The sequence below is a fragment of the Miscanthus floridulus genome, chromosome 19, assembly GCF_019320115.1.
Source record: "Miscanthus floridulus cultivar M001 chromosome 19, ASM1932011v1, whole genome shotgun sequence".
NCBI classification, from domain to species: Eukaryota; Viridiplantae; Streptophyta; class Magnoliopsida; order Poales; family Poaceae; genus Miscanthus; species Miscanthus floridulus.
Window position 1 is genome coordinate 114,399,754 of NC_089598.1, and position 144,179 is coordinate 114,543,932.

The following is a 144,179-nucleotide window of genomic DNA, read 5'->3' on the forward strand; positions in this document are numbered from 1 at the left end:
CGCAACGCCCGCTCCCGCACGCGTGTCTAGACAGGGCCCCGGCTTCCATGCCACTTGATGCGCGCCACATGTCCCTACCTATGCACGGACACCGAGGATCATCGGCACCCCCTGGAAGCCCTAACCCTCGCGCTACAAAAGCCACAACAGCCGGCGCCTCTCCCAGACTCCCTATAGCCGCCGCCACCCTGACTGCCTCTGCCTCTGTCGCCCACGAGCGCTGCTCCAAGCCTCGCCACCGGGAGCGCCTCTAGCCCGGCAGCGATAGCGCCACCGTGCAGCCCTCCTCGCTGAACTCCGCAGTCATGGCCTTAGCCAGCCACCACGGCCGCACCATTGGTGCCTTGCCGCGCTGCACCGCAGCCAGCACGACAACCACGAGCTGCTCCACCACGACGTCGATGACCTCGCGCTGTGCCACGACGTCATCCACGTCCTCGTCGTAGGCCGCCACGAGCTCCTGCTCCACCTCACGCCATCCAGCTCTGCTGACCATGGACACTACTTCCTCACCATGAACGTCGCGCCGTCCTCGCCATGACATGTCCACGAGGACCACCGATGGAGCCATGACCGCGTCAAGCTTCGCCCCATCCCCAAGCACCGCATCCATGACGAACCACCAAAGCCACATCCACGCCCAATGTCATCCTCGTCGATTCGAGCGGCAACCACGACGTCTCGCCTTAGCGTCCATGCCTCATCGCCCTCTGCGCCTCGTCCTCGGTCGAAGCCACGCCCAGCCCGACGGTGAGCACTGGACTCCCAAGCTCCCACCCTTGTTCATGCTTTTGATGCCTGCCTATCCCGGCCTTCAATGCCGGCTTGACCCCGAAGCCTTCCTGGAGCCCACGACGCCTCGCCACACCGGTAGCCATGACCCCCTCGCCCCAAGCCTATAGGACTATCGCGGCCATGCCAAGCCGCTCCATCATCTTCTGCTCCAGGCTGGTCTGCACCCACGAGCCCTCTGCACACGCGTACATGCACTGCACACGCACGGCCCAAGAAGACGCCTTGCTGAGCCCTGGTGGCTCGAGAATGTCGGTGCCACCATGAGTGCACCGAGCGCGCACGCCATGGCCAGAGCACAGCCATGGCAGAGCTGTTCCGCCCACACCTAGAGGGTAGGATTAGGGGAAGGCCCACCATGAGACTCGCCTCACCCTAGAACATGCCTTGCCTTAGCCATAACCGAAGATGAACCCTGACCGCCATAGCCACTTGACCTCGCCGGCATGAACACGCTCTGGAGCGCTGCCATGCCGTGGACCTTCCCACCATCTCCGGCCACCTCGCTCGTTGGGATTGCGCTGTCGAGCATCACCGCGAGCCCTCAAACACCACCAACTAGTTGGACAACCCCTAGTGCCTTAGCCCGACACCGTTCGCAACCACCTCGCTGGCCCATTATGTCTCCCCTTGCCGCAGCCATGGCAAGACTATATCCGACGACCCCGGCCACCGTATGGCTCAGGAAGAGACTGAGGGAGCTTGTCGTCACCCCTTGAGCCTAGCCGCATAGTTGGATGATGTCCTAGGCTACCTAGACCACCATGAGCGGAGCCTTCGGTCCATGGACCAGCGCCTGTCAGTTCACCATGAGCCGCTCCCATGTGCACAGTCTAGACCTGGCCCATCAAGAGCCCAACAGCACCACGTGGATAGCCTACCTGCCCGACACATGTCCGGGTCGGCCTGGCCCAAATCTAGCCCTGTCTAGGCCCGCCAAAGCCCAGTCAGAACCCAAACCGGATGACCGTTGACCGGTCAGCATTGACTGTTGACTGGACCCACATGATAGTGACCCAAGAGCCCCGGTCCCACCTGTCAGCCGCAGTTTAGCTCTAATAACGCCATGCTGACGTCATGCCAAAAATGAGACCACCTCAGTGACCACTCTGACCACTCCGACCACCTCAGTGACAACTCCGACCACTCCGACCACCTCGGCGACCACTCCGACTAGTTCGACCACCTCGGCGACCACTCCGACCACTCCGACCACCTCCACAACCACTCCAACCACCTCCGCGACCACCTCAGCGACCACTCCGATCACCTCGGCGACCACTCCGACCACCTCGGCGACCACTCCGACCTGCCTCTCTTTTAGACCTACGGAAAGGCCCCACCGTCTTGCCGAACGTTTTCTTCACTAACCCTTGCTGTGTTTGACAGCAGTAGGCACATCTTAGCCAGTCGCTGCCATGCCCAGGCTAGCCATAGCCAGCCTTTGGCCAACCATAGCCACGTGTAGCCAGCCGTAGCCAAGCCACAATGAGCCGTAGCAAGCCACAGCTAGCCACAGCAGGCCGTAGCTAGCCTCAGCTAGCCAGAAGAAGCCACCACCCTCTAGGACAAGTTACAACCACCCCTGGCCATCCACATCTTTGCCGCGAAGTCGAATTCTAGTCGAATGCCATTCCCCACCGACGAAAGCCCCTTCCTGTGCAATATTATACTCGTTCGTACACTTACAATACATGATCTTGATCTATCTATATCTGTCTGCACCGTGCCCTTGTGCAGGTCTACCCATCCCCCTTGCTATGGAATGTGCTACTCCGCAGCTGTGTCGAGTTGTTGCGTTTTTCAGTCGTGTTTGGTTTTTATCGCTGTGTTGTTGCCTGTGTGCCGAGCCTTCGAGCCGGCTGAGGGATCGTACCTCATTCGGACGCTACGATCATGGGATCCGTCTCGCCATGATCGTGATGCCGAGTGTAACTCGACCCCTCGCTCTTAGTCAACTTCATAAAACTATGAGTGTTAACTCCTACCTTCGGCCCTAGGACATGGTCGCGATGGATTCGATATCGATATCGATATCTATGCGGATATCACCCGCTCACATCGAGCCCTTCATGACCTAGCCTATGGGAGATGACCTAGGAGATAACAAACGTGGAACGATGGATGCCAACACATGTTGGTATAGCTTGTGGCTGTGAGTCCGCCTCACCATGATCATGGAGCTATGCCTCTCTCTTTCCTTTGCTTCTTCATGCTCAAGCCCTTGTGTGTTTGTACCCCGTTCGACCATCGTGTTTCTTCGATTCTCGCGGTGACCACCGCACCGTTATGAATTAGAGAGATGACTTAGTGCCAGTGCACCCAGGTCAGGTACCCTATGAGTGGTTTGCGCACTTGTATTCTTTAGTGAGTCGCTCCTTCCGATGCCCTATCTTCTGTCGTGGCGTGTGTGTTGGAAGGAGCAGACCTCCGTTCATTGCTGTTATTGCCCTATTAGCCCGCTCTGTTCGATTCCGCCTCATCCATGGTGATTGGATCAAAGACCGGACTATCTCTTTTTAGTTAGCGAAGCTATAGTCTATGTCGTACCTCGGACCCGTGCGTGTCGACCCGATCGACCGTCTAAAACCATCTTTCCCAAAGATGTGTCTGAGAACATGACATGGATGTGCCTAGCTAACCCCCGCATCTTTAGCCGTGTTGAGCGACCCTCTTCTCGGCTCCCGATGTTATTATGTCATGTGGATCGAGGGGAACCATTGATGTCCAATCTCGTTGCGCTACCGCTTTCTACCATAGCGGGCGAGCCGAAGTACGTTGGAGCTAAGTCACAATAGTGTTAATTGTTCTTGTTTGCTACTTGTGTCCAATTGTGACTTGCGGGATAAGGCTATAAGAGCCGAACCCCGTCGTTCTTCTTTCTTGGGGCCTGACTTCCAATCCTCGTCAATTCAATGACACCGGATCGAAAGATCGTGAGCCGTGGTGTTTGCTCTGGATAAGCTCTGGCTTAAAACCGTTTATCGTAAAGCCATACTAGCTTGGCCCTGACTTAAGCTTGTGCTTAGCAAACCACCACTTGTGATTCTTTGGCCCGAGGAAATCGGACAACCGTCGAGAGGGCTAAGCCGTGCATCTCTTATTGTCTCACTAGGTTATTGGATTTTCCTGCGTCTCGTTGTCTTTTCGAGTGTTGAGTGCTCTCTTGCCTTGCATGCTGCTTCGCGAAGTAGCTGACGATCGGACCAAGAGAACGTGGACAACAACAAGGACTGTGGAATGGAGTCAACGCAGGAGGAGGTGACCCTGCTAACGGAACACCAACAAATGGAGAATTGTACCACTACTACCTCTACATCGCAGGTGTCATGGTAGCACCCTCTTTTAGAGAATCCTATTAGACATTGCATAATATCTAGAACTGCTAGCGCTTTATAATTATTCCTTTGATAGTACTTTGATGCATGCTACTACCTGAGCCATTATTACCCTGATGCAACCCACTCTACCACGTCACCCTGCTTTGTGCATTCGCTCGCATATATATGCTTACTTGCCTGCTTGCTTACATATTACACCACTATACTTATTATTAACTCCACTTCGTATTATATCGGGGATGTGATGCTGGTGGTGAACCCCCTGGGAAGGGTTTGGCTATGGGTGCTGGACTTGGTGGTGTGTGAGCGTGCTACGTGTGTCTTGGGTGCGTGGAGAGTGAGGGTTGTGTCGACCGAGCTAGAATAACGACAATCCTGGGGTGAGTCTTGCCATGTGGTGCTACCTGGGCACTTGGATATGGAATACCTGTGGCGGGTAAATGGTAATTGGAGGTGGCCTTGGGTGTGAACCTTGGAGAGGTGGAGCCCAGGGTAGAGGTGTTGTGGTGGCATGTAAAATGGAAACCCTGATGAAGACGTTCTGGCTTGGTCAATCCCTAAGGACTTACTAGTACTCAGACTCACCGAGAATCCTTTACATCCCACTCGCCCTATATGGTGTGGGATGGTTGGACTACTTGGTAGAACAATGCCACTACTGCTAGGCGAACGTGTGCAAGGAGGTACGGGGCGTGCGGTTTCCCCCACACCCTTCTGAGACTTCAGGAGGCCTTGTGGACCTGGTTCTTGACATCCGGAGAGCCCCGGCTCTGTCTACGACTCACAGTATCAGCCATCCCAGACTAGACTTGGGATGTTCTAGGGCTGAGAGGTAGGGTGGCATCGTTCTAGGCTAGCAAGCGACCAGAATTCTGCCTAGGAGATACATGGCTCCGAGGATGGCTAATCTTGTGGGTATGTAAAACCTCTACAGAGTGTTTGGTTGATCGATCGATACATATGCCGACTTGTTGACTATGGACCTTTCCTGGGTTTCGCTTAAACTAGATAGGAGATGAGTCCTTCTTTCCTCCCTCCAGGGTTGGGGTATTTTCCGATCGTGAGCCTTAGGGGCTGCGGGCCATTGAGACAAGGCTGAGAGGGAGTTGGCCTATCGACCTGAGTGTGTGAGATGAGATATGGTGTGGTGGTGTGGAGATGGTTGGTGGATGGATAGGGATGGTGTGGTGGTGAATGTGTTAAAAATTGGATATTATTATTATATTACTATTGTTATTTACTTCTCATGCGCTAAGAATGTAAACCACAGCCAAATATTAGGATCGCCAGATCCCTTGTTTACCTTTTCCACTAAAGCTCATCGGTGCTGACCATGGCCTGCACACATCTGGCGGTGTGCAGATTTCCTACTTCTCAGAGATGCTAACTTTAGAAGGATTAGGAGGTCTCGTGCCTACGCTCAAGTTTGATTCGGAGATGGAATCTACGCTGCACTACGCCAACTCTGATGATGCCCGTGAAGGAGGAGCCTTCACTCGATAGTCTTCCGCTAGATTAACTCTGTAATAGGTGTGTTCCTCAGTGATGTAATATCTTGTATTCTTGTAATCTTACGATGTATGACTGTGACATCGACTGAAATATGATAATATGATGGAATCAGTTCTTGGTTTTATCATATTAAAATTCATTCTGTGGATTTTCCCTTCAAGGAAAATTGAGGATGTTTCAAAATTTTAGGTTCTACTAAATGTGTACTTACATTTCATTATATTTTATATTTTAGGCCTGTGTTGGTTCCCCTGCTAAAGTTTAGCTAATAAACTTTAGTTGCTTTAGCTACTAAAAAGATACTAAAGTAGTTTAGTCACATTAGTCACCCAAAAATAGTTAAAAGTGGGCTAAAGTGCCCAGTGGACAAGGGTTGCCCCTCATTATTGTTGATCCCCTACCCTGATTTGGACATTCATTAAGGGTAGTTTGGTCTTTGTTGAACTGCTTTAATGGCCTTTAGTCTGTTTTAGCCACTAAAACCAAACAGAGATAACTAAAGTTTAATCATTGGTTTTAGTAGCAAAATTTTAGTCACGGGAAATCAAACAGGCCCTTTATTGAATGTGTTATAATCAAAGTCCTAAGTGCAACGAATGCGCCTTGAAAAAACTAAACATATGAGCTACTTTCAGTCCATATATATCAAAAAAAATTGACCGGATCCCTATTTCTGGCTCCGCCACTGTAAAAAACAAGGTTAATTCTTCCCACGCTGAGTTAATTCTTTGATTTTCCCTCGCATGCAAGACGATCGCTCTACTTCCCTTCGTCCCATTGGTCCATCGTACATGAAGATTTAAATTCACTCTCTCCCACCGAAGAGCTTAAGACACAAACGCTACTTTTTTTCTGACGTTTTGCAAAACAAAACAAGAAAACAAAAACACGCTAGCGAGCAGCTCACGACGTGCGCCATCCCGCACGCCACCCACGCCGTGCGCACGACCGCAGCACGTGGCATCGGCAAAGCGCGGAGTGCCGGAGCATGGCGAGCAAGTGGCATCGGCAAAGCGCGGAGTGCTGGAGCATTGCCGAGCAGGTGGCATCGGCAAAAGCGCGGACGACGATTTTAACGGCCGAGTGCAGGAGCAGGCCGTTCAGTGGTGTGCTTTTTTTATATATAATAAAGCAGAGGTAATGTGCTGGTTTTGAACAACCGACGATTTTAACAGCGTTTGATGTTTGGAGGCATATAAGATGGTAAAACTAAGGGAAGCTATAGCGGATGGTAAAAGCTAAAACTAAAGTAAAGCTATAGTTTTCAGTGGCACATCAGGAATAAGAAGGTTTTTATGGCATCGAAGGAATTGTCATATTTTCTGGACTACATTATTTATAAAAAAAACGTTTCGGGAGAATATTTCAAAATACTTGATATGCGATTTGGCAACTCATGATAAAAAAGATCGAAGACCAAGTGAAATTTGAAGGCAGCAGACAGGTAAGGACAAGCGAATCACCAGCAATTTAGAAACAGCAAAATAGGTAAACAAGCACACACACACACAGCAACTAGTAACAAAACTCATAATCATGTATGACTCACACCCGATGTTCAATAAAAATAACAGAAATTTGTCTTAATAGCACCCTGGTTAACGAAAATAACAGTACTAAATCGACCAGACAAACATTGCCAGCAAAGTTTTAGTTGCTCACGCACTAACAGCAATGAAATATTAAGCTTCCACTAGGTATCACTTGAGCAAACAAAGAACCAGCCAGACACCTTATTTCTTCTTGGCAGCAGCCTTGGTCACCTTGGCTCCAGTTGGGTCCTTCTTCTCCACGCTCTTGATGACTCCGACAGCCACCGTTTGCCTCATGTCCCGGACAGCAAAGCGACCAAGAGGAGGATACTCAGAGAAGGTCTCCACCACCATGGGCTTAGTGGGAACCATCTTCACCATACCAGCATCACCGTTCTTGAGGAATTTAGGCTCCTTCTCAAGCTCCTTGCCAGACCGCCTATCAATCTTGGTAACGAGCTCAGCAAACTTGACAGCAATGTGTGAGGTGTGGCAGTCCAGCACTGGGGCATAGCCGTTGCCGATCTGCCCAGGGTGGTTCATGATGATGACCTGGGAGGTGAAGCTAGCAGCCTCCTTGGCAGGGTCATCCTTGGAGTTGGAGGCCACATACCCACGCTTCAGATCCTTCACAGCAACATTCTTAACGTTGAAGCCAACATTGTCACCAGGAAGGGCCTCCTGGAGAGCCTCATGGTGCATCTCAACAGACTTAACCTCAGTAGTAAGGCCACTAGGACCAAAGGTAACAACCATACCAGGCTTGATGACACCAGTCTCAACACGCCCAACAGGAACAGTTCCAATACCACCAATCTTGTATACATCCTGAAGGGGGAGACGCAGGGGCTTGTCTGAAGGCCTCTTCGGCTCATTGATCAAGTCCAGAGCCTCAAGTAGGGTTGGGCCCTTGTACCAGTCAAGGTTGGTGGACCTCTCAATCATGTTGTCACCTTCGAAACCAGAGATGGGAACGAAGTGGATCTTGTCAGGGTTGTACCCAACCTTCTTCAGGTAGGAAGAGACTTCCTTCACAATCTCATCATAACGGGCCTTCGAGTACTTGGGTGTGGTGGCATCCATCTGTAAAACAGCAAAACCCGAACAATACCATTAGTTGAATGAGATAAGTGACCTAAACAGCAAGCAAACAGTAAAAAATGCAAGAACATACTTATCAAAACTAACAGGACCACTACACTTGGTTGAGGCAAAAAAAACCTATGGGTGTCAAACAAAAATAACTAAAAAGGGCAGACCCAGTGCCGGAGGCTCCCACGAGTGGGGTCTGGGAAAGGGAAAAACCGAGGCAAGCCTTCCTCCCGCAAAATCTGCAGAGGCTGCTTCGAACCCACGACCTGGTGACTCAGTGAGACAGCTCTCACCACTGCACCAGGCCTGCCCTTCAAAAAGGGGCAGACCCAGTGCCGGAGGCTCCCACATGAGTGTCAACAAAAATAACTGCCAGCGGATAAACATTTCACAAATTTATTCATGCTAACATGTGTGGGCTGTAGAATATAAAGTATACAAAAAATACAGACCTTAACAGCTGCATGACAGCAAATCCTACTAATTGACAAAGTAAACTAAGTAACAATTGCAATCATATAAAGACAGTTAAATTATGCAAACCTTTATGCTTTGATTACATATGCATTGCAAATATTCCAACTTCAAAAAATTTCTAAAAAGAAGTGGAATCATAAATTTACATCGCCTATTAGAAAAATGTTCCTGGAAATATCATATTAGATTATGCAAACTAATGAAGATGAATTGCTATCATATTAGATTATGCAAACTAATGAAGATGAATTGCTATCATACATAAACATGTTGGAAGCAGATGGCATATTCAACGTAAGCAATTGGTGCTTCATTTTGTCAAACTATACAACTTAAAATTAGATATTCAATCAGAACGCAAATGCAGTATTAAACTTGAAGGCCAGGCATCTCAAATTATGAACCAGAATAGAGAGAAATTCCTGGAATCATACCTTGTTGCAGCAGCAAATCATCTGCTTCACTCCAAGTGTGAAAGCAAGGAGAGCATGCTCACGGGTCTGGCCATCCTTGGAGATACCAGCCTCAAAACCACCAGTGGTGGAGTCAATGATAAGAACAGCACAGTCAGCTTGGGAAGTGCCAGTGATCATATTCTTGATGAAGTCACGGTGTCCAGGGGCATCAATGACAGTGCAGTAGTACTTGGTGGTCTCGAACTTCCACAGGGCGATATCAATTGTGATACCTCTCTCACGCTCAGCCTTGAGCTTGTCAAGCACCCACGCATACTTGAATGAACGCTTGTTCATCTCTGCAGCCTCTTTCTCGAACCTCTCAATCACACGCTTGTCAATACCACCAAGCTTGTAGATCAGATGGCCAGTGGTGGTCGACTTGCCAGAGTCGACATGGCCAATGACCACAATGTTGATGTGAGTCTTCTCCTTACCCATGGCTGAAGGGAAATGTTACACTGCTGCTTACATCAAAATTAGCAGATAAAAACAGTCAGAAATAAATATATGGGAATAAACCACTAATCAAACAATCCAAATAATCCAAGGACAGGAAAATCCAAAGCCGAAGTGCCCCACCCACGTAATATCAGAGATCGGAAACTGGGTCTAATGAACAAGGCAACGGTAATGATACAGGGCCGAGAATCAGTTGCAAACTGCAATCAAGTTTAGGGCCGAGAATCAGTTGCAAACTGCAATCAAGTTTATATACGGAGCACATACTAAAGGTAGATGAGGCGGCGAAAGGAAAATTTGGATTAGTATTCCAGCACGTGAATCGGCTCAGTCCATACACACAAAACAGAGTTGAAGTGCCTCAGCCACGTATTATCATAGATCGGAAACTGGATCTAGTCTAGAACAACGAAACGGTTATAATTTATGGCTCGACAAATCAGTTGTAAACTGCAACCAAGTTCATACATAGACACTAAATAAAGGTAGCGGAGGTGGAAACAACACTTGATTAGAAATCCAGTGCATGAATCGGCTCAGCTCATCACACATAGACGACAAACCTTGTAGATCTGGTCATGGTCATCAAACGAACAGGCTCAAAGCACAGCTAAAAAGAGAAGGAAGGCAAGCGCGCGTGCGGCAGAGTACCTCGTCGGGCGTCAGCAGAGTGGCGTGGTTACGGCTCGCCGCCGATCTGAGGATACGGAGACGGCGCGTCGGCTACTCCCGGTCTGCGGCGGCCGACTGCGTCTGGGGATTTGAGAAAAGAATGGAGCTAGGTTTTTATAAGGAAGGCGCCCTAGGGTTAGGGCATGGATAAATGGGCTATTGGGCCCAAAAATCACTTCATGGGCCACAAATGAACAAACAAAGCCTCGTGTGGAAACCAGGTACTAGTACAAAACCTCTAATACAAAAAAAAAAAAAAAAAACAAGTGTGGACACCGTTTTGGTGCAACAATTGTCTTGTTCGTCCGTCTGCCACCCTATGCGATCGATTCCATCTCCCACGCTGTCCAACAGGCGAGCGAGAAAAAGAAAGGCGCGATAGAAAAAGAAATTGTCATCCCCGCCTGCTTTGAAGGAAACAAATCGATCACCTGATGCCACATGCATAGAAGGAAACAATAATCATGCATGGAAGAAAACAATAATCATACATGAAACAATAATCATGCATGGAAGAAAACAATAATCATGCGTGAAAGGAAACATCAGTGGTGCCAAATAAAAGATGTGCAGGTTATACATGGTGAGACTGGTGAACCTTCTGTAATTTCCTAAACGAATATTCCCACCATTAGTATATAGGTTCATTCCCCTGCGTTTCTTCGCTTCCATTAGCATATAATATGAAAGTATTGTTGTGTTTATCATCACTTCCAGTTGACTACTCACATTAGCATATACTTCCTCTACCCCGAAATATAAGTCATTATGGGATGCGTGCAGGTCAAACTTTCTCAACTTTGACTAGGTTTGTAAAAAATACGTGTAACATTTATATCTCTAAATAAGTTTATTATGAAAATATATTCAATATTCTATGTAATGATACTAATTATGTAATATAAATATTAATATTCTTTTATATATAATTGGTCGAAGTTAAAAAAAATTAACTTCACGAGAAGCGAGAATGAATTATATTTTGGGACAGATGGAGTATATAAAAGCAGTGTTGAAAATATTTTAACAATCAAGTTCGTCTTTGTCTGATTGTAAGCTTATACATCATAATGGCATTAAATTTTTTAACTCTCATGGACACCCTCATGGATCAGTGCAAAGCATCTCAATCCTACAGCATACACAAATGGCAATCTTAAAGTTATAATATTTTCAAATGGTGGACAATAAAGACCATCTTAGACGTTCTGGCATTAAAGTATATACGTGCAGACACATAGGCATGGTGGTGCAAGTGAGCAGCCAGCAGGAGTCAAGAGTCAAGGGTGTTTGGGTCCTAAACTAAACTTTAGTCCCTGTCACATTGAATTTTTAGATATCAATTAGGAGGACTAAACATGAGCTAATTATAAAACTAATTACATAAGTTGTGGCTAATTCGCTTGCCAGCGCCGTATACAGGATGGTATGGAGATGTGGTGTAACTTATTCGTGGATTTGTTGGCGCATGAAAGAAATGGATATCAAAAATCTCTTCATGTCGGTATAAAAAATGATCTTAGCCGCATCACGAAAAGATCTACACAGTAGAGTTTGTGAGCGGCGATGCCACGCTCTTTGTGACTGTGTAAATTTCATGAACTTAGCTTTTTAGATTAAATGTCACTTTAACGTCGGTCATATACTTTTACAGTATTGTTATCTTATCGTGCGATCCGTGTGTTTTTAGTATAAAAGTTTAGCTGTCCCGTAGCAACGCACGGGCACGAACCTATTTGCATATATACTCAAACTTGTGTGTACATGATTATATAGAGATGCAGCGAAACTTATTCATGGATTTATTGGCACATGAAAGAAATAGATATCGTAGAATTCTTTTTGCTGATATAAAATATTATCTTAGTCATATCACGAAAAAGTCTATACAGTAGAGTTTGTGAGCCTACGACGTCGCGCTATCCGTGACTATGTTAATTTCATGAACTTTACTTTTTGAATTAAATGTCACTTTTACGTCGGTATTTAATTTAACAATATTGTTATCTTATCGTGCGATCCATGTGTTTTTAGTATAAAAGATTTAGTTTTTCCGTAGCAGCGCACGGTGAAGGGTCGAGATGGCGACTAGAGGGGGGTGAATAGTCTTTTCTAAAACTTAATCGCGTCGGCTAACCGATACAAATGCGGAATTAAAACTATCGGTCTAGCCAAGACTATACCCCACTAAATATGTTCACTAGCACCTTGCAAAGATAACAAATATGCAACAAAGGTGTCGGGCTAGTTCGAGCTCTCCTAAACAATTCTAGGAGCAAGGTTACACAAACCTATGCCACTAGTATTTTAAGCAACAAGAGAGCTCCTACACATGCTAGTAAGCAAAAGCACAAAGCTAACAAAGCTCACTAGCAATGCTCAATAACAAGGCAACCAATGTCTAATTAGAGAACGCAAATACTTAGCTACACAAACTAAGCAATGTGACTAACAAGGTTACTAAAACCAAATTAGCCACGCAAGGGAGCTACTAATATGCTACACAAGCAAGAAGGTAATTAGCAAGCTACACAAGCTATCTAATTACAAGAGCAACTACATAAGCTTAATATGTATAAAAGTAATTGCAAGCTTGTGTAATGGGGATGCAAACCAACGGGAAGAACAAGGTTGACACGATGATTTTTCTCCCGAGGTTCACGTGTTTGCCAACACGCTAGTCCCCGTTGTATCGACCGCTCACTTGGTGGTTCGGCGGCTAATTAGCATCACCCGCTAAGCCCGCACGTCGGGCGCCGCAAGAACCCACCCCTTGAGTGAGGGTAGCTCAATGACACGCTTTACTAGAGTTGCTCTTCGTGGCTCCCGCGGGGCGAGCACAATGCCCCTCACAAGCACTTCTCCGGAGCGCCGCACAAGCTTCTTGCGCGCTTCGACGGAGACCACCACCAAGCCGTCTAGGAGGTGGCAACCTCCAAGAGTAACAAGCACCACCGGCTTGTAACTCGATCACCTAGTGCCACTCGATGCAACCTCACGATGCAATCGCACTAGAATCGCTCACTCACACAATCGAATGATCACTATCAAGTATATGTGTGATGGAGGGCTCCCAAGCACTCACAAGCATGGACACTAAGTCCCTTGAGGTGCTCCACACCGGCCATGGCCGATGGCCACTTCTATTTATAGCGCCAAGGGCTAAACTAGCCGTTACTCCTTCACTGGGCAACGGTCGGGCCGACCAGACGCTCCGGTCGTGTTGACCGGACGCTGGACCTCAGCGTCCGGTCGCCCACAGACGACCACGTGTCCCGATTCCAACGGTCACTTGACCTGACCGGACGTAGCAGCACTCAACTGACCGGACGTTGGACCCTCAGCGTCCGGTCGTTTCCAGTAAGCTCCCGAGCATGACCGGACGCGTCCGGTCGAACGCGATCGGACGCATCCAACGTCCGGTCACACTTCAGCTTCTGCGTCACCGTACGTCAGCCTGACCGGACACAGCCTTCCAGCGTCCGGTGCATTCAGATCCAGCGTCCGGTCAGTTGACCGACGCCGGCATCTTCGCGACCAACTCGTTTTCACTTCTAACTTCTTCACCCTTGCACCAATGTGCTAACCACCAAGAATTTACATCCGGCGCAATAGAAAATAGACATTCCATTTTCCCGAAAGCGCCGAATCCAAACCCATCTCACCCCTGCAAACACCACCTCCTTTGTAAATGTGCCAACACCACCAAGTGTACACCACCATGTGTAAGTGTGTTAGCATTTTCACAATCATTTCCCAAAGGATGTTAGCCACTCAACTTGCCACGCCACTCGATCCTAGCGACAATGCAAAGTTAGATCACTCGAGTGGCACTAGATGATCGATATGCAAACAAGTTTGCCCCTCTTGATAGTACGGCCATCTATCCTAAATCCGATCATAAACTTCTCTACACACCTATGACCGGTGAAATGAAATGCCCTAGGTTATACCTTTGCCTTGCGCATTCCATTCCATCTCCTCCAATGTCGATGCAACACATGCACCAACACGATCAACAATGATATGATCCACTTCATATCATCACATGATCATATTGATTCATCAATCTTGACTCTACTTGCTCTTCACCGTTGCCATCGTCCATCGGCGCCAAGTCTTGCTCAAGCTTCACCGCCACGCGGTCCATCACTTCAAAGCCTTCGACTTGCCCTTCACGCTTGCAACCGGTCCATCAAGCCAAGTCTTGTCTTGATCTTCTCCACCTTGATCACATGACTCAATGTCATGTCTCATGTGCATTTAAGCTCCTTCATCATCACATGTGTGAGCTTTGCAACATCTCCAAGCCATTTTCACCTTTATGGCATATGTTGCTCACACACATGTACCTGTGGACTAATCACCTGTGTATCTCACATAAACACAATTAGTCCACCTAAGTTGTCACTCAATTACCAAAACCAAACAAGGACCTTTCACACGGGCACGCTGCCTAGTGGAAATTAAAGATAAAGACTTTGTTCCAACCGATCGTGTTTTAATCGTTTGGCACGGCTACTGCCACCGACGCGCGTCCCAGTAGCTAGACAAAGAGCCACCGCGCCCAGATTTTTTATTTTTTAGCTTTTTTTGAAAAAAAAAATTCACAAATATGTCTCTGGAGGAAAGATTTTGAAATCTGGACCTTTAGCTCGGCACCAGTGTGCTGGCGCCGAGCTATTGGGCTCGACACTAACGTGGCGGTGACATGGCAAGCAGCTCGGCGCTAGGATCTATGACATCGAGCTACCTATCATGTCATCGTCACGTTAGCGTCTAGCCCAATAGCTCGGCGCCAGCAATGATGGTGCCGAGCAGATTTAAAAATCTTTCCTCTAGGGACATATTTATGAAAACTTTTCAAAAAAAGGACTAAAAAATAAAAAATTCGGGCCACCACGCGCTGTTCTAGTTCCCCTCGTCTCCCCATCTTCATTTCTCAGTTCCCTCTCTCGGGTTTCTCTCTCTTTCTCCAAAGCACGTTCTATCCAAGCGATTTTACTCGGAGGGGAGTGCAAATCGTACTCACCAAGGCAGAGGCCACCGCTTCCGCATCGGCGTCGTCGCAGCTCCCTGATCTTGACCTTGTTTGGGATCGCTTATCTGACAATCAATTTTAATCTGATCAGGATTTTTTGATAAACTGCGATCTAAAGAATCTGCCGTATAAACAATTGAGAGTGTTTGGCAATCCTGATTATTGCCCATAGATTGTCTGTCCTAATTGTAAAATGACATGTATGCCCCTGAAGTTGATGACACCTCATTTGTTCACTGAATATGAGCTAAAGACAATTATGGTACTAATTTTTTGTGTTCGCATAATTAAAAGTTTGTTCCAATAACTAATGTTACACAACATGAAATTAACACATGTCTAGACAAATTGAGATGGATACAACAGTTAATCAACCAACCATAGCTGTGGCTATAGCATCACGCAAAGCACTCATATCCATGTCATCTCCAGAAGCACTTTCTTCATCTGAGCTGGATTTGGGTCCATTTGTACCATCTTCTTGGATATGCAATTGAAAGTCAGCATTATTTATGCTATTGTCTCTAATGAAATTGTGAAGGGCCATACAAGCAACTATAATTTTTGATTGCTTGTTCACCGAATATTTGGGCAGCTTCAAGAGAATGCGCCATTTCATCTTTAGGACTCCAAATGACCTCTCAATCGCGTTTCTCAGACTTGAATGCGAATGATTGAACACCTCCTTCAATCCCACCGGTGTACGACCATGTTGCCATTCAGAAACATGGTACCTTTGTTCCTTATATGGTGCAAGATACCTTTTTTATTAGGATATCCTAAATCGGCCAGATAATACTTTCCTACATTTTTTAATATACAAGTTAGTTAAAACACACCTCAGATCATTGTACATTGCAAAAACGCATTGGAATGTAAATGATTTATACCTTCGGGAGGGTGTGGGAATTGTTCCTTGTATGTGACTAGAGTATCCAATAAGACACGACTATCATGCACAGATCCGGGCCAACCAGTGACAACAAATATGAACTGCATATCAAAGTCACATACTGTCATTACATTTTACGAAGGATAACCATGGCGGCCAATGTATTTAGATTGCTCATGCAATGAAACAGTTACTGGTATATGTGTACCATCGATTGCACCAATGCAATCTTTGAAATGAGGCCAAAATCTAGCTTCTTGTATCTTAGGATGTATAGAACCAAAATGTGGATCTCTAGGCCTCACAATGTCAAAAGCCAACTGCACGACACATTCAAGTGTCTCTGTAAATTTTCTGCTAATAGTTTCTAATGAGTGGGCAAACTTGTTCTTCACTTGCCTAAATGATTGAGGTGCACCACATGCCCACAAAAATATTGCTAAGGCTTCCTTGGTACACATTCCTCTATTTGCTTTCAAGCCATAATCTTCTATCAAGGTGTCATGAAGGTGAAGGAAAACTGACCTTCTCATTCTAAACATGTTATAGCATTCAGTTGGATTTTGGAGTGTGATCTCAATCCATTGAATTCTAGTCATAGTTGGAATTGGCATAGGAATTTCAACCCATAGGATTTTTGGAGTGTGATCTCCATGGACTAATAAATATGTAAAACACAAGCATTCACCATTACATTTGAAGAAAAATCCCTAATCAATTCCTAAAACACAAGCATTCAGCGTTAGCACAGACTATGCCCCTAACCATGCTATGCATATATAATTCGTCCATTTGCAATATAAATCAAACCTACAATCCATACATCGGCAAAGACAAGTACCTGAATAAATCTTGAACAAGGGATGGTTGAACCAGCACCAGTTTGAGACCTTCAGTCGGAGCAGAGGAAAGGGCGACGGGGAGCACGAACGGAGTCGGCCTCCACCGAACAGAGAGATGCGGTCGCCTCCGAGGAAGATGACGGGGAGAGGGCTAGCTACCAACTGAGCAGCGGGAGCGGCGCCACGAACGTCACCGACGAGCAGACAGGGAGGGGCGGCGCGACCCAAGATGGTGGCGGCGCAAACCCTAGCGCTGGAGTCGCGAGCGCGGACTAAGGAGCGGAGGGGCAGCGGTGAGAATAAGTCCGCGGTGGGAAAAACACACCCCTTCACTCTCGATGCGAGAAACACTAGACCCAATACATTTGGGATTATTTGTATCTCCCGCTATCTGAGAATTAAAATAATCCAAGGGGTGCGTCCCTCTCACATCCGCCGGCCCCGTACCACCTCCCGATGGCGTGACCCCTGCCCCACGACGGCGCGACCCAGTCCTTCCCGCCCGACCGCGCCGCATCTGCCTTCTCCGCGACCGCGACGGCGCGACCGCCTCCGCGCTCCGGCCTCCACCGCCTGCGCCTGGGGGCTGGGGCTCCTTCCTGCGCGGCTGCGCCTGGGGCCGAGCCCAGCCGACCGACGGCCACAGCCAGGGACCTGCCGGTCGCCGCCCCCCGCCTGGCCAGCTGCGGAGGCGCGGAGCTTTCCCAGGCCGCCTGTGCTGCTGCGCCAGGGACGAGGCCAACCGGCCGGCAGGCCCTTCGGCCCTCCACTGCCCCTTTCCCTACCGGCTGCCAGCTGCCTCTTGGCTCCTACGGTCCTGCCTGCTCGGGCTCGGCTGCTCTCACACCGAATCCTATTCCTTCCCCATCCTCCCAGCGGCTGGTGGGTGGGACCAACAGAAGTCGCCGTCGTTGCCGTGGTTGGAACATGCTGGGGTATCTGGGCTGCGGTAGCGAGTTCTTCCTCTCAATGCCACTACCGCTCCTGCTTCTGCTGCCGGCGGTATACTGGTTGCGTCCATCCCTTTCCTCGACATGGGCTCTGGTGAGTTGCACAGACCTAGATGCAATTTGTATATTAGTGCTCTGTCAGCCTCGATGCAATTTGATGATTTCAATTGGAGCACACAGATGTCAACATAGATGTTGTGGATGGCTATTGAACTTCTCAATTATTTCCGATTGGTTGCTTTGCTGAAATATACCGCTACTGTTGTCATTAGTTATGAAATTGGGCTCACAGTAGTACTAGCTTGTACTCGACATACTAGTCAATTAGAAAAGTATACATATGCAAATATTGTGACTGGATTCATATAGGGAGTTCAAATAATACAATTGGGATGCAACTGAAATTAATGAATCTTGCAAATTCAAATGCAACTGGACTATTTTCAGTAGTAATTTCAGCTCATTCAGGAATGGAAGTTCAATTAAAAAGGCTCAATTTTTTTCTCCAATTTTATGGAGTATTGCTTTTGTCTCAAAATTTATGTTTATGTACTACTATGTACAGAGTATCAAGCATGTTAGCCTATAAACTATTGCTGGACTTGTTTGTGGGGTATTGCAATCCTTTGGACTTATTGTAAACCAGTCAAGCGCCATTCAAAGTTTGGCCATGAGCTGCAGCTAGCAGGTAGCAACTTCTTATTTTATTGTCGCCATTTCAAGTGCCTACTGCATCAAACCATATCTAAATAGGAGGATGATGATCTTTGTGCATATGTCAAGTATCTTAACCTGTTAATTTAAATAACACGCAACCTGATATCTGTAGTAATGAGTTTTTTAGATCAGAGTTTGGGACTGTATTGATGTGTGTTAATTTGTCTCATCATGAGCAGCCATGTGACTCCTGTCTTTTTTTTCCTAGTTTCCTGTTAGTGGAGTTCTTTTATTTGTTATCTAACTTTTGTAGGATGTGTTCAATTTTAACGTCCAAATTGATCCTTGTCATATGTTATCAAAGGTGCCATGAATTCAGGATGACCTTTCACCGACATGATTACACATGGTTTGAGTCCTGCTAGTGTATTTGGAAATATGGAGCCTCCTAATCAAATACTTAGGGTTTTCCGTACATAGACAATATTGTGGGCTTGTGGTTATTTATTTAGAAAGATGGATCATGTGACAAACATATATGCTGTACTGGGCAAAGCAGATATGCACTTGGGTGCCTCTGCTATGTATATGTCAGGCTTATCGGAACTGCTTGCTGCAGCAGCACAGCAAGCCTGCCTACATTTACCATTCTTTGTAGTAGAAAATAAGCAGCAACAACTACTGTAGCTGCTTCAAAAGCACAGCTGAGTAGGTCCTATGAGTTGAACAAATCGACCTGATCCAATCTTGATGCATTGTAAAATCTTCTTTTTTGGTACTCATCATTTTCTACTTGAACACATATTTTGTTTTATTATTCTCTTAACCTGCACCAACTTTCTTAGGACTAAAAGGCTTTGTTGTTGTTTGGTCTCTCTAGGTGTATGCTTGGGGGAGAGGAGAGCACGGGAGGCTTGGATTTTGCAGATGATAAGAGTAGTTGCATGGTGCCCCTAAAGGTTGAGCTTCTAGCTGGATTTTGGAGACCTTGGGTTCCGTTGCATTAACCTTTCCTCTGCGCTCATCATGAGTGAGTCATCTATATTATTGTACTTTTTTGTTACACGCCATCAATGAGTCATCTGGGGCTGTGGGTTGCAAATGAACACAGACACTATACTTGCTTTTTCAGAAAAAATAAATTGCCTATTTAAGAAGATATTGTTGCCTAATGAATGACACTTAAATTGCCTAAGAAAATGCAATCCACTACAGCATTACCATATTTGCTACATGTGAGTTTCTGATTTCTAAGTATACATGGAAATACTGGATGTTGTACATTGTTGAGCTAGTTGCCCCTGTTGTATTGTCCTATTGTAGGCATTTAACCGTAATGTTTTTGCTTCCTGCTATATACAAATGTAATGATAACAACTCTTTTTTTGTGCATGCAACAACAACAACAACAACAACAACAACAAAGCCTAGAGGGCAGAGGTTTCAAGGAGTGTGTGCACCGGTGTCCAATGGTGGCAACAAGGTATGATCACACACACGCAAAAGAAAAACACAACCATTTTCTTAGGTAATTTAAGTGTCATTTGTTAGGCAATTTAAGTGTCATTTTTAGGCAACAATGTGCTCCTCAATAGGCAATTTAGTCTTTTCGTTGCAAATCTAGAGCCAATGATTTTGACCACCATCCTTGCCTTGCAGTTTGTATATAGCATTTTCTCCCTCTTTCTTTTCTTACATTGGTCAAACTTCTTCCTGTTCTCCCCTTGCTCATCCTCTTCCTCTTGTGTGCTATCCTCCTCGGCTTCATCATTGTCAGAGTAGCAAGTGACAGCATCAACAAGCTGAGCAACTCTTCTTTTCCTGCCAAAGCCTTCCTTATTGCACACAAACTGCACCTTCTGCATTTCTCTTGTGATTGCAGACTGGCGTGACGTGTTTGTTCTAATCGAAAAGCTGGTTCTCTTTGCATATGAGTTTTAGTACTCCTTTGCTTCTTCCAAGGATGCAAAAGACATCCCATTGTGTGGCATTTGAGGAGCAGACCACACCTCTTCTTCCTCTTCTGCTACTTCATTTCTAGCAACTACAGGATTAGCCGTAGAAAAACTTCATTCCTCTCCTCTAACCTTGCTTGTTCAAATGACAGTCTAATCTCAGAGACAGTAGGAACCTCTTCTGAAATCTACTGGTTCACATGCTCTTCATCAGGCTGAGGAATTTCAGCAAATGTAGACACTTGAGTGCAGAAGGTAGGATTGCCGGTCACATAATCCACATCAAATGCATCTAAGAAATCTTCATCGAAATCTGGCGGTAGCTTGTTAAGATTCATATTGCACCTGCATGCAAAACATTATGTATAAGTGTGTGTTACTATATTATGACAACAGGCAACTTAGTCAAACCAGTTAGGCAATAATACTATACTAAATTAGGCAAAAAAGGCCACCAACTTATGTAGTTTTGTTCAGTACATGCTATCAGTTTTGTCCAGTGCATGAAATTTCATAATACCATCAGTTTTGTTCAGTACATGCTATCAGTTTTGTTCAGTACATGAAATTTCATAATACCTCTAGCTATCAGTTTTCCACATTTACACAGTGGACACATGAGACCGAAGACTGACTTGCACTTTTATGACCCCCTAACACTGTACCTAAATGTTACAGCCTGTAAAATGGACACATGAGAGTTTTGGAAACTTGAGACTGTCCATGGTACAAAATGTATTTTATTCCATGGTCGATTTTTCAACTTAATGAATCTACTGTTCTTGTGTTTCCCACTTTTTGGAGAAAGTTGAAATTTGAGGCTTGGTCATCCTCAACTACTCAGTTGATTTAAACATTTTCCTCAGTTCTCACGATCATCTATGTGCTTATCCTGTACTTCTATTTAATTGCAGGTGTGAGGCCATCAAGCATCAAAATGAACATGTTATTATATCTATAGGAGTAACCATGTGCAGCAGCTAACACAAGAAGGTTTAATGCAGCAAAATGTATATCTATAGGAGTGGTGCATACAACATATATCCTAGTTAACTAGTAAGAACAACATCTGGTAGTAAGATGTGCAGTAACAACATTAGTCATTAACATGTTCAAGTTAGGATCAGATCTGCTTATGCAGTAGGAACTGTAGTACTATTTGTGATGCAAGAGAACTGAATTGTTTGTGTAAAACAACTGAATTGCTTATGCAAAAGAACTGAATTGCTTATCACTTGGATCAGATCTGCTTATGTTCGTGCACGTGCATGGCTGCTGCTTGCCCCACGCTCAGAACAGAAAGTGTATTTTATTGGTTTCCATAATTGGAGTGTGCGTGCGGCCTGCTTAAAGGATGCACAGCCGTGCATCAGCCGTCTCCGAAATTAAATTCAAAAAAGTATTCTGGTCATTCAAAAAAACTAAACTTTTGGTATACTAGAGCAAGGGTACAGCGGGCGAGTGGGATAGAGGACGATGGAGAAAATACGTCGAAGGAAGAGGCGGAGAAAATACGTCGAAGGAAGAGGCGTCGTGAGCGAATTCAACTGTAGAAAGAGTTGGGAGGTATGGGGATCCTAGATCTTTTTTTTTTCGAAAATTGCTGGCAGGATTATGCCAGACAAATATATTGATAGAGAAGAGGAAACAATCAAAGTACAAGTGAAAAGTCTAAAATAACAAACCAATAGGCCCAAATGGTACAAGTGAAAAGTCCAAAATAACAAACAAATAGGCCCAAATGAGGGATCTAGGCCCTCAAGACAAAAGAGGTAAATGGCTTAATCCATAGGCAAAATTTATCGTAATCGTTTGGCCCCCGCACTACACCATAGTCAAGCCTCTTCCTTGATATTTGCAATTAACATTATCAGCAATTTATATTGATGCTCGAAAAATCCTTGCATTTCGCTCTCTCCAAAGCTCCCATGTGACAAGAAGCGTCATCGATCTTACTGCTTTACATGGAGAAGCTGTTGATGTCCCAACCGGACGCCACCACTGGACCACACAGTCCATGTTGTTCCATCCTTCACAGCTAGGAAATTTTCCTTTGTGTCCAAGATCATACTGCTTCCCATATTTGCTTTGAATATCTGCGATGGGCGAAAAGATGGATGGCCGATTCATTTGTGGGCATGCATAGAGGACAATATTGTTGGTTGGGGCAAGCACGAGCAGCCAACCAATCAGCTGTCCAAAGTCGGTTTTGTATCGCTAGCCATGCAAAAAAAAACTTGCAAGTTGGAGGTGCCCAAGTTTTCCAAATTAACTTGTCAAAATCTGTGTTTACTACACCTATGAATTGTGCCAGGTATGCTGAGCGAGCTGTGTATTCCCCAAATGCAGTGAGCTTCCATGTAATTTGATCCTGAATTTCCGGATTTAGTTCCACTTCCTGTAGTCCTTGCAAAAGGCGAGTAAATTGGATGAAGTGTTGTACGGTATCAAACCACAAGAGATTAATGTCCCTCACCCAATTGTTTTCATTTAAAGCTTGTTGCACAGTTCTGTTCTTTCTGTTACTGATTTGAAAAATCAAGGGGGCACGTCCTTTGGACATTCTCCATTCCACCAGGCTATACTTTTGCTCCATTGCCTATTGTGATCTTTGTGGCAGCATTGAAGAGGCGGCAATCTGACTTTGTACAGGGTACCTCCATCCCAGACCATGGCTTGTTGTCAGAAATCCAAGCTAGCCACAACCATCTGATTCTGAGTGCTCTAGAGAAACCTTGAAGGTCAAGAATTCCCAGCCCACCAAGCTTGGTGGGGCGAAGAGCTCGCTTCCATGCAACTTTGCATTTACCTCCTGTGATGTGTGTGCCTCCCGTCCATAGGAAACGCCGTCTATGAGAATCCAGCTCAGTGATGATGCCCTTCGGTGGCTTGAGCGAAGTGAGAAAATAAATTGGCTGCGAAGAAAGAACCGACTTGATGAGAGTATTTCGACCAGCCTGGGTGAGTAACTTCCCTTGCCAATGCGCAAGGCTAGAGGCTGCCTTATCAATCAGTGGCTAGCAGTCAATTTTCCTTAGTCGAAACAAGGTGAGAGGCAAGCCAAGGTATTTGAAGGGGAAGGTTGCTCGGGTTGCTGGGAAGTCTGCTACTACCTATTGTAGGTTAATGCCCACGCATCTGATGGTTGTAGCCACGCTCTTTTTCAGATTTGTGACCAATCCAGTGACCAAGCCAAATCGATGAAGAATTTCTCTAAGAGTCGAGACATCCTCCTGTGTCGGAGTGAGGAACACTGCAGCGTCATCCGCATATAGAGATACTCTCAGTCATGCTTGTCGCTTTTGAAGTGGTGCAAGCCATCCATTTTGGGTCGCCAGGTCCAGTAACTTGACTAGGGGGTCAATCACAGTGATGAACAGGAGAGGGGAGAGAGGGTCACCCTGCCTTAGTCATTTGCCATGTTGGATAGTTGTCCAGGAACGTCATTAATCAACACCTGGGATATTGTAGGGTCGAGATGGTGACTAGAGAGAGGGTGAATAGTTATTTCTAAAACTTAATCGCGCCGGCTAACCGAAACAAGTGCTGAATTAAAACAAGACTACACCCCTCTATCTATGTTCTATAGCACCTTGCAAAGATCCTAATTAAGAAACAAAGATGCCGGGCTAGCTATAGCTCACCTAACCAATTTTAGAAGCGAGGTCACACAAACCTACGCCCCTAGTACTTCAAGCAATGAGGGAGCTCCTACACATGCTAGTAAGCAAAAGCACAAAGCCACCTAAGCTCACTAGCAATGCTCAATAACAAGGCAACCAATGCCAAATTAGAGAGCGCCAATACTTAGCTACACAAACTAAGCAATATGACTACCAAGGTTACACAAACCTAATTAGCCACGCAAGAGAGCTACTTCGGTGGCTAATTGGCATCACCCGCCAAGCCCGCACGTCGGGCACCTCAAGAATCTACCCCAAAAGTTAGGGTAGCTCAATGACACACTCAACTAAAGTTGCTCTTCGCCACTCTCACGGGGCGAGCACAATGCCCCTCACAAAGCTCTTCTCGGGAGCACTGCACAAAGCTTCTTGCGGGCTTCGACGGAGACCACCATCAAGCCATTTAGGAGGTGCCAACCTCTAAGAGTAACAAGCACCACCGGCTTGCAAGACGACCACCTAGTGCCACTCGATGCAACCTAACAATGCAATCGCACTAGAATCGCTCACCCACTCAATCGGATGAACACTTATCAAGCTAGAGTGAGTTAGAGGGCTCCCAAGCACCACCACATAAGCCACCAAGGCTCTAGTGTGCTAAGCTCTACCAAGCTACCGGCCAAAGGCCGATCAACACTTATATTTATAGCCCCCACAAAAATAGAGCCGTTGTACCCCTTCACTGGGCACAGCTCGGGGTGACCGGACGCTCCGATCAGATCAACCGGACGCACCAGGTCCAGCGTCCGATCAATGGATGCACGCCATGTGTCTCCTCCGTTCAACCTCAGTCGTTTGATCTTAACGGTCAAGTGATGACCGGACGCAGCACAGTGCCAAGACCAGATGCACATCTGCTGAGTTCGGTCGTTTCCAAAGAGGTTCCATTCACGACCGGACGCGTCAGTTTGAGCACGACTAGACGCAGGACCCCAGCGTCTGGTCACTTCTAGTAAGGTTCCAGAGATGCTCAACTACGACCGGACACGTCCGGTCCTTCTCTTCTCTGTGCCGCCACGTCAGCGGGACCGGACGCACCCACCCAGCATCCGGTCACGAAGTGACCCAGCGTCCGATCGAAGACCGATGCCTGCACCTTCACTGCTGCCACTGACCGACATAGGATCCCAGTGTCCAGTCACTGTGTGACCAGCGTCCGGTGCACTCTGTGAAACCCTGTCTTTTCTGTACAGGGCGCCGGTGACACCGTCGGACTGTCCGCACTTTACAGGCGGACACTCCACCGGTGAAGTTTCGAACCCTTGCTCCAAAGTGCTAAACACAATGTGTATCACCTTTGTGCATGTGTGTTAGCATATTTTCACAAACATTTTTAAGGGATTAGCCACTCAACTTGCCATGCCACTCGATCCTAGCGACGATGCAAAGTTAGATCACTCGAGTGGCACTAGATGACCGATATGTAAACAAGTTTGTTCCTCTTAAGAGTACGACCATCTATCCTAAACCCGGTCATCAACTTCTCTACACACCTATGACCAGTGAAATGAAATACCCTAGGTTATACCTTTACCTTGCGCATTCTATTCCATCTCCTCCAATGTCGATGCAACACATGCACCAACATGATCAAGAATGATATGATCCACTTCATATCATCACGTGACTATATTGGTTCATCGATCTTGACTACACTTGCTTTTCACCATTGCCTTCGTCCATCGGCGCCAAGTCTTGCTCAAGCTTCACCGCCACGCGGTCCATCGCTCTAAAGCCTCCGACTTGCCCTTCACGCTTGCAACCAGTCCATCAAGCCAAGTCTTGTCTTGATCTTCTCCACCTTGACCACATGACTCAATGTCATGTATCATGTGCAATGAGCTCCTTCATCATCACATGTATGAGCTTTGCAACATCTCCGAGCCATTTTAACCTTCATAGCATATGTTGCTCATACACATGTATCTGTGGACTAATCACCTGTGTATCTCACATAAACATAATTAGTCCACCTAGGTTGTCACTCAATTACCAAAACCACACAAGGACCTTTCAGATATGGACATGGCCCATAATGAGGTTAACCAATTTCTCCAGCGTGATGGGAAACCACGACGTTGGAGAAGATCAAGGAGGTAATCCCATCGCACGGAGTCGAAAGCCTTGGCAATATCAAGCTTAAACAGTAAAGATGGCGTGTGCACATAGAGGAAATTGTCATGTATAGTTTGAATTTATGCTTATTATGCTCTTAGATATTTAGATACCAGTTACACTCCAATGCCATATGGACTAGAATTATAAAGACTTAAAATATAGAGCTAATAGACCAAACATTTTTTGTGTCCTAACGTGGGTGCCCCTTCCTTTTGGAAAGGGTCCTTTACTCTGAACCTTCAATTGAACCGTTCAAGCAACCCATATAGGCAATTTTCCTTGGGTTGGAAATGAGGAAAAGGTTAGATTTTAGGGAGATAGCTGGTTTGGGGATTCAAGTTTGGATATTCGACTTTGGCCTTTGTATGTAATTAATAACCAGCAAGGGAACATGTGGTACAGTATGAGAAAGTGTTGATGAAAGCTTGAGTTTATCTACTAAAGAGGACCACGATATTTGGAACTTCAGTTCCAATGGAACTTATTTGGTGCAAGCCCTTCATGCAGCAATAGCCATAGCCTCATACGGGTGTAAAACCTGATTTTGTACACACTGTTGGGAAAATTCATGTCCAGCTTGGGTGTAGGTTTTTTTTCTGCCTCCTAACAAATAATAAAAGGCTAACTAGGGATAACTCAACTAAAAGAAGATCAGTGAAAGATGCAACCTGTTTGTTCTGCTCTGAGTTGGAATCTATTTTCCATTTATTTTCCAAGTGTTGTGTGGCGATGAGGGAATTTGATCTCTGAACTGATGTTTATCAACCTAGGCAGTGGCGTAGCTAGGATTTGTAGATAGGGTGGTCCAATGATTGTTTAAAGAAATTTAACCAACATATTGATACACAAGTATATGAATTATGAAACGCAATATGTTTAAGTAAAAGTGAACATACAAACATCATAAAATAAACGAGCTAGTCCAGCTTCCTTAATGTAGAATTGTAGATTACATACCTAAGATAGTTGAAGAACGGTACATCACTACTTTCTTTTAGGCTAGCTTGCGCCTTCTAAGCCATGAAAGTATTGATTATTCCACCGTCATTCAATTGTAAGAAAATATCTTGCTTAACAAATTTGTAAGAGAATCATAAAATATTTCAATTTATTATGCCAATAATCCAGTGCTGCATAAAAACTCCTACAATAATGTCCTATAAGTAGTCCAGTTTCAATTTAAATATGCCAATAATCTAGTGCGTAAAATATTTCAATTTATTATGCCAATAATCCAGGGCTTCAACCCCCTCCTGTTTGCCTAAAAAAATGTCCTATAAGTCAAGAACCTAAATCAATATCGCATATCATGTGGTTGTGGCTCGTGCATTTTTTTTTGTCATGCTTTCATGTCGATCGCTAATCAGCTGCTTATTTGCTTAGTTTCTAGGAGAGAGCTTGAGAGCAAAAAAAGGAAAAGGCGAGCAGGCTAATTGGCTGGAGAGTTGTAGACATACGGGAGGACTGAATGTGTGTGCGATGTACAGCTGTAGTGCTTCTCGCCGTCGAAACTCTGTGGCAGGGACGAATACGAAGGGAAAGGGACAGACGTGGAACGGATGGCTACAATTCACAAGACGAATACCAAGGGCCTTTTGCCTTCCAACGGGCGCACGCGCGGCTGCTGGGCGCTGGGAGGGCAACTCACCTTCTGAAGCCCAAAAGCTGAAGATTACAGTTCTTAGTTCTTACTAATTCCTATAAACCTTGACTGGACTGCAGGGTGGTCCACGGACCACAGGGACCACCCTGTAGCTCCCCCCCTGAACTAGGGCCTGACTTTGAATTAGTGGCTCATCTTTGGATTGTAAATAAGAAACATATCCTATCCTATATCCTTATAAAGTAAAACTCCACTAGCTTATTTCTCTAGCATATCCTTAAGCCACGTCATCCACTTCCTTCGAGCCACGCATGTTCTCCTCCAGTGATAACGCCACTAATTTTTCCATCCACTCAACCCTGCATGCGCGATGTCCAATCGTCTCCAGTCCTACCTCTTCACGTGCCCAACAAATCCATTGATTGATATCATTAAGGTCTAAGAAACTGTCATCACCTGTCTCTTCCTCTCCCATCCGCAGTGAGTGAAATGCTTCAGAACCATTGGAGTGTGTATTGTTCTAACCAAGAATACAAGAAGTTGCATCTCTTCATTTTCCTCGTGGTTCATATATATACCACTTGTATGGTTGTGCGGCATCTCATCCCCACGCCACACCTCCAGAAAGTAGCACTCGCAGCTGAGCCCTCCATATGATGCTGCCTCGGCCCGTCAGCGGCAAGGAAGCATCCATCGATCTCAAGGCCATGGCGCGGTACCGCATGCTCTGCGGCCATAGTGAGTGGGGCGTCTTCCCCTGCCGCCTGTAGCTGCTCGCCGCTCACCAAGTCACCAGTGGCGACGGAGTCCAGAAGGAGTTGCACGAGCAGAAGAAACATGCTCGAAGGTCGAAGAAATGGAGATCAGCAAAAGAGAATAGAGAGAGAGGTGAGACGGGGGAGTAGACTGACTCTGACTTGCTTCCCTTTTGATTAGCACCGCAGGCTAGCTAGCAGATCGTCAGAATTGGGTGCAGCATGCAGCGAATTGTTCCGTATTATTTATTCTACTAAGCACAAGCTTACTAATATTCTGATGTTTGTCGTCCGTGCTGCTTACTGCCTTACTCTAATTACCTCAAACTATTCATATAGGTGACAATCTTTTCCTTGCATATTCTTATCGCGTATCTTTCTATTAAACTGTGCAATTTATACTATTTCACTAGAGGCTACCAATCGATTCCCACTAAGTGCAAACTCATTTTAAGTATAATTACTATTTTCAATATATATCAATATATACATGGCATATGGATATCATAATATTTGTTTGACCGTTACGTTTTCCTATAATTTGATATAATATTCTAATACCTTTTTATTATATTCTTCCATAATGCAGCAATTTTATTTCTAAGAAAATAATGTTGCAATGCGCAAGGTGTCACGTACATAAAAGTATCCCGCATTCCTACAACAACGTGCGGGGTATACTTCTAGTTGTTACTAACATTGTGACATATGTCGTGCTTTGGTGTACTGCCATGAACGGAAGGCCCCCACGTCGCTCCCACGCGAGCGACACGGGCGGTGACCCAGACCCCATCCGCTCTCCCCTTCTCTACACCTCTTCCGTCGCGCCGCTGCCGGAGCAAGCCGCCGGCATGGTTGCGTGGGTTGCCATGAGGGCAGCAGCGGGGCGCTCCTTCGTGATGCAGGCGGTGAAGGCGGTGCCCTGCTCGCTTGCGGCCACGTGGGGCACGGCAGGGTCGTCGGCGACGGCGGCGGCAGCAGTAGCCCGAGGTCAGGATCCGGCGGCCCCAGTGCCGGATTTGCGAAGCCCATAGCGGCAGCGGCAGGGAGTTCGGTCACCGGAGTTGCAGAGGGCTGTGGCGTCGTGTTCAGGCCACGACGACGGTCCGGGCGGCGTTAGGATGGGTGGCCCCTTCCACGGCGGCCGGATTCGGCAGTTCTGGGGCTAGATCTGCGGGGTGGATGGCGAGCGCTGGGGGCGGCCCCGGGCAGCAGTTCCAGCGCGCGAGCGGCACGATGGTGCAGCGGCGGCGGCGGCGGCTGTGGTGGTGGATGGCGGCTGCAGCGGCGCGGTGGAAGACGGGTCGCCCACATCTACAGCACTACGAGCTGTTAGGTGCAGTGTGTGCAGAGGCGGCAGTGATGTGGCAGTTCGTCGGCGACGTCATGGTGGCGTGGCTGGGTGTGCTCCAGCGGCGCCATGGTGCCTGCTGCCTGGCGGCGGCCTAGTGATGGCACGCCCGCGGTGCCATGGTGACACAGCTAGCGGTGCCAGGCCGGGGTGGAGGCCGCAGATCCGCCACCTCCGATGCTGGATCTGGCGGTCCCCGGGCCGGATCGGCTCTAGTGGAGCTCGTCAGCGGCGCGGAGTGGCTGGGGCTATATTCGCAAGCGTGAAGGCTCGCATACGGCGAGTGATGCATGGAGGCAGCGAGAACGGCGAGGAGGCGGAAGCAGCGCAGGGATGCGAGCGGGTGGTGGCCAAGGCATGGATTCAAGGTGCATGAGTCAACTACGATGGAAGGCGGCTGAGGGCATTCGCATGGTGATTCGGGGCTTGACTTCTATGCAGCTGTTGTTGGGCAACGGTTTCGACCGTGTGCCATGAGTGCCCGCGAAGTTGGCGAGGAGGCCGGCGCGGGAATTTGGGCCAGTAGAAGTGCAATGTCTGATGATTTATGTGGTGTCTGATGGCAGCTTGAGACCCTACTTGACTTTTCTACTATCTTAACGAAGTGGCTTGGTTGCTAAAGGTGGCGGGCGGCTTGGCGACGACAAGAGGTAGTTGTTCATGCTTTCAGCTTGGCAGCTTGCAGTGACTACAATGGCTAGCATTGCACGACAAGGGTTAGTCTGGTGCGGGACAACGTCGACAAGCGGCGCAAGCGGAGGCAATGGCAAGACGATTACATGGCTTGCAGCGGATCATGGCAGTTAGCCCTGCATGGTAGTGGTTGATTCGGTGTGGTACACCGTTGGTAAACGACGACGCAGGCGGTGACGATGGTGTATCATCATGTCGCTTTGTCGCCCTTTTGTTGATGTTGCTTCGTGGCGGCCAGTTGTGGTTTTTAGTGGTGTTGCTCGGACGTGTTGAGGTCTCGATCCAACCGGCCATTGTCGATAGTTGAGCTAGTTGTTTACTGTTGTTTTTTAGGTTTCGTTGCTTCCTGTCGTTGTTGTTGTAGCTCTGTTGTTTTGCCTGGTCTGGGTACTCCTTCTTTTTAATATAGTCGTCAGCTCTTCTGTCTGATTTGTTTTTTTTTAAAAAAAAATTACGAAATGATCTTGGATTTCAGGTAGTTGCACGGATGGGAGAGAAAAAGCTGATACTGAAGATAGCTGGAACTCAAGGAAACAATTAGTGCTGCTCAAGCTGGAAACGCAAATTGAGGTCGAGGGTCTGGTGACGAGTTTGGAGAGAAAAGTAAATCAAGCTCCAAGATTATGCTGGGAAATGGCCAGGAAAGCGATACAAATATCAGGTGGGATACAATTGGCGCTCAACCTTGGGAGTTGAGAGGAGGATTACAAAACTTCAAATTCACATCAGAATGAAGAGTTGTTGCCTTAGCCGAGTGTGGTGTCAGATACTTGTAATAATCTGTTAGTTGGCAATCTCTCTGTGGAGTCTAGAAACAAGAGCTAAAATGGCGGGCGTGCCTAGAATACGCTGGAACGTAATCCAAATGTTGACGTGCTTTATGCAAATAAAGCAGGGGAAACCTATTTTCTAAAAAAAAAATATATGTTGATGATGAGGAGGAGCATCTCCTGTTGACTCGAGCTGAATGGAGAACCGAGGAAGCAAAGGCTAATGGACGCACTAGAAAGTTCTACAAGAAGAAGGTGAAGTGTTTTAAATGCAAGAACTTTTTTTACAACAAAATGCAAGAACTTTGGTCATCACTCTTATGATTGTCCCTCGGAGAAGAAAGAAGGGAAGGCATATATTGCAGAGAAGCAAGAAGAAGATGATGATGATGAGCCGGCTTTACTTATGGCCGAGGTTTGCTTGCTTTGACATCAGTTTCATGCAAACTCAACTTCAGGGCATTGAGAAGATGTGTACACTGTCCTAAGTTCAGTTTGTTTAAATTTGGGTGTTGATTAGTGGAGTTCTCCATCCAAGGAACTCCATGATGTCAATTAGTTGAGTTCTCCATCCTAAGAGTGAATATGTCTAGGATATCGATAAGCTGAGTTTTCCATCCTAAGATTGGAGGTTCAAAACGTCTTTTAGTTGTGTTCTCTGTCTCGAGAAATTCAGGGTTTTCAATTAGTTGTGTTCTCCATCCTGACAAAGTGAGCTCTTGTCGGCGTCGGCTGTAGTAGTAAAGTCATCTTGGCGTCGACTGTAGTAGTAAAGTCAGCAGGACAGTAGTGAACAGACCAATTTTGCTTTTACTTTAAATTGTAATACAGTATATGCACTAGCAGCCTGTTCGGCTGGCCTTATACGATCGTGGATTATAAGCTGGAACAATATTTTTCTCTCACATCAAACCAGCCAGCAGTAAATAATCCACGATCGTTTACGACGAAAGGAACATGCTGTAGAATATGGGATAGTGTTATCCCTCTGTGGTTTGCGAGTCCTATAAAAGGATCTGAACTGTCCTGAAATGTAACCTTTTTGAGTTTGAATAAGAGAACGTATCTCTGTTAGACTATTAGTTCCTCTCCTTTGATCATTTTCCATTCCATACCATTTAGGTGCTGTTTGGTTTGGAACCTTTTGCCCGTAATCAGTTCACTATCTGATTCCGGTAATCAGTTCCCACGTATTTTTGGCCGTAGATTTCCTTGGTCGGCGTTTGGTTGGATAGAGCCGCAATCCATCACACCGTGAACCGATACGGGCCCATGCAATTTGGTTACCGCTCTCCACCGGGCGCGATCTGTTGCCGCCACTCCCCGCATGCCCACATGCAAATATGCAATAAATAGTCATCCAAACAAATCGCTCTTTCAGTTGCATGCTAACAGATCACACCGTTTACTCGTTGCATTACCGTTGCCGTTCCCACCGCCGAAGCAAACAGCACCTTAGTTTGGGCTATAAAGAGTGACAGGACGGCGAAGCACATGAGCATAACTGATCTCCGTCTCAAGCCTCTTTAATAATGATTCAATAAACCAATAATTTAACTTATAATAAAGCTGCTACGCAACGACGCTGTTAAGATTCAGCTTCCAAGATCCAGAAATGCTTTTCCAGAGTCTCACAGAAAATCCGGCAACGCGCAGCCACCCGCTTCAACTGCTTGGACATGGCAGTGTAAGCCTGGCGGAGAGACATGAGCCACTCACTTCCAGAGCTTCCGCAGAGACATGTTCTTCTCTGTATCCTTCTTCATCACCTTCGCCACTGCCATCTCGAAATCCTCCTGGGTGACGTGCACCCTTCTCTCCCGAAGGGCAAACATTCCTGCTTCTGTGCAAACAGCCTGCAAAACCACAAGGTAGAATCAACGTGAGTAGTGTACCATAACCGTTATGGTATCTGCACCTTTGACACTTTCAGTGCACAAAGGGTGAGCAAGTGATGGCTGATAAATCTGACTGAAGTTCTGCCTAAATGGCTAATTGCAGAGGCTAAAATGATGAGGGTGAATCCAGACAACTGCTACATTTAACCTTGCTACCCAGGCCAAATCTTGCGTGGATGGAATTTTAACTACATGGACTAACATGATAACAACCTGAGGCTTCTGAATTTCTGCAGATGCTTAAAGAAGTTGTTTAATGTTTTTACTGTCTATTGTTTCATTCTGAATGCAGATTTTCTCTTGGTAAGGCATGCTTTGTAAACTAGGATCGTCATACAAACCTTCAGCTCTGCTCCAGAGGCTCCATTCATCTTCACAGCGATCTTCTTCAGATCAATGCCGCGCATCAAGTTCATTCTTCTTGAATGAATCTTCAAAATATCAAAGCGGGACTGAAAGACCGGAAGATTATAGGTTAGTCAAAATCAGCAGCCATGTGGGCATTGAAAACTTGATTGCTGAAAAACTGTTAGCATTCCAAGTACTGCATCACTTACAGTTTCACTTGGATTTGGAAATTCAATTTTCCTGTCAATGCGTCCAGGCCTCAGGAGGGCTTGATCCAAAATGTCTATCCTGTTTGTTGCCATGAGAACCTTAATCTTGTTCGTTGCTTCAAAACCATCAAGTTGGTTCAGAAGCTCAAGCATGGTGCGCTGAACCTCACTATCACCACTGCCACTTGACTCCATCCTAGCTGATCCAATGGAGTCTATTTCATCCATAAATATAATGGATGGTGCACGTTCCCTGTCAAGACAAAATGAGATAATTAAGCATCTTGGAATATAACTATGCAGCATTTATCGCAACAATTTATCTTAGAATCCCATTGAAGTAACACTGATGGTGATGAGTGATGATTTGACTGCAACATAAACTGAGAATGTGTACCTAGCCATCACAAAAAGTTCACGAACCATCTGGGAACCCTCTCCAATGTACTTCTGAACCAGCTCAGAACCAGACACCCTAATGAAGGTACAGTCTGTGTGATGAGCAACTGCACGAGCAAGTAATGTTTTTCCAGTACCTGGAGGGCCATAGAGAATGACACCCTGAAAGATGAATAGGATAAATATCAATATAGTATATAGTATTATCCACAGAATAAATTACTTGATTGATACAAAAAAAACATATATAAAGGTTCTGGTAAACAAACCCGAACCTTTGGTTGCGCAATCCCAAGACTCTCAAACAACTCAGGATGCTTTATTGGAAGCTCGATTACCTGAAGATTGAGTTATTAAGCCAGAGTGCTAACAGAAGGGCAAAACAACAAAATGTACTGTACGATGAAATTCTTTACACACCTCTTTGATCTCTTTAATTTGATGATCAAGACCACCAATCATATCATATGTAGAATCAGGAACTTTCTCAACCTTCATAAGGTTAACTAATGGATCGACTTTGCTGGGCAGAATAACATGAAGCATATAGCTCCCGCTTCGAAGAGCAACTCGTGTGGAAGGTGTGAGCTTTGCAATATCTATACTTTTATCAACATCAACAATATATTTGCCTTCTGGATGCACCTGAGAGATTGCCATAACCAGTTAGATACAGTAGGATACGTGGAAACTCAGTCCCATTCAAAACATACATGCTAATACAAATACATCTGCTATCATAATGATCATACTGTGGACTATGTAAAAACAAAGAAACCAGAGAGAAGAGGCACAGTAAATTGGTATCAGCTTGAATTATTGCTATTTTTCACGGAAATTATAAGTAGAATGTCATGACAAATAATGAGTGTCCGATCCTGAAATCTATGATAAGCACCATTCCAGTTTCTATTATATTCCCTAATATTTGCATAGACCAAGTACTAGATATTTGCATAACATCTATCCTTGTTCGCGTGTATTATTTTTTTACAGCATACTTTGGATTAGAAAGGATGTATTTGTTCCTTTTCACATATAGCCAGGAATGAAATATTGAGCTTCTTCCATTATGCCAAAGCAAGACTGGGATGTTCATAAGCCACATTTAAAAACCAAAGAAAGAGAAGAGATGTACCTTTACTAGAACCTTTGACTTGCTCATCACCTTCACAACCTCACCAACATGTGAACCCGGTTCCTGAAGCAGATGCAACTCTTCCCGGCACAGTTTAACTGCAACACAAAAGCTGAGTTATCAACGATTGTAAGCAATAACATAGTTCATTCCAAAATCTTCATTAGAATTCTGTCGACACAATACTCCCTTCATTCCAAATTATACGACGTTTTGGCTTTTCTAGATTTGTAGCTTTTGTTATGCACTTAGGTATACACTATGTCTAGGTACATAGTAAAAGTAACGTATCTCGAAAAGCCAAAACGTCTTATAATTTGAAACGCAGGGAGTTAACATCTAGCATTAGCACCTCATCTAACAGAGAGGATTTCATGAATGCTAGCGCAGAGAGCAAACAAATGCAAACGTGCAACAGGGAAATTTCTCCGCGTAAGCAGCGTGCAACTGTAAATGCGAGGAGATTTTCACTTTTCAGCAGTTGGTTGAACTGAGTGATAGGCAAGTTTCAACTCTGAAAGAGGTGTAACCATCGTCAGGACTACACACACTAGCAAAATTCAGCATTTCCAATCTCCAACATGAAGTACGAAGATCAAATTCCCTTTGGCAAGGGGGCCTTCAATTCTAAACCTGATCCATGGGTACTTGGATTAAACATGACTTGCAAACATGTACAATTCCGGTTTTTCCAAATCCAAAATAAAACTGAAAACACAAAGTCAGTGGATCGTCTTTTGGGCGCCCTACTTCAGACACGCCCCAATCAGAGCAAGCGAGGAGACCGACCTAAGCGCTAGAATAGAGATGAGAGTCCAGGGTTTCGGGGAACCAGCGCGCTTACCTTGGGAGTTGAGATCGTTACGCTGGGCCTCTTGGCGGCTTAGGTCATTGGTCCTCTGCTGGACCGCGAGGAGTAGGTCGTGGATGTGCTTGTTGTAGTACTTCCCCAGACCATCGCCGCCACCCCTCGTCTTCGCCGTGGCAGCCTCGTGTCCAGCCGCCGTCAGCGCCGAGGGCTTCGAGACGTCCATCGACACCGTCGCCATCGGGCGATTCAGTTCGCCGCTTCGCCCGTTCGCCGCGGCTGTTTTTATTTGTTGGATTCGGGCTTTTTCACTTTTCGCCGTCCTCCTCGCCAGTTTTATGCGATTTTTTTTTTTATTTTAACATTTTTAAAAAAATAATTTTAAATCTAGCACGGTCGTTTTTTTTTTAAACTAACACTTTTGGCCGCGCCTATTGTCCTGACGTAGCTAAATACCTGTGCCGCGCCATACATAGTGGCGCGGCAGAAGGCTGACGTGGCGGCGACCGGAATCGCTGGCCGCTGACGGGGCAGGGCCTACCGCACCACCGATCTTGGCGCGGCACTGCCGCGCCCTGATCCGTGGCGCGGTAGAGCCGAATAAATATCACGAGCGAGCCCCCCGTCCGCACGCACCTCTGTCCGCCCGCCGCCGCCCGGCCGCGCCATGAACGTCGGCGCGTCAAGGCCGTCCGCTCCTAAGGTACCTCCCTCTCGATTTCATGTTATTTTGATCATTATTGTTTTAGGATAATTAGTGATTTAGAATAATTAGTAACATAGGATAGTTAGGGTTTTAGAATTGTTATTGATTTATGATAGTTAGTGATTTAGAATAGTTAGATCAGTGAATTTGTTTGTGATTTACGTAGGTAGTTTTTAGGTTTGAGGTTAGGATTTTGGGTTTATAGATTGATTAGGTATTTATTATTTAGTTTATAGTTAGTTATTTAGTTAGGGATTTTGGGTATAGATACTGGTTTGCAAATGTCGATACTTATTAGTACGTGATACGTCGATTTTGATGACTTCATAAAGTTTCGTCAAATGCTTATATTCCTAGTGAAGTTGTTTATGTTACTAGTGCGTGATATGTCTGTTAATTTTACTTTGAATATATACATGTGCTTTCATATTGTATAACAAGTAGTTCAAATTTTACAACGTTATATAATGTTAATTTGAATTTTGTTAATTTGAATACTCTAACGTTTTGTTTATCAATTTGTAACAGGATGACCCCTCCCACGCAGCACCCGTTGTACCCCATTCTTGAGGTGGAGTACGACGACTAGTACCGAGCACACATCTTGAGTGACAACGACGCAGAGGTGACCTTGCCTCCTTTGAGGCCCCGCACGCACACCAGGGCGCACCAGTAGGACGAGCGTTACGTGCCGTACATACGGCGTGCCGGCTTTCTCAAGCTTGTTCGTGTTGTCAACCACGGTCTTCCGCCCCTTGACCCAGCACTACTTACTGCAGCTGTAGACAGGTGCGAGTGCATTCTTTGTACATAAACTTTCTTGTAACAAATTTGAGGCAACTAACAGTCGTTCTATTCTTATAACAGATGGAGGCCTGAGACCCACACGTTTCACCTACCTTGTGGCGAGATAACCTTGACCTTGACTATACAGGACATGAAGGCTATTTTTGGCCTTCGGTTGGGGGGACTTCCAGTGACAGAGATAGTTGACAACGATCACTGGAGGGAGCTGGTGGCTTAGTTTACTGACTTTCTTCCACTGGACAACGAGGCTTTCAAGAAAAATAAGTGAGTAATTCAAGCCTATTTAATACTTGCATTGCTTTTCTACAGCCATCGGGTCTCATTTTCTTTGGTCAATTTCAGGAAAAGTTCTGGTGTTTCATCGTCCTAGATCACAGAGCATTTTGATTACTTAGACCCACAAGCTGAAGAGGCTCTGATCGATAGGTTCGCTTGAGTGTGGCTCTGGCACTTTCTTGGTACTTTCCTCTTCCCAGATGCCTCGGGCAACACCATCAGCTAGATCTTCCTTGACATACTACGCTAGCCGTGAAAGAACATAGTGGCGTACAGCTAGAACAGCGCAGTCCTGGCATGGACGTATCGACAGCTATGTGTTGCCTGCCGTCGCACCTCAGGATATGCGAACATTGGGGGTTGCTCCTACCTACTCCAGGTTTGGTGTTGGGAACGATGGTCCGTTGGAAGGCCCCTTAATAATGGTCCGTTGGGAACGATGGTTTATCACTATATTCTTCGAGGTAGTTACATATAATGAGATTATTAATGGCTAATTTATTATCGTGTTCAATACAGCAATGAAATGGGCAGGATACACTCCCTACAGCTCTGTATATCTGGACAGAAGTAGAGTTAGTTAGAGGGAATACGAGGCCCAAGTACACGGAGTACACGGACGGTCTCGACGTCCTTACACATCACCAGGTTACGCTGTCTTTACTATTATACATGTGTCTTGTTTGATGTACACTATATCACAACCTAACTCAATTATGAAATTTCAGGTGCATTGGTGTCCTTGGGATGCTCCGGAGCTCCAGTACTATCTCAGTCCTGTCACTAGGGATAAGTCAGACGAGTATCGCTACGACATCCCTCTTATTTTCTTCTATGTGGTCGAGATTTACTTACCGATCAAGGTTTGTAGATAGTTTGGAAGAATGACAGGCTGTCCACCACCGCTTTACTCCACCAACCAAACATTGTATGGGTGTGTTATCGATTAATAACAAAGCTACAATTCAGAGGTGTGTGGTACAACTAACATCATTTTGTTGTAGGTATGACCGTAGGAAGAGGTACAAGACCAAGGATTGGCACATGACACACAGCGCGCACATCCATTTATGGCAGAACAGGGTATGACATCCGATCCATGCAGGCCCTCCACATGACCAGGACACCTTCGATGAGTATCTGTGGTGGCTTCACAGGTCTACGAGGACACATATCAAACCCCCGTACACTGAGGAGGCGATTGACGAGGACTCAGAGGAAGATGTCATCGAAGATGTGTATGACGTTACCACTGGGGAGGACACATAGCTATAGAGAGCCCCGCTTCAAAGATACATGGTAAGATACTTGAATGGTACAATTTGTTATCCTTTTGGTATTAAGTATGTGTACTAAAACTGTCCAACCGCGTTTCTGTACCTAGGCGACACAATTATCAAGGTTGTCCAACGAAGCAGCATTTCAGCTTCACGAGTCTAGAGGGCTGGGGCTAGGCGTTCTCGCGGCTTTTGTGGAGGTAAACATAAACTTATCCGATCCGAAAATGTTTGTTTAGTGTATATGCATTTGGGAAATGCACTAACTTTAATGTCTATTTATGCAAAAGGTGAAGAAGAGCTGCAGGAAGCTAGCTAAGAAGTTGAGCTGCATGGACACTCCTTATGAGGAACTGTCACTCCCGACGCGGTCAGGTGGCACGTCTTCAGCCTCTTTGAGGACACCAGTCAACTCTTCTCAGCAGATAACAGGTGCCACTTCCACGGTGCGTACACCACTACATCATAGCGCTGGGAAGGACCCTGCAATCAAGGACGACGATGACAATGACCCCCTAGGCTTTCGCAGACAGCACGACCAGTGGGACGATTAGGCACAGGATGAGATCGACATGTCTCAGCTAGGTGGTGCCCCGCTTAGTACCCAAGGAGCCTCACAGGTACTAACAAAGGTAGTTTCTTTAAATATGCATGCTTTATGAACTAACGATCATAAAGAATTATAAGTAATCGTGCGTATCATATACTTGCAGGGTACGCACCATCGACGTGATCATATCGACGTTGGCTACACTCCTAATGTGTTGTCCACAAATCCGAAGAGGCAGAGGCGTCCGAGGGATCCTTATACTCCTGGGTCTTAGTTTGTTAGGTCAAACGAATATTGGCATCCGAAACTTGCGGGGTTATTTGGTTATGTTATGTCAAACTTATGTCAAACAATGAAAATGTTATGTGGTCAACTTGTGCATGGACTTCATTTATTTGCTTCATATTCATTTCTATGCGTCGCGGTAGCACTGCCGTCATGATTAGCTTTTCTGGCGTCCCAAGATACTACACAATAGATGAGCACTGAATAACAATTGAGGATCGTAGCTTTATAGTTGCATTTCTATCTATTCTATGGAGCTGAAAAGATAGACAGGGAGGAGGAGGCCAGAAGTCAAAAGCATCTGATGAACTTTCCACGATGAGTGCGTACGTATATATCTTATGAGTTGTTAAGGAGCAACACCACGAGTCCATGAGTGCTTGTGATTGATTGATTCACCTATAATTAATGTGAGAGGCGTGTAAGGGGGAACTGGACACCAGTCATTACGGTGGTTAATATGGGTGGCCATTGAAAGGGAAAACACATGAAACATACATTTGAAACACGTGAAACATCCAGTTGCAAAAGGCTCGTCAACACAGAGCTCGACGCCGGCATAGAGTTCGATGCCATGGAGTGACGGGGTGGTTGCCGGTGCGAAGTTCATTGGCGGCACAGGCCTCGGTACTGGCTGCAATAGGTGGATGGGCGCGTGGCCATGGCGAGTGGCGCAGTTCCAAGCATGAGGCACGGTGGAGGCGGTAAATCGTCTAGGTACCGCTGTGCCATGTGCCGTGGCGCGGCACTGCCGTGCCAAGATCGGTGGCACGATAGGCCCTGCCCCGTCAGCGGTCAGTGATTCTGGTCGCTGCCACGTCAGCCTGCTGCCGCACCACCATGCATGGCGCGGCATAGGCATTTGGCCGTGCTAGGGCAATAGGCGCGGCCAAAAGTGTTAGTTTAAAAAAACCAACCATATTAGATTTAAAATTAGTTTTAAAAAAATGTTAAAATTAAAAAAAATCACGCTCCTATGTACACAGTGATCAGTGAAATTCATAAGCATTTATCACTTTTGCTGATGTCACACGTCAGGTGAGCATACCAGCATGGCAGCGAGCCTGAAAGCCCTCACTTATCATGGGAAATTAACCTATTTACCCATGCTATTGCTCTCCCTGTACTCTCTAATGTGTGGGCTCCACATGTCAACTTCATCCTCAACCTTCTGTCATCACCACGCAGCGAGGGGAGGGGAGGAGCTCATGAAAACTGCATGCCGCTGATCGGGCCGCTCGAGGTGCTTTGATTCGATCCATGTTAATCTCGGTCACCCTTCTTATCTTGAGACAACGGCAACCAATAACTTGTGGGTTCGCGCAGCCCGCAGCAGGCTAGCTGGCCATGTATGAGCGGCGACTACCATCTCGACATGCGTTCACGAGCTGCCTCGGGAGTGAGTTGGTCGTGTTAGATCCGGTCGGCGTACACCGAACTGACCGAAGCAGCTAGCCTAACCACCGGTTGTTAGATCGGCTACCCAAACGATGCTAATGCAAACAAGCAGCTAGACAGCTAGCTTGTCTGATCCTTGGCTTGCCGTAGCGCACCTGCATCTTCTACGAGGTTCGACTTGCACGGCGCACCACTGGCTGGCTGCCCATCTATAAAAGGAGGCACCACAACACCGTCCGACCCATATCTATCACTTCGATCCATCGCTTCTTCCACAACACAAACATGTACGTACGTAGCTAGCTAGCTCATAGAATATCTATCGCCAAATAAACTAGAGAGTAGTAGTGCAAGCAGGCCGATCGCTAGCTCCACCGAGACGACCATGATGAAGCAGCAACTTATCAAGCTAGCAAGCATGGTGGCATTGCTGGCACTGCTAGCTCTGCTGAAGCTGGCCGCCGCCGCCGGTGTCAAGTTCACCATCGACAACCTCAACTCCGAGGCATCGCTGTGGGGGCTTTACCAGCGGTGGGGTATGTGCTACAATGTAGAACGCGACCCCATGGAGAAGCTCCGCTGATTCAACACGTTCAAGGAGACGACGCACCACATCGCCTCTCGTGCTAGAGTTGCAGGCCACGCTCTGGGTCTGAACGCCTTCACCAACTTGAGCTTGCTTGAGTCGCAGGCTTAGGCGCACTCTAGGCCAGGCTATGGAGGCATAGGAGGCCAGGCTGTGGCCAGGACTCCGCACGAGCTCTATCGATGTTATGAGTTGCCACCGGCTAGTTAATTCCTAATATTATGTGTCTGGCCTGGATAGTGTGCTAAGAGGACATAAGGTTTATACTGGTTTGGGCATAATATCCATACGTTCAATTCGTTGCTACTGCTTGTGTTACTAGCACTGAAAGTTTATAATAGGGGTTATAAATGGTCGAGAAAGGGACATATCCCAAGTCTCTGGTGAGAGGAGCGAACGGACGCTGAAGGCTCGATCGCTTCTCTGATATGTGCTTGTGTGTTCTAATCGGTTTGGGGTTCGAGTCCGAATCGGTGTGATGTGTTGCGATGCGATTCATTCGAGTCCCCTTCATGGAACGCCTTGCTTTCCCTTTTATAGGGCAAAGGAAAGCATGGGTTACAGTCGAGGAAAAATAGGAGAACAAGGAGAAGAAGTCCTCCAGGATCGCCCGGACCTTCTTTTTCTTCACACGGGTCCCGCCGACCCTATAGACGTCAACAGGGACAGCTCCACGTTGTGGCCTTGTTCGTCACTAGTGCCATGCGCAGGCGTCGTCTCTCGGTCATGGCGTTCCACTCCATCTCGACGAACGTCATGGTGAACTGATGAGCCTGTTAGTGCCCGTACGAGGGTTAGGCAGAACAGCACTGGTACGCCTGATGCTGTTCTTGATGTGAATCCCTAGGTATGGCCCGTCATGGCCACGAGTTACATCAGGGTGTGCCGGTCACCTCCCTGGTGTCAAAGCTTTGACCTAGGCCTATTCACTTAGACCTGGAGTGGTTGGCGGCGGTATGGGTCTCCTCGAATGAGGCAGAGCCCACAGCCTCGGGGTCGAGCGAGGTAAAGTCCTCCCCAGAGGCCGGGCGAGGTAGAGCGTAGACCCAAGGGTCGGGCAAGGTGGAGTCCTCCCCTAGAGACTGGGTGAGGTGGAGCCTCCCCCCAGAGGCCGAGCGAGGCGGAGCATAGACCCAAGGGTCGAGCGAGGCGGAGCCCGCAGCCTTAGGGTCGGGCAAGGCGGAGTCCTCCCCTAGAGTCTGGCACGAGGCGGAGCATAGACCCAAGGCTCGGGTGAGGCGGAGCCCACGGCGTCGGGGTCGGGCGAGGCAGAACCAGCCCTCAGAGGTCGGGCTAGGCAAAGCTTGCGCACCTGGAGGTCGGTTGGAGCTGTAGTCACGCTCTTGACTGCTTGGACGTGTCAATGTTGATGGTTATTAGCTCCTCCTCTTCAGGTACCCTAGTATTGGTCCCCGATAAGCTCCTCCCCTCCCCTCGCTGCGTGGGACTCCACACGAGCTCCTCCACTCCCGTCGCTGCGTGGTGATGGCCGGAGGTTGAAGATGAAGCTAACATATGGGACCCACACATCACAGAGTAGAGGGAGAGAAGCACCATGGGGAAATAGGTTATTTTCATGCTAAGTTAGGACTCCCAGCCTCGCTGTCACGCTGGCATGTCCACCTGGCGTGCCACATCAGTGAAAGTGGTAAAAACGTAGAAGGTTCACTGTTTACGATGACAATTATGTAGGAGCACATACAAAACTGACAAACAAAGGAGTGCCATTAGATGGCAAAAAGTTAAAAATCCCGTTGGATTCGAGAGTTTGGTTTCAAGGACTAGAGGAGAGCTAGGCTCGTGGAACTTCGATCGACTCTTAGGCCTAGGCTTGTGAGGACGTGGCCGCGTGGGATATTTCTGAAAAAAGTCTGTATAAAATTCTTACTATAGTTAGATGTATACTTATTAAAAAGTATTTATAAATATATAACTAAGTTATACATGGTTTAATGAACATGACATTTTTATTATAGCTCAAGTATATAATAATTAGTCAACCATAAAAATTTCACCATAATTAGACCATAGAAACTACAGCTATGAATTAATCACAAAAATAAAATAAATCTAAAACTACAATAAAAAAATTGTACTAAAACCTACCATATTATATATTCACTGTGTAGATATACTCATGTGAAGTCCAAAAAAATTTGGATTTTTTATTTTATGATTTTTCTATGATTTTTTAAAGATTCAGCCGAAATAAATAAAAAAGAAAAAGACAAAACCACTTTTGAAAACAACTTATAACCAATTAGGGGAAGTAAAACTGAACGGTTTTAAAAGTTCAGGGAGATGGTTTCGCTGGTTTTAGAGTTCTGGGAGAAAAAGTAGACTCGTAAAAATTAAGGTAATATGGACTTTTTTTCTTAGTTTATCGGCGATTTACTTCCGTCCGAGCATCCGGCGCATAGCAGCTCCGCTGCCTAGCGGCCTAGGGCTGCCTTTTCTTTCCGGGATTCTGTTGGGCTGGGCCACTGGCTCGATTTAGAACGGGCCATCCTATATGAGGCCTCTGCCTCATGAGCCTGGACTGGCCCACACTATATAACGGTCAAACGCCAAGCTTGCATTGCATTCCGGCGCATATCCCCCGAGAAAAGCCGGCATTCGCGCACACTCGCGGGCGCAGCTGCGGTGCCTGGTTCAGCGCGGCGGAGATGGAGGGCGACGCCGCCGGAGCTGACGGAGGAGGAGGCCGGCGGAGAGCGGTCTAGCTTCGTGATCGTCCTCATCGAGAACCGTGCCAAGGAGGTCAGTCACGCGCTAAAGTCCCCTCCGCATTTCCTCGGTTGCTCGATCAATCCGCGCGAATTGGGTTGATTCGTCTCGTGACCCCGTTATCCTCCGCGCGCCCTCCCAGTTCGTCATTCGCTTGCGTGTCGGGGCGCTCCAACTGTGTGAGCTGCTGCTTCGTCGGATTGCTTGCTTCGATTGGTTCGCTAATGTACCTGCTTCGTCTAATTGCTTGCTTCCATTGGTTCGCTGCTGTTGCTTCGTCCGATTGCTTGCTTCAATTGGTTCTAGTAGGACTTTTGCAGTTAGTTATTCGGTTCAAGCGTCGCATTCCATTTTGCTTGAGTTATTCTTCTAGGGTTTAGGGGTTTTGAGGATTGGCCTTTGGTTTATCGGTGTACGATTTTCCTCGGGCTGATCCAGCTGTTGTACAGTCGAATTATGTCTGAGATGAACACAACTGTCGAGGAGGGCAAAACTATTTCAGTACCCTGCAGTTGACTGGTTCGCTAATTGGTCAGATATTCCTATTTTCGTTGTCTCAGAGTTTATTCTGCTTCCTAGTAGTACATAGCACAAGTTTCATTGCCATTTTATTACAAGGGGGCAGCACCATAACTAATTGGTCAGATATTCCTATTTTCGTTGTCTCAGAGTTTATTCTGCTTCCTAGTAGTACATAGCACAAGTTTCATTGCCATTTTATTACAAGGGGGCAGCACCATAACTACGGTTAAGCAGAAAGTCCTATAGGAGAAGGTTGCCTACAGTAACTATACTTTGATAATGGATTACAAGCTCTTCATTAGCAGGGAAAAAGCACAAATGTCATGAACACTTTTTTTAACCCTGTTGAGATGGCATGCTAGTGAGCGAAAGGGCCGCATCTCAGCGGGGGTTGCAGGAAGCAGGAAAGAGGAATATGCAATAAGTTTTCATGGGAAACATCAAACCTAGTATTTAGAATTCTATATTTAATTTGTCTTTTCTTAAGTTGCATCTGAATTTGTGTGTCCCATGACTCCCATCCCATGTTGTATTGTATCAATTCTTTGTTGTGACAGACTGACAGTTTTGGAAATAATTATTTTTGTAGCCTGTTAATATTCTGGTTATGAATATAGATATGTACTGTTGTTTCTGTTTACATGCCTTCACGCATAAGCTGATATGTATTATGATGATAAACAAAATAATTTAATTCAAAGTATATGTAGATAGAGAATTATCTTGTGAAATGATTTATCCTTTTAATGATTTGGTCATCCTTTTTTGAAGAAACCAAGTATGATCTATTAATTATAGAAGACGACATACTGTTATAGGTTGGTGTTGCAGCCTTTGATTTAAGATCAGCCTCATTGCACCTATATCAGTATATCGAGACAAGTTGCTCATACCACAATACAAAGACACTACTTCATTTCTATGATCCCATGGTTGTCATTGTGCCCCCAAACAAAACAGCAGCAGATGGTATGGTTGGAGTTTCAGAACTGATCGATAAACATTACCCAGCAAACAAAAAGGTATTTGATATTAACTTGGATTTATTATCTATATTTTTTCAGTAATACTATTGTGTTCTAGTATAACAGAGAATTTTATAGGTCACTATGGCACGTGGTTGCTTTGATGACACAAAGGTACATTTTCTCCTCTTTTACCCCACCCCACTCTCTTTCTTTCTATTGTTGAGGCTGAATAACTTCCCCTTAAGACCGTACATGTTCCTCTTTTTTTAAGGGTGCTGTCATTGTGAAAAGTCTTTCAGCTAGAGACCCATCTGCACTTGGTTTAGATACTTACTGCAAGCAGTATTATCTTTGTCTTGCGGCTGCCACTGCAACAATTAAATGGTATGTGTGCTCAACACACTATGACAGCATCAGGAACTTTTGTGGTTGTTAAGGAATAGTAATAACTTTTGAAGTAACTGCATGTTTATTTACTGTAATATATCTCCTGTGCGTATAATGCAATACTGCTTCAGTATCTGTTCATGCTGCCAATTACCAAGTTAGGCCTGGTTTCCACTTTCCAATTGTTCCAATGGTTACTGGAGCATAAAAGTTACTGCAACTCCATGAAACAACAACAACAACAACAACAACAAAGCCTTTAAGTCCCAAACAAGTTGGGGTAGGCTAGAGTTGAAACCCAACAGAAGCAATCAAGGTTCAGGCACGTGAATAGCTGTCTTCCAAGCACTCCTATCTAAGGCTAAGTCTTTGGGTATATTCCATCCTTTCAAGTCTCCTTTTTATTGCCTCTACCCAAGTCAACTTCGGTCTTCCTCTGCCTCTCTTCACGTTACTATCCTGACTTAGGATTCCACTACGCACCGGTGCCTCTGGAGGTCTCCGTTGCACATGTCCAAACCATCTCAACCGGTGTTGGACAAGCTTTTCTTCAATTGGCGCTATCCCTAATCTATCACGTATATCATTGTTCCGAACTCGATCCCTTCTTATATGACCGCAAATCCAACGCAACATACACATTTCCGCGACACTTAGCTGTTGAATATGTCGTCTTTTCGTAGGCCAACATTCTGCACCATACAACATAGCAGGTCTAATCGTCGTCCTATAAAACTTGCCTTTTAGCTTCTGTGGTACCCTTTTGTCACATAGGACACCAGACGCTTGCCGCCACTTCATCCAACCTGCTTTGATTCTATGGCTAACATCTTCATCAATATTCCCGTCCCTCTATAGCATTGATCCTAAATATCGAAAGGTATCCTTCCTAGGCACTACTTGACCTTCCAAACTAACATCTTCCTTCTCCCGAGTAGTAGTGCCGATGTCACATCTCATATACTCAGCTTTAGTTCTACTAAGTCTAAAACCTTTAGACTCCAAAGTCTCCCGCCATAACTCTAGTTTCTGATTCACTGCTGTCCGGCTTTCATCAACTAGCACTACATCGTCCGCGAAAAGCATACACCAAGGGATGTCCCCTTGTATGTCCCTTGTGACCTCATCCATCACTAAAGCAAACAAATAAGGGCTCAAAGCTGACCTTTGATGTAGTCCTATCCTAATCGGAAAGTCATCCGTGTCTCCATCACTTGTTCGAACTCTAGTCACAACATTGCTGTATATGTCCTTAATGAGCCCGACGTACTTCGTTGGGACTTTATGTTTGTCCAAAGCCCACCACATAACATTCCTTGGTATTTTATCATAAGCCTTCTCCAAGTCAATAAAAACCATGTGTAGGTCCTTCTTCTTCTCCCTATACCGCTCCATAACTTGTCTTATTAAGAAAATGGCTTCCATGGTTGACCTTCCGGGCATGAAACCAAATTGGTTCATAGAGACCCGCGTAATTGCTCTCAAGCGATGCTCGATAACTCTCTCCCATAGCTTCATAGTATGGCTCATCAACTTAATTCCCCGGTAATTTGTACAACTTTGAATATCCCCTTTATTCTTGTAGATCGGTACCAATATACTTCTCCTCCACTCATCAGGCATCTTGTTCGATCGAAAAATATGGTTGAACAGCTTGGTTAACCATACTACAGCTATGTCCCCGAGGCATCTCCACACCTCGATTGGGATACCATCCGGTCACATCGCCTTACCTCCTTTCATCCTTTTCAACGCCTCTCTGACCTTAGATTCTTGGATTCTCCGCACAAAGCGCCTATTGGTGTCATCAAAAGAGTCATCCAACTAAAAGGTTGTGTCCATATTCTCACCATTGAACAATTTGTCAAAATACTCTTGCCATCGATGTCGGATCTCATTCTCCTTTACCAAGAGATGCTCCCTTCCATCCTTAATGCACTTAACTTGGTTGAAGTCCCGTGTCTTTCTCTCACAAACCCTAGCCATCCTATAAATGTCCTTCTCTCCTTCCTTCGTACTCAAATGTTGGTAAAGATCCTCGTACGCTCTACCCTTTGCCACACTTACAACTCGCTTTGCAGTCTTCTTTGCCACCTTATACTTCTCTATGTTGTCCACACTCCTGTCGTGGTACAAGCGTCTATAGCATTCTTTCTTCTCCTTAATAGCCCTTTGGACTTCCTCGTTCCACCACCAAGTATCTTTAGCCTCGCGTCCCCTTCCTTTGGTTACTCCACACACCTCTGAGGCTACCTTCCGAATATTGGTTGCCATCTTGTCCCACATATTGTTTATGTCGTCTTCTTCCTTCCAAGAGCCCTCTTTGATAACCCTTTCCCTAAATACCTCTGACGTCTCCTCTTTCAGTTTCCACCACTTTGTTCTTTCAATCTTAGCTTGTTTATCCCTACGGGCACGCACCTAAAAATGAAAATCTGCCACCAAAAGCTTATGTTGAGAAACAACACACTCCCCTGGTATCACCTTGCAATCCAAGCATACTCGTTTGTCCTTTCTTCTTACGAGGACAAAGTCAATCTAGCTACAGTGTTGTCCGCTACTGAAGGTCACTAGATGAGATTCTCTCTTTCTAAAGAAAGTGTTGGCTATCATCAGGTCAAAAGCTACCGCGAAGTCCAGAACTTCCTCCCCCTCCTGATTCCTACTACCATACCCAAAACCTCCATGAACTGCCTCGAAACCTGCGCTTGTAGTACCTACATGCCCATTAAGATCTTCTCCTATAAAAAGCTTTTCACTACTAGGTATAGCTCTAACTAGGCCATCTAAGTCTTTCTAGAACTGTCTCTTAGCACTCTCGTCGAGGCCTACTTGGGGGCATACGCACTAATTATGTTCAAGACCATATCACCAACGACAAGCTTGACTAAGATAATCCTATCTCCTTGCCTTCTCACTCCCACCACACCATTCTTGAGGCTCTTATCAATCAAAACTCCTACTCCATTTCTGTTCGCGACTGTCCCTGTGTACCAAAGTTTGAAACCTGTATTGTCCACCTCCTTCGCCTTCTGACCCTTCCATTTAGTCTCTTGAACGTATAATATATTTACACACCTCCTAGTCGCGGTATCAACTAATTCTCTTAACTTACCTGTAAGTGACCCTACATTCCAACTACCTAAACGGATCCTAGTTGGTTCGACTAGCTTCCTTACCCTTCGCACCCGTCGACTCTGATGCGAAGACCCTTGCTCATTTTTCACTACACCCAGGCGCCGATGTAGCGCGCCACTAAGGAAGCGACGACCCGATCCTTGGTTACTTGACACCATGCCCAGATCACGACACGGCGCGTCACGGGGGTGACGACCCGGCCCTTGCCCATTTAACACCATACCCGGGTTCCGATATGGCGCGTCGCTAAGAGGGTTATGCCCCAACGATTTTCTTTTGGGTTTCATCTCCATTTAAGTGGCTAAGTTTTTACATTGGCTCGCCACGCCTAACACAACCCTCCTCCTTTATCAGGGCTTGGGACCTGCTATGCTGGGACACCAAAGGCGCCCCACCATAGGCGGAGTTACTGCAACTCCATGAAAAATCAACCCATTTTTAGGCCATGCAATAGAGATGTTTTCTGTGTTGCCATATTTATTTGGATCGGATTTGAATACGATAACACAAAAAGGCTTTCTTGTTGTTGAAATATCGTAATAAACCCATAAAATCATGCTCTTTACTGTTGCATCCATAACACAAGGATCATACTCATATCTAAGCACTTCCATTTGATATTGACGATAACCAATTTAGTAATGTTCCTGTACATTCATTCTTACTTGGTCTGTTTAAAGGGCCAGATTTAAGTTTAAGTTCTGAACTCCAGGAAGGGGCTTCCCACATGGCTTCATCTAGAAAATTTCAACATAAAGCTGTACTTCAAGTTATTATCACCTTATCTTCTCTTTAGTTTAAGTTATACTACATCCGTTCCAAATTATAAGTCACTTTGACTTTTTTGGTTCATCCATTTTGCTACGTATCTAGACATATTATTATATCTAGATGCATAGCAAAATGGATGTACCAAAAAAGTCAAAGCTACTTATAATTTGAAACGGAGGGAGTAGATAACTACGAGTCTTTTTGTGGAGAGAATATCTCAGGAACAGTAGTCCTAGTAATCTATTATAAGCTTGAAAAAGATGGTGTTGTTCCAATACTTGGTTTGATTTTTCATACATTTACAGTTGATTACCTTTATATTGTAAGTTGGTCTTATTGTCCATTTGCTTACTAATTTAATTGTATTTCTCAGCCATTGTTTCTTTTTCTGTTCCATCATTCCCTTTTTAATAACTGTTTCAAGTTGAATCTCCCTTTGAATAAAAAATTCACTTATGTTCTGATGTTGATATGGTCATATCACCTTTTCCTGGAATTCAGTTCATTTGCAATTACAAGTCTATCTACTATTACATGAATCTTATGTCGAACTTTTTAAACTTTGTTACAGGATAGAATCAGAAAAGGGCGTATTCATTACCAATCACTCATTATCAGTAAGTTCTTAGGCAGGAAGGTCTTATTTTGAAGCTGTTGTTTCACCTTTTTTTTTCTCGAATGATGCAGGAGAGCTGTGTGTCATTTCATTAAGAAGAGAACTGTTGTTTCACCTTGATGTTCATTATTTTTTTTATTCATTATTATGAACAAGCAGAAATTTGATGCACACTATTTGTTCCCATTGGATGACCCCTTCTTTGTATATGCACTGTCTCCAGAAAGTTCTCACTCTACGTGGAATCCCGGTTGCTACTGGCAACAGATTGTTAATTATGTGTATCTTTTATGATGTTTCAATTCCTAACAATTATTCTCGTGATTGTTGATGCATTACATTCTGTATGCATTGGGATTTTGATGTTTGCTTCAGGGAGCAATTTTTTTAGAAAAAATAAGCAGACATATTATTTTGTTACTTCAATGCCCTTCATTATTTTGTTTCCAAGACTTAGAAGCAGAATACAGCACGATTCAATGAATCTAAACCATTCAAAACTAACATGCTCTCAAAAATTTATTTGTTTCCTACAACTTTTGGTGTGCCCATTAAATCATGTGTCCTACTACTAAACTAGGAAACTGGGAGTTGGAAGTTGTTGTTTGTTGCCCCCTAGATCTTCGGAACGGGTGAGCCGACCACTCCTCTGCGTTGCTGACCACACACTATGGCTAGAGGTAGAAGAAGGGAGGGAGAACAGAGCGCGCACACACACAGCACAAGCACCAGCGTTGGCCGGAGCTCTGCAGAGGAGATGGCAAAACTGAACTCGCTCTCTTTACTAAGTTGCAGTAGGAAGCTATATATACAACTCTACCCATCTAATCCTATTGCATATACATGTCATGCTGCCATGCTGTTACAGTGACTAGATATGACAGCAGGGCTGACTTTAGCGCCTGCCCCTGCTATGGCTACAGTGCGGTAGGAGAGCCTTTCAGCGCCTGCCCCTGCAGCAGCTATAGGGAGGGCAACAAATTACTTTTATAATTGTTCCCCTAATTCTGCTGCTAACCCTAGAACCTCCACCATGCCGACCATCTTCTTCAACTCTGTGAATCGAAGACGGCCGAATGGCTTGGTGAGGACGTCCGCGAGTTGCCGACCAGTTTCGACGAACTCGATGACGATTTGTCCTCCATCGACACAGTCCCTGAGGAAGTGGAACTTGATGTCGATGTGCTTGCTCCGGTCATGGAGAACGGGATTCTTTGTGAGGACGATGGTGGGCTGGTTGTCCACCATCAGTGCTGGTGGGTGAGCTTCCACACCGATCAGCTCGCCCAGCCGCCGACGTAGCCACATAGCTTGGCACGCCGCTGTGGCTGCCGCCACATACTCTGCCTCCCATGTGGACATCGCCACCACCTTCTGTTTCAGCTACAACCATGAGATTGGAGCCGACCTGAGGAAGACGAGTACGTCAGAGGTGCTCCGTCGTCCGTCGATGTCCCCCGCCATGTCTGCATTGCTAAACACAGTGAGTTGTAGCCTACTTCTATCGGTCTTGGGGAAGATGATCCCATGTTCCACCGTCCCCTTGACGTAGCGTAGCAGCCGCTTCACTACAGCCCAGTGATCCTCTCAGGGATCCTCCACGAAGCGGTTGACATAGCCCACGGCGAAAGCAATGTCCGGCCTCATGTGGAGTAGGTAGCGCAGACCACTGATGATGCTCCGATAGAGTGTTGCATCTACCTTTGCCTCGATATTAGCCTTCGTCAGCTTCAGCCGCTCCTCCATCGGAGTCGCGCATGGCTTGCATTCAGCCATGCCGCTCTGCTCCAATAGCTTCGAGGCGTACGCGCTCTAACCGAGCGTGAGAGCCTCCTTCCCCTGTCTCACCTTGATGCCGAGCTAGTAGGAGAGCGCACCGAGATCGCTCATTCAAAAACGAGCCACCATCTCACGCTTGAAGCTGTCGATGTCCTCCGCACGCGCGCCGGCGACGATCAAGTCATCCACATACACAAGGACGACGAGCTCCTCCTTCTCCCGTCGCCGCCTATAGAGCGCGTGCTCGGTTGCGCACCGCGTGAACCCAAGCTCGCCCAGTGTGACGTCAAGCTTGGCGTTGCATGCTCACGGGGCCTGCCTCAACCCGTAGAGCGCCTTGCGCAATTGGAGTACCCTGTGCTCCACTCCCTTGACGACGAAACCCGAAGGTTGCCTGACGAAGACCATCTCTGCCAGTTCACCGTTGAAGAAGGCTGGTTTTATGTCCAGATGATGGACGCGCTAGTCCTTCGCTGCTGCCAAAGCCAGCAACAGTCAGATAGACTTCATGCGTGCTACCAGCGCAAAGACTTCCTCGAAGTCGATGCACTCGCGCTGGACAAAGCCTCGGGCGACAAGGCATGCCTTGTGCTTGACAATGGTGCCGCCCTCGTCCCGCTTGACCTTGTACACCCACTTCAGGCCGATCGGACGGCATCCTAGAGGTGGATCGATGAGCTCCCAAGTCTCGTTTTCCTCAATCGCCTTCATCTCCTCCAGCATCGTCCATCGCCAATTTGCATCATGCTCAGCCAGCACGAACATGGGTGGTTCTTCTACACTGGTGAGAAGCAGCTCTAGGTCATTGAGCAGCCAACCCGCCAGGCCTGAGGACCCTGTGCCACCGACGATGTCGTCCAGCCTGTGAAACCGCACCTCCTCACAGTCGTGGAAAGCATCCATGAACTCTGTGATGTCGCTTGGAGGTGAGGCAAACTCGATCGGCGTCGATGGAGTTCCCTATTCTGCCGGAGTGGTCAGCACAGCACCTGGAGTGCATGGCACCCCCGCTGCAGTGCTCAGCACTACTCCTAGACTGCTCGTCACCACTCCTGGAGTGGTTGGCACCACTATAGGAGTGCTCGACACCAGTCTTGGAGTGGTCGGCACCACTGCAAGGCCTCTCGGCTCATCTACGGGAGCGTTTGGCACCCATCCTGGATTAGTCGGCACCACTGCAGGACTGCTCGGCACCACTTCTGGAGTGCTCAGCACCCCTCCCAGAGTGCTCGACACCGCCCCAAGAGTGCTCGGCTCCGTTGCTGGAGTGGTCGGCACCTCCTCTCCAGCGTCTCCACCACCGTGGATGACCAAGTGCTCGACGACGAAGGTGCTGGTGAAGCCATCAACTTCCCCCATGCCCGGACTGTCTCAATCCCAGGCCACCTTCTCATTGAACACGACGTCACGCGAGACAACCACCTTGCCTCTGCGTGGGTTGTAGAGCCAGTATGCCTTGGTACCTTCCTCGTAGCCTAGTGGCACCATCGGTATGCTTCTGTCCTCCAGCTTAGTGAGGACCGGCTTTGTCTTCCCGACATGACCGATGCAGCCAAATGTCCAAAGGAAGGACACGCTTGGCTTGCTCCCATATCAAGCTTCAAATGGTGTCTTACCCTTCAGGGCCTTGGTGGGCGCACGGTTGAGGATGAACACCGCTGTTGTCACCGTCTCACCCCAGAACCTTGCCGGCATGCCCTTTGCCTTCATCATGGATCGAGCCATGCCGACCACCATCTGGTTCCACCGCTCCACCATGCCATTATGCTATGGTGAGTATGGCACGGTGTGGTGTCGCACCATACCCTGATCCGCACAGTACGTAGTGAACTCCACCCAAGTGAATTCATCGCCGTGATCAGTCCTCAGCACGCGCAGCTTCTTGCCGCTCTCTGCCTCAGCGTGTGCCTTGAACTTCTTGACTGCTTCCGCTACCTCGGTCTTGCGGTCAGAAGCTGCAGCCACATGTATCGGCTGCAGTCATCCACCAACAAGATGAAGTACTTGTGCCCGTCGAGCATCACCGGCGTGATCGGCCCGCAGAGGTCACCATGGACCAGCTCGAGGGTCTATGCCGCGCGGTACTTTGCCGTCTTTGAGAACAATAGCCTTCTTTGCTTTCCGGCCAAGCAGCTATCACACAGCTCGCCTGCGTGCTCAATGTGAGGTAGCCCAGTCACCATCTTCTCCAGCCGATCAAGAGCATCGAAGCTGAGATGTCCATACCGGGCATGCCATAGCCACGGCTCCTCCATGCGCCGTGCAGCCAAGCAGATAGGCTGCTCGACCTTGAGGTCGAGCAAGTATAGCCGATTCTAGGACCTCTTCACCTTGGCAAGAAGCCGCTGCTCCCGGTCCCTGATCCTGAGGACGCCGTCCTTGATCAGTACCTTGCTGCCTCGCTCATCTAGCTAGCCAATACGGATGATGCTTGAACGCAGCTACGGGATATAGTACACATCCGTCAGCACGCGGTGCTCACCATTCTGGCACCTGAAGATGATGGTGCCGTGCCCTCGGATCGCCACCCTTGAGCCATCACCGAACTTCACCGTGTCGGTCACGTTGCCGTCGAACTCGGAGAAGGCTTCCTTAGAACCCGTCATGTGGTTGCTGACGCCAGAGTCTAGGTACCACCGCTGCTCCTATCTGCCGCCCACACGTCTGAGGTGGACTTGCGCCTGCGGTTTGTCGAGGTAGACAACCTTCAGAGCCTTCCCAGGCCCTTCCACCGCCATCCCCTCTCCCTTCTCCTTGGCCTCAGCGTCGTGCAGTGCATAGAACGTTGCCAGCAGGAGAGTGGCCTTATCATCATTATCAGCCTGCATCAGATGAGCCTCAGCCTTCTTCTCCTGCTTGCGATTTGGGCACTCCTTTGCCCAATGACCCGTCTTCCCACAGCACCGACAGGCGTTGGGGTCGACCTTCTTCTTCTTCTTCTCCGAAGAAGCCTTCCAGCGGCACTTGCCATCGCCACCGTGGCTGGAGGAGGCTTCCCCAGACTTCTTCCTCCGGGCAGCCCACTCCTCCTCTGTCACCAGTAGCTTGCCGCTGTCCATCGTTGCTGTGGCCTGCTCTATGTGCTCATCCACCGCCCACAGACAGCCTGTCACATCCTCAATGGTGAGGTTGAACAGGTCCAGCATCGTCTCTATGGAAAGAGCGATCTGGATGTACTTCATTGGCATGGAGTGGAGGTACTTGGAGACCGTCTCTTCTTCGTCGATGGTGACGCCGTGGCTTCTCAGCTTGCTGATAAGCTACTGCAGGCGGAGGGAGAAGTCCTCCACCGATTCACCATCCTTGAACTTGAGGGTGGCGTACTCCTGCTTCAGCAGCTGGGCCATCGTCTTCTTTGCGCTATCGGAACCGACGTGCATCGCTGCAATGGCCTCTCACACCTCCTTAGCAGAGTTCTTCGCCCCCAACGGCTCCATGTACTCTGCTGGCACAACCGTGAGAATAACCTCCAATGCTGACATGTCGTCTTCTTCGTTGTCGGTGCCCTTGTCAATAGCATTCCAGAGTCGTCGGGCTCTGAGCTTGACCTTCATGGTCACCGCCCACTCGCCATAGTTGGTGCGAGTCAGTGTTGGTCAACTAGTGCCGCTGACCTCCCGCACTGTGCGCACGACGACCTCCTGTCGTGGCTGGGCAGTCACAACAGCGCCGTTGCTGTCGCCCATCTCCAAACCGTTCGTCATCGCCAGCGGTTAGTCCGGTGATAGCTCTTGTACGGCTCTGATACCACTTGTTGGCCTCTGGATCTTCGGAACGGGTGAGCCGACCACTCCCCTGTGTTGCTGACCACACACTATGGCTAGAGGTAGAAGAAGGGAGGGAGAACAAAGCGCGCACACACACAACACAAGCACCAGCGTTGGCCGGAGCTCTGCAAAGGAGATGACAAAACTAAACTCGCTCTCTTTATAGTAGGAAGATATATATATATAACTCTACCCATCTAATCCTAGTGCACAGACATGTCAGGCTGCCATGCTGTTATAGTGACTAGATGTGACAGTAGGGCTGACTTTGGCATCTGCCCCTACTGTGGCTACAGTGCGGCAGGAGAGCCTTTCGGCGCCTGCCCCTGCTGTAGCTACAGGGAGGGCAGCAGATTACTTTTACATTGTTCTCCCTTTTCTATCTATTAGAACCATATTCATAATTATTGAAAATCTCTCTTTATTGTCAGGTTACATTCAATGGGTCATTTGACCGTATGAGTATCGACTCAACTAGGTAATTCTTTTGGGATAATGCACCTTTGAGTCAAATAAAGTTGTATCAATGCCGTTTTGCTCAATATCCTGCACCAAATGACTGAATGAGAAAGAATAAAATATACTCAAAAACTTGTGCATGGACCTGAATTGCCTTAATTGTTTTATATGCACTCAACAGTGTTCAAACATTGGAAATTATTGATCCTCTCCATACTGAACTATGGGGCACTAGCAACAAAAAGAAAAGCCTCTTTCAGATGCTGAAGACTACAAAGACTACAGGAGGGTATGCCTTCAGACTACCAATTACTCCCTCTTACACTTGTTGACACTTGATAGTTTTCTAGTAGGGTCAATCATGCTAATTTTCAATTTAGAACTACTTTTATCTTGTGTACTCATCATTCTAGTGTAAGCTATTCACCAATCATTTTTTTATTTTACTTGTACATTGGAGAACATTCACGAGACGAATCTTTTAAGCCTAATTAGACTATGATTGGACACTAATTGCCAAATAACAACGAAAGTGCTACAGTGGCATTTCGCCAAAAATTTTGCCAACTAAACGGTACCTAGATTGCTGAGAGCAAACTTTACAACCATTAAAAGATATTCAGACCATCAATGCTCGTCTAGACTGCTTGGTAAGTAGATTTAAGATGTATTTATGGAAGAATACCTGTGGCTTATTTATGGTTCATCATTGCTTAACATTTAAAACAATCGAAGTATAGTAAAAGCTTCTGATTTGTATGTTGTTAAGTTAATGTTGGAATATGTATCACGTGCTTGGTCCCATACTCGCATTGGCTTTACTTGTGGTGCTGTGTTCTTTTTTTCCCCTGAGAATACGCAGGAGACATGTGTATCTTTTCATTAGGAAGAAAATAGTTTACTGTTTATAACATGGGCCAAAATGGTGCACGCATGCTTGAGCCTAGTAGTGTGATTACTATCTAGAATATGTAACCCCTGCAGCCAATCGATCGGTCATCCCAGCACGGCGAGACGCTTAGCTCTTGACTGAATCCATAGGTCGGTTTCTTTGAAAATCATCTGAATGCAGCATTGTGTTCTGAGGGCTAAATTGAATTGTCATATAACTAACGGATGTCTGAATGCAGTTTAGACGTTTCAGATTGCTTAAGTCTGAAGCATATTGGCTTCCCCTTTTTCTTAAGCTTTGTTTCTAAACAATTGTCAGAAATACTCTCTTGTTGTGTAAGCATAATTCAATACTGTCCCATTCCCATACATCTGCATTGGCTTGTAGCTGAAGTTTTTGAGTCTTGATGTGAATAGCAATGAGTTTTGAGTATGTCAGACTTTATTTACCTATGGCTTTGATAAGCGAATACTAAAAAAACTCGACCCCTAGGGGTAACCTCCCCTGCCACATTGACTGAAAGGTAGAAGATTCTCTTCTGCAGGGTCAAGAAAAGGCCATAAACCACGGCTAGTTATTGCTTAGCATTTAGCAAGATAGATGCACAGCTGCCCCTAAATAAGCAGCATGCTGAAAGTCCAACTAAGAAACTCTATCTCTAAGCATCTAACAGGCTAGCCATTGAACAAAGCTAATCTGCATGCAGCTACTAGCTAACTAATTTATGCATCTAGAAGTTATAGACTGCAATGTGCTAACTGCTACACACACCACGGTCTGCTGCTGTTAGGTCTTGCCATTGCTGCTCCCTGGCCATGCCGCCACCACTGCACAGGCCCAAGCCCATAACAATGATTGTGCAATTAAATTGAAATCTGGGATCTCATAAGTATTCGCTTATCATTTATGTTAAGACCCAGAAGCAGACAATGATATGTTACACTAGCACCATGTTTCCTGATCTAAAATATCAATTATTTCCAGGATGAGCTAATGAGCAATGAGGAGATGTTTTTTGGTTTGATTCAAGGTCTACGGAAATTTCCAAAAGAATCAGGTAATAAAGTGCTCTCTGGTTATCCTGCTCTGTTTAGGTAGTTGGAATGTAGAGGCGTGTAAATATATTATGCGTTCAAGAGACTAAATGAAAGGGTCAGAAGGCGAAGGAGGTGGACAATACAGGTTTCAAGCTTTGGTACACAGGGACAGTCGGGAATAGAAATAGAGTAGGAGTTTTGATTGATAAGAGCCTCAAGAATGGTGTGGTGGGAGTGAGAAGGCAAGGAGATAGTATTATCTTAGTCAAGCTTGTCGTTGGTGATATGGTTTTGAACGTAATTAGTGCGCATGCCCCCCAAGTAGGCCTCGACGAGAGTGCTAAGAGACAGTTCTGGGAAGACTTAGATGGCCTGGTTAGAGCTATACCTAGTAGTGAGAAGCTTTTTATAGGAGGAGATCTTAATGGGCATGTAGGTACTACAAGCGCAGGTTTCGAGGCAGTTCATGGAGGTTTTGGATATGGTAGTAGGAATCAGGAGGGGGAGGAAGTTCTGGACTTCGCGGTAGCTTTTGACCTGATGATAGCCAACACTTTCTTTAGAAAGAGAGAATCTCATCTAGTGACCTTCAGTAGCGGATAACACTGTAGCCAGATTGACTTTGTCCTCGCAAGAAGAAAGGACAAATGAGCATGCTTGGATTGCAAGGTGATACCAGGGGAGTGTGTTGTTTCTCAACATAAGCTTTTGGTGGTAGATTTTCGTTTTCAGGTGCGTGCCCGTAGGGATAAACAAGCTAAGATTGAAAGAACAAAGTGGTGGAAACTGAAAGGGGAGACGTCAGAGGTATTTAGGGAAAGGGTTATCAAAGAGGGCTCTTGGAAGGAAGAAGACGACATAAACAACATGTGGGACAAGATGGCAACCAACATTCGGAAGGTGGCCTCAGAGGTGTGTGGAGTAACCAAAGGAAGTGGACGCGAGGCTAAAGATACTTGGTGGTGAAACGAGGAAGTCCAAAGGGCTATTAAGGAAAAAAAAGAATGCTATAGACGCTTATACCATGACTGGAGTGTGGACAACATAGAGAAGTACAAGGTGACAAAGAAGACTGCAAAGCGAGCTGTAAGTGTGGCAAAGGGTAGAGCGTACAGGGACGGACCCACAGGGTATGCAGGGTGGGCCACCGCATACCCTGGGGTCCGCCAGTCATAGAGATAGGTAGAAATTTTCAATGTAAAAAAATAAAAAAATGAATTTTTCACCGAATTGCATAATTTTTTTGCTGTGCATATCCAGAGGTAAAAACCTAGGTCCGTCACTGAGAGCGTACGATGATCTTTACCAACATTTGAGTACGAAGGAAGCAGAGAAGGACATTTCTAGGATGGCTAGGGTTCGTGAGAGAAAGACAAGGGACTTCAACCAAGTTAAGTGCATTAAGGATGAAAGGGAGCATCTCTTGGTGAAGGAGGATGAGATCCGACATCGATGGCAAGAGTATTTTGACAAATTGTTCAATGGTGAGAATATGGACACAACCTTTCAGTTGGATGACTCTTTTGATGACACCAATAGGCGCTTTGTGCGGAGAATCCAAGAATCTGAGGTCAGAGAGGCGTTGAAAAGGATGAAAGTAGGTAAGGCAATGGGACCGGATGGTATCCCAATCGAGGTGTGGAGATGCCTCGGGGACATAGCTGTAGTATGGCTAACCAAGCTGTTCAACCATATTTTTCGATCGAACAAGATGCCTGATGAGTGAAGGAGAAGTATATTGGTACCGATCTACAAAAATAAAGGGGATATTCAAAGTTGTACGTATTATCGAGGAATTAAGTTGATGAGCCATACTATTATCGAGCATCGCTTGAGAGCAATAGCGCGGGTCTCTATGAACTAATTTGGTTTCATGCCCGGAAGGTCAACCATGGAAGCCATTTTCTTAATAAGACAAGTTATGGAGCGGTATAGGGAGAAGAAGAAGGACTTACACATGGTTTTTATTGACTTGGAGAAGGCTTATGATAAAATACCAAGGAATGTTATGTGGTGGGCTTTGGACAAATATAAAGTCCCAACGAAGTACGTCGGGCTCATTAAGGACATGTACAACAATGTTGTGACTAGAGTTCGAACAAGTGATGGAGACACAGATGACTTCCCGATTAGGATTAGACTACATCAAGGGTCAGCTTTGAGCCCTTATTTGTTTGCTTTAGTGATGGATGAGGTCACAAGGGACATACAAGGGGACATCCCTTGGTGTATGCTTTTCGCGGACGATGTAGTGCTAGTTGATGAAAGCCGGACAGGAGTGAATCAGAAACTAGAGTTATGGCGGGAGACTTTGGAGTCCAAAGGTTTTAGACTCAGTAGAACTAAAACTGAGTATATGAGATGTGACTTCGGCACTACTACTCGGGAGGAGGAAGATGTTAGTTTGGAAGGTCAAGTAGTGCCTAGGAAGGATACCTTTCGATATTTAGGATCAATGCTACAGAGGGACGGGGATATTGATGAAGATGTTAGCCATAGAATCAAAGCAAGGTGGATGAAGTGGCGGCAAGTGTCTGGTGTCCTATGTGACAAAAGGTACCACAGAAGCTAAAAGGCAAGTTTTATAGGACGGCGATTAGACCTGCTATGTTGTGTGGTGCAGAATGTTGGCCTACGAAAAGACGATATGTTCAACAGCTAAGTGTCGCGGAAATGCGTATGTTGCGTTGGATTTGCGGTCATACAAGAAGGGATCGAGTTCGGAACAATGATATACGTGATAGATTAGGGGTAGCGCCAATTGAAGAAAAGCTTGTCCAACACCGGTTGAGATGGTTTGGACATGTGCAACGGAGACCTCCAGAGGCACCGGTGCGTAGTGGAATCCTAAGCCAGGATAGTAACGTGAAGAGAGGCAGAGGAAGACCGAAGTTGACTTGGGTAGAGGCAATAAAAGGAGACTTGAAAGGATGGAATATACCCAAAGACTTAGCCTTAGATAGGAGTGCTTGGAAGACAGCTATTCATGTGCCTGAACCTTGATTGCTTCTGATGGGTTTCAACTCTAGCCTACCCCAACTTGTTTGGGACTTAAAGGCTTTGTTGTTGTTGTTGGTTATCCTGCTCTATAAATAAATACGACTCTTTTAGTTCTCACTGACACAAAAAATTCTGTACTATTGTTGCTTTACATTAGATAAGGTTCTCTGTCATTTCTGCTTCAAGCCCAAAAAGGTTACATATGAGGTATTGAAGCCTGCCAATGGTAGAAAGAGCCAGATGTTGATTTCTGATATTATTGTTCTTAAAACTGCTCTGGACGCCATACCATTCTTATCCAAGGTCTGATAAACCATTTCATTTTCCTTCTGTAAAAAGAAATGCACATCATCACTGGAATTGTAACTACTTATCAATGTGTTTAATGTGTATTCTTTCCATCATCCAGGTTTTGAAGGGGGCAAAAAGTTTTCTTCTTCACAACATTTATCAAACTGTATGTGAAAACCCCAGGTATGCGAATATGAGAAAGAGGTAGTTTTATGACCTCCTGCTTCAAAGAGAAAGTTATATGATCTTTTCAATCCACGGAATATGTAGCGACTATCATCCAATAGCACCATGATAAGTAAATTACACGAAGAATTCGGTTCCCTTCAGAATTTCACAAATCCTTTTCTGTAACTTTACACTTGAAAATCGATTTGGAGTTTTAATAGTGAATAATGAATAAATAATTTTCACTAATATATCTTGCTATATTTCCTCCAAGTATTAATGATTAAAGCAAGGGCTCTTCTATGGATTAAACTAAATTTCGAAACAAGATTTGTACCAGTTTGTTCCAAATTCTGCTTGTAGTTCTACTGTTTCACCTTGCAGAAGCATCCTTAGATCAGGTTCGTAAGATTTCTAGTTCTTGGCCAGAATGCCTGTATTTCAGTGTTCGCTGACCACAGTTATATTCCTTGGTATTGCTTATAATTATTGCTACACAGTCATGTACATATTAATGTTCTTATGTTTCCTTTTGTGGTCCTAGAATTGGAGATGTCATTGACGAGGATGTGGTTCATTCAAGGGCTCCATTTGTAGCCTGCACTCAGGAATGTTTTGCTGTTAAGTAGGGATGAAAACGGATCGCATACGGACGGATATCACCGATATTATATTTGTTTTCATATTTCTGTCCGGATTCGGATTCGAATACGGATAGTGTCAACTATGTCGGATAGGATACGATTGGATATCGACATCATAAATATGCGATTTGAGTATTCAGATACGAATACGATATCGGATGTTGGATATCTGGACTAGGATACGGACAGATCTCAACCCCTCTAAACGGATTCGGTTTCAAATACGGTCAGAAAATATCCGTACTGTTTTCATCCCTACTGTTAAGGCAGGAATTGATGGGCTGCTTGATGTTGCTCATCGATCTTTCTGTGATACCAGTGAAGGTGATGCTTCTTATGTACATCATTCTAATTCATATTATTCACATTCTTAACAAATTGTGTTGCAGCCATACATAACCTCGCCAAAAAGTACAGGGAAGAATATAATATGCCAAATTTGAAGATGCCCTATAATATTAGGCAAGGATTTTACTTTATTATACCCCAAAAGGACATCACCGATAGGCTTCCTAATAAATTTATCCAGGTAATATGAACATGATCTTCCAAAATCAGCTTGTTAGCTGTAATATGCTAACCAGTATTTCTGAATTCTTGATGATGAATTAGGTTGTTAGACATGGGAAGAATATCCATTGCTCAAGTTTGGAGCTTGCTTCAGTAAGTTTAACTTCCCTGCATTATTCTTAGACATCTTAATATTGACCACGAAAGTTTTTCTGCTGACCCTCAAATTTCCAGTGTGATAAATGTTAGTCAAGAGTGCATGATTACCCCCGTTACCCCGTATAATTTATCCATTTCCCTTACATTGTTCTGTAACTGAGAATGTGATGGATAAGTCTGGCTGCTATGGTCTTTGTGGGGCTATTGTGGTTTTTGTGGGGCTGTTGTGGTCTTTGTGTTTTTAAGACAGCATAGGACAGCATCTTAGACTAGAGGACAACATCTAGGACATCATCTTAGACTAGCATATAGAGGATAACATCTTAGCATCTAGGACAGCATCTTAGACTAGCATCTAAGACTAGCATCTTGGCATATGCTTGGCAGCCTATAAATATGTATCCCCAACCCCTTGGGTTGGCATGACATTGAGAAATAAACCAGAAAATTGTCTCAACTCCTAGTGTCATCCTCTCTCGATGAGAGTAAGAATTCTGCTACTTCCAAGAGTGAGAATTCAGCGACTAACAACTGGTATCGGAGCCGTATTATCCTATAGCCTGAGCATCTCCTGCTCATTTCCTCTCCCAGCCACACAACAGCCCCAGCTACGAGCAGCAGCTCTGGCCGCTCCTGCTCACTCCTCCCCCGCACGTCTGAAGCAGCCCTCTCCCCATGCAGCAGCCCTCTAGTAGCGCATCATGTCTGCAGGGCAGTCTCAGTGCTCGGTCGCCTCGAGCACGCGGCGTCGGCAGGAGGCCGAACTTGCCGCGGTAGAGGAACACGAGCAAGCGGCGGCAGAGACCATTGCGGTGGCGGCAAGGACGTCGAGGCTGGCAGCGGTGGAGCTGGCAGCAGCCAGAGCGGAGGCGGAAGCAGCGGCGGCGACGAATGCAGCGCGTGCGGCGGCAGTGGAGGTCGAGGCTCTGCGCGGCAGCATCGGCAGCTCTATTTCCGTTGATGACACTGTCGACGCGGACCTCAAGCTGCTAGAGAGGGAGGCAGCATGAGCGCGGGCGGCGTAGTGGGCAGCCGCACATGCCCACGAGCATGGCGGCAGCCCAGACAGGCGCAGACGGCGCAGTGGGCAGCCGCGCACGCCCACGAGCGCGACGGTAGCCTAGACAGGCATGGACGCGCTGCGGCGCTCCTGGAGGAGGCGCGCACGGCGGCGGTGCTCCTAGAGGAGGCGCACACGGCAACGGTGGCGGACGGGTCGATGGAGAGCGCGACCTTCACAGGCAGCGTGGCTCTCTCTCCCTGGATCGGTACCGACGGGTCGATGGAGAGCACGGCCTTCAACAGGCAGCATGGCTCTCTCTCCCCAAATCGGTACCATGGTTACCACGGGCTCTAGGCTGTTGTTAGGGACATCGGTCCCGGTGGTGGGTGGCCTACCCTCACCAAGACCAACTACGTCGAGTGGGCTATGGTGATGAGGGTAAAGCTCCAGGTGCGGCACATGTGGGAGGCAGTCCAATACGGCAACGTCGACTATGACCTCGACCGACGAGCGCTGGATGCCCTCATCGCTGCAGTCCCGCCCGAAATGCAGTTCTTGCTTACCAACAAATGGACTGCCAAGGAGGCTTGGAATGCCATCGCTGCAGCACGCATCGGCAGCGACCGCGCCCGCAAGTCCACACTGCAAGCACTTTGCAAGGAGTGGGAGAACCTAGCCTTCAAGCCAGGTGAGGACATTGATGACTTTGCTCTTCATCTTAACACTCTATTGCAGAAGATGGTGCAATTTGGCGATGACACCTACGGCGAGGAGAGAGCTATCGAAAAGCTCTTTCGCTATGTCCCCGAGAAGTACAAGCAGATGGCTCGCTCGATCGAGTCCCTGCTGGATCTCTCCACGATGTCGATCGAGGAGGCAATAGGTCGCCTCAAGGTCGTCGACAGCGATGAGCCACAGTCTCTCTCAGGGCCCATCACCACTGGCGGGAAGCTCCTTCTCACTCGGGAGCAGTGGCTTGCCAGCCAAGGTGATCGGAAGAAGGGGGAGCCTTCTTCCACGACAGGCAGCCACAAGCGTGGCAAGCCACGCAAGGCACGCAGAGATGCCTAGGCTAGGGCACGAGGACGTGCCAAGGGTGATGCCCGTGGAGGCGCCCAGGGCGGTGCCACCGGTAGGCACAAGCCGGCACGAGATGACGCATGCTGCAACTGCAGCCAGCTCAACCATTGGGCCAAGGACTATCGATAGCCATGACGCGGTCAGGCCCACGTCGCACAGGCGGAGGAGGAGGAGCCAGCTCTGTTCATGGCACATGCAAGCATTGAGCTACCTCCAGCAGCACCAGCCGCAGCGGCTCTCCTCCACCTCGATGAGCCAAAAGCACATGGCCTCCTCGGTGACAGCTCCGGCAACGACAAGACTGACGGGTGGTGCCTCGACACCGGCACCACCCATCACATGACCGGTCAATGGAAGTTCTTCATCGAGCTTGACTCTAGCGTCCGAGACTCTATCAAGTTTGGGGATGCCTCTGACGTGGAGATCAAGGGCGTCGGCTCCGTCATCTTCACCACTGTGTCTGGTGAGCACAGGCTGCTCACCGGAGTCTACTACATCCCCGCATTGAGGAACTCCATCATCAGCTTGGGACAGCTGGATGAGAATGGTTCGCGCATGGTGGTTGAGTACGGAGTCATGAGGATTTGGGATCGTCATCGTCGCCTTCTTGCCAAGGTATCCAGAAGCGCAAATCGACTCTACATCCTTAACGTGCAGGTGGCACAACCCCTCTGTCTCGCTGCTCGTCGGGACGACGAGGCGTGGTAGTGGCACAAGCGTTTCGGGCACCTTCACTTTGAGGCCCTGAAGCGGCTCAGTGCCACAGAGATGGTGCGAGGCCTGCCATGCCTCGACCATGTGGAGCAGCTCTGTGACGTCTGCGTGTTGATGAAGCAGAGGCGACTCCCCTTTCCACAGCGGGCTAGCTTTTGAGCCAAGGAGAGGCTCGAGCTTGTGCACAGGGACTTGTGTGGCCCGGTGACACCGGCCACACTGGGAGGACGATGCTACTTCCTACTGCTCGTCGACGACCTCTCCCGCTACATGTGGGTGATGGTCCTCGGTAGCAAGGGAGAGGCTACGGAAGCCATCAGGCGCGCGCAGGCTGCTGCGGAGGCGGAGTGCGGCCACAAGCTGCGCGTGCTACGCACCGACAACGGTGGTGAATTCACGATGGCTGAATTCGCATTGTACTACGCTGATGAGGGCATTCAGCGCCACTACTCCGCGCCGTACAGCCCGCAGCAGAACGGCATCGTCGAGCGGCGCAACCAGACGGTTGTGGGGATGGCTCGGGCCCTCCTCAAGCAGACGGGGATGCCGGCTGTCTTCTGGGGAGAGGTGGTGGTGATGGCCGTCTACATCCTCAACCGCTCGCCTACCAAGGCGCTTGACGGCAGGACGCCGTACGAGGCTTGGCATGGGCGCAAGCCGGCGGTCTTCCACTTGCGGGTCTTCGGCTGCCTTGCGTTCGCCAAGGAGCTTGGCCACATCAGCAAGCTCGACGATAGGAGCACTCCAGGAGTGTTCATCGGCTATGCGGAGGGTTCGAAGGCCTACTGCATCCTCGATTCGAAGACAGCGTGTGCGCACGGTGCGCGACGTTGTGTTCGACGAAGGGCGAGGATGGGCGTGGGACAAGGCGGTGGACGACGGCTCGGCTCCGACGTACGACGACTTCTCTGTCGAGTACGTCCACTTCGAGGGAGCTGGGGGAGTAGGCGGCTCTTCTTTGGCGAGCGCGTCTACCCCAGTCCCCGAGCCTCCACCGACCCCGGCGCTTGCTACTCCGACAGCCTCGGCTGCGATGAGTTCTTCGTCGGCTCCACCACAGCCGGCAACGCCACACACTCCAGCACCGACAGGCACTACTCCGGGCACGTCTACTCCACCACCAGCTCATGTCGAGCACGACCCGGTTGAGCTCACTACTCCACTCTCTCACGACGAGGAGCGCGTCGATGCGTACCACGACGGTGAGCCATTGCAGTATCGTATGATGGAGAACCTTCTTGGTGACCAGCCAGTGTCGGGACCAGTGCCTCACGACCTGGAGGCACAGTTGCACCTTGCGTGTGACGATGGCGACCCTCGGTCATTTGTAGAGGCCGAGAGACACGCGACATGGCGTGCCGCGATGCAGTTGGAGATGGATGCGGTTGAGAAGAACCGCACCTGGGAGCTTGCTGACCTTCCTCGTGGTCATCGCGCGATCACCCTTAAGTGGGTGTACAAGCTGAAGAGGGATGAAGCCGGTGCCATCGTCAAGCACAAGGCTCGCTTGGTGGCATGAGGTTTCGTGCAGCAGGAGGAGGTCGACTTCGACGACGCCTTTGCTCCCGTGGCACGGATGGAGTCCGTGCAACTCCTCCTTACGCTAGCTGCCCAGGAGGGCTGGCATGTTCATCACATGGACGTCAAGTCGGCATTCCTTAATGGCGACTTGAAGGAGGAGGTCTACGTGCACTAGCCACCGGGATTTGCAATCCCCGACAAGGAGGGCAAGGTGCTCCGCCTACGCAAGGCCCTCTATGGCTTGCGGCAGGCACCGAGGGTGTGGAATGCCAAGCTGGATTCCATGCTAAAGGGGATGGGCTTCGAGCAAAGCCCGCATGAGGCGGCCATCTACCGATGGGGCAGTGGAGGTAATGCTCTGCTGGTGGGTGTCTATGTCGACGACTTGGTGATCACCGGCACCAAGGATGTGGAGGTGGCGGCATTCAAGGAAGAGATGAAGGCCACCTTCCAGATGAGTGACCTGGGGCCTTTCTCCTTCTACCTGGGAATCGAGGTGCACCAGGATGACTCTGGGATCACGCTTCGACAGACCGCCTACGCCAAGCGCGTTGTTGAGCTAGCTAGGCTCACCGACTGCAACCCAGCTCTCACTCCGATGGAGAAGAGGCTGAAGCTGAGCCGCGATAGCACGACGGAGGAGGTGGACGCTACGCAGTACCGGCGTCTTGTGGGGAGCATTCGCTACCTCGCCCACACACGGCCAGACCTGGCATTCTCCGTCGGCTATGTTAGTCGGTTCATGCAGTGACCGACAACGGAGCACCAGCAGGCTGTGAAGAGGATCATCCCCTATGTTGTGGAGACTCTCGACCATGGCCTCTACTACCCTAGGTGCCCTGGGGCAGCACACTTCGTCGCGTGTAGCGACAGTGACCACGCCGGCGACATCGACACCAGCAAGAGCACGAGCGGGATCCTCTTCTTCCTCGGCAAGTGCCTCGTTAGCTGGCAGTCGGTCAAGCAGCAGGTGGTGGCCCTGTCTAGCTGCGAGGCTGAGTACATAGCGGCCTCCACTGCTTTGACTCAGGCGCTCTGGCTCGCTCGACTGCTTGGCGATCTCCTCGGTAGAGACACTAGAGCGGTGGAGCTCAGGGTGGACAGCAAGTCTGCTCTAGCCCTGGCAAAGAACCCCGTCTTCCATGAACGCAGCAAGCACATCCGGGTGAGGTACCACTTCATCCGAGGCTGTCTTGAGGAAGGGAGCATCAAGGTGAGCTACATCAACACCAAGGACTAGCTTGTGGACCTGCTCACCAAGTCCCTTGGGAGGATCAAGTTCCTTGAGCTCTGCTCCAGGACCAGGATGGTTCAACTTTCCCACAAGACGACACACAAGACTTAGGGGGAGAATGATGGATAAGTCTGGCTGCTATAGTCTTTGTGGGGCTGTTGTGGTCTTTGTGTTTTTAGAACAGCATAGGACATCATCTTAGACTATAGGACAACATCTAGGACAGCATCTTAGACTAGCATCTAGAGGACAGCATCTTAGCATCTAGGACAACATCTTAGACTAGCATCTAAGACTAATATCTTGGCATATGCTTGGCTGACTAGCAGCCTATAAATATGTATCCCAACCCCTTGGGTTGGCATGGCATTGAGAAATAAACCAGAAAATTATCCCAACTCCTAGTGTCATCCTCTCTTGATGAGAGTAAGAATTCTGCTACTTCCAAGAGTGAGAATTCAGCGACTAACAGAATGTGCTTGTTGGCTACATAGCTTTGGGATCACTACTACTTTTTTTTTTCTTTCAAAAGCTACACTTCCCTTTTATTAATTGACACATAACCCTGGCAAGCACAATTCTATTGCAAAAGATAGCTTTATGATCAAGTACTTTCTATCCAATTTTGCAGCTGAATGTTAGGAACAAGTCGGCTGCTGCTGAGTGCTTCTCACACACGGAACTTTGTTTGGAAGGTTTCTGTAGCAATTAAGCACTGATATTTTTATTTCATTTAGTTCTTGATCTTAGTCATCTGTAGTGTTCTGTTACTTTTTTTGGTTGACTTTAAAAACACAAGGATCAAGCAGTTCTTCAACTTAATTAAAACTTAGTTTTTTTTTTCTGAGGAAATAAAATTATAAGCTTCTACTTACTGCTATATAACATGTTCCATTTTTTTTCTGGAACGCACAGGTGTGTATCAGTGCATTAATAGAAGAGAGTTACAACATACACACCCGAATGAAAAAACAATTACATTAGCGCCTATCCAAATGAGTAAGAGAACGACCCGACCTAGAAACTTAGCTACCCAGAAGAGCCCCTTAGCTCCTGCCATACCCCAGAGCTGTGATTCTTCCCCAGTGATAGATAAGACTGTAAATAAGTTCAGAGTAGCACCATTAAACACATTTATTTCTGTGTTTCGACAAAATCCATGCACCCAATATGATGAGCGAGTTTAGGCCCTATTCCATATATTGCTATTGCAGAGAGCCAGAGAGATCTTATATTTGTTGTCATCCTCCAAGCAAACGGCAGCAGTTAACCATTACTGAAGAGTGCATGCCATTATTCTGAATTTGTGTTTCTGTTCCCATGCTTCCAATTTAGGAGTGATACCTTTAGTCAGCAATTTGGTAATAAGATTACATAAACCATATGTCTATACCTTTCAGCATTGCAGATCATGCCAATGAACAGCTGGATGTACAAAATTGGCTGTTTGTAATTATCTTATGAAAAATTCCATGCAAATCAATTTACAGTGTTGTAACATTTTTTTTTTTAAAAAAAGAAGCTTGTGGGCACTGGAGCACTTGAGTTTCATGCAATGCTACATTTTGACTACGATGCAAGTATCTTTAAGCTGCCTGAGTTGCTTGTTTATCATTTCAGGGCTTATTGACGAAATCAGAGACATTGGTATCCTTACATTGCTCGCCGAAGTATTATGTCTTTTGGACATGATTGTAAATTCTTTTGCGCATACAATATCTACAAAGCCCGTTGATCGCTACACAAGACCAGAGTTCACAGGTGTGCAATTTAGCTCCTGTCATGTATTTTTCTTAGACCATCCATTTCGCTAATATATATTTGTTGAAGGCAACCGTTGTGCATGGGCGAATTAAATGCTCTATACATGCATGCGTGCTGTAATTTTGAATTAAACGTTTGTTGAAAAAAAGTTTCTGTTCCCTGGACTTTATGATAGGCATAAAAGGGAGAATCTCAAAAAGACATCCTCAGTTAAACTCTGGACAATATTTGAAATGAATACTCCCAAGATTATGGACAAACTTAGTGGAAAGATCTACTGCAAGTGTGAATTATTTCATTTTAGTGCTATAGGTATCCATCTCTAGTTCATGAATTTTGATTCTTTGTAATTAAGCATGATAGAGAAAGGTCAAGAGGCTTAGATTGCTTAATGAAGAGTTTACAGGAGTATTACATATATATAGAGAGACTAAGCTAGAGAGTTAAGAGGGGGGAGAATCCCAGGCAGCATGCCGGGAGAGTTCCTAGGCAGCACTGGGTGGAAACCCAAGAGGCAGCCGGTATACAATAAATGATAGAGGAAATAAATACTCTAACACCCCCCCGCAGTCGGAACGTCGTTAGAACGAACGTTCAGACTGGAGCGAAAATCCATAAAGACAGAAGAAGGAAGACCCTTGGTGAAGACATCGGCGAACTGCGACGTGGTGGGAACGTGAAGTACACGGACAGCCCCAAGAGCGACCCGTTCCCGGACGAAGTGAAGGTCGATTTCCACGTGCTTGGTACGCTGATGCTGAACGGGGTTGGTGGAGAGGTAGACGGCGCTGACGTTGTCGCAGTAGACGAGGCAGGCAGTTTCCAGAGGATGATGTAGTTCCTGCAGAAGTTGCCGCAGCCAGGAGGCTTCGGCGACGCCGTTGGCAACTGCTCGGTATTCGGCCTCGGCGCTCGACCGTGAAACAGTGGGTTGGCGTTTGGATGACCTAGGAGATGAGGCTGCCACCGAGGAAAACAGCATAGCCGGAGGTGGATCGTCGGGTGTCAGGGCAGCCAGCCCAGTCAGCGTCGGTGTAGACGATGAGCTGAGTTGGGGCGGAGCGGGGAATGACAAGACCAAAACTGATAGTGCCCTGAAGGTAGCGAAGAATCCGCTTGGCAGCAACAAGATGAACTTCCCGAGGATCATGCATGTGCAGGCAGATTTGTTGAACAGCGTACGCGATGTCAGGCCTGGGTGAAAGTGAGGTACTGGAGAGCACCCGCAAGGCTGCGATATGCTGTAGGATCAGCAACAGAAGGGCCGGCATCAGCAGAAACTTTGGCACAAGTGTCAACAGGAGTGGAACAGGGCTTGCAGTCGCTCATGCCATGGCGAGCAAGAATATCCAGAGTGTACTGACGCTGTGAGAGGAATAGAAGGTCTTGTTGTCGCTGAACTGCTACGCCAAGAAAATGGTGTAGGGAACCCAGATCCTTCATGGCAAATTCCTTCTTCAGTGCATCAATCACCCGGTATAAGAGCGCTGAGAGGAGGCTGTAACAACAATGTCATCCACATATAGGAGCAAATAGACTGTCTCAGTGCCGCGGTGATAGATGAACAGGGAGGTGTCGGACTTAGCTTCAGTGAAACCCAGAGACAGCAAATAAGAAGCAAACCGGCTGTACCATGCTCGCGGTGCCTGCTTCAAACCGTAGAGGGACTTGTTGAGCCTGCAGACGTGGTCGGGAAGAGCATGATCGGCAAAACCAGTGGGCTGAGAGCAGTATACTGTTTCTGACAGAGTACCGTGAAGGAAAGCGTTCTTGACATCAAGTTGATGGATCGGCCAGTCCCGGGAGTGAGCCAGAGTGAGGACGGTGCGAACGGTAGCGGGCTTGACGACGGGACTGAAAGTCTCATCGTAATCGATTCCGGGGCGTTGTGTGAACCCACGGAGGACCCATCGAGCCTTGTATCTGTCCAAGGAACCATCAGCATGAAACTTGTGTTTGAAGATCCATTTCCCGGTGACCACATTTGCCTTGGCAGGCCGAGCAACGAGATCCCAAGTGTGGTTGTCCAGGAGGGCAGTGAATTCTTCTTCCATGGCCTGACGCCAGTGCGGATTAGCAAGAGCATCACGGCAGGAACGCGGAAGTGGGGACAGAGCCTCGGTGTGTAGAGCAAGACGAGGCTGCTTGTATCCGGACTTCCCGCGAGTCGCCATGCCATGAGAATTGGCAAGTGGCGGGATGGAGACCGCCCCTGCTGGCAGTGAAGAACCGCTCTTGACGTAGCGTGGTGGAGAGGGAATCATGCCAGAGCGTCGAGGAGGAGCCCCATCGGGGGACCTCGGTGGTGAGCTGGGTGCGGGGGCACGCCGTGTGTAGACGTGGACGACGGGCGGCTTGCTGAAGGAAGGAGCCGGGGGCGCCTGTACATGGGGCGCCGTGGGCACCGGTACAGGGGGCACCGTGGGCGCCTGGACAGCGGGCGCTGGTGTAGGGGATACCAGGGGCGCGGTGAAGCCGGGTGGAGGAGACCGCGGCGCTGGTGTGCCTGATCCTGGCGCTGGGGTACCTGAAGATGCCGGCTGGGAGGGAGCCCGCAGAGATGCAGGTGCTGGCGGGATGGCAGCAACGCGAGGGGTTCCTGCAGGTGGAAAAGGGACTAACGGAGGATCGTCATCAGTTAGAAAGTCAGTTCGTGTGTGGGTGGTGAGGGCCGGCGAAGTGAGAAGGGAAACGTTGTTTCGTCGAAAACAACGTGGCGAGAGATGATGACACGGTTTGTGGCAAGGTCGAGGCACCTGTAACCTTTGTGGTCGGGAGAGTAGCCGATGAAAACACATAAGGAAGAGCGCGGGGCAAGTTTGTGAGTAGTAGTAGCGGTGAGATTAGGGTAGCAGGTGCATCCGAAAGCCCGGAGATCATGATAAGAAGGGTGAGTGCCATAAAGGGCGAAGAAGGGAGTGCTCATGTTCAGCGTTTTGGTGGGGAGGCGATTTATGAGGTGAGTGGCAGTAGCAAGGGCATCGGCCCAGTAGAAGGGGGGCATGGATGCTTGGAAGAGCAAGGTGCGGGTGACATTGTTGGTGGTGCGAAGCATGCGTTCGGCTTTGCCATTTTGTTGCGAGGTGTAGGGACATGACATGCGAAGGGAAACACCTTTGGCAAGAAAGAAAGCGCGAGACGTGGAGTTGTCAAACTCACGACCGTTGTCACATTGCACGGATTTGATGGTACAACCAAATTGAGTGTGCACATAGGCGAAGAAATTGGAGAGGACAGTAAAAGTCTCGGACTTTAATCGAAGAGGAAAAGTCCAAAGAAAATGAGAGCAATCATCGAGAATAACGAGATAGTATTTAAAGCCGGATACACTGATAATAGGGGAGGTCCACAGATCACAATGTATCAGATCAAAAGGTTTGGGTGCTCTAGACAAGGAACTAGCAAAAGGCAAGCGAACATGGCGCCCAAGCTGACAAGCATGGCAGATGGAGTCTTCTGTGGACTTGCTGCAGAAAATGGAAGATGACTGAGCGAGACGCTGAAGGGCAGCCTTGCCGGGGTGGCCGAGACGACGATGCCAGGTAGTTGGAGAAGGAGTGGCCACAAGAGCACAAGTATCAGTAGGTGACGACGGGAGCTGCAAGGTGTAGAGCGGCCCTGAGCTGTTACATCGAAGGAGGATGTTCCTGGTACGGAGATCCTTCACAGAGACACCAAGAGGGTCAAATTCCACAGAAACAAAATTGTCAGTGGTGAATTGACGAACGGAAAGCAGATTTTTAATGATGTCAGGAGCTAGAAGGACATTGTTGAGACGGAAAGGGCCAGGAAGGGTGGAATATCCGGTGCCAACAACCGGGAGAGTAGCACCGTTTCCCACAACAATGGAGGAAGGAAAAGAGGAGGATGGAGAAACGGTAACCATACCAGGGTTGGAGGCAATGTGAGACGAGGCACCCGAGTCGATCACCCAGTCCGAGGAGTTCGGAGGCGGGGTGAGGGTGAAGGTGCTGAAGGCGTTGGCGAGGGACTGTTGGTCCCATGGTGACCAAACTGGGGGCGTCGGAGGTGGTGCTGGCGTCCAGGCAGGAGGGGGTGCCTGGGTGGGCGCCTGGTGGTACGTCCCCTGAGTCGAAGGGTAGAAGGTTGGAGGCACGCCGGCCACCAAAGCATGCTGCTGCAGCGGTGGCGATGCAGATGGTCCAGGACGGGGAGGTGGACCGCGAGAGCCGCCGGGAGTTGACCCGGGCCACATGTGGATGGACCCTGTCCACGGATTGAGGAGGGAGGGCCACTGGGAACCGCCTGGGAAGCCGCTGGTCGAGCCTCCTTGGCCACGGCCGCCACGGCGACGCCGGCCACGGCCACTGCCATTGCCAGACGAGCCCCCCTCGGCGTGCTGTTGAGGGCGCGGGTTTGCAGACCCAGAGGCCGGCGGGGAGGCAGGTGGCTTGCTGAACGAAGAGGCGACGAGGGCCGATGGAGGCGCTGAAGGAGGTGCCATGTTGAGCTCGGCCAGGCGCAGGTCGGCGCGGACGTCCGCAAAGGAAGGAAACGGCTTCTGGCGTGTGATGAACTGCGACATGAACTGGAAACGTTCATTGAGGCCGCGCAGGATGTTGAGCACCAGAGTACGGTCATGGACTGGCTCACCCAGATCAGCAAGGGCATCAGCCATGCCCTTCATCTTGCGGCAATAGGCGTCGATGGAGAGAGCACCTTGGGAGAGGGTGCGGAACTCAGCATCAAGGAGCATGGCGCGTGACTCGCGATTGTTGAGGAACTGCTGTTCGATACCGAGCCACGCAGCCCGAGCGGAGACGCCGTCACGCTCGTGGATGACGTCCAGAAGGTCGGTGGAGATGGTGTTGAAGATCCAGGAGACGACCACGCAGTCCATGCGGGACCATGCTGGGTCGGTGACTCGGGAGTCGTCACTGAGGACGTGATCCTTCAGCGCGAAGCGGCCGAGGATGAGGAGGACGTAGCCGCGCCACTTGGAGTAGTTGGAGGACTGGAGGTCCAGAACAATCGAATCAAATTCTTGATGTTCTGGACAGCAGCAGCCTGGCTGTGCAGATGAACGATGGTTGCGGCGTCGGAGGAGAAAGAGTGATCGCCGCCGTCCTGAGAGTCGTCGTCGTGGAGGGAGTCCGGGCGGAGACGGTCCCGGAGTGCAGCGGCCTGCTGTTCCATAGCGTCGGCCTGCGCGCGCTCCTTCTCGAGGGCGTCAGCAGCGGCACTGGACGCGATCCTGCGCGGCAGCAGCAGACTTGAGGAGGTCAGCCTCCGTCTGAAGCTGCTGGCTGCGGTCGGTGTTGGTGGAGTGCAGTGAGGCGGCTTCCTCCTCCAGCTTCTGAGCGGCGGCGAGAGCTTCATCACGAAGCTTGATCGCGGTAGCCAGCGGTGGAGGCGCCGGAGGTCGAAGTAGCCATGGGCTGCGCGGCTGGGGCACTAGGCGCGACGATGAGGGCAGCACCAGGCACGCGGGCGGCCGAGAAGGACCACAGAAGACGGCGGTACTGGGCGCGCGGGCGGGAAGGTGAGGGGGCGGGCGCGGCTCGAGGCGGGCGCCGAGAGGATCGGTTTTAGTCTGATACCATGATAGAGAAAGGTCAAGAGGCTTAGATTGCTTAATGAAGAGTTTACAGGAGTATTACACATATATAGAGAGACTAAGCTAGAGAGTTAAGAGGGGGGAGAATCCCAGGCAGCATGCCGGGAGAGTTCCTAGGTAGCACTGGGTGGAAACCCAAGAGGCAGCCGGTATACAATAAATGATAGAGGAAATAAATACTCTAACAAAGCAGACGATGGTCCAATGGCAATCAATGCTGGACGACATCCTATTCTTGAGACCTTGCATACTGATTTTGTTGCAAGTTGCTTTTTTTTGTTGATTTTCTCCATGTATACTTCATAATCGCTTTCGTTGTTAATTATGTGGATTATATCCATGGCCTAAGTATTGTTTCTTCTATACAGCCTAACGATATCTTTCTCTCTGAAGTATCTAATATGGTTCTTGTCATGGGGCCAAATATGTGAGTGGTATAATATTGGACCTTAGTTGATGCTGCAGGCTATTCATTAATCTGTGGAAGTTCATCTAATATCTGGATTGTTTGCTGTTGCAGGAGCGAGAAAAGCACATATCTCCAACAGATATGTTTAATTGTCATTCTTGCACAAATTGGTTGTTATGTTCCAGCTCAGTTTGCATCCTTAAGAGTTGTTGATCTTATATTCACTCGGATTGGTAACGGGGACAATGTTGAAAACAACTCGAGTACGGTAAGGTATGTGTTTGAAGTGGATAAGCCGGATCTCTTCTACGTGATATCAAGTTATCAACCTTGTTTATTGTGCCCTGTTATGCAAACTGTTCATGGAGTTACCAAGTATTATGGAAATACATGAATAGTACTGTCCTTATATCTAACATACCACAACTATGCACAAAAAATTTAACTTCTATGATATTTCCATGATAATTGACATTTTTTTAAATGAACATGATAATGACATTGACAATTACTTAGAATTCTTCACATTTCTTTCCTTGGCTACCACCTCTCAACTCTCAATACACATCTGGAATATGAAGTAGAAAAAAATAGCTGGATAGTACATTGGTGAGACTGGGTTGGAGCATGAAACTCTTGAAACGGTATAAAAGCTCATTGGTCATACATTCAATACACATCTGGAATATGAAGGAGGAAAATAATTGGTTGGATAGTATGTTGGTGAGACTAGGTTTTGTATTTGTATTTTTTACGAAATTTAGACCGAGGTATGGTTTAAGTTTGTTCTTATTTACCAATTGCAGTCTGCTTCCTTATGGCACCTGATTATTATATAGGACTATTTGAAGAAGCAATTTACATGTACTGTTTCTTCCAGAGGCCAGACTATTCATCAATAGGCGCTAGGCAGTAGTCTGTTTGCCACACTTATCAGTACAGTAGTCTGCAACAGTTGATTCTTGTCAAACTGATATGATTTAGCAAAGCGTGTCATTTATTTATATCTTTTCATAACTAGTGAGTACACAGATTTCCTACGTACTCTAGTTTACTTTGGCTTTGTCCTAATTCAAACTTCTCTAACTTACCATGTTTGTAGGAAAAAATGCACTGACAACTACAACATCAAATTAGCTTTTCCCCTAAAAAAACATCAAATTAGCTTCATTAAATTCTTCATGAACTATGTTTTGAATTGATAATGCATTTATTTAAATTTGTAGCTCCTAATATATTTTTCTAAAAATTTGATCAAAGTTAGAAAAGTTGACTTAGGACAAAACCAAAGTGAACTATAATTTGAATGGAGTTAGTACATAGCAGCTTCCATTTTACAGTTTATGGCAGAAATGAAAGAAACTGCTTTCATCACGCAAAATGATTCTTCAAGGTATTTCTACCTCGTTGCTGAAGACTGAAATTCGATGTCTTGTATTACTCTTGTTTTCTTCTGATGTTCATGAACTTGTAGGAGCTTGGTTGTTGTGGATGAGCTTGGAAGAGCAACATCTTCCTCAGATGGGTTGGCAATCGCATGGAGCTGCTATGAATACCTGTTGATGCAAAAGTGGATCTGCAAACACAAAGGGCTAATACCCGAATCGATATCCAAAGCGTGTCAGTCGATTTGACCTGTTAATCGACAAGGATGAAGATACGAGCACTTTGGTCCTGACAACAGCGATACGCCCGGAAGTCACGGCCAAGAGGTACTCACGCGGAACTCGAGAATCGTCGATGGTCGCACTGAAGCGATGCAACTCGCCGAATCAATGAGAACTCGTAAAAAGGAAAAATATGCAAATTGACGAAGTCGCCGAAAAGTAAGTAGATGCAAATAGGAGTAAAAATTGGTTTTGATATTGATTCATTATTCATTACATTGCCCCTCAATCTATATTTATACCCTGATCTAAAGAGACATAACCAAATACGACTAGGACACCAAGTCAATATTTAAGGAAACACGTGACTCTTACATGAATCATACTCTAAATATAGAAAAGGAAATCAACTCCTATCTATTTCTTTGTCCGCCTCAATTACGATGGAATTCTCACCGACCTCCTTTCCATCGGCATACTTCCTGTTTCATCGGCAGTAGTTTTCAAGCCTTCCTTCATCGGCATCGACAATAACATCTCCAACCTTATCGGCAACGCCCGAGTCTAAATCAACCTTTCCATCGATCACCACCATTCATCGGCAACCATCTTTACAAGCTGATTTTCATCGGCCGTCAGCGTATACAGTAACTTTCCTCCTGCCGATTAGCCCACTCTGATCATTTTGACACGTGCAAAAAATGGTGTCAACACATGCCCCCCAATTTCGGAGTATAAAACCATTAATGCTCCGAAATTTACTCCAGATAATGTTTGCCTTCGTCCAATTACCGTAACTCATCCTCCAAGCCAAAACTTGATCTGTTATCAAATCTAATCAAATCTAGTCCTGATTCACGCACCTCAGTAAATATCGCAAAATTTCCAACCACTCTTGCCCTGATTATGGTTAAGATACCGAAACAATAATCCATCGGCAAGATCCTAACATAATAATGCCGCCATTTTCAGAATTAAAATATCCTGTACCGAGATCTCTTCCAAGTCATGATTACTTGCCATCAAATCATCTGTACAATCCCTTGATTATCGTACGAACAGTTACCATATCCATCTGAACCACCTCGACCCACATGCACGCGGCATAGAGATAAGTCCAAAATACCCATACTCCAAGCGGCTTATAAATAGATTTCTCCGGAACGCTCGTCCTCTACCCTCAGATTCCAATCTTTGGCATTCTCTCTTTCCGGCGGCTACTCCGACGAACAACTGCGCGACCTCAACCAACAAGAACTTTTCTCCAGCGTCAACCTCGAGTCTCCAGCTCGTGCCCCCATCTACCTCAAGATAATGGCAATCAACTTCGACGTCCCTGCGGTTCATTCCACTTCCGTTACTTTTTACCTCGATTCCTCTAGTCTTTGCGAGTTCATACAGTTGGTAATTTTTCTCTTTTTCTTTGTTCTTCGGATCCTCTAAACTTAGGAACTTCGCAACAAATTAGTTATTCCAACCGATCAACCGCATTTCCAATGCCTAGGACCAATGGACAACCTAGATCCAACTGATCTGATTAATGCAGAGGTTAACAGAATCCCTTTTAGAGCCCAAAATTTCTCTCTGAATTTATGGAAAGATACATTCCGATCTTGGCCCAAAACCACCAAAGGGTGGAAAGATTGGTACTTGAGGGTCAACAGGTTGATGCAAGTACACTGGGCAGAACGGAAGCTAGACCAATGCATTAGGCTATCCATTGCCGATATGCAAAAGAATAAGTCAATAATGATTGCAGCTGCTTACTTCTGGTCAGACACAACAAACGCTTTCATGTTTGGACATGGCCTAGCTACTCCCACACTTGCCGATGTATACATGCTCACTGGCTTGGACATTTCAACTGCCGATGAAGGCTCCATCTATGGCAGAAAATCTGAATATAGGGTGAATACCCGCAACATCGGTGGTTGGACGGGATATATTCAAGAATGCTAGAAGACCGGGACAGTTAACCAGAGGGAACATGCCACATTCTTGAATATGTGGTTAGAAAAATTTATCTTCTGTGGTCGATCAGTAGGACCAACCAACGCCTTCCTCCCCGCGGCTGAACTCTTGGCCAATGGTGTAAGGTTCCCTCTTGGCCGATACCTTCTGAGCTCCACTTATCATCTTCTTCATCAAGCGTCTCAGAAACTTTTGCTTGGCGAACCCATCGGCAACTTAGGAGGCCTGTGGTGGTTTATCAACATGTGGCTGAATGCCCATATGCACAAACGTTTGCAATGGGACTTCTTTGCCCAACAATTCCCATGAGAAATTGCTGAAGACCACGTGCTTGGGGATGAGGAATCGGCAACACGCTCACCCCTCAATTTTGGTGAAGCCATAATTGTCCTCCCTGGAACAGAGGCCAATGAAGACCAGATCGGCAGATTCTTCCAAAGCTTCTACAATGGTCTTTCTCGCGATCATAGGGCCTGGGTACCTTATATTGACGAAGAAAACAGATTCCCCCTTCTTTTCAACTTTGCTAATGACACTCTGAATCAGGATAATGAACTCATGATGGCCATCATTACTCCCAGGGCAATCCTAGTAAACACATTCGGTAGCGGGAAAAACACCAATATCACATATGAATTTTACAATCCATCGGCAGTATCCCGTCAATTGGCTTTTGGGCAACTGCCAATCAAACTTTGTTTTGCCGATGTGATCAAACCCAAAGAAACAATCACCTGCGGAACAGATTGGAGCAGGGTAGTGCGACTTTCCCCCAATGCCGATACTACAGGTGTCGATATATCCATCTGGACACCAACATCTTTCATCACCGAATCATATAAGCAATGGTGGTGAGAGTGGAGGGAACAACTGTTTGCAATATCTGCTCACACATATCGGCACATGATCGACCCTGAATACGCCATCCCCGATGACGCGGTAAGTTTCTTTTAACTCCCTTCTGCTTTTTTCCTTTCATATATCGGTAACTAACTTTCTCGTGATAGGTTAACAACCCAGCACCATCTATGAGCAAAAGTGGAAAACCCTTCGATCTTCAGCCTGTTTCCCCGATATCATCAATCGGCTACAACGCCCCCACCTTAGCTGCTTTGACTCACCAGAAGACCCGTGCCAAGACCATTACCTCCAAGTCCAAATTGGCTACAGCTAGGGCCACTCCATTGGCTGCTGCTACAACCCTGATCAAGGCATTCAAGGTAACAACCCTATTTATTTCTACTCATGCCGATCACAGACTGTATTAACATTAATCATCAGGGTGTAAGAGCCGCTGCTGGATCGTCATCGGCAATTCCTCTGACATCAAGCACCACTACCTCTGACAAACCTTCAGAGGTATTCCTTTGATTTTACATTTTATCTGTTAAATATCATACCTTACACTTGTTTTGCAGCAACAAATGGGTACATCGGCAAGCGTACCAGATGTTTAAGCTCCATAACCAACAAGTGCCGATGCCCCCTAGCCAACCATTGCTGAGGCCCAAGCAAAGCGCAAAGCCTTAACAGATGCCGAGGCACAGCCAAAACGACAGAAGTCCATGCCGATCCCCACATCTGCCCCAACGTCTGCAAGCCGGCAAGAATCAGTCGATGCAACTGAGCAAGCAGTTAATCCTCCTGTACATGACATACCATCGGTCATCATACCCCAAGGGCCAACCACCGATGAGGCCACAGAGGATATCCCATCAGCAAGCTCAGCTGATCCTCCACATGGCATACTCTAGGCTGCTTCCTCCAGCCAAGTACAGGAAATTGCCTTAAAACAGGTAAGCTGATTGACCTAGTCGATTTATAATATTCATACTTATCCTCAGCTGACCTCCTTTTCTTTTTCTCAGGAACAAGACTCCCCAAACAGCCTATTTTCCTTTGCCATTGACGTTTCTGACGATGATGGAGAGGAAACAAGTTCTTCCCTTGCACTGGGAACAATATCGGCAGAAATTAAGTCCAAGTTGGAAGCTCTCCTGGACTTGTTACAGCAGGATACCACCCAACTGGTAGATGACTCGGACCCTGCAAAGGCAATTTTCAAAACAATCCGTGGCCAGGTCCCTACCGATGTTGAAGAAGCACTCTTCCCAGCAGCCCATTTAGAAAGCCGCCAACTGCAATATCAACGGGCTGCTCAACGCATTGCCGATAGAGCAGCTCAGGCTCAACTCAAAGAAGAGATGCTACAACTGAAACAGATTGCCAATGAGAAGCACAAGGGCATCGGCAACTTGTAGACTTCGGGCGCTGAACTTAAGCAGAAAATCTTAGATTTATTGGCAAAGAGAATGGCTCTATTGGCTGAATTGAAAGAAGTCGAGGCAGCCTTAATTCATGCCCAACAAGAAGAAAGCCAGCTACCCAATGCCATCAAGGCCCTTCAGCAAGAAAGAGACATCCAGGCTCGCAACGCCTTGGCCATGAAGAAAAAACTCAAGCCTGTGGAGGGTGCTGCCGATAAAGACATCAAAGAAATGAAGAAAGCCGACCAGATTTGCCTGCGTGCGATATTGGCTATCCAATCCTTGTTAAACTTGTAACCCTTGTCTATTGCATCGGCACTTTATGAGACATTGACATCCTTGTATAATTCTAGCCGATAGGACTGTTATCGGCACTTATACTTTTATGCATCCATCTAGATACTAGGGTAATATTTCTTTAAATATTTTCCATTTAATGCTCTGGGAAACACAACCCCTTCGAGGGTTTCTAGAATATATGCGTTACCAGGAACAGACTGATTTATCCAATATGGATCTTCCCAATTAGGAGACCACTTTCCAAACTTTGAACTTTTAGTCCCAATCGGTAAAATCAATTTCTAGACCAGATCTCCATCGGCAAACTCCTTTACCTTCACCTTCTTGTCATACCATCTGGCTACTCTTTTCTTATTTTCTTCGATGCTAACTAAAGCCCTTAACCGATGACCCGCCACATCTTCCAACTCATCCTTCATAAGAGTATCATAACCATCGGCTGTTAGCTGATTTTGAGAACGTATTCGCCTAGAGCCAGTTTTAATTTCCCAAGGCAATACTGCATCGTGTCCATATACTAACTGATAGGGCATTACTTTGGTTGCACCATGACATGACATTTGATATGACCACAAGGCTTCATTTAATACTTTATGCTACCTCTTAGGATTTTCTTTAATTTTGCGCTTAATGAGTTTGATGATCCCTTTGTTAGAAGCCTCAGCCTGACCACTAGCTTGAGCATAATATGGAGAAGAATTTAAAACTTTAATTCCCATACCTACAACAAACTCATCAAATTCTCCCGATGTAAACATAGTACCCTGATCGGTAGTGATAGTTTGAGGAATACCAAATCGGTAAACAATATGCTCTTTCACAAAATCGATCATATTAGCCGATATCACCTTTTTTAAAGGAATTGCCTCAACCCATTTTGTGAAATAATCGGTAGCAACCAGAATAAATTTATGCCCTTTGCTCGATGGCGGATAAATCTGACCGATGAGATCGATAGCCCATCCCCGGAATGGCCAAGGTTTAATTATAGGGTTCATAGCCGATGCAGGCGCTCTTTGAATATTACCAAACTTTTGACACCCCTGACATCCTTTAAAATATTTAAAACAATCTTCAAGAATAGTCGGCCAATAGTATCCATTCCTTCTGATCATCCACTTCATCTTGAAAGCCGATTGATGCGCTCCACACACTCCTTCATGAATTTCACCCATCAAGCTTTTCAATTCATCACTGCTAACACATCTGAGTAAAACTCCATCTATAGTTCGATAATATAATTCATCATCGAGGAGCACATAATTGGTAGCTTAGAACCTTATACGTCTTTCAACCTTTTTATATGGATCCTTTAAATAATTGACAATCTCCTTTCTCCAGTCATCGATATCGACTGCCGATGTTAGCACTTTCTGAATAGGCTGATACCCTGAAGCATGCTGAGCTAGTCAATTAGCCTCTTCATTATGCAGTCGAGAAATATGTTCAAGACGAAAATCTCTAAACCCTTTCAACAATTCCAAACATCTTTCATAATACGAAATTAAAACTTCACTTCAGCATTCATAAATCCCAGCCAATTGATTTATAACTAGCATAGAATCACCAAAGATTTCAACAGCATCGGCACGTATCTCCTTAAGCAATTCTAACCCTTTTATCAAGGCTTGGTATTCAGCCTGATTGTTTGTCGATGTAGCAACAATCGGCAATGAAAACTCATACTTCCTTCCTTGAGGTGAAATCAACACAATGCCGATACCTGCTCCTTCACCACATGTGGACCCATCGAAGAAAAGTGTCCAAGGAGCAACCTCCAGAGAGTCCACTGTATTACAATGCTGAGTGACAAAATCAGCCATAACTTGCCCCTTAACTGCCTTAGTCAATTCGTAACGTAGTTCAAATTCTGATAATGCTAACATTCACTTGCCGATTCTACCACTTAATATCGGCATCGACAGCATATACTTGACTACGTCGTCTTTGCATATGACTGTACATTCGGCAGATAACAAATAATATCTTAATTTGACATAAGAAAAGTATAAACACAGACATAATTTTTCGATGGCCGAATACCTTGTCTCAGCATCCACTAATCTTCTGCTCAAATAATAAATAACACGTTCTTTCCCTTCAAATTCTTGAATAAGAGCTGAACCGATAACGGTATCATCAGTTGATAAATACAACCTGAAAGGTTTTCCGTGTTGAGGTGGAACTAGCACTGGAGGATTTGTTAAATATTTCTTAATTTCATCTAGGGCTAACTGCTGCTCAGCTCCCCATATAAATTCCTGATCGGCTTTCAATTTAAGTAATGGACTGGAAGCCTTGATCTTACCCGACAGATTAGATATGAATCTTCTAATGAAATTAATCTTACCAATCAAAGATTGCAATTCAGTTTTATTGGCAAGAGCAATCACCTTGTTAATTGCATCAATAGACTTCCTACTGATTTCGATGCCCCGCTGATGCACCATAAAACCCAAGAATTGACCTGCCGATACACCAAATGCACATTTATTAGGATTCATCTTCAATCCATGCTTCCTTGTGCACTCCAGTATCTTTCGTAGATCGGCTAGATGTTTTGTGATATCTCCAGACTTAATCACTACATCATCAATGTAGATCTCCACTAATGTGCCGATGTATTCATGAAAAATAAAGTTCATAGCTCTTTGATAAGTAGCGCCAGCATTTTTCAAACCAAACGTCATGACTATCCACTCAAACAACCCTACATGACCTAGACATCTGAAAGCAGTCTTGGGAATATCTTCTTCAGCCATGAATATTTGATTGTAACCTGCATTACCATCCATGAAGCTGATAATTTGATGTCCGGCTGCAGCATCAATCAACAAATTAGCAATCGGCATTGGATAGCCATCCATCGGCGTGGCTTTGTTAAGATTCCTGAAATCAATACAAACACGAAGTTTTCCATTTTTCTTATAAACAGGAACCATATTAGAGATCCACTCTGCATATCGACACTGTCGAATAAACTTTGCCTCAATTAATTTAGTTATTTCAGTCTTAATGTTAGGAAGTGTATTAGGGTTGCATCGGCGCGCTGGCTGCTGATGTGGCCGAAATCCAGATTTGATAGGTAACCGATGTTCAACTATCGATCGGTCTAATTCAGGCATCTCAGTATAATCCCAAGCAAAACAATCTTTATACTCTTTTAACAAATCAGTTATTTGCTGCTTACACTTGGAATCTAACTTAGCACTAATAAAAGTAGGTCTTGGCCTATTGCCATCACCAATATCTACTTCTACTAAATCATCTGCCGATGTGAACCCTTGACCTAATTTTCCATCATCGGCAAACCTATCCATTAAAACTCTTCTTCAGAACCGACTGCTTGGATCAGTGGAATTTCATAATCAGCAACTCTAAGGAACTCTTTTTCCCAAACTTCTCCTGATATGCATTTAGTTCGCTCATAAGTATCTGATTCTGCCGATGCGATGATATAAGAAGAATCACCAGGGACAAACTCAATCTTATCCCCAATCCACTATACGAGGCATTGATGCATTGTAGAAGGAACACAACAATTAGCATGAATCCAATCCCTCCCTAGAAGCAGATTATATGCACCCTTGCCATTAATGACAAAGAACGTCGTCGGCAAGGTTTTGCTGCCGATGGTCAATTCAACGCATACTGCCCCTTTAGCCGGTGACACATTGCCTTCAAAATCCTTCAGCATCATATCGGTTTTGGTCAAGTCTTGATCTCCCTTACCAAGTTTCCGATACATCACATAAGGCATAATATTAATCGTAGCCCCTCCATCGATAAGTATCTTAGATACAGGCTGCCCATCAACTCTGCCTTTCACAAACAAAGCCTTAAGATGCTGTCTCTCGTCATCGGTAGGTTTCTCAAAAATAGCCATCATTGGATCTAGTGTCAACTGAGCTACTTGATCAGAGAGAACAACTTCTTCCTCATTATCAGATAGTGCCAAAAACTCCATCGGCAACATGAATACCATATTAACATCTGCCGATGGACCCTTATTTTTGTGTTTTACCTGCCACTACTGATGACCGGACCTCTCATTGGAGGAATTTTCCTCTCGGTATAAATCCTCCAGATGCTCACGTTGCATCCTCCTTTTCTATGTCTTTGTCAGACCCTCCGGGCACCATCGAGGAAACTTGGTTTTCCAAACTGGCTGATAACAGGTCCCAGTTGATTCTACACGGCGTATATTAGGGTCCCTGTAGAATATTTCTTCATCGGGAACTCTTGCGTTTGCCATCTCCTCAAGCTCCTCTTGATTCCTTGGAAAATATCCAGCGCGTTTACCAAGCCTTTCATGTACACTAAGTCTGCCCCCAGCCGATCATGCACTGATGCTCTGCCTCTGATTGGCTCATTGATAAATAAACCCTAATTGCCAGGTTGAAACCTCCTTTCTGACCGATTGACCCCATAATAACCATTGCACTCAGGGCAATTTTCAACAGTTGGCAATTTAATACCTTCTTCCTAGCAATGGATGAAAAACGGGCATCTCCAATGATTTTTATGCCGATACCATTCTTCCCAACGTCTCTCTTCTTGCTGTTGTTGATATCGGTCCTTACGTTGACGCCAACCCTCCTGCTGCCTTCGATGGGTAATCACAATGCCAGGTCGAGGAGGGTTTTTGGAACTACTGCTTTCTCCTAGCAAACCCTTACTTTTTGCATCATCGGTAGTTATCTGATGTTGGGGATCCACTAATGCGTTTTTCTCAGCAGCCTCTGACGTCAATACCTTGGTCTTCCCTTTGGCCTCTAATATATTTGCTGGAAAAGGGTGTTGATCAATTTTCATCGGCTTCTGGGCCTTGGAAGTACCAAACTTAATTCTCCTAGATTCAATAGCCGATTGTAACTGTTGCCTGAACACCTTGCACTCATTTGTACTGTGTGAAGTTGCATTGTGTCATTTGTAGTACAAGATCTTCTTCAACTCTTCTGCCGATGGGATCACATGATTAGGTGACAGCTTAATTTGGCCCTCTTGAAGCAGAAGATCAAATATCTTATCGGCCTTGGTGATATCAAAGGTAAAATTTTCTGGTTCTTTCTGACCAAAGGGACAAGATATCGTCTTTTTATTCTTAACCCACTCAGCTAAGCCGATAACTAGTTCTTCAAAAGAATCAGAATCTCCTACTTCTTCAACAAATGATACTTTTTTACTCCAATTCTTTTTAGGTTCAAAAACCCTAGTATCTTGATCAGAGATCCTTTGCACAAGATGACTGAGGCTTTCAAATTTCTGAGAAGCATATCTATCTTTAAGATGTGGCAATAACCCTTGGAAAGCCAGATCGGCAAGCTGCCGATCATCCAGTACCAGACTGTAGCACTTATTTTTTTACATCTCGTAGCCTTTGCACAAAGCTTTCTACCGATTCATCATTACACTGTCTCAATTTTACTAAATCGGTAAGCTTCTTTTTATGGATTCCAGCAAAGAAATACTTATAAAATTGTTTTTCTAGATCAACCCAAGTAATAATAGAATTTGGCGGTAATGAAATGAACCATGTAAATGCCGATCCAGACAAAGATGATGAAAATAATCGAACTCTTAATTCATCTCTGCTAGCTGCCTCTCCACATTGAATAATGAAGCGATTGACGTGTTCCATTGTTGATGTATCATCTTGCCCAGAGAATTTAGTAAAATTTGGTACCTTGTACCGATTTGGGAGAGGAATTAAATCATATGCAGGAGGGTATGGAGTCCGATAAGAATAAGTATTGACCTTGGGTTTTATCCCAAACTGATCCTTCATAATTTCTGCTATCTTATCGGCCCAAAAAGCATCAGCCTCCTGCTGACGAACTGGCTGAATTTTTATAGGAGGTGCCTGCTGATATCCCTCCACATATCTTTGTGGCCCACGATCTCCAGCAATTGGCATATTTGCCGTTACTTGTGGTCCATTAACCTGCTGGAAAGGATTCATCGGCTGAGCTGCCGATACTTGATTCTGGAAACCAGCTTGCATAAGACCTTGTTGAATCCCTGGAACCTGCTGATTTTGCTGAACTGTATGCTGAACAGGTAACTGTCCTGACTAACCATTATTAGAACTCATCGGTACAAAACTTACCGATGGCTGGTAATTTGCTGACATTGTTGGATAATTATAACCAGCTTGAGGCATGAACTGAACCCCAGTTTGACTCATAGCAGGGGCTTTCTGCTGCATCGGCAATAAGCTTGCCGATGGACTTGAATTGGGTGTTTGAACCAAAGGCATCTGGAAACCTCCTGGAGTTGGTTGCACAGTAGTTGCTGTGGCATATTGAGGCACTTGAGCCATCGGCGAAATAGCCGATGGTATAGGAGCTTTTTCTACTGCATCAAACACTTGAGGTAACCCAGGATTGAAAGCAGATGACTCCAGAGGCATACCATATCCCCACCAATTAGCAGGAATCTGGCTATTCTGAGACACAGGGCCTGACATAGCTGATGCCAATAGATCTGTATTAAGCTGAACTCATCCTCTTGGTAGTACCAGATCTGATTGTATCGGTGTAGATTGAATATTAGGTAAGCCTGCCGATACTGGAGGAGAAGTAACTTCTGTACCCACAACGGCCGAGGGAGCCAATGGAGTATTGACAGATGCCGGCTCTGGTTGGTGATAGGCAGGCCTAACGTAATGCGGTGACGCTTGTCCTTCTTTGAGAGTTCGAACCACAGCATTATGAACAGTATTGGACAGCACATTGGAATGATTAATCAAAGCATGATTTACTGCAGAATTAACCATCTCTTGAAGTTTACCAGGATTGGAGTCAAAGGTGACCTACCGAGGCAACGGCAAATCTTGCTTCTGGATGACTTGTCCACTCTTATTCAGGCTAAATGATTTCAGACAAAGCTGCCTGTATTCTTTTACAGCCTTTTTCATAGCCTGCCTCTGCTCTTCCTTAAGATCTTTTTCTGATACCGCGACAAAGCTGCCTGTATTCTTCTACAGCCTTTTCCATAGCCTGCCTCTGCTCTTCCTTAAGATCTTCTTCTGATACCGCGATAATGTTCCCTGAATCGATCTCGGAATTGAACATATTGATCAGATTGATTGGTCCCATCGGGCGTGCCAAAAGATGTGTTGATGCAAAAGTGGATCTGCAAACACAAAGGGCTAATACCCGAATCGATATCCAAAGCGTGCCAGTCGATTTGACCTGTTAATCGACAAGGATGAAGATACGAGCACTTTGGTCCTAACAACAGCGATACGCCCGGAAGTCACGGCCAAGAGGTACTCACGCGGAACTCGAGAATCGTCGAAGGTCGCACTGAAGCGATGCAACTCGCCGAATCAATGAGAACTCGTAAAAAGAAAAAATATGCAAATTGATGAAGTCACCGAAAAGTAAGTAGATGCAAATAGGAGTAAAAATTGGTTTTGATATTGATTCATTATTCATTACATTGCCCCTCAATCTATATTTATACCCTAATCTAAAGAGATATAACCAAATACGACTAGGACACCAAGTCCATATTTAAGGAAACACGTGACTCTTACATGAATCATACTCTAAATATAGAAAAGGAAATCAACTCCTATCTATTTCTTTGTCCGCCTCAATTACGATGGAATTCTCACCGACCTCCTCTCCATCGGCATACTTCCTGTTTCATCGGCAGTAGTTTTTAAGCCTTCCTTCATCGGCATCGACAATAACATCTCCAACCTTATCGGCAACGCCCGAGTCTAAATCAACCTTTCCATCGATCACCACCATTCATCGTCAACCATCTTTACAAGCTGATTTTCATCGGCCATCAGCGTATACAGTAACTTTCCTCCTGTCGATTAGCCCACTCTAATCATTTTGATACGTGCAAAAAACGGTGTCAACAATACCTTCTTTCTGTGAAAGCGTAAGAACTAGTAACCTCCTATTAGGTCTCAGGATTCACAGGAAATGTGTTCATTGTTGCTGTAAATGCATGGTTTTCCTTGTTCTTCATCCTTGACTTTTGGTGCATTTCCTGCACCCTTCTATAGTAAACTGGCTTCTTGATCAAATATGTATAATGTAATGTACTTTCTAACCTCTCGGCTGCTTACAGCTATTGATAAGTCTAGCATATCAAGAGTGTGTATTTGTCTTCCTGACAAGCTCTGCACTGTTGGGTTTCAAATTCTGCACTGTTGGGTTTCAAATTATAGTTGTCAATTAAACTAGTTATACTAGTATTGTCATGGTTAGATATCAGAAGTAGCTATACATCAAGCCAGAGGCACTAGCCATGTCTTAAGCCTGCCTCTTATCACAATTCATTTTCTGCAATACTCAATTCATTGTAAATGAAGATTTCATTAAAAATATAGAAAGGTGATTGTACTGTTTTTTGGCTCGAAAGTGATATGTTATTGCTCCTCAGTAACATTGTGTCTTTGACCCATGTAGATACACTGTTTTTGCCATGCACATGGAACGCTTGTCAGAACTTGCAACAATGTATCCAAATGTGAAGATCCTCCATTTTGAAGTTGACTTAAGAAATGACCGTTTGGATTTCAAGGTCAGTTACCTGTCATACTAGCGATTTCAGGAATTTGCTCCTTCATGTCTGTTGTATTAACATTATACCAACTCCCGCTTCAGTTCCGCCTAAAGGATGGCGTCCGACGTGTACCGCACTATGGGCTTCTGCTGGCCAGAGTAGCTGGTATCCCTACTTCGGTGATCGACACCTCAACAAGTATCACTTCACAGATCACGGAGCAGGTAACCTGACACCTATATGATATGTAGGGATGTACCCAATTGCTGATCATTTGCAACCAGATATCGTCATCTTTCTATGGCTCCCAATCACAGTTCTATATTCACTAAGTGAACAAAATGATGATTGCTTGCTTGTAGCACTAGCCGCCCAACCATTATACCTTGATTGGGGAGAGCAGGGCTTTGTGCCCAAAACAAACAACTGAGCTTGCACTTGCTGATAGAAATCTGGCTCCTCTCTACTTCCTTCTCTACTATCGAGGAAGCAGACAGGGCAGGCCAGTCCTAACTGACACTGCTATAATTGGACAATAGTTGCTAGACGGATGGACAATAGCATTACTATCCTTAACTAACCACTAAGGAATTTACCAATGCTGCCTGTTTACTCCACTTGATTGGGGGTGGGGGGATCTCTGTCTCAATTTTGCATGTAAAATTTTCGTGTTTCCTCTTGCAGGAAATGACAAGGATGGATGCCAACTGCGAGGAGTACCGGTCGCTTCAGATGACGTACCAGGTTGTGCAGCGGCTTATCTGCCTGAAGTACTCAAACCAAGGCGACGACTACATCCGTGAAGCACTGCAGAATCTCAAGGAGAGCTATGCTGCGGGCCGGCTAACATAAGAGGTGGTTCTCATTGGTATGAGCTCTGGCCCTTTAAATGTTAAATAAGAGTTTTTCGATTCCAAGGTGTTCGTTCGCGTGACATGTTTTGTTGTTTTGCAGGTGTATGCTGGAGGATCCATCAGCCAATGTATATGTTCCTCTGTCAACGCGAAACTATCTTAGGTCATCAAACGCACATGGCACATCGGTTGTTATCTCACATGTGATGCAACGTCTTATCGTTTTTCATATAGATGAATGATTACAAAGCAAGACACAGCATGTGAATGTCTAGAGCAAAGCGATTATGATGAATTATGATCTCAGCTACATAGCTTTTACAAAAGAATTACTAGAAAAGATGAAACACCAAACGAAGATTACATTGGTCGATGCATACTGTAGGTTTAAACAAATGTTGGCATTGTTTTCTGCCAATACATTATTCGATATACAGTAGCACGAGCTGGGGAGGATTGAGGAGTGAGGAGGAGCAGCGGTGGAAGGCAAGAAAACGGGGGTGGTGCCGTGGTTGGGATTGCGCTCTAGCAAGTGTTATATAAAACATGTTGCCAGCGGCTAGGACCTTCCCCTCTCTGTTCTCATAATCAACACAAGAGATGAAAGTAGAGAACAAATAAACATGATAGGGGAGACTATTCTTTATTTCTCTAAATATTGGTGATTACAACATAGAGCTCCCACGTATATATAGTTCTGCCAAGACCTAAGAGTTTGGTAAGAGCCCACATATAAACGGCTCATTCTCCTTTCCTTCAAAGATAGAGTCCGTATGTTTTACAACACTCCCCCTTGGACGATTACCATGATATGCACGTGCCTCGTTAAAAACTCCATCCGAAAACCCAGTGGGAAAACGGTTCTTGAAGAAAAGAATACATCGCATTCGTTAATTGCATTGTACATATTGTCTTATTAAAAACCTTGTGTGAGAAACCTTCAAGTAAAAACTCAAATAGAAAAAAAGAGTATAATATTTAACCTTCTTGGACATGTATTCTTCAGGATATTTTATTCTTCATAAATAGAGATATTGATCTTCATGATCTACGCATAAACTTCAATGTTTTAGCAAATATAATCTACTTAATCTTTGTAATTCTAGTGGTTTTAATTAGTGGATTCAATCAAATTGCTCCCCCCTCATAAAGCCATCTGTAACACCCTAAAATTTGAATTCTTTTTAAAATAGTAAATTTGATTTAAATATGCAATTATATGTGCATTTCAAATTTAGGAAATAATATTTCTTTTATGAAATTAAAAGAAAATACAAGAATAGAAACATGTTGATGCATTCATGCTATTGCATATTTATTTCTGTGACCGGTGGTTTTGTTCAAATGCTAAAAGATTCTAAAAACCTTTTGAAAATGAGTTTGAAAATTTTATTTATAAAAAGAAAAAGGAAATTTCCTTCCATTCCCTCCCTTCCTCAGTTTCGGCCCGCAGGCCTTTCTTTCCGCCAGCCCAGCTCGGCATACCGCTGGCGCACCGTGCCGGCCCAGCTTCGCGCGGCCCAGCAACAGCCGCCTCGCCAGCCCAGCAACCCCGCCAGCCGCTCAGCCTAGCCCAGCCATCGCTCTCGGCCCAGCAGCCGCGTGCCTCGGCGTCGCCAGCCCAGCAGCCGCAGCCCCGCCATGCCTGCGCCCGCACCAGGCAACCGCCCGCACCCAGCCGCTGACGCCCGGGCCCCACCTGTCGGCGCCGTCCCCTACCCCGCGCAGCTCGGCAACCGCCCGCGCCCGGCGTCTGAGCAACCGCCGCCCACGCTCCGTGCATCGTGGGAGCGCCCCCCTCGCGCCCCGGCCGCTACAAATAGGAGCCGAGCCCCCCTCGCGCGCCCCCTGCTGCCCCCGCTCCAGTTTTTGCCTCGCTCTTGGCCGCAACCGCCGCACGGAGAAGCTCCGCCGGCCGCCGACCTCACCTCCGCGCGGGCAGCCGTCCCCGAGCCGTCTCCGCCTCCATTCTTCCCCGCGGTGAGAACCCCTTCCTCTCCTCTCTCTCCCCGTGCAACTTATTTCCCGTTTCGTAGGCCGTAGACCTTGTTTTGGGTGCGTCCGCGAGCTTTCGGCCGCCGGCCATGGCGCCCGCGCCCCGGCCTTCCCCTCCGGCCGTCTTCTCGACCTGAGCGCAACCCCCCTACTCCCCCCGAGCTCTCGGGTGCCCTCGGTTTCCCGTTTGGCGGACCCTAGCCCCCTAACCGAGCTCGCCGGCGTGTTCCTTGCCGCCGGCCATGGCTGAGCCTCGCCGGCGACCCTGTTCCGGCCGGCCAACCCTCCCACGTCTAATCCTAGCCGCCCATCGCGTGATCAACGGCCAGAAATAGAAGATACCCCTTTGCGGGTGAATTTGCATAAGAGCCCCTGGATTTTTCTAAGTCCTAACCCGCGGCCCAAAACGTATTTCCCCGAATGCGCAATCTCGATTAGAAAGCGTAAACTCCACGGCTTAAGTCAAAAGTACGCTTTCAGTATTTACAGAAATGCAATTTGAACTATTTCGCTTATAAAATTGTCGTTTTAACTCCGAATTGATCCATTCAAATCGCGTTAGCTTCGTAATTTCATAAGCTACATGTTGGAGCTACTGTTAGTCAAGTTTGGAACTTTTTAATTTCATGATTAGATTTAATTAAATATATGGCTTTAGGAAAACCCGTTTTAATAATAACTATCGCATTTTAGCTCTATTTTTCGTGAACTTCGCGTTGACGTGATCGTAGCGAAACGTAGATTGGTTTTACAAACATTTTACCTTGATTTCAATACTGTTGATGTACTGTTCTAATGATAGGAATGTTTGCTTTGCATGAATGCTTTTGGAATGTTGTATGTTGCCGTGTTGGTCGCGTTCAGACGGTGAGGAAAACGTTGGAGACCAAGAACTCTTCGACGACCAGCAGGACCAGCACGAGTTTGTGAACCAAGGCAAGTATAACATGGGCCTTCCTTGATGTCCTATTTCACTTTAAGCAATTACTCATTTGCATGTCTAATTTTGATACCCATAAGGACATCCTAGTGATTGTTATCCTGTTCCTTGTCTCCTATGGGTTAAATGCATATGGGTAGATTGCTAGTGCTCTAACTATACTTGATATACATGTTGATGAATGATACTATGGAACAAAGTGAGTAACATGATTTATAACAACTGTTCCATAGGGCGAAAGTGCAATTGACCTTTGTTCATGTTGCTCCCGGCCCTCCATAAGGACTTATCTGTCGGCAAAAGCTAGGACTGACAGTGCAACCGGGAGAGTCATATGGCTCTGACTTCCTAACTAGTTAGAGGTTACCTTTTTGGCGCAAATGGGGCTTGCCACTTTGGGTATAGGGCTGCCTCTGTTCCTATGAGTATAGCCGCGATGGATGTGTGCCATAGGAAAGGGGGGGTTCCTACATCTGTCTGCCAAGGAAACCTAGCGGCCCTAACTTGTTAGGGAAACCTATGAAATGGCTTCATAGTGTACCCTACCCGCTCACCTTGGTAGTGACATGGGAGTAATTAACTCGGGCATATGGGGATCACGACTCGCGGTGAATGTGCACCACCTCTGCAGAGGGTAACAAACTGTTATAACAGCCGTGCTCACGGTTACGAGCGGCCCGGAAAACTCACAGAATAAATGGCTACTTATAATGTTGTTCATACATGATGACTATGATGATATTATGATGATGTTTCATGATTCAACCGGTTCTGATATATGATTATGTGGGTTGAAAAGGGAGCTTAAGCATAACTTGATAATCCTTGATAATAAAATTTTGACTTACTAAAAGTGCTAACTGCAGTAAACCAGTGTCAACCTTTTTGAGCTTCATAACCCCATGTTAGCTCGCTAAGTACGGAATGTACTTACACTTGTTTATTTTCTTTACTTGGATAAAAATCCCGGATGGGTAACAGATGACAACGGGTATGAGGATTTCCCGGAGGATTATTAGGCTTGTGGTCAACCTGTTGACCTTCCCTGTGATGACGGCCACGAGAGTTTATTATCTTTTTATTATTCCGCTGTGATGTATAAGACTAAGTTTTATTATAACTCTGATGTATGAGACACCGTGATGATACTATTGTAATTTGTCAGCTTGTGTGTGTGATTGATTCCTGGGCACACACGAGTCTTGTGCATTCAATTTTATCCTTAAAATTGGGTGCCACAAATTGGTATCAGAGCCGTGTTGACTGTAGGACGCAAGCCTAGTTAGAAAAAGGTCGTTTTAGCATCTTTGCTCCTCTGTTTTTTTGCTTACTGACTTATTCTTGTTATTTTATTAAAACATTTATGCTTTTCATACCTTAATCTATTATTTAAAATTGTTGATTCTAATTTCTATCTCACTTTAAATCTATAGATGTCTCATAATCCGAAGACTGCTCGACTCAGCACGGCCGGCTATCGTGCAATGTTCACCCCGCGTGCCCCACCGGCGGAGAGGGAGATTGTGAACATCTCCGACGACGAGGAGATGGCTACACCGACGCCTACACCTACTCCTACACCAGTCGCCGTGCCCGTCTACCCTGTGGTAGCTACACCTGAGGAGTCGACGGCTACTTCCCCTACACCTGCACCCTCCCCAGCTGCCCCCGTGGAGGACGAGGAGATTGGCTGGAAGTGCAAGTACTACTTCAAGCCAGCTCCAGAGACAACCTACTACCACACTCTCCTCACCCGCGTGCTGGACGACTACTTCCCTGACTTGCACGCCTCCATCAGCTACCACTGCGCCGAGTACAAGCACCCACTGGAGGCTACCTTTTGGAAGGTAGAGCTGGTGGTCACCGCATGGAATGATATCATCAATGGACATGAGGTGGAGACTGTCCACAGTGTCCCTGCCAGGAGAGCCCATGCTTTGGATGGCATGGAGGATGCAGCACAGAATGCCTACATCCACTACCATGGTCGTCGTTTCGAGGCCATGAGGGAGGATCGCTTCAGGTTCCTTCCTCGAAATGATCATGAGGGTGTTTGGCAAGTTTTGGCTCCACCAGAGAATGACCCAACTCTGGAGGCAACGGTGCATCATGTCCACGCTATGCAGGGAGTGGATGATGAGGTCAAAGGAGAACTACGTGCATCTTAGAGGGCGCAGAGACGTCTTCAGAAACAAGTGGATGAACTTCATGCACAGCTGGGACAGCCTTCCATCTACAAGAAGAAGCGCCGTTCCTTCACCATGATTGACACCGCTCCATAGGTGTTAGGTGCCTTGATCTAGATTATCATGTCGTTAGTTCGAGTCCTTATTTAGTCTTGTTGGTCTTGTGAACTTGGTTGATTAGATGTTTGATTTGTGAACTTGGTTGATTTGGTATTTTGCTTGGTTGCTGGAAGTTTGTGGGCATGTCCACAACTTCCTTAGTTTGGAACTTTAAATTTAGAATGAAATTTTAATGCAGAAGTATCATTTTATCTTATCTCTGCTATGCTGATTTCTGGAGCAGCCTGTGTTCTTTATCTGGTAACTCGAAATCTGGGATGATAAAAATTCTGAAATTTTTGTGGAGATAACTAGACCTCTGTATCTTTCAAGTGTCTTTGGAATCACGTTAATAGCTGTTCAGGTTTGGGAAATCTAGTTGACACAAGTTGATGTTCCTGCGCTGTCGGGAACTCAGAACAGTTTTGGTTTAGCTCTATTTTTGACTATGTGCGAGTTCGAATCTATAAAAGGGGTCTAAATGAAAGTTGTAGCTGATGTCCTAAGCTTTCTAACGAATCTTGGTGCACCTCTGTTGGATCTCTGAAACTCGAGTTATAACAGTTTTACTGAACTGCTAAATTTGAATCTTGCCCAGAAAATTTTCAGCATTGTTTCTTATCTCTTGTAAGCTCTCTATAATTGGAAAAATCTCTAAATTTTGCACATTTGTTGGAAAACAGATGGCAGCAAGAGGAGGAAGAGGCAGAGGCCGTGGTCGTGGGCGTGATGCTCTTATGAATCCACCACCGCCACCTGTGACCATGGAGCAGATATTGGGTATGCAAGCGTAGCTGATGCAAGCTATGATGCAGCGCTTGGACAATGAACCTGCAAGAGGTCCACCGCCTGTCCAGGTTAGAGATAAGCGTGGAGAGTTTATGAAAGGTCGTCCACCGGTGTTCACACATGCCACAGACCCTATGGAGGCCGATGATTGGTTGCGTGCTGTGGAGAAACAACTGAACATAGCACAATGCAACGACCTAGAGAAGGTGTTGTACGCTTCCGGGCAACTCCAAGGAGCTGCTCAGGATTGGTGGGAATCATTCCAGTTTGGACGTCCCAACAATGCTCCTGATATCACTTGACAGGAATTTAAGGACAGTTTCCGATCATACCATATTCCTGATGGACTAGTGGAACTGAAGCAGGAAGAATTCAGATCTCTCAAGCAAGGATCAATGACTATGGCGGAATATCGGGACAAGTTCGCACAACTATCTCGCTATGCTCCTAATGATGTGGCTGATGACAAGGATAAGCAACGCCATTTCCTCAAGGGACTCTATGATGGACTGTAGCTCCAGCTGATGTCTAATACTTATCCTAACTTCCAGTCTTTGGTGAATCGCGCAATCGTGATTGATGATAAGCACAAGGAGATGGAAGCTAAGAAGAGAAGGCTCCAAGGGCAAGCTTCTGGAAGCAACACTCGCCCACGTGCTTATCCCCAGCAAGGTTTCCAGCAGAGGAATCAAGGACCAACTCATCAGGGAAACCGTGGTCAGTATCCTTAGCGGAACCAGTTCCAGCAACACCCTCAGTATCAGCAACAGTTTGGAAATTAGTGTCCCCCACAACAGACTAGCAATCCTGCAACACGCCAGGGAGTGCCTAACAATGCTCCTATGAAGAGTGGTGCACCCAACAATCCCAATGCCTGTTACCAATGTGGAGAAGTAGGACACTATGCTCATCAGTGTCCTAAGAAGCAGAACCAACAAGCACCTCAGAACCAGGCCAACAATCAGAAGTTCAACGCCCGACCACCTCTCACAGCGAAGGTGAACTATGTGTCATCTGATGCAGCTCAGGAGATGCCTAAGGTCATGTTGGGTACATTCAGTGTCAACTCTGTTTCTGCTACCGTACTTTTTGATTCTGGTGCTTCGCATTCTTTTATCTCCCAAGCTTTTGTTAGAATGCATAGCGTACCTTTGTGTGCCATGAAAAACCCAATATTAGTGAATTCCCCGGGGGGTAGTATGCCCGCTTCTTATTGGAGCCCCTCAACTAGCATTTCTTAAGGGGGGTAGACTTCAAGGTGAAGCCTATTGTGTTGAGAACAGCGGGAATTGACCTTATCCTGGGAATGGATTGGATGAAACAACACCGGGCAGTGATTCAGTATCAGGAGAAATCTGTGGTTATGACATCACTCAATGGGGGATAGAATCTGTGTAGAAGTAGTAGTGCAAGCTCAGCCTACAGCCATAGTGAATCAGCTAGATGGTGAAGTCAATGAACAAGATCGTGTCGTGGAGGAATTCCCAAATGTCTTCCCCGATGACTTGCCAGGTATGCCACCTGACCGAGACATTGAATTCATTATTGAATTATTACCTGGAACTACACCAATAGCTAAACGTCCATATAGAATGGGAGTTAATGAATTAGAAGAGCTTAAGAAACAACTAAAAGAGTTGCAAGAAAAAGGTTTCATACGCCCCTAGTTCTTCCCCATGGGGGGCACCTATGATCTTTGTGGATAAGAAGGATGGTAGTCAACGGATGTGTGTGGATTACCGCTCACTTAATGAGGTTACCATAAAAAATAAATACCCTTTGCCTAGGATAGATGATTTGTTTGATCAGTTGAGAGGAGCTCATGTGTTCTCCAAGATTGATCTCCGATCTGGTTATCATCAGCTTAAGATTCGGAACTCGGATATACCCAAGACAGCATTCACTACATGGTATGGATTATATGAGTACACCGTTATGTCTTTTGGATTGACCAATGCACCTGCATACTTCATGTATTTAATGAATAAGGTGTTCATGGAGTTTCTGGATAAATTTGTGGTAGTATTCATAGATGACATACTAATATTCTCCAAGACTGAAGAAGAACATGCGGAACACATAAGGATGGTCTTGTAAAAGCTTAGAGAACATAAGTTGTACGCTAAGCGGAGCAAGTGTGAGTTTTGGTTAAAGGAAGTCTCTTTTCTGGGTCATGTTGTCTCCAATGGTAGAATAGCAGTGGATCCAGGCAAAGTGCAAGATGTACTGAATTGGAAACCACCAACTACTGTAAGTGAGATTCGTAACTTTTTGGGATTGGCTGGTTATTACCGAAGGTTCATTGAAGGCTTTTCCAAGCTAGCCAAGCCTATGACAGCTTTGTTGGAAAAGAATGCTAAGTATGTATGGTCGGATAAATGCCAGGCAAACTTTGAAGAGCTAAAGAAGAGATTGACTACAACTCCAGTATTAATTTTGCCCGATTTAAACAAGAACTTCTCTATATATTGTGATGCATCCCGTTTGGGTCTTGGATGTGTGCTTATGCAAGAAGGAAGAGTGGTTGCATATGCATCTAGACAACTAAGGAAGCATGAGTTGAATTATCCTACTCATGACTTGGAATTGGCAGCTGTGGTTCATGCTTTAAAGATCTGGAGACATTATCTGATTGGACATAAGAGTGATATCTATACTGATCATAAGAGCTTGAAGTATATCTTCACCCAATCAGATCTGAATTTAAGACAACGTCGTTGGTTGGAATTGATCAAGGACTATGATTTGGAAGTGCTTTATCACCCGGGAAAGGCAAACATCATAGCTGATGCACTTAGCAGAAAGAGCTATGCCAATGGAATTCAGACAACATCTATGTCAGTAGAGTTGTGTGCTGAAATGGAGTATCTCAACTTGAGCCTGGTCACTAATGCAATGGAATTGGTGATAGAGCCTACATTGGAGCAGGCGATACGCAAAGGTCAATTGGGGGATGAAAAACTTAAAGAGATAGCAGAGAATGTAGTGCTTGGAAAGGCACCCGGATTCAGAATGGATGAGAATGGAACTCTTTGGTTCAGGAAAAGGATATGTGTACCGGAAGTGAAATCTATCCGAGATGCAATTCTGCAAGAGGCCCATGAGTCTGCTTATTCTATACATCCTGGAAGTACCAAGATGTACTTGGATCTCAAAGAAAAGTATTGGTGGTATGGTTTGAAGAGAGATGTGGCAGAATATGTGGCTTTGTGTGACACTTGTCAAAGAGTGAAAGCTGAGCATCAAAGACCTGCAGGGTTACTACAACCAATGAAGATCCCTGAATGGAAATGGGAAGAAGTTGGCATGGATTTTATTGTAGGATTACCCCGCACTCAAAGAGGTTATGATTCAATATGGGTAATAGTGGATCGACTCACCAAGGTCGCTCACTTTTTACCAGTCAAGACTACTTATAATGGTGCAAGATTAGCAGAGTTATACATGGAACGAATAGTGTGCTTATATGGTGTTCCCAAGAAAATTGTGTCGGATAGAGGCACCCAATTTACATCACAATTCTGGCATAAAGTACATAGATCTTTGGGAACAAAGTTGAATTTCAGTTCTGCTTACCACCCGCAAACCGATGGACAGACTGAAAGGATCAACCAGATTTTTGAAGATATGTTGAGAGCTTGTGCACTCCAGTATGGTGATAGTTGGGATAAGAGTCTGCCTTACGCAGAGTTCTCATACAACAACAGTTATCAAAAGAGCCTCAAGATGGCACCTTTCGAGGCGTTGTATGGACGTAAGTGTAGAACGCCTTTGTTCTAGAATCAGACTGGAGAAACCCAAGTGTTTGGTCCTGATGTCCTTAGAGACGTGGAAGAACAAGTAAGAATGATTAGAGACAATTTGAGAGTGGCTCAGTCTCGATAGAAGAGTTACGCTGATACCCGCAGAAGAGAGCTGACTTTCGAGATTGGTGATTATGTGTACCTGAAAGTGTCACCAATGAGAAGTGTGAGAAGATTCAATATGAAGGGAAAGTTAGCCCCAAGGTATATAGGACCTTTTAAGATCCTAGAGAGACGTGGAGAAGTAGCTTATCAGTTGGAATTGCCTGAGAGCTTGTCCGGTGTGCACGACGTGTTCCATGTTTCTCAGTTGAAAAAGTGTCTGAGGGTACCAGAAGAATAAATTCCTTTGGAAGAACTTGTTGTCAAGGAAGATCTTACTTATGAAGAGTATCTGATAAAGATCTTGAAAACTGCCGAAAGAGTTATGAGAAGCCGAACAGTAAAGATGTGCAAGGTACAGTGGAATCGTTATACAGAGGATGAGGCTACTTGGGAAAGAGAAGAGGATCTGAGAAAGACTTATCCCCAACTGTTTGAGTAAGCAATCACCTGAATCTCGAGGACGAGATTCATCTTAAGGGGGGTAGAATTGTAACACCCTAAAATTTGAATTCTTTTTAAAATAGTAAATTTGATTTAAATATGCAATTATATGTGCATTTCAAATTTAGGAAATAATATTTCTTTTATGAAATTAAAAGAAAATACAAGAATAGAAACATGTTGATGCATTCATGCTATTGCATATTTATTTCTGTGACCGGTGGTTTTGTTCAAATGCTAAAAGATTCTAAAAACCTTTTGAAAATGAGTTTGAAAATTTTATTTATAAAAAGAAAAAGGAAATTTCCTTCCATTCCCTCCCTCAGTTTCGGCCCGCAGGCCTTTCTTTCCGCCAGCCCAGCTCGGCCTACCGCTAGCGCACCGCGCCGGCCCAGCTTCGCGCGTCCCAGCAACAGCCGCCTCGCCAGCCCAGCAACCCCGCCAGCCGCTCAGCCCAGCCCAGCCGTCGCTCTCGGCCCAGCAGCCGCGCGCCTCGGCGTCGCCAGCCCAGCAGCCGCAGCCCCGCCGCGCCTGCGCCCGCACCAGGCAACTGCCCGCACCTAGCCGCTGACGCCCGGGCCCCACTTGTCGGCGCCGTCCCCTACCCCACGCAGCTCGGCAACCGCCTGCGCCCGGCGTCTGAGCAACCGCTGCCCACGCTCTGTGCATCGTGGGAGCGCCCCTCCTCGTGCCCCGGCCGCTACAAATAGGAGCCGAGCCCCCCCCTCGCGCGCCCCCTGCTGCCCCCGCTCTAGTTTTTGCCTCGCTCTTGGCCGCAACCGCCGCACGGAGAAGCTCCGCCGGCCACCGACCTCACCTCCGCGCGGGCAGCCGTCCCCGAGCCATCTCCGCCTCCATTCTTCCCCGCGGTGAGAACCCCTTCCTCTCCTCTCTCTCCCCGTGCAACTTATTTCCCGTTTCATAGGCCGTAGACCTTGTTTTGGGTGCGTCCGCGAGCTTTCGGCCGCTGGCCATGGCGCCCGCGCCCCGGCCTTCCCCTCCGGCCGTCTTCTCGACCTGAGCGCGACCCCCTACTCCCCCCGAGCTCTCGGGTGCCCTCGGTTTCCCGTTTGGCGGACCCTAGCCCCCTAACCGAGCTGGCCGGCATGTTCCTTACCGCCGGCCATGGCTGAGCCTCGTCGGCGACCCTGTTCCGGCTGGCCAACCCCCCCACGTCTAATCCTAGCCGCCCATCGCGTGATCAACGGCTAGAAATAGAAGATACCCCTTCGCGGGTGAATTTGCATAAGAGCCCCTAGATTTTTCTAAGTCCTAACCCGCGGCCCAAAACGTATTTCCCCGAATGCGCAATCTCGATTAGAAAGCGTAAACTCCACGGCTTAAGTCAAAAGTACGCTTTCAGTATTTACAGAAATGCCATTTGAACTATTTCGCTTATAAAATTGTCGTTTTAACTCCGAATTGATCCATTCAAATCGCGTTAGCTTCGTAATTTCATAAGCTACATGTTGGAGCTACTGTTAGTCAAGTTTGGAACTTTTTAATTTCATGATTAGATTTAATTAAATATATGGCTTTAGGAAAACCCGTTTTAATCATAACTATCGCATTTTAGCTCCGTTTTTCGTGAAATTCGCGTTGACGTGATCGTAGCGAAACGTAGATTGGTTTTACAAACATTTTACCTTGATTTCAATACTGTTGATGTACTGTTCTAATGATAGGAATGTTTGCTTTGCATGAATGCTTTTGGAATGTTGTATGTTGCCGTGTTGGTCGCGTTCAGACGGTGAGGAAAACGTTGGAGACCAAGAACTCTTCGACGACCAGCAGGACCAGCACGAGTTTGTGAACCAAGGCAAGTATAACATGGGCCTTCCTTGATGTCCTATTTCACTTTAAGCAATTACTCATTTGCATATGTCTAATTTTGATACCCGTAAGGACATCCTAGTGATTGTTATCCTGTTCCTTGTCTCCTATGGGTTAAATGCATATGGGTAGATTGCTAGTGCTCTAACTGTACTTGATATACATGTTGATGAATGATACTATGGAACAAAGTGAGTAACATGATTTATAACAACTGTTCCATAGGGCAAAAGTGCAATTGACCTTTGTTCATGTTGCTCCTGGCCCTCCATAAGGACTTATCTGTCGGCAAAAGCTAGGACTGACAGTGCAACCGGGAGAGTCATATGGCTCTGACTTTAGCTCAGTAATAGGATCTTTCCTAACTAGTTAGAGGTTACCTTTTTGGCGCAAATGGGGCTTGCCACTTTGGGTATAGGGCTGCCTCTGTTCCTATGAGTATAGCCGCGATGGATGTGTGCCATAGGAAAGGGGGGTTCCTACATCTACCTGCCAAGGAAACCTAGCGGCCCTAACTTGTTAGGGAAACCTATGAAATGGCTTCATAGTGTACCCTGCCCGCTCACCTTGGTAGTGACATGGGAGTAATTAACCCGGGCATATGGGGATCACGACTCGCGGTGAATGTGCACCACCTCTACAGAGGGTAACAAACTGTTATAACAGCCGTGCTCACGGTTACGAGCGGCCCAGAAAACTCACAGAATAAATGGCTACTTATAATGTTGTTCATACATGATGACTATGATGATATTATGATGATGTTTCATGATTCAACCGGTTCTGATATATGATTATGTGGGTTGAAAAGGGAGCTTAAGCATAACTTGATAATCCTTGATAATAAAATTTTGACTTACTAAAAGTGCTAACTGCAGTAAACCAGTGTCAACCTTTTTGAGCTTCATAACCCCATGTTAGCTCGCTAAGTACGGAATGTACTTACACTTGTTTATTTTCTTTACTTGGATAAAAATCCCGGATGGGTAACAGATGACAACGGGTATGAGGATTTCCTGGAGGATTATTAGGCTTGCGGTCAACCTGTTGACCTTCCCTGTGATGACGGCCACGAGAGTTTATTATCTTTTTATTATTCCGCTGTGATGTATAAGACTAAGTTTTATTATAACTCTGATGTATGAGACACCATGATGATACTATTGTAATTTGTCAGCTTGTGTGTGTGATTGATTCCTGGGCACACATGAGTCTTGTGCATTCAATTTTATTCTTAAAATTGGGTGCGACACCATCCTTTGAACATCATTGTTCAAACCACACTTTTCATAAATATGTGCTTAATAATGGTATGCAGTATCACAATACTATATTTTTCAAAATGTTGGCTTGTAATTCTTCTATGGATTATAATATGATGAGTAAACAAGAGCAATATGCTTCATGCATAAATGATCACTTATTAGTTGTGTAAAACAAATAAAATTTATCATTTAGAATAATAAATCCTTTCAGAGAATTATGGGGGTAAATAATTTACAATATTCAATATCTTCTAGATAGTGCATCAAACTTATACTAGAGTTTGAATACTTATAATTCTTCCTTAGTGTATTTTCAAATTATATGTTCTACAAATCTTCAGGATTCTGATTGTATCACTAAATAATAAATCCAGTCTTATATTTGACATTTAGGGCATAATTCAATTGCCAAAATCACTATTATTATTCTTATACCTTCTATGGTATTTAGAGGATATTAATACTTTATTGCTAGCTTTATGATACACTTTTTGAGTGTTTGTATGACACCTTCATGGTGTTTAGAATTTCTTATTTTATTTCTCTCGGGTCTACATTCACTTCAGGGATTACTGGTGTTTATTCAAGAATTGACCGGTAAATCCTTCATGGATTAACTCCTTCATGGATGTTCTTATTTTCGGTGAATAATATTTCTCTTCTATGAGATATATTCTCTACTACAAGAGAGGTCATTATGTGATATACACAATGAGATAGTATTATTCACTACAAAGTCGTTCGATGACTCTTTTCCTTCTAGGACATGCTCTTTTTGAGACTTCAATATTCATACAGGAATATATATTCTATCTTAGACTTTTTAATACTTAGTATGAGATTTAATTTCCATATGTTGCGATTTCTATTCTTTAGAAACTATATGGATTTTCATTATCTACTTACTAACTACATATTTCATATTCATTCATTTCATTTGCTAGAGCAGAACATTTATTTCTTCTTAGTAGGAGATTCAACCTCAGTTGCTTTCTTCATTGACCCAATATTATCGCTACAGGCTACTTTTGCCATGGACTTTGTTTTCTGGATCCGGGTTCTCATAAGAGAAACATTTGTAATTATAGAGGTAGTGTTGTCGACAACTATTATTTTCTCCCAATATTCTTATAATATCAGATTATTTTGTCTCTTTGTTATTTCCCAAACAAGGGATGGTTTGTTGTTTTGCATACCCAACATTAATGATGCGTGCGCTAAGTGTGTTGGATTTCATCTTTATGATGATCCTCTTCATGAGGTGCTTAAACCCTTCTTCATGGGGTGTTCTCTTCATGAGATTGGAGGAGTTTTATTTTATTTCTATTTAATAACTATACACTAAACTAGAACCCACAAGTGTCCCCGTAGATTTTAGCTTGATAGTATACAACATTTAGTTTACTACTAGTAAACATAGCTTCTGCTTTACAACTTCAAGTTACTCCTTTCATTTTCAAAAAATATCTGGCATATGCTCCGCTTCATGCTTAACAAGAGCATTAGTCAAACTATTGTTTGATTTAGTGCGTGATACTATTTCCGCTTCAAGCTTAAAGGAATATTTTTCTCTTAAGATCATTTCCTTCTATGAAAATAATACTTGGCATTGAAAATAGGCTTTTCTCCCCCTAATGCCAATATTAGATCTTTAATAGCATACTTCAAAAGATATCCCCTATCATGGGCTTAAAATAATTCAAATTTATGTATCTCCGACTACAAGCGGAAGGCTCATTCATGTATGCTATGATAAAATTTTATGGGAAATATTCACATACATATTTAAATACGAGGGTTATTATACATTATATGCAGTGAGCTAGAATACATAAAGTGCAATAAAGAATGTTCGTCATCCCTATAAACTCCATGGTGTTCTCCCCCTGATTTGCACATATCATAGTTTAAAAAATTATTTCATTGTCTAGCCTTCTTTATTGTTAAGCCAAAAACAATCGATCCAAGTACTCATACATAAGAAATGGACCATATACTTCAAAAGTATAGAATACACAACATTCAAACTCACATGGAATTTCTTCTAGACTTTCTAATTGCCATTAATGCAAAATTCCCAAATATATTTTCTTCGTAAATCCCAAATCATCATATAGTGTGTTATCCACCATTTTAATTCCATAATTATTCGTCCCATCAATTGAGTTTCTCTCCATTGAGCAAATTTCATATTAACTCACTCCCCCTGATCTTAGGCTGCTTGGCCCTAAACCAGTCTATTGCTTATGAATACGATGCATTGAAAGCAAATTATTCCTTAGTTCAACTGAGAACCATATAGACATAGCATGCTAGCTAGCCAATTCAATTACGAGGGAAGTGCAAAGGTAGCTACTAGCTACAAATATAGTTGCTATGCTAATATTCATGCAAGAGTATAGGTAGTTGCAGCTCAATAAGAGCACAACATAGTAATACACATTCAAGTGTAATGTGGAATGCTGGTATTTAATCTAACGTAACAGATAACAACAAAATACGAAGCTACAAGCTTACTTGCAATTAGTGCAATGTAGAGAAAGTTAACTCGTCCGGAAGGGACGCGACTAGGTCTTCAAGTCCTGATACATGCACTTGAAGATAGATTTAGGAAGGCTATGCCTATTAATTATATATCACCCATATTTTCTTATGCCTTTACCCAAAATTTCTCTCCCTTTTCATGCCACAATTACTTCAAGTAGTAATTTGCTTCATGCATCATCCATGAATAATCATTTCTAATGTTCCTTAAAAGCCAATCACTACTTCTAGTATTCATTTGTTCTGGCATGAAATTCACATATCGAATGTACTATTCGGTGTACAACAACATATTCACTTGGCACTTCTAGTTTTTGGGCTGAAGGATATTTAGTTTCAGGATTATACCATTTCTTGGCTAAATTTATCCTTCTAAGATCAATCCATATGCCAGTATAGTCCAATTATTCATGTGCTTCTAGGAAATTAAGTTTCTCTTCTACGTACATGGTAGTGGTGCACAAAGAACTATAACCTTCGTGGTTAATTAAGGCTTCTTTGTGGATAAAAAATAATGCAAAACTTATTTAGATAGGCAAAAATAGGACAATTGTTTATATGATATAAATCTAATTCATTCCATGCAAAATTAACACATATTACTGCAGGCAAAAATTGCAGCTAAGAATATTAAATGCTTCATATTAGTCTTCAAGCTAATAAAGTAACCATTAACTCTTCTATGAGTTTACAAAATCCACTTAATTCAATGGGAATTAAAACTTAAATCACCGCCACCACCAATACTTCAAGATAGTAATTCCATAAACAAAACAAGTCTGGAAGCACATGGTTTAAGTTCTCCTTCAAAAAAACCTTAAATATTCTAATTCTTATACATTCTTACATGTCTTAGCTTCTATGCTTGATATTTAGTAGTTTCATGCATGCTTTATTTTATAATGGTGATATATAATCATGATCCTTCTAGGAGTGTAACATATGCAAGTTATATATCCTGGTTTATAGAGCTTTCTAAAAATTCTAACTCAACTTCTTTTTAAGTAATATCGATGATAAATTCAAATACTTTATATATTACATTACTCTTTGATATTCTATACATAAGAGACATTTCTTCAAGAATATATATATATATATATATATATATATATATATATATATATTGATAAAATCTTATTTATCATCTTGTCTTCTAGACATTTAATACAAAGCTTCAAGCTATTGTTTATAGATCAGCATTATACCTCAATTTATAGGCATACAAGCTTGAAAATTCGACTTTCAATGCAATACGATATTCTTCTATAATCATAATTTGGGATTTTTCTCATGCAGTGAGTCCCACAATGCATTTGTTATTTCTCTCGGCCATATACTCATTCTAGAGAATAATTAGGAAATATATATCCTGAATATTAGCAAATATCCTACATGGATTTAATAATGACCATAACAAATAATTCTACTATTCAGAGTAATTCCAAAATATTTCTTCTTCCTTTAAGGCATGCATATATTAACATGAACGGGACCATGTGCATATAAGTTTACTACAGTAAACAAGTAGAGGTGATAAAAAGTAGAAGATGATTATTCAAAATATTCTTAGAAACATCCTAGCATTTTTAGGATTATGGTATATACAAATTTTCAGAATTAATATCGACCATTCATTCATCTCAAAAATTCATTATGCTAAGAAAAAACAAATATGAACCTCTCAAAGGTGATAAGTCTAAGGTCTGCAGGATTTAGAGAGCCCATATACCTTATACCATGTTTCTAGTGTAATCATTCAAAAAGTTTACTCTTGCAAATACATGGCATACCGATTCATTACGAGGTTGCACTAGCATTTTTTAGAATTAAATTCAAAGCATAGAAATATTTTTATAATTAATCTGCTATTAATTCAAAAAATAAAGCTAGGCAAAACAACAATTAAACCACAGATTTAATGTTGTATACAAACTCTTATACATGCAAGTATAAGAAAATACAGGTCTAGGGTTTATTATTCACAAAACTGCTGTAAAAACTAAAAATTCTGAACGAACAGCATCGACTTGCTGGCTGCATGCCTGCATGGTGTGGCGACATCCCAGCAATGGCATGCAGACCACTAGCTACGGTGTGCAAGCTGCAAGCTTGCCGACAAGATTTGCTCCGAGCCGTACGTGGATAGAAACATTGGATCTCATCATGCAAGCTCAGATCATAGATGGTAATGATGGCCCGCGGGCCATAGATGAGGCCAAACGGCTGGTGAGTGGCTTCCATGTGCGAATATCGTCTAGGCTATGGTCTAGCGTTCTTCATAGCTGATTGTGGCGGCGTGCGGGCCGGGTAGCAGTGCCCTCGTGTGGCACGATGTGCCTTAGTAGCCTTATGTGCTGCAGGCAATGTCCATGACCTGTGCGATCATCAGATGGCGTGCTGGCCGCAAGGCTATATACATCGAGGTTGGCATATGAGCCGCGTGGAGCAGCAATTAGGCTGCGTTCAGGCGGATGGCACCTACTCCATGCAGTATGCAATTCATGCATGCGGGCGTGGCCGGCTAGCACCTAGAAGCGTGCGGGCTGCTTTGGGAGGTACTTGAGTATGGCTTGATAAGGTGAAGATGGTAAGGAAAGAGCTTTGAGGGACTAAGCAGAGGTGAAGGGTAAGCGACGGCTTGAGGACCGAGGTACCATGGTTAAGGTGAAGAAAAGAGTACTTAGTATTGAGTCGATGAACTAATCAAGCTATGAGAAGTCATATTGTGTTGAGAATCAAATCATTAGTGAAAGTGACTTGAAGCCATAGATTGAACTCACATGTGTGAATGGTTTAAGTCACATGCTCAAGGTATGTTTGCTCGAAGAGATCAGACAAAGATGATTGTAACCCCTTATGAAGTGATATTGAGAAGAAATGGCATATGAAGACATTGAAGACTCAAGTGGTTGAAATGTTTATATTCTCTTGATCTTGAGTATAGATATACCATACTATCAAGTGGGATGCAATATGAATCATAGACAAGTCTCAAGTGCTCAAACTAACCGAACCCAAATGGCTAACATGAGAGAAAACACTTAGCACTGCACCTACACTTGTTGATCTTTGGGCTTCTTCTCTGCAGGGTTGGATAGTCCTCGAAACAAGCTTTCTAAAAAGTCCAAGATCACTAAAAACGGAGTTCGGAGTAAAAAGTTATGGCGTTTTCAGTGAGATGACCTGTGCTGTTTCTGGGAGCAGCGGCAGTGCCGTGAATTTTCATAGTAATGCCGCGTCTCGGCAGTACAATAGGTCAGCGCGGCAGTGCCACACCTGTATAGGTCATAACGGCTAGTTTTGAACTACAACGGCTAGTTTGTGTGGGGTAGGTATAAATACCCATCCCATGCCTCCTAGTGATGTTGCTGATGTTCAGATCATTCCCAACCCATTTCAAGCCTTGTGAGAGCTCTCTCTAACCCCTGTCTTTGTGAAAGTGAGTGATTAGTGTTTGATTAAGTGTTAGAGAGCAATTAAGAGCAAGCCAATCCTTGAGCACTTGTTGGGCTACATCATACTTTCGTTGCGTATTCGTTACTCTTGGAGGTGAAGCCTCCTAGACGGCTAGGCGTCGCTCGGCGAGCTCCCGTGCTTATGGTGAGCCACGAGAAAGTTTGTATTATCCATTGATCTAGTGGAAACCTCTCATCTCAAGAGTTCACTCTCTTGACTTGAGAACAAGGATAAAGGTTGCAAAGTCCAAGCCTTAGTGTCTTCCTCAACAACATGGACATAGGTAAGTCTTGGTGGCGAGCTGAACCACGGGATAAATATTATGTCTTGTCCCTTTATGTTTTGAATTGCATTCTCTATTCCACTTGATCTACTTGGTTGTGCGTGTTTGTGAGTGCAGGTACTTATTGGACTTGCCACTGGACATCTCCAAGCACATATCCAAGTTTGAGTTCTAGGCGCAGCTTGTGTTGAGCTATCTGCAAAGGCGTGGTAGTGCTGCACTTTGAGTGAGGCAGTGCTGTAGTGCGGCAGTGCCACAGTTTTAGAGCAGCAGTGTAGCACACACTCTACTAATCCGCTGCAAGTTTTATTTGTTGTTATTTTCTAGAAGCGCCTATTCACCCCCTCTAGGTGACATCAAAGTCCTTTCAATTGGTATCGGAGCTAGGCTCTCAATTTCAAGCTTAACCGCCTTGAGAGACGATGTCGACAAGTGAGGAGGTATCTCTAGAACTTCTAATTTTAGATGGTTCAAATTATGCATCTTGGTCCACTAGTGTGCTTGATGTTTTTAGGGCCATATGTCCTCATATCGAGCAGATTGTAGATGTGAGCATTTCACATCCTAGTGATGATTTGGCCATCTTATCTAAAGAGGAAGTGAAATGCTTACAACACAATGCTCAAGTTACTAATGTCTTATTTAGTGCTTTAAGTGAAGATATTTTTGATACCATCATATTTGGAGATGGTGAATCACTTGATGATGCTCATATCATTTGGACCACACTCAAAGAAAAATGTGACAAGTCCAAACGTGATGAGAAGTTGCTCTCATTGGTGGAACCACTTGAGGAGTGCTCAACTTCACCAACAAATGAAGAGCCTCAAGTGATTCTCCCAAAAGGTCTAAGTGATCATGCCCCGTCCACTTCCTCATCAACATATTACTTAATGGAAGGTAATGAAATGGTTGGTGAGAATAATGCTTTTACATGTGGTATTTCTACTTTCTCTAGTTCTTGTGAGACTAACATTTTAAAGGAAGAAGAAGCTTATGACCGGTGGAGGCCAAATGATGAATCCACCTCACCAAGAAACTCAACTCTCTATGCCACTTCACATGTGGGTCTCATGGCAAAGAAAGAGAAGAATATGGCAAGTGGGAGTGAAAGTGAAAGTAAGAGTGAGAGTGAAAGTGAAAGTGAGAGTGAAGATGAAAGTGATGATGAGTTCAATCAACACTTGGCACATCTAAGCAAGAAAGACAAGTTGATGGTGCTCAAGCTCATAGAGAAAATTGAAGAGCAAGAAGAAGCACTTAACGACCAAGAAGTGTTTCTCATTAACAAGATCAAATGCTTGGAGAAGTTGACCAAAAAGCATGAAAAGCTTAAGTGCTCTCATGCTAGTTTGGTCAAAAGGTATGAAAACTTGTCAATTGAGCAAACTTGTACCATTAACTCTCTATCATGTGTTGCTCAATTAGAAGATGAGAATTATATGCTCAAGGACAAAGTGGAAAGGCTTACTAGCGAGAATGAGACTTTGCAAGAAAGTCATGATGAGCTCTTGTGCTCTCATGAGAAGCTTATTGATTCTCATCTCATGCTAGAAATAGCTCATGAGGTTGTGGATAACAGCTGGTAAAATCATGCCAACCTCACACTCACTAAGTGCACATGTACACAAGTTGCCATATATTTTATCATGTGCTAACAATTGTTGCTCTCAAGCAAGCCAACCCCCTGTTGAGCATGTACTTAGTGGAAACTTATGATGATTCCATTACAAAAGAAAATAAAGAGCTCAAGGAAGAGGTTGAGAGTCTAAAAAGGGACTTAATTCAATTGAAGGGAAAGTGCAATGCTCAACCTTCTCAAGATAACTGTAAATACATGGTGAAGAAGCTTGAGAAGGGATCAAACAAAGCATGCATGAAACCCCATCGACAAGGTCACAAGTCCAACAATGGCAAAGTCAAGGGATAATTTGGAGAAGTGTAATCTGTCTAGAATGTAGCAGTTTCGCTCAAGAGTGCAGAGGTTCTAGGACGCAACAATGCTGCATCCCAGAGCGGTAGTGCCACACCTAGACAGAACATCAAAGTCCCCAAGGCCACCAAGGTGAAACTTTAACCAAAGAAGACTCTCATTACTTGCTTCAAGTGCAAGAAGGAGGGTCACCATGTAAGAGATTGCTCCTTGAAGAAAGAAGAGAATGGCATAAACAAGATCCAAGAAAAAGAAGAAGATGGCTCATGTCAATTGCTCCAACATGAGACACAATGCCTCTATGTGTTCCAACAAGGTTGATGACCAAGCAACACTTCCCAATAAGAAGATAAGAAGAAGCAAGAGGAAGTATTATGGATACAATGAGAAGGGTCATGAAATTGCATCATGCCCCTCCATGAAGGATGAAGGCTTGGCATCATCAAGAAAGAGGCTCATCAATAAGGAAGCAAACAAGAAGCAAGATGAAAAGATGTCTTGCAAGATCAAGCATCGCATTTGCTACACTTGCCGAGGAAAGGGACATCTAAGTATGGATTGTCCCATGGGTAACACTCCTAAGCTCAACTCTTCAATGAATTCAAATTTGCTTAGGAAGCCCAAAAATGACAATTGTGCTAGAAAGGTGATTGGTTCACCACGTGCTTAGCACAAAGGCCATTTGGGTGCCTAAGTCTCTTATGACTAACCTTCATGGACCAACATAGTTTGGGTACCAAGTTGTGCTTGATGAGTGTTGTAGGTACTTTAAGGTGATATGAAGCTTTGGGGTGCTTGAGCAAGTTTATTGAAAATATCATCTCAAGCTATCAATCTTATTATATTGCTATTCTTTCAAGATTGACCCAAGGATGAATCATGGATATATTTCTAACTTCATCTCACCTTGGTAGCTAGTACCTAACCCTTGCTAGCTAGCCACTTAACTTGTGTAGTCTCTAGTAGTTCATAAATGTGTGTATTTGTGAATTATTAGGAGTAGTTAGAGTACTTCAAGTTTAAATGAATCATTTGCCATATGATGCTTTTAATGGCTCTCTAGTGGAGCAAGATCTTATTCATGTTGTAGGTAATGAGGAACCACCTTGTGAGGCAATCAATCAAATGACCATTGGTGATATAAGACCTACAACAAGTATAGGCTATAGAGGTGGAGGCTCCTCAAGTTGCAGTTGATCTGCAACCTGCTGTTGAAGTACAAGCAGCAGTGCCGCTCGGTAGTCAACACTACCACTAGGGCAGCACTGCTACATGGTGTGAGCAGCACTGTTGTGCCCCTGCAGACATCAACAGCTGACAGTAGTCCAAGTCATGGACAAAACCTACAACATGATGATGAGCAAAATGAAGATGAAGAGATCACCTCGTCCATTATATTCAAAAGGGGGTGGTAACAACTAAATCTCAAGTGCATGATATTATCAAATTTTACTCCTTTGTGCCTTGTTTAGCCACTTAGGATAAAGGAAGCACTTGGAGATATTCATTGGTTGCTGGTCATGAAAGAAAAGTATGATTGGAATTGAATTGATCATCCACAACAAGTAACATAGATGACCTAAGTTTCCTTTGTGGATTTCAAACCAAGATTTTCAAGAAAGACAAGAATAAAGAATCAAGCTCAAGTAGAGGCACTTATCACTCACAATTCAAGAACTCTCTACTTGATAGAATCTTGTCTTATGGTAGATTGCCAAATTCTCAGTCTTATCTTATGGGCATCTACATGCTATAATGGTTGTAAGTATCTCTTGGCATAGTTCAATTTGATTACTCTATTGTTGCCATGACCTAGACATAGAGTGAAATCCTAAGTTCTTAAATGAATAAAGTGCTATGTGAGAATTCAAATACTTAGAGCACTTACCAAAAGGGAATTTACTCTATAACTAGAGTTGTGAGACTAACCATTTCTCTAAATGATTTATGTAGTCTCACTAAATGAGAATGTGTTTCTCAAATAGAGTGTGCTATCATATGAAGGCCATCAATCCAAAATAATGTGATGTATTCTCTAGTTAATTTGTCCTCGATTCATCTATTTTAGCCACTCACCATAATATGGCTTAAATCTACCCTTTGGACTTAATTGACCAATCATGCACATTCACATTTCCATTCCACTCAAAAGAGTGTGCATGAGGCATGAAGGGAGATTTAGTTCATATTATGAGGTTTCTCTATTTTGGTAGTCCACTTGCCTTCCACACATAAAGGGTTACTAAATGAGAAACTAGCGCTTGTGTTACTAATGCCTTCTTGTGTTGAGCTTGCATAGAAAATAAATAAGAAGAGGTTATGTTTGGTTAATTGGATAAGTCACAAGCCTAAAGGTTACTCTTCACCTAAAGTAAGATGTTGCTGCTAGAAGCCAAAGAAACAAAAGTGTGAGATTAAATAAAATAAAGTTTGAGGTTGAGTTGGATAAGCTATGTTGGAAGAATTCACAAGATTAGAAGCATTGATAAGAGGACTGAATGGGAATTATATCTTGTGAGTCTTCTCAACCAAATTCATCTCAAGATTGGACAAGACACTACTATACTCGCACCTTTCACAGCCACATCGTAACCCATATCGCAGTCCAATTTTGGCCTCGGCAGTAAGTTGTCGATAGTGATGGTCATAGCCTTCACCATCGCCATCTGGGACCGATTGTGGTGTACACTAATGAAAGGATCAAGATGCCCAAGAGGGGGGGGGGTGAATTGGGCTAATTCTAAATTTTCTTGCAATAATCAAATCCTACGGATAGCCCAATTAACCCCTTGCGCCTAGAAAAGTGTTTATATCAAACTAATGCACAACAACCTCTCAACCTAAGTTCCAAACTTACTCTAGCAAGCAATTCTTATGGAAGTAAAAACAAGTATTGAATTGCTCAAAGTAAGTGCTCAAAGTAAATAGAGAGAGAGAAAGGAACGTGGTGATGTTTTGCCGAGGTATCGGAGAGTCGCCACTCCCCACTAGTCCTCGTTGGAGCACCCGCGCAAGGGTGTAGCTCCCCCTTGATCCGCGCAAGGATCAAGTGCTCTCTACGGGTTGATTCTTCGACACTCCGTCATGGCGAATCACCCAAAGCCGCTCACAACTTGAGTTGGGTCACCCACAAGCTCCGCCGGGTGAACACCAAACTCCCAATCACCACCAAGCCGTCTAGGTGATGGCGATCACCAAGAGTAACAAGCACGAACTCTCACTTGACCACGCGAAGCCTAATGAGAAGATGGATGCACACTTCGCTACTCTTGATTTGCTAGTGAGGCTACTCTCTTGGATTCTCAAATCACAAACACCTCACTAGGACCTTGCTCTTCTTGGCACTCACAAATGTGTTTCTTAGCTGTTGGAATGAGCAAAAGATACTCCACTCACGAGTGGAGCTTCTATTTATAAGCCAGCCTAAAAAATGAACCGTTATGAGCCTCTGCGGGATGACCGGACGCTTCGGTCGTGATGACCGGACGCTCCTGTCAGTTCAACCCGTGAACCAGTTCTCAAGAGATGACCGGACTCTGTCAGGGTCCGGTCCGTACCGACCGGACGCGTCCGGTCGCTCTTGGATGCTTACTATAAACGACCGGACGCTGGATATACAGGGTCCGGTCACACTGACCGGACGCGTCCGGTCACTCTTTCCCAAGTCTGGACCCTTACTGGAGTCGACCGGACGCTGGCCCTTAGCGTCTGGTCACGTGACCTCCCAGCGTCCGGTCACACCAGACTTGATCCCCTTGGTCAAATGAACTGACCGGACCCTGCGGCCAGCGTCCGGTCGCACCGGAGCCAGCGTCCGGTCAGTGTTTGACCCTCCATTCACTTCCAACTTCCGAACATATGTGAATGAAGTTTGCTCCAAAAGATCTTAGGCATTCGTAGGAGCTACCTAGAGCTAGTTTTAACAAGTGTGCACCACACCTAACTCACTAGACTCAACTAGGTCAAGCTACCCGTTCATACCCCCCTTCATAGTACGGCCAAAGGAAAAAACAAAGTCCTAAACTACTCTAAGTGTCTCTCCAACTCCAATCGACACTTAGAACTAGTTATCCTTAAACTTGTTGTCCAACCTTTGAAAACCGAAATGATTTCCATCGTAGGGGCATGACAACCTCGATTGCGCAATCGATCTCCATTACCATGACCTAACTTAATTGTTTCTGCAAAACACACGTTAGTCATAGTAATCTTGTATTGACATTAATCACCGAAATCCAATTAGGGGCCTAGATGCTTTCAATCTCCCCCTTTTTGGTGATTGATGACAATACCACCTCAAGTATGTTATGGAGTGAGGTTTTTGACGGGCTTGGTTCATATAAGCTTTTGTCAATAAGAACAAAAGAGTTAGTCACGCTTATATGACCCAAGCCAACACAATGTACTCAAAGAATATGAATTAAGCATGAGTACAAATAAATAAAGCTCATTTGCTTCGAAGTGTAAACACGGAAGCAAAAACAAATGAACATTACACAGGTGATATGACATATAGGTAAAGTAAAGTAGAAGTCACACATGTCAAATATCACAACCACGTAGATAGCACTATCACATATATATAAAAGTATGCATGAAAGTAGACACACGAATGCATAAGTAATAGTGTATCACACAAATAAAACTCCAAATGTATATAATAAGCTAATACTAGATAACTAGCTCCCCCTAAAACTCGCTCCCCCTAAGTCTACATACTCAAACCCTCTCCCCCTTTGGCGTCAAACACCAAAACCTAAGGGTCGGTCGGCGGGGCTGCAGCGGACGAGTCGGGCGCTGAAGTACATGGAGCAAGATGGAACTGGGCGCCATCATCATGTGACCCTGAGCTCTGAACTAACTGACCCTCTGAAGCAGGAAGTGTCGCTGAAGCGGTCTGGGTCTGAGCTGGGGCTGGTGCTGCCTGTGAAGCTGCAAGTATGTCTGTCGTAGGATCTGACGAGGTGACAGATGAGGGGAGCCTCTGAGTAGTCATGATAGCTGGAGCTGCTGTAGACGGACTGGTAGTATGCATGTGAGGCGGAGTAGGCATGCCAGTTAACTCGCTGAAAGATGCTCCAAGACTCCTGGAGACGGACGGCTCAGGCATGAATAGTGAGGAAGTCTGCTCTGGTGAGAAACCCGTGTGATAAGGAGTGAACTACGGGGCTACACCAGGTGAGGCTAACCATTGGGACACCTGTACAGGAGGTGACAGAAACTGAGCTGGAGGCTGTCCCTGACTCTGAAGCCCGATGGGCTGTACTGCTGGAGTCGTCGAAGTGGTAGGAGGCTGTGCAAGCTGGGGCAAAGTCTGTGGTAGTGGGATCCCAATGGCTGTCACTACATGCTGCATGAATCCCATGAGCTGCTGCTGCATAAGTAACTGCTGGTGCTGAAGGAGCTGCTGCTACCGCTGAAACTCGTCCTGACGAGCCTGAAACTGTGCGAAGTTTGTAGCTGTCTCCTATGCTTGTCGTGTCTGATCCTGCTGCATTCGCTCAAGAATAGCAATGAGAGCAGGGTCTGTCTGTGGAGCAGGTGGAGCAGAACTAGAGCTACATGCCTCTGCATCGTGTCTGCGTGGAGGCATCTGAGGTATAGGCTGGTAGTCATTGTCGGAGCTGTCACTGTACTCACTCACCTCCTGCTATGCCTCTAGCTCCTCCTCCTCAGTGGCTGCAATCCCTCTGATGATCTCGTCCTGCTGAGCTGCAGACTCTGGCACGTCGGGACAATGGCTAGGCTGTCTGGGTGCCGGAGGAGTGGCGTGTCTGATCCTCTGTGACAGGTTGTAAGCTGGGAACTCTGTAGTGGCACCTGTATACTCATCCATCATGCCAGGTGGCTTATCAATCACAACTCTGCGGATGAGGAACGTGATCCAGTGAGCATAGGGAAGCTGCCTGCGACCCTTGAATCCCTCAGCTATAGTATCCTCCATCTCTGAAAGAAGGAGGTCCCAGATGTCAAACACTGTCATCTACATGATGGCATTGAGAAGCCAGAGCTGTAAGCGAGTTAGGCCCTCCCTGTATCCCAACCTGGGAAGCAGTGTCCTCCTGATGATGGCCTCTAGTATCCTCGCTGTAGGAGTCAAGTCACTGGGGTTCCTGCTCGACCCCTCACCAAAAGGCTCCTTGAAGCAATGCCGCACTAAATCTGTAGGGGGCACCTGCCCTCCATGAGGACGCCTGGGAGGCCCCTGCTGTCCATAGCAAACCTCATGCATCCTTACAGGCTGCTCCTGTAGTCTCAGTATCTCCCTGGCTCTGCCACTAGTCACTCTGTAGTCTTTGCCGTTGAAGGCAAAGTGAATGAATCTGTGATGAGGATCAATGTAGAGCGAGGCATAAAACTGACGGACCTAAGAAGGTACATATATCCCTGTCCGTCCAATCAGATCTGACAGTCCTGGCAAATATGATAAGTATTGCCGAATGCCCTCTCCGGCTGCTGCCACAATGGACTCTATCTGACAGACCCTCTGTGATCTGAACACTGCCCCACTGTTAAGATATGCATTGTAGAAATCCTCCTGCAGTGGCGTGTAGAACCCCTCAGCTGCTCTCTCATCCCTCCTCGGGGGAAACCAGACCTCAAACTCAACAAACCGCAGCTACTAAACCTACCTGGCTGTAGTGGCCCTCAGGTCGAGGTGAACTACTGGAGGTGGACCCTGTGGTCTGGGCAGAGGGCGTGAACCCCTGCGCTGTGTAGCTGGCCGCGGTGGAACTGTAGCACTGGTACGACTCGAGCGGCGTAGCTAAGGTGCCGGCTCGGTCTCCTGACTCTCCTAAGTCTCTTGGGCTGGCTGAGGCTCTGCTGATGGGGGCTGCTGCTGTGCTGACGGACCCTCCTCAATGGCAACCCGTCGTCCTACAAGCGTGGCAGTCCCAGCTGGACTACCGTGACGACGCTCAACCTCCTCAATCGCAGCTCTGACTGCGGGTGAAACTGGCTGATCTGCAATGACAACTCCGCTGCAGGTGCCACCTCTCTTGGCACGCTCTACGGCCTCTACAACAGCTGCTGCTCTCGCTGTCTCTGCATTGGGGTACTTCCGCTTCTTGGATGTTACCTGCTTGGTTGACTTGCCTTTAGATCCGGCTGGCTGGCGAGGCGGGGGCCTCCTGTCATCATCACCAAGGCCACCACCAACATTCTTGGTGCAAGCCATCTGAACTGATAAGATGGTGAACTGCCGCTGATGAAAATCAACTATCAAACTGCCGCTTTCGAGGCTTGGCCCCGATCCTTACTCGCGAGCTTGGCTCCGAGTTAACTGCCAACTGCCAGACGAAACACAACGGAACCGACTCGCTGCACGAAAGAATAGATGGATATACAAATAAATACCATATATCTAATAGATGCGAAATCCTAATAGAGAAAGCAATGTAGATACGAAATTGAATCGAGTGGCTTTCTACCTGACGAACAGCGATCCGAGAAGAGATAAGATATCACGCGGGGGATCCTCGGAACTGGGCTAGGGTTAGGTCAAATGCCCTGAATGCAATGGGGAATCAGTGCATTTAGAATTGATCTAGGTCACAATTGGAGATCAAGATTGAAACGCAAAAACTCGCCTTACCAAACAATGGGAGGATAGAGCAAGAGCACTTGGCGAAGATTTGCAGCCTTGGCAACGGTGGAACGACGAGCTTGGGCGCGAGGAGGCCGGCGAGGAGCGGAGCAGGCATGGTGGCGCGCGAGACGGCGGTGCTCCGAGATGACTGGCGCGGGGCTCGGTGGCGCGCTAGGCTGGGGCGCGAGGCTCGGCTGCGGGCTCGGGGAGGCTGCGGCGGCGCGGCTAGGCAGGGGCACGGAGGCATGGGCGCGAGGTGAGGCGCGAGAAGGCGGCGGCGCAACCGTGCGGCGGCTACTTGGGCTAGGGCACGGCGGTGGCTTGGGTTAGGTCAAGGAAGAAGAAAGGTTCGGATAAATAACCCCCTAAACGCGACAGAAAAGGAAACGGGAAAAGAGTCCTTAAGACGCGCGAGATCCACTGACCGGACGCTCCGGTGGTAGCGACCGGACGCTACCACCCAGCGTCCAGTCGATTCCAGAGAGGTCCAAATCCTCTAGAATCGGGACCTGACGCATCCGGTGGTCCATGACCAGACACAGGTAGGGTCCGGTCAGTACAATTTGATCTTCCTCCGATCGACCGGACGCTGAACCCTTTCTGACCGGACGCACAGACGCAGCGTTCGGTCACTCCTTCAACAGCAGTTCACCTCCTGTGAACTGACCGGACGCTGAACAGCAGCGTCCGGTGCAGTGTCCGGTGCACCTTTTCCAGCAAATCTTCAAACTTCCTTCGCGCTGCCTGTTCCCAATCAAGTCCCAACTTGAATAAGATCCAAATAAACACCAATTGGGACTGATGTGAGTGACCTCTCTCAAACCCTCATATTTTTTAAAATATTTTGCCTTAGGCTATAATTCTTTTTAAGAAAATAGGCAACAATAAGGCAAATGGAACAAAACGACAAAACAAAATTCATGCATATGTAATACTTGTAAGTAAATCTAGTTGCTTGTCAAGTTTGATCCAAGGTTAAGCTTCTTCACACGCTTTTCGGCGGTTATCTTAACCATGTTAGACAAGCCCTATATGCATTTCCACAAATTAAACATGTTGTATATTACAATGAATGCAAGGGACAACACAAGCTCAATTTTTTGTGAAGTTACTAAAATCAAGTACATTGAGCTCGTTCCGCAATCTACAAAATATAGCCTCATCTAGCGGTTTAGTGAAGATATCCGCTAATTGATCTTCGGATCTTACACCTTCTAGTGATATATCATTTTTAGCTACATGATCTCTTAGAAAGTGATGGCGGATATCTATATGCTTGGTGCGAGAGTGTTGAACTGGATTATTTGCAAGTTTTACCGCACTTTCATTGTCACACAAAAGAGGTACTTTCTCTAGAACTACTCCATAGTCTAGTAAAGTTTGTTTCATGTATAATATTTGTGCACAACAAGCACCCGCGGCAATGTATTCCGCTTCGGCGGTGGACAAAGCCACACTATTTTGTTTCTTGGAGGACCAAGACACAAGTGATATACTAAGCAAATGGCACCCTCCGGATGTGCTCTTTCTATCAACTTTGCATCCGGCATAATCCGAATCGGAATAGCCAATTAATTCAAATAAAGCTCCTTTGGGATACCAAAGGCCAATGCTTGGCGTGTGCTTAAGATACCTAAGGATTCTTTTTACGGCAATTAAATGTGTTTCCTTAGGACTAGCTTGAAACCTAGCACACATACACACACTAAACATGATGTCGGGCCTAGATGCGGTTAAATACAACAAGCTACCAATCATAGAACGGTAGAGAGTTTGATCAACCGAGTTACCTCCCTCATCTAGGTTGAGATGTCCATTGGTAGGCATTGGGGTCTTGATTGGCTTACATTCATCCATCTTGAATCTCTTGAGAAGGTCTTTTGTGTATTTCTCTTGAGAGATGAAGATGCCTTCTTTCATTTGCTTGACTTGAAAACCAAGAAAGAATGTAAGCTCACCAATCATTGACATCTCAAACTCCTTAGACTTCAATTCACCAAATTCTTTGCATGAGTCTTCATTTGATGATCCAAAGATAATATTGTCAACATATACTTGACAAATGAAGATATGCCCATCAAGCTTCTTGGTGAATAGTGTGGTGTCGACCTTCCCAATGGTGAAGCCCTTCTCAATAAGGAAATCCCAAAGGCGCTCATACCAAGCTCTTGGGGCTTGCTTAAGCCCATATAGTGCCTTGGATAACCTATAAACATGATTAGGATATCTAGGGTCTTCAAACCCGGGAGGTTGATCAACATAGACTAGTTCATTAATAAAGCCATTTAAGAATGCACTTTTCACATCCATTTGATATAGTTTCATTTCATGATGTGATGCATATGCAAGAAGGATACGGATGGCTTCTAATCTTGCAACCGGTGCAAAGGTTTCTCCAAAATCTAAACCTTCAACTTGAGAGAACCCCTTTGCCACTAGTCTTGCCTTGTTCCTCACAACAACACCTTGATCATCTTGCTTGTTGTGGAACACCCACTTTGTTCCAATCACTCTTGCACCTTTTGGTCGCTCTTCAAGATTCCATACTTCATTGCGAGTGAAGTTGTTCAACTCTTCATGCATGGCATTGATCCAATCCGGATCTTTTAGAGCTTCTTCTACCTTGGTAGGCTCATAGCAAGAGACAAAAGAGTGATGAGCAATAAATGAGGTAAGTTTTTGAGATCTAGTCATCACCCTCTTTGTTGGACTCCCTATGATGAGATCTTGTGGATGATCTTGTAGGAGAGGTGTATTTCTTCTATTGACCACTTGAGGAGGAGGTTGTGGAGCATCAACATCTTGTGCTTGTACCACCATTTGCTCATGGGAGATATGAGTATCTTCATTTTCTACTCTCCCAACTTTATCACCATCTTGTGGTACATTTGATGAAGAGGGTTGGTTAATGACTTGTACATCATCTTCATTATCTTTTGGCTTGATGTCTCCCACCAGAATATTCTTCATAGCCTCCCTCAATGGTTCATCACCTACATCATCAAGATTCTCATGTGCTCCTTGGGAGCCATTAGATTCATCAAATTCCACATCATATGTTTCTTCAACCAAGCCGGTGGCATGATTAAATACTCTATATGCTTTGGACTTCAATGAGTAACCAACAAGAAAACCTATATCACAACGCCTTTGAAACTTCCCTAGGTGTTGCCGCTTCTTGTAAATGTAGCACTTGCAACCAAACACCCTAAAGAAGGAGACGTCCGGCTTCTTCCCATTGAGCAACTCATATGGTGTCTTGACAAGGAACTTTTGAAGAAATAGGCGGTTGGATGCATAACATGCGGTGTTGATTGCTTCCGCCCATAGAGCTTTGGGGGTGTTGTACTCATCTAGCATTGTCCTTGCAAGAGTGATCAAAGTCCGGTTCTTCCTCTCAACTACACCATTTTGTTGAGGAGTATAGGTTGCGGAGACTTCATGTTTGATTCCAACTTCATCACAATAAGCTTCTATGTTTGTGTTGTCAAACTCTTTGCCATTGTCACTTCTTATCTTCTTGAGCTTCACTTCAAATTCATTTTGTGCTCTCTTGGCAAACTTCTTGAAACAAGATGCAACTTCGGATTTGTCATGAAGGAAGAACACCCATGTATATCTTGAATAGTCATCCACAATCACAAGACAATAGAGATTTCCTCCCAAACTCTTGTATGTTGTTGGTCCGAATAAATCCATGTGTAGGAGTTCTAGCACTCTTGTGGTTGATATGAAAGCTTTGGTTGGATGAGTGTTTGCAACTTGCTTGCCGGCTTGACATGCACTACAAAGCTTGTCCTTCTCAAACTTCACATCCTTCAACCCTCTCACCAAATCATTCTTCATAAGCTTCTTGAGTGAGCTCATCCCAACATGAGCAAGTCTTCTATGCCATAGCCACCCAAGTGTTGTTTTGGTGAATAGGCAAGTCTTCAAGTTTGCATCTTCGGAGGTGAAGTCAACTAGATATAAGTTGTTGTATCTAAATCCATTGAATATCACTTGATTGTCATCTACCTTAGATACAACCACCTCCTTCTCGGTGAACAAGCATTGGAAGCCAAGATCACACAATTGACCAACGGATAGCAAGTTGAAACTCAATGAAGCAACATAGAGCACATTTGAGATGGAATGATCATTTGATATTGCCACTTTGTCCAATCCTTTGACCTTGCCCTTTGAATTATCTCCAAATGTTATTTTCTCTTGTCCATCTACCTCTTCATCTAGTGAGATGAACATATGAGGATCACCGGTCATATGTTGAGTGCAACCACTATCAATAACCCAATGACTTCCACCGGTCTTGTAGTTCACCTACACACAAGAGATTCAAGCTTTAGGGATCCAAGCTTGTTGAGGGCCCTTCACCTTCTCAACAAGTGACTTAGCCACCCAAATTTTCTTAGGCCTACTCTTGTTGGGGGGACCTAAGAACATGACTTTCATCTTTCCACTCGAATCTTTCTAAGCATGTAGTGAGCATTGAAAGCAAAGGGTCTAGCATGCTTGGGCAAGGGTTGTGGTGGTGGAGTTTGACACTCATGAGCAAAATGGCCTTCTGTCCACATTCAAAACATCTCTTTGGCTTTGGCTTTGGCTTTGATTGTTGGTGTTGAGCTTGAGCCTTCTTCTTCTCTACACTTGCCATATATCCAATGCCACTTCTATCCATCTTCATGACGGTATTCATGAGTAGCTCACTTTGGAGATGCTTGCCTCTAGCAAACTTGCTCAATCCCACCTTGAGATGCTCTTTCTCCATCTTGAGCTTCTTGTTCTCTTCCTTGAGAATATCATTGTTCTTCTCCTCCTTGAGTTTCTTGATTTCTTCTTTTAACTTCTCATTCTCAAGGATCACCTCTTTGTCATGATCAAGAGTTTCTAGCACAATGGTGTTGTGACTTTTCATCTCTTCAAGATCTTTCATGAGCTTCTCATTGTTACTCTTGAGCTTGACATACTCATTATAGTCATTGCATTCAACCACTTGCTTGCCCTTGCTACTAGATCCATGCTCAATGCTTTCATCAATTAAAGATCATCACATGAGGTAGCTATATCAATCTTAACAACATGGTTAGTAGCATCATGTGGCTCATTTGGTAAGAATTCTTGTGCAATAATAAGGGTATCATAATTGATCTTTAGAGTTGCATATTCATCTTTTAGCTTATTGTGACTAGTGATAAGCTCATTGTGTACCCACTCAAGTTTATCATTTTTATCTTTAAGCTCTTTCTTAGAAGATTTGAGCTCCTTGAGTTTGGATGATATAGAATCATTTGTTTCCTTGAGCTCTTCATTAGCCTTTTCTAATGTATCACACTTAGCTAAGAGTGAATCATTTTTAGCATCAAGCTTTTCATTTGTAGCTCTACTCTTTCTAATGATCTTAGTATATTTTCTTAGTATTTTGACAAGATCATCATAAGTAGGTGAGTCATCATCATCGCTATCACTATCATCATCACTAGCATGTTCATCATCACTACTATCATCACTCTTAGTTACCTTGCATTCACCTTTGGCCATAAGGCATAGGTGTGTAGAGGATGAAGGCGATGGTGGTGGTGAAGATGCAAGATCAATAGCAATGGCGGCCACCTTTTCATCATCACTATCATCATCGGATGATCCACTTGATGAATCAATGTCCGTGAGCCAATCACCGACAATATAGGCCTTGCCACTCTTCTTCTTCTTGTAGAACTCCCTCTTTTTGCCATCTCTCTTCTTGTATGGCTTGTTCTTCTTCTTTTCATCTTCATCACTTGAATCATCTTTCTTGCCCTTGTTCTTGAACTTGTCTTTCTTGGGCTTTGTGCATTGATGAGCTAGATGACCAAGTTCGCCACAATTGTAGCAATCCATCTCAGAGATTGGCTTTCTTCTTGAGCTAGTGAAGAACTTCTTCTTTTTGCCATCAAACTTGATGCCACTCTTGTTTAGCCTTTTTAGCATCTTGGTGGTCTTTTTCACCATGAGGGCAAGGCTTTCTTCATCATCTTCATCACTTGAGCTCTCATACTCAAGTCTTGCTTTGCCCTTGTCTTGGCTAGCTTTGAATGCTAAGCCTTTCTCTTTCTTGTTTGTAGAGGATGAGCCATCTTGTGGTGTGATGTGCATGTACATCTCATGAGCATTGATCTTTCCCAAGATTTGTGTCGGTGTAGCGGCGAAAAGATCACCTTGATGTAGCACGGTCACAATGTGCCCATATTTGTCAATGGGGAGGACACTCAAGATTTTTCTCACAACGTCGGATGGTGACATTTGAGTGAGTCCAAGCCCATTGACTTCCTCTACAAGAACATTTAATCGAGAATACATCTCATTAGCACTTTCTTTGGGAAACATCTCAAAAGAATTTAGCTTTTTAATCACAAGATGATAGCGTTCCTCATGCTCACTCTTGGTTCCCTCATGGAGTGCACAAACGTCCGACCATAGTGCATGGGCGTCTTTGTGGTTCCTTACACGATTAAACACATCTTTGCAAAGGCCTCTAAAGATGGTGTTGCGAGCCTTTGCATTCCATTTTTCATAATTCACTTCATCGCCTTGAAGTTGTGCGGCATTCCTAGGTGCTGGGAACCCTTGAGAGGCGGCTCTAAGAATTCCAACATCTAGAGCTTCTAAGTAAGCCTCTATGCGGATTTTCCAATATGGAAAATCATCTCCCTCAAAGATAGGAGGAGGACCATCCCCGTGAGACATCTTGCTCTAAGCGATTAAGCTTAAAAACGTGAGCACGAGGCTCTGATACCAATTGAAAGGATCAAGATGCCTAAGAGGGGGGGGGGGTGATTGGGCTAATTCTAAATTTTCTTGCAATAATCAAATCCTACGGATAGCCCAATTAACCCCTTGCGCCTAGAAAAGTGTTTATATCAAACTAATGCACAACAACCTCTCAACCTAAGTTCCAAACTTACTCTAGCAAGCAATTCTTATGGAAGTAAAAACAAGTATTGAATTGCTCAAAGTAAGTGCTCAAAGTAAATAGAGAGAGAGAAAGGAACGTGGTGATGTTTTGCCGAGGTATCGGAGAGTCGCCACTCCCCACTAGTCCTCGTTGGAGCACCCGCGCAAGGGTGTAGCTCCCCCTTGATCCGCGCAAGGATCAAGTGCTCTCTATGGGTTGATTCTTCGACACTCCGTCATGGCGAATCACCCAAAGCCGCTCACAACTTGAGTTGGGTCACCCACAAGCTCCGCCGGGTGAACACCAAACTCCCAATCACCACCAAGCCGTCTAGGTGATGGCGATCACCAAGAGTAACAAGCACGAACTCTCACTTGACCACGCGAAGCCTAATGAGAAGATGGATGCACACTTCGCTACTCTTGATTTGCTAGTGAGGCTACTCTCTTGGATTCTCAAATCACAAACACCTCACTAGGACCTTGCTCTTCTTGGCACTCACAAACGTGTTTCTTAGCTGTTGGAATGAGCAAAAGATACTCCACTCACGAGTGGAGCTTCTATTTATAAGCCAGCCTAAAAAATGAACCGTTATGAGCCTCTGCGGGATGACCGGACGCTCCGGTCGTGATGACCGGACGCTCCTGTCAGTTCAACCCGTGAACCAGTTCTCAAGAGATGACCGGACTCTGTCAGGGTCCGGTCCGTACCGACCGAACGCGTCCGGTCGCTCTTGGATGCTTACTATAAACGACCGGACGCTGGATACACAGGGTCCGGTCACACTGACCGGACGCGTCCGGTCACTCTTTCCCAAGTCTGGACCCTTACTGGAGTCGACCGGACGCTGGCCCTCAGCGTCTGGTCACGTGACCTCCCAGCGTCCGGTCACACCAGACTTGATCCCCTTGGTCAAATGAACTGACCGGACCCTGCGGCCAGCGTCCGGTCGCACCGGAGCCAGCGTCCGGTCAGTGTTTGACCCTCCATTCACTTCCAACTTCCGAACATATGTGAATGAAGTTTGCTCCAAAAGATCTTAGGCATTCATAGGAGCTACCTAGAGCTAGTTTTAACAAGTGTGCACCACACCTAACTCACTAGACTCAACTAGGTCAAGCTACCCATTCATACCCCCTTCATAGTACGGCCAAAGGAAAAAACAAAGTCCTAAACTACTCTAAGTGTCTCTCCAACTCCAATCGACACTTAGAACTAGTTATCCTTAACCTTGTCGTCCAACCTTTGAAAACCGAAACGATTTCCATCGTAGGGGCATGACAACCTCGATTGCCCAATCGATCTCCATTACCATGACCTAACTTAATTGTTTCTGCAAAACACACGTTAGTCATAGTAATCTTGTATTGACATTAATCACCGAAATCCAATTAGGGGCCTAGATGCTTTCAACTAACACCACCGATTGGCTTACGATCCATCCATAATTAGGTCCTTACTTCCCTCGCATTGGAGCATGACCTAGCTATGGATGTACACTAACACCGCCACATTAGCAAATTGTAACAACCCAGGTTTTTCCAATAACAAAAAATACCAACTTAAAAATTTTTCTAACAAAACCCATGCATGGTGAGTGTGTATACTAGGAAACCACCCTTGTAGTTGCACAAGTAGATCCCAAGTTAGCATAGTTGAGCATTTGCATATTAATCAACATGTGAGTTCCATCTTCTTGATTTTATGTGATGAAATAAAATCAACTTAACCTTTATAAATAACTTGTGTGTGTTTTGCCAACCCTTGGCTTTGACCCTAATACTCTAGTTGACACCTAGTGGACTCCATAAGGATGTGTACATGCTTGGAAACACATGTATACATGCATAGGATCCCATGGTATAGCATAGAATGGAAATAGACATAGAAAAGGAATTAGAAAAGGGGGAAAGAAATAGAAAAGGGAAAGCAGCCCAACAGCAACGACTGACCCAGCCCTAGCCAGTGCCATAGCCTAGCTTCGCTCCCACGTGCGCACCACCGCTAGCCCAGCAATGGGGCCTAGCACCCCGCCCGCGCCCGCGCTTTAGGCATTTTGTGAGGGCGCATGGATGGATGCCACGTCCATGATCCACAGCACCCCCATGCCTCCCCTAGCCACACCACACCACATGACATCGCTGCCATGGCCCTATCACCATGACGCCACCTCGTATGCCTTTTTGACCAGACATCACTCGAATTAGGAGTGCTAGCACCCGCGCGATCACCCCATGCTCCCAAAACCCTAGCCTAGAGGCCATATCAGCCCTACACGTATCCCCTCTACCCTTCCCTGCCATCCATCACTTGCCATGGCCATGGCCTCCCTATAAAGGGGCACACCCGGTGCCCTAGCCCTCCCTTATCCACCCCATCGCCACTGGTGGCTTCACCAACCACACGCCAAGACTAAGAGAAGAAAGGAGAAGGGAGGAGGGAAGGAGCTGAGACCGCCAGAGTTGCCTGAGCTCACCGAAGAAGAAGATGACACCTAGATTGTCTACAACGGCGTAATAGCTTGGCACAACACTACACCGACTCAACACGGCCTCACCTCATCACAACACCACTAGCCTATCTACCCTGCTACCATTGGTGAGCACCCGATGTCCCTTGCTCGCTATCGTGGACATGCCATGGCCGCACCGCCATGTTCTCCCCCCTGGGAGGGCCAAAGGCTAGCCTTTTTTGCTGTTGTGATGCACCACACACACGCACACAAGACAAGGCTCAGCCTTGCTGAGCCATATGGGCTCAGGAACACTGGCGCCACCACGATGCACTACCATGCTCGTCATGGCCAGACCCTGCCATGGCACAGCTTCATTCCAGCTACCTCAGTCCGGTAGAGGTAGAACGAGCCCCTTGACAAGTTTTGCCTCACCGAGGGACACATCACGTGCTAGATGGGAGAAGAGAAGCCCCAGGGGCTGCTGGTCATGTCTACCTCATCAGACCATCATGCACCCACACCGCCACTGTGATGGGGGTGTCCATCCAGTTCCGGTAGCCTCACATGGCAAGATCTGGGCATCAAGCTTTGTCATGACCCCGCGCACCCTGTCATGTAGCTAGATGGATGGAAAGCCCTTGTGTTGCCCTAGTTTACCATAGCCATGATCTCGCTAGAGCTCCACCACGCACCTTGCCGTGGTGCGGACTCCGCCGTGTCCTTTGGTCATGATTGTCAAGTCATTCACCTTCCCCATGGCCACAAGTGAAAGAAAGAAGCCACCCTTAGCTCCAAGTGAGGCCGTGGCCGCCTCACCATAGCCCACCACCGCCAGCTCACCGCTGTTGCCATGGCCAGCCTTAGTTGAGCCTCCATAGACGTGTCTAGAGCTATAGTCACATTCGTTGAAGCACAAGGGAGCTAGCGAAGCTCACTGGAGCTTTTCCTAACGCACCATGGAACCCCGCCATCGACCCCACGCCATTGCCACTCGCCGTGGAGCCTATGTCGGGTGCTAAGGTCACCAAGGCGCTAGTTTTAGCCCATTGGTGAACTCGTCGTGAGTCCGCAAAGCCGTAGAGTCCTCTAGCAGTCCCGCCGAGCCACCATAGTGTGAGAATGTGCAAGCTCACCACCGGTGAGAGCGCCGTTGAGAGAGAGAGGGAGCTGCCGTGCCCCACCTAGACCCACGTGCACCCATTGCACCATAGGCCGAAGGGAGAGAGAGAGGGAATGGATGCGGTCCACCGCAGATCGAGTCTGTGGTCCATGGACCTGCGCGCTATAGTCCACCATGGACCAGACCCATGGACCCAAGCCCATTAGCAGCTCGCTAGCGCCACGTGGATAGCCTGGATGAGTGACACATGTCTGGGCTGGGCCGGCCCAACCCGGCCCATAACTCGGCCCGCCTGAGCCCAGTCAACATTGACTGTTGACTCGATCCTACCTATCGGTGATTGGATCTGCATCAGCCAATCACAGCTTACCACATGTCAGTACCAGGTTAATTCAACTCTTTTTCCTTTTTAGAAAATGATTTAGACTTAGAAAATTCATAGAGAATTCATCCAACTTCAGAAAAATATGAAACCAGTGTCCAAATTTTTCTAAAAATGAGTTCTACGTCATAGGCTTATGTTTGAGTGCATTTGGATCTTTCTAATTTCTATTGCTTTTTTGTGATCATCTATAGGAGTCGCTTATCGTGGCTATATGTCTCGTTTGGCAGACCTAGAGGAGCCATAGACTAAGAAGAATGACCTCGACTACATTTAGGAGCTTGGAGACAACCTGCCAGGTGCCATCTTCCACCCAACCTTATAGAATCCTACTAGACATGGTATAATGTAGATGCTAGCACTTTACTTTTGTGCTAATGATCTGTGATAGGTTGCATGGTAGAATTGCTTGTGAGCCATTACCTAGTCACAACCTATACCCCTACACACCCACTGTTAGGCTAGACACTTGCTTACTTACTTGCTACTGCTTCTAGTATGCATTATATCTGTGATGTGATGCTTGGTGGAGGATTGTTTGTGAGTGGTTAAGGCACTTGGTGCCGTTAATGTGGTATCAACCGAGGAGATCTTGGCATGTGTCTTGGGTGTGTGGTGAGGGTTGTGTCAATTGGGTAGGATCTTATGATGAGACATTAGACGAGTCTTGCTAGGGGGTGCGACCTAGGCATTCCCCATGAGAGGTACCTGTGGTGGGTGCATGTGAGATAAGGTGATCTCGAGGTGGAGTGTCTTTGTGGGATGAAGCACTAGGATGGAGGTGTCATCGAGGCATGGGGTGTTGGTTATCCCCATGAGAAGATATCCTGTCCGGTCCCCTAAGGACTGGTATGTTGAGAGAACTAGATCATAGGACCCTTCGTACACACCACCTGTCCCTGTTTGGGTGGGGGATGGATGTTGACCTGGTAGGGTGGTGCCACAACTATTGGGTTGTTAGCGGATAGTGTAGGGAGGTACTGGCATGTGACCCACACCCTCCTAAGATAGCATAGTGACCTTCAGGGGCCCAGTACTACGTCTCACAGTCTTAGCATGCCAGTGGACTCTGGGGTGGCCTAGGGCTAAGTGGTAGGGTGGCATCGTACTAGTTTGGAAGGCAGCCCGGTATCGGCCCAGGTGGTGCACGTGTCGATGATGGCGATCTTGTGGATTTACAAGTGTACATGCTCTACAGAGTTAATCAACCTATATGTATAGCTGCATCCTCGGATATTGACATTCCTATGACCTACACTTCCCTTAATTAATGAGTGGAGTCCTTTCTTCCCCGCCTAAGTTTTGGTATTGGATTCTAGCTTTGGCCGATGAGGCAAGGCATGAGAGGGAGTCGTCCTTGTCGCCTAAAGAGTGTGAGAGTGGTGAGATGTGTGTGATGGTATGGGGGAACATGTGGATGAGATGGGTTAAAACTTGATGAATTATTATTAAAACTTGACATACTTGCATAGGAAACCACAACCACAAATATGTATTTTGCTCTACCCTTGCATTCCACTACCACAAAGCAAACACAAAGCATTGGGTGGGAGCCAGTGGCTAGTACAAATCGTACTGATAATTGTTTGGTAGGTTTTGAGCCTGAGTATGACTACTAGGGAGATGGTTGGGAGGATGAGAGGTCTTGTTCTTGCGCTCTAGTTTGGTTCATGAAGATGGAGTCAACTCCTGCTGCTGTTCTACTTGATGCTATTCTAGTTGCTGCATGCTCTGAGTGATTCCACCAAGTGGCAATGTAATAATAAGTAAACCTTGCTATTTGTACTCTCTTTAAGATCGGTATTCGATGTATGACTATGATATCGACTGTTATTTGATATTGTGATGGGATGATCGCCTGGGACTATCACATTGTACTTTGAATCTGTGGATTTCCCTTTAAGGAAATTGGGATCGTTTCAGCTAGTATCAGAGCCATACTTGACCCTAGGATGAGACCCATAGGATTGGACGATACAATTAGGAGTGGAACTTGTCTTTTTTGGTTATATGTACCGACCTTACATCTTTTATGCATGGCTTATCTCTTTTTCTAGTATGCTGATCCCGTTTTATGGACTGATTTGCAGATGGCACCCGTAGTTGAGCTTCCCATTGATGGTCTGAGCTACAGGGCTTTTGCTCAGATGCTCTACGACATTCTTGAGGAGCTCGGTGTCCCTACCGAGCAGATAGAGTATGTCTATCATGGCGAGCCAGGACCTAATGGACTATAGGGCCACATTGTCATTCACCTCAGGGTTCCTATGAGTGAGACTCTGTCGGAGCTACACACCTTCTAGGAGCACGAGGTGGAGACCTTTGTCGAGGCTTGTGTCTAGTCCGTTTCATGTTCGACCCTTCGCCGCATGATGCGTGATGCTCACGAGCACCTCTAGAGACGGTCATACCGCTTGCTTCCCTAAGCTTTGGACCTCACCTAGACCACTAGGAGGTAGGTGATGGCCGCCGAGCAGACTGTCTACATCGAGGAAGGCCCTTGCCTTTAGGTGTGCGGACAGTACTATGATGGAACCGCCCAATTTATACAAGATAAAGTACAACTGTCCCCACTAACTTGTTGACACGCGCATACTTTCACTTATATAAACCCGGTAGTCCACCGAGTGTCACGAAGGACCTCGGTAAATCAACATCACAACCAAGATCGCGCGATTAAGCAAATACACATCACATGCATAGAGTTGCAGTAGAAATAATATTACAAATGGGTTCACAAATAATAGTACAAGTTTGTGTTTCAAAACCAATTAGTAAAAACAACATAGCTTTCAAATGATTACATTAATATAAGTTCTAAATACATTGCTAGCATAAGTGACATCCTCTGATAAAGCCATATAGATGAGAAATAAATATGGAGTCACCGAGCCCACCGACAGTTAGCCACTATCTTCAGTAGGCCAAGAACTTCACCTGCAACATGGTGGGATAAACCCTGAGTACTCGAATGTACTCAACTAGACTTACCCGTCATAAATCAGAAATAAAGTGACACCCAAGAGTATGCAAGGCTTTATAGGTGGATGTAGCTTGACAAAATTTTGCATAAAAGCCACTAATTGAGCTATACATTTTACAATTTGGTAACCAAGTTAATTATAGCTATTCATCTCTAGATTTGCAACTATCCTATGCCAAACATGTGGATTATCATTTAGTAACAGGAAATAGAAACCATAGCCAGTGTAGTAATGTGAGTATCATCATCATAACCATCAAGTTTCCATTAAGTTACTCTACATTGCCGCTGCTTAGTCAAGTTCTAACTATTTGGGAGAGATGGCAATTCGAATCGATTCCTACCCAGCAGGGGAGTTATTCCTAACACAAACCCAGACATACCTGCACCAAGGTAGTCTTAGGTCACCTTTGGTTTAACTCAGGAATGAACTTCATGGGTCCAATCAGCGCTGCACCCTTAGAGATTCTACCGATCTGCCAGAAAGATCGGGACTCAAACCTGCCCTTGGACTCACACCATTGGCTCCCTGCACATCCTTATTGCTTCAAGTGTGCGCACTTTCACTTACTGGGGCTTGGCCTGAGTTGAGCTACTCGGCTTCACGGTCGGAACGACTTATTCGGCCAACTAAGTGCTAGGCATGCGTTCAACATAACATGAGGACGTACAGCGAATCGGTCCTTAATCGACATAGAAGGGGATAAATAGGCACCAAGACCTCCATGTCTTGTTGCTTCTCTATCACAATCCCATCTAGTCTCCTTTTTATTCATCAACACATGGTTATTTCCACGATAGTAAATATAGCCAGCCATGCTTTGGTATCCACCTATATCTCACAGGTGACAGGAAATCATCTGACTTCTACCAGTCTAAGCATTGCTAAGCATACATTCAATCCTAGACCTACATAGGGTTCAAGGTATATTTCTAGACAAGGTAGTTCTATGCATCCAGTGGTTCCAATAAACTCTTATAACCTAATGCATCAAACATAAAGGATTCAAGTGATATTTATAAAAACATAGGGGCCCTAGAATGCTCCGGGGTTTGCCTAGGATCCAACACTAGGTTAGTGTCTATTAGACGACACTCGCTTGGCGAGCATCTCCTATTCAGGCATGTACTTTAGGGATCCTTCTATCTTCGGGATAGGTCCACCAACACTATCTTCTAGTTTGATTCCATCATCACGTCCTTCACATGATGCATCTAGCGTACCTAGATGAGATGCAAGATGCAAGTGCATGAATATGAAGAATGGTAATATGAGATGCATCACATAATAGCATTCGAGGCAACCATAAGATTATGCAAGACATATGCACCTAGAGTTATTTAACTAAACATCATATGACCTATTATAGAGGGATAGCAAGCATATTAGGCATGGCACACAAGTGAACTTAAGTTCAGATATTGCACACATGCATCGATCAAAAACTAACCAACATGTTTAGCCAAAACAAGAGCAAGCTAAAGCAATCACCTAGCACATGTATAGAAATCTGGACAGCAGCACAATAGTCACTTGTTTTAACCATGACTAGAGATATAGTCATCCAACAAGGGTGACTCTAGACTTTCGGTAAAGATAATGAAATTATCTAAAACTTTCTTATTCATTCCAAAAGCTAATTCATAGGTTAACATAATCAAATATTCTAATATTTCAGATCTGCACAAAACTAGGATAGAAAAGTAGTATTAATTTCAAAATGCATAACTAGAGTTATAGACATGAAACAAGCATGAACCTTAACTTTCTAGAAAGCTTATTAAATTATATAAAACATGTTTATTATCATCATAAGGTGATTCCACAATTAACAAGGTCAATCAAGTGCAATTGAGCACCTCTATCCAGACTTGGATAGATTCTACCATGCAACTTTACAAGCTTATAACTGGAGCTCTACAACACCAAAAGGGGTGATCTAGGATAATTTGGAAAGATTAAATAAAGCACTATAACTCTTATATTATCACTAAGACATGATTTCATACTTAACTAGGTCAAACAATGAAATCCTTCAAATTTGTATAGAGCATAGACCAAACATGATAGATCATTTGTCAAATTCATAACTCCTAAACTATAAGGCCTATGGTCATGCAATTTGAACACAAGAAAGATAATAAAATTAGCTACAAATTTGGTATTCACTACACCCACAGCAAACATCACTTACACCACGAAAATAATTGCACAAGTAAAACTGCACATGCAGCCCAAACAACAATGGTACAATTATAGACATAAAACTGATAAGAATTCAGAGAAGCATAACTGGAGTTCAAGACCTCCAACAAAAATGACTCATAACTTTTTGAAAATCTTATGAAGTTACCTACAACTTTCTTATTCTCATCTTAAGATGATTATATAGTTAACAAGGTCAATTAATCTAATAAATGCATCTCTATCCAAAACATAGACATAATTTGATATGCAACTTTAAACAGCTATAACTAGAGTTCCACATGTACAATAATGTGCTTCTAGACTTTTTAGAAAGCTTAGAAAATTGTAAACAACTTTGTTATAAACACATAGAGCTAATTCAAGCAACTATAACTAAAAATCTACTTAACAAAAAATTATGCTCTTTAGCTTTTTGAAAATCTTAAGAAAAGTACTACAACTCATTTATTATCATCAAGGCATGATTCATAACTTAGATGAGCCAATTAACACAAACATTCAGGCTTATTCAGAATAGGAGCAAAGCAACATAGGGCAATTGTTATTTTTATAGCTCTTAAACCATCAAGCCTAAAATCCTAAAATTTTTACCTAACATCAACCATCACCTGATTAGCATTCCATACAAATTTCACATTTATTTGAGCACAACAACTGCAGTTATGAAAAAGACAAGACATAACTAGTATTAAAAACCTAACTGCATAAATTTATTTTTATAGGAAAAACTTTAAACTAAACCATGCCATATTATAGATCCATTGCATAGATAATTTCACAAGGATTCCTAAAAGTCCTCATTTGCTATTTTACGATTTTCTACAATTTGTTACGATTTTTCAACATTTCAGCCATAAAAGAAAAATAACATTGCACCGAGGACCCTATACATAGAGGCCCCGTAGACACTATTCATATGAGTCACGACTTAGCAGATCGACCCTTCTCTTTTCTTGAATTCATGCGCGAGGTCCTGCATGTGAATGAAACAGAGGAGCACGCCAGGGCTCACTGTTGCCGCCCGAAGGAAGCTCATCGGCGATGATGGGGTGGCGAGGAAGGACCAGGGGAGTCGTGCGCACCCAGGAGAAGCTTGGCTTGGCTTGAGGTAACCTGAGTTGGCCCGACCACATGCGCGGTGGGTGCAGCGAGCGGCTACATGGTGGCGAGGTTGGCCGCCCTTGGTGGGAGGTGGTCGGCAGCGGCGAGGAGGTGTAGTGATGTGTGACAGATCTGGTGGAGTGGTTAGCTTGGACGAAGGAGCGATGGAGGAGCGAAACCACATGGAGGCTGGGAGCTCAGCCAGCCATCAATGGCGGCGGCATGAGGGTGACAGCGGCAGGCTGCCTCAGGCGAGAAGGAGCGGCGCATGATGGCAAATACACTGTGGTGCATGGGAGAGATGGAGGGGCTCAAAGGATGAGTGAGGGGCGGTGGCCATGGAGCTTGGAGGCGACGACTATGGCGGCTCCGCTCTGGAGTGGCCAAAGAGCAAGAGCGAGTGGGGGGAGGAGTGGGGAGGCTTAGGCGTCCACTTTGGAGGGCACCAAGGGGCGGCAAGGAGGCAGGCGCATGCGGCAGCGGTGGTACGGTGTGCTCAGGCATGGATGCCATGTCCCAGACATGCGTCGCCCTTTGTGGCAATTTCCTGAACAGGTGGTGGTCAGCAATGTGGGTAAGGTGGGCGCCATATTAGGCCAGCTATGGGCCCATTGAGACCTTGGGCCCAAAAGCAAAGTTGTTCCCCTCCTGATACTCTTCAACTCCAATTTAGGGTTCTAGTCCATTAGAGCTCTCCATTAGCTGCATATTAAGTTCTAAATTGACAGCGTCAATGTATTGACAGCGACAAACTAAAATCCAAATTGATGGTCAAAATGAAGTCAAACAAGTGCCATCTTTTTACATGCTCTTCTCCATCATGTATACTCCAACTTTTATTTTGGTACCAAATCAAGTTGCTTAACAAAATTTGGAGAATGTGGAATGCCAACATGTCAATGTCAGTTAAGTGACAAAGTTAACTTTTGCTATTTTGGAAACTATTTTTGAAGATCCAAATGAACTCCAAATTTGATGAGACTTGATTTATTGTTTTCACCATGAAAGGTAATTCAACTCATTTTAAGGAATCCAATTGAGCTACCACATGAATTTGGACGATAAAATGTCACAAAGAAGTTAACTTGTTGCTGTCACTTCAGAGACTTAGAAAAATTTAGTGGGAGCCAAAGATAGCAGCTGATTCAATCTTCAAGCCTCTGTTTGACTTAGTTCCAAGTTGATCTGGCTCTTGGTCCAAAAACAAAGTTTGTTCTACTCTACTCAAACTTCAACTTTTATTTAAGTACCAGTGCCATACAAACATTCTAAGCCATAGGTCAAACCAAGTCAAAGTAGCATCACGATAAAGCTTAAATTATCCTTTTTGATCTATTGAAGCATTTTCTGGCCACTTGCTCAACATGAACCCTTCTTGATTTTTGTTATAGAGTTCAATTAGAGTCATTTGGGCAAGGTATAAAGGTTTGGTCGACATCTCATATTCCCATTTACTTCATAAAGCAATCGAAGAAAGATTATAACTTATCATTTCATGTGACTTCTTGATTCCAAACATCATGAAACTTTTCCACTGGTCAAGATGGATGCATGTTGATGTAATGTACATGAAATAAGCATGTTTAACATTACTCTTGCATAATCTTAACAAGGGTCCATGTGTAAGTAAGGGTGTGTTGTCCAAGTTTAAGTTGGAGCTCACTCTTGTAGATTTGATCTTGACACCTTCATCACCACTTAACATGTCATGTTTGAGCTCAAACCCATTGCTTAACTGGTGACAAACACCTGGGGTGTTACAGCCCTCCCCCTTATGGGAATCTTGCTCTAAGATTTGATGCAAAAGACTTTTAAGGAAAGAGAAGCATGTCATCCTTTTTCCAACATCAGTGATAGCATTAGGCTACTTAACTTTGGAGTATTAGAGAGGCTAATTTGGTCAAGACAACTTTCTGATATTCGCTCTTCGTAGTAAATTTTGTCTGAAGAATGTCCTTCATTGGCTTCCCTAAAGCATTGTTACTTTGGGAGGAATCTAAGATAGCACAACACTTCATTCTCAGGATACGGAGAGTACTACGGAGCATAAACTTACTACCCATAATATCTATTTCCCTAGTAAATATAGCATGGACCATGTGAACTTTGCATTAGACTACAAGCTTTAGAAAGCTACTCATTACAATGGTTCCATGTTCATTCACAAAGTTCAAAAAGTAGTCCTCTACCAAAGTAGCTTGAGTACAACCTTTCATAAGGGATGAGATCAAAGATGGGGTAAGCATCCTCTGAGGCTACGAGAAATCGAGTGACCAATAGACAATATCTACGCCGGTCGTAACCGTTCAATCACTCAGATGCCAACCGATGGAAAACTACATAATGTTCCATGTGTATAGTTCTACTTCTCTAATGATAACACTGTATTATCTGCATCCGTTGAGTGAGCGGTGAATGTGATAGCTAACTCTATTGGCTCAACATTTTTGACAATCATTATTTGAGGGAAGCCTTGTATCCAAGTAGCAACAATTATTTGGGTTGAATCTAAGGCAACCTCTTGGGTAAAAACACATGGAAGGTACCCAAGTACAAGTCCGCCTTGGAAATCCTTGCTAAAGAAGGATGATAGCGAGGCCTGGAGGTCAACGAAAATTGTAAGTATACACCAACTGGAAAAACAGTACACTACTAAGCATGTTGAGCACAATTTGCCTTCATGGTATAGTGGTGCAGTAAGTTGGGTTGACTTGCACTATCACAAAATTAGCCTAGTTGGACTACCTTTGACATTGAGGCTTCCTTTCTAATGTCAATCAACAACTCAAAATCAAAGTCTAAAATCTGTTGTTTGACACTTTTCAAATTGTTTTCGACTCGTAATGGCACAAATTGACTTATAGAACACCTTGACTACTCACCATTATTGATACGAGAGGACAAAAAAAGGCACAAAGGGGTGCAAAGAGTCTTCTCTAGGGCATCTAAAGTATTAACAATCCTCACATTGCCAACATGACCTGAACTACAACACAACCTACTAATATGAGGGATGCTAGTAGTCAGCAGAGAAATCACATATTCTGTACCTCACGGTAATCAATTCATATCCTGCAAACTACTGCTCCGTTGTGCACAAATTGTTGGTAGGAATTTAGATCCAAAAGTCCTCTAACTACTGGCCAAAATTTGGCTCAAATGGACACCGTTTGATTATCCAAACAAATCATCTACCAAAACAGCTCGGTTCAGAAATTTTAGTGACCTGAATTGACAAAACATCTCTCAAATCTGATGCTTTACTCAACCAATCCTTAAACCAACTTAAGACATTGAGGTATCCTAAGCGAGGAATGAGCTTGTTGAGTGTTGTGGCAATCGAACCATGTTTGATCCTCTAATCACCGGCTTAAGAATAACCGGTTTAGTGCCATGAAATCTCAACATATTTCCTGCTCTTCTTTTCCTTTGCTTCACATGTTGTGGAGTGTGTTCTACACTCTTTCACTCTTCTTATAGAAGCAACAGTAGCTTTCTCGCTGAGGATGGAGGCTAGGGTTTTCCTCATATGCTTCGTAGGGAACAACTTCAACCGTTGATTTAGGCACTAGCTCAATGATACACAAGCATTGGACTGGTGAGCTATTTTTGTAGGGCACAATGCGTACCTCACGTGGAGAGGTAGTCCTACAAGATAAAGGACCATTGCTAACTATCCTTCTATACTTCCTCTAATAGAGCCCTGAACAAATCCTTTGATAGCACCATATACATAATGATGCTGACCAAAACTAGGGATGTGCTTTCTCTAGCTCTTTACTTAGCTGATATAGTATCTTACACTACTCATGTGATTGTCCAAGATGGAATTGACTTGATGACGTGGGGCTTGGAGAAGAAAGCAGTATTGGCATCGATGGCTAGCTTTGTTGTTTCTTTGCTTAGCATTATTCTGTGAGACCTAGCCTTCGGAGCTACCAAAGAATCGTTACCTAGCTAGAGATTAACCCTCCTACTGATAACTAATTAGTTGTCTCTCAACATTTAAAAGCTCCAAAACTTCCTTTTTGATGGCAACAATTGTATTGGAGTGCAAATAGACAGTCACCATGGAAGTCAGTAGAAAAGGGGCGACATCGAAGAAGGTTGGTTTTTGTCTACATGATCCTTATGCACCTAAAGATTGAGAAATTGGATAGGAAGCTCATGAGCACTAGGTGACCTATTACAACACATAATATCTTGGTCAATTTATCATCCTACGGATAACTTGTTCAACCTTAAGTGTGGTGCACCTTTCTGATCTAATGGGAATGACATAAGTTGCTCACTAGATGACCGATGTCATTATAGGGACAATCAAGTAGAGTCACTTGTCTACCATCTCTTGTAGTCTGTTAAGTTCATGTCAGTGACCTGTTCTTCAAAGGTTATCCTTTGGAAGACTCCAAAAGGAAGTCCTATTATATCTGGTTCGACATACAAATCTTCTAACAAGAAAAGGAGAGATAACCAAGGAAGAGCTCATGTGAAAATAACACATTGGTGCAGTTCTATAATGGATTATGACTAGGAACCTCGATACCAGCGCGTGCCGAGCAACATAGCCTTGTGTGTGCACCCACAGGCGCTCTTAGTTTTGTCACGACACCGTAGATTGCTAATTGTGGGACCATTACTAAACATACAACCCACAAGAATTCTCATGTGGCACAAATTTGGTTGCATAGGAGCAAGCACCATGCAAAGGAGGGATGGCAAGCAAAGGTAGT

At 45.5% G+C, this 144,179-nt stretch overlaps 3 protein-coding genes, 1 long non-coding RNA gene and 2 pseudogenes across 6 annotated transcripts; 3 read left to right on the forward strand and 3 right to left on the reverse strand.

The window, feature by feature from the left end:
- Window positions 1-7,161: 7,161 nt before the first annotated feature.
- Window positions 7,162-10,439, reverse strand: LOC136526975 (elongation factor 1-alpha). 2 transcript variants are annotated; one of them, XM_066519550.1, is made up of 3 exons: window positions 10,315-10,439; window positions 9,181-9,665; window positions 7,162-8,260 (listed from the first exon to the last, which is right to left on the reverse strand). In XM_066519550.1, exons 2-3 carry the CDS (start codon window positions 9,640-9,642, stop codon window positions 7,379-7,381), a joined length of 1,344 nt encoding a protein of 447 aa, XP_066375647.1. In that variant the 5' UTR covers window positions 9,643-9,665; window positions 10,315-10,439; the 3' UTR covers window positions 7,162-7,378. The 2 variants fall into 2 exon arrangements, with proteins under 2 accessions (XP_066375647.1, XP_066375648.1); XM_066519551.1 differs by having other exon boundaries at window positions 9,181-9,662; window positions 10,315-10,410.
- Window positions 10,440-15,746: 5,307 nt separating this feature from the next.
- On the reverse strand, window positions 15,747-16,867 carry LOC136526655 (protein ALP1-like; annotated as a pseudogene).
- Window positions 16,868-17,535: 668 nt separating this feature from the next.
- Window positions 17,536-21,886, forward strand: LOC136529346 (uncharacterized). Of its 2 annotated transcripts, XR_010777265.1 has the most exons (5): window positions 17,536-18,154; window positions 18,626-18,748; window positions 19,598-19,747; window positions 20,144-20,200; window positions 21,587-21,886. It is a non-coding gene; the product is annotated as an uncharacterized lncRNA (long non-coding RNA). The 2 variants fall into 2 exon arrangements; XR_010777264.1 differs by having other exon boundaries at window positions 19,598-20,200.
- Window positions 21,887-33,150: 11,264 nt separating this feature from the next.
- On the reverse strand, window positions 33,151-36,742 carry LOC136528258 (26S proteasome regulatory subunit 8 homolog A-like). Its single transcript, XM_066521191.1, has 8 exons — window positions 36,482-36,742; window positions 35,638-35,735; window positions 34,920-35,144; window positions 34,775-34,837; window positions 34,498-34,661; window positions 34,101-34,353; window positions 33,885-33,995; window positions 33,151-33,501 (listed from the first exon to the last, which is right to left on the reverse strand). Exons 1-8 carry the CDS (start codon window positions 36,684-36,686, stop codon window positions 33,361-33,363), a joined length of 1,260 nt encoding a protein of 419 aa, XP_066377288.1. The 5' UTR covers window positions 36,687-36,742; the 3' UTR covers window positions 33,151-33,360.
- An 8,254-nt stretch (window positions 36,743-44,996) lies between these two features.
- LOC136527775 (DNA mismatch repair protein MSH4-like) lies at window positions 44,997-92,997 on the forward strand (annotated as a pseudogene).
- A 1,643-nt stretch (window positions 92,998-94,640) lies between these two features.
- LOC136526656 (uncharacterized) lies at window positions 94,641-95,042 on the forward strand. Its single transcript, XM_066519250.1, has one exon. It carries the CDS (start codon window positions 94,641-94,643, stop codon window positions 95,040-95,042), a length of 402 nt encoding a protein of 133 aa, XP_066375347.1.
- The last annotated feature ends 49,137 nt before the right edge of the window (window positions 95,043-144,179 follow it).

Excerpts from the sequence above, each read along its gene's own strand:
- LOC136526975 (XM_066519550.1), bottom strand. The coding sequence starts at position 9,642 with ATGGGTAAGGAGAAGACTCACATCAACATTGTGGTCATTGGCCATGTC. Across the intron at positions 8,261-9,180 it reads TGATTTGCTGCTGCAACAAG|ATGGATGCCACCACACCCAA; the intron begins GTATGATTCCAG and ends GCTGTTTTACAG.
- LOC136528258 (XM_066521191.1), bottom strand. The coding sequence starts at position 36,686 with ATGGCGACGGTGTCGATGGACGTCTCGAAGCCCTCGGCGCTGACGGCG. Across the intron at positions 35,736-36,481 it reads TAACGATCTCAACTCCCAAG|TTAAACTGTGCCGGGAAGAG; the intron begins GTAAGCGCGCTG and ends TTTGTGTTGCAG. Across the intron at positions 35,145-35,637 it reads AGTCAAAGGTTCTAGTAAAG|GTGCATCCAGAAGGCAAATA; the intron begins GTACATCTCTTC and ends GCAATCTCTCAG.
- LOC136526656 (XM_066519250.1), top strand. The coding sequence starts at position 94,641 with ATGCCTGCGCCCGCACCAGGCAACCGCCCGCACCCAGCCGCTGACGCC.